Source organism: Podarcis liolepis, assembly GCF_965112155.1.
Source record: "Podarcis liolepis genome assembly, chromosome: 8".
Taxonomy (NCBI): domain Eukaryota; kingdom Metazoa; phylum Chordata; class Lepidosauria; order Squamata; family Lacertidae; genus Podarcis; species Podarcis liolepis.
The window spans coordinates 78042548-78155493 of NC_139560.1; the positions used below are offsets into that span (position 1 = coordinate 78042548).

Below are 112946 nucleotides of genomic sequence, written 5' to 3' on the forward strand. Positions count from 1 at the left end.
AAAGTTTAGTTGTTAAGTAAAAAAATAAGATTAGTTAAGCTTTAGTTTCTTTAGTTTGATGACTAAATAAAATGTCCTTTATGATTAATAAATGTTTGCTTTAAAAAAAAACTCCCTAGGAGAAACACTCTAATGAAATGTGCTGCCTGGAAACTGTATCCCTCCCAGAACGAAAATTCCCAGTAACCTTAGCAAACCACAATTCCCATTATCCTTGGGGGGAAGTCCTGTGATTTAAATGTATGGTGTGGTGAGTCCCATGGACTGCAATAAGATCAAACCTCTCCATTCTTAAGGAAATCAGCCCTGAGTGCTCACTGGAAGGACAGATCCTGAAGCTGAGGCTCCAATACTTTGTCCACCTCATGAGAAGAGAAGACTCCCTGGAAAAGACCCTGATGTTGGGAAAGATGGAGGGCACAAGGAGAAGGGGACGACAGAGGACGAGATGGTTGGACAGTGTTCTTGAAGCTACCAACATGAGTTTGACCAAACTGCGGGAGGCAGTGGAAGACAGAAGTGCCTGGTGTGCTCTGGTCCATGGGGTCAAGAAGAGTTGGACACGACTAAATGACTAAACAACAACAACAAGTGTACACAGCCTAAGTGAGAACTAGGCCCATATGTTTTTACAGAAAAGCCAGTCTGTTACAGAGACCAAGAAAAAAAAGTGGTGAGAATGAGGTTATTGGGGGGCGGGGGCAGGCAAGGCACAGGTTTGATTCCTGAATTCAACAGGGATCAGGTATAGCCTTTGTCCCAAATTTTCTTGCTCATATGAAATTTACTTTCCAAAATAATAGTAATCGTGTTAGCGTTAATTTATTATTTTTAAACGATAATTTCCAGATGGATAGGTTAGCCTGTGTTAGCAAAAACAACAGAGTCCTTTGGCACCTTAAATACAAATTCTGTATAGCATAAGCTTTCTTTTCCCCCCATATTTTTTTAAAATTTTCCTTTAAACAACATTTCCAACATTACAGTAACAAACACAAAACAACCTTTTTGCTCTGCCGAGCTTGCGACTTCCCTCCTTCCCTTCAACAGGTGTCCCATATTACATTCATTCGTGCAATTTAAGTCTTTACTATATTTCCACATTGCAGGATTTATTTCAATCCTGCTAGTGTCTTCAGATTTTTGCAATTATCATTCAAATATACAATAAACTTACTCCAGTCTCTTTGGAATTTCTGATCGTCCTGGTCTCGGATCCTGCAAGTCATTTTGGCGAACTCTGCAAAGTCCATCATCTTCACCTGCCACTTCACAATAGTAGGTATTTCTTGTAATTTCCATTTTTGGGCCAGCAAAGTCCTCGCTGTGACTGTGGCATACATAAATAGTCTTTGATCCACCTTTGCAATCTCATTTCCCATCAAAGCTAGCAAAAATGCTTCCTTTTGGGGGGGGAAAGTATAGCTAAACATCTTCTTTAATTCGTTGTAGATCATCTCCCAAAATACTTTATCATAAGTCCACCACATATGATAGAAGTCACCGTCTGAATCTTGCATTTCCAGCACGCTTTATCTCTCATTCTATACACTTTGGCAAGCTTTACAGGTGTCAAATACAATCTATACATCATATTCATTACATTTTCTTTCAAAGCCATACATGCTGTAAATTTCATATTTTCATTCCATAATCTTATCCATGAATCAAAGTCAATATTATACCCAAAATCTAAATCCCGTTTTATCATAACTTCTTTCACTTCCTCATCTTTAGTAAACCATTCTAACAACAGATTATACATCTGTATAGCATAAGTTTTCATGGACTACAGCAGCCTTATAAATAAGCCCACAAATGTTACTAGTCTGCTAACACAAAAACAACTAACCTATAGGAGGGAGATGCTGTCAGGAGAAGAATGGGGTGCTTCTTTCTTCATGCAACAATCCACATAATTTCTATGCTCAGGATGTGGGGGGGCTTATCTTCTCTAATATCCCACTTGATTTCTGCGCTGGGTCCACTTGCCTGCATGCGAGTTCATCTTCTTGCCTATGGCTACCAGGCCAGTGCTTAATGCAAGGCTGGATTAGAGTCCACTTCCTCAGTTGCACGAAGTGTATCCATACCTGCAGCTGAAGAACTTCATGCATCTGATGAAAGAGATCCTACGCCACGAAAGCTTATGTTATAAAGAATGTGTTCATCTTTAAAGTGCCGCAAGACTGTTATATTTAAATAATGTTTTCCTTGTTTAAAAAAATGGAGGGAATCAAATTAGATTTAATGAATCTAAAGAAATGCTCTCATCACTGGGTTACAGTCACATTTAGGAAACAGTCAATATTAACAGTTCTGTACATAAATGTGATGATGGGAACACTGTAATAATACATTTGAGAGAGAAAATAGGCATGTAAAACAGAGAAGCAGCACTGGAAGATCGATGGCATGTAATCATGTGGAAGCACTGGAACGGCTTTGAAAGAGGATCTAATATTTGTTTAACTTCTTAAGAGCCATAATTAAAGTGGGATATGCCAGTAGGCCTCTGAGGAATGATGCCTAGCTCTCTTGACTGATACACTTTAGAAAGCAGCAATTAATAGGCAGCAAGCAAGTTCTTTAATATCCCTAAAACAAAGTAGGATTAAGCAGGATGAAGCAGGGATGGGAGTTTATCTGATTAGTCTAGAGAAGAAAGGAACCAAATCCCCTGGCAGGCCTGCCGGTGTAAATCTGGAGTAACGTCACCGACTTGCCTGGGATTCTTTAGGCCAGATGACCATCAGATTCCATGCATGGTGGGTCAGATAAGTAATGAGTGCAGCAGTCTGGTAGTAAATTACTACTTGCGTTTAGGATTGCCAACTGTAGCACAGCTGCGAGCAACCCTATCCTGACCTCAAAGGCCAGAAGCAGCTGTGTAGAACGAGAGTAGTGAGGGCAGGAGCTACGGGAAAAGGAGATTCGGAAAAGAAGTAACGGACAGAAAGAGCAGCCCAATATCAAGCTGAGCTTCTGCTTGTCTCTGGGGAGGCACAAGGTGCCATAGATTTATGTATAAGCTAAACAAGCTATAGGAATGCAGGTGGCGCTGTGGGTTAAACCACAGAGCCTAGGACTTGCCGATCAGAAGGTTGGCGGTTTAAATCCCTGCGACGGGTTGAGCTCCCATTGCTCAGTCCCTGCTCCTGCCAACCTAGCAGTTCGAAAGCACGTCAAAGTGCAAGCAGATAAATAGGTACCACTCCGGAGGGAAGGTAAACGGCGTTTCCGTGTGCTGCTCTAATGTGCCAGAAGCGGCTTAGTCATGACCCGGAAGCTGTACGCCGGCTCCCTCAGCCAATAAAGCGGGAAGAGCACCACAACTCCAGAGTCGGTCACTAATGGTCAGGGGTCCCTTTACCTTTACCTAAACAAGCTATAGCTTAGGGTCTGAGTGGGGCCCCCCAAAAAAAAAATTAAAGGGGGGAAAACTGGATGTACATTTCCAAAATATAAAAAAATAAAATCTACATACAGCAATAGTGTTTTGTGTTGTGTAGGCTCCTATGATGCAAGTAATGGGCCCCGTCTGCTAGCCTGCTCCCTAAACTATCACTGGTTTGCTCATTTCTATATATAGGGTGCCTACATTCTGCCTGGACTGGTTGAATGGCAACATGTGCAAATGGCTTGAGATACCTATTAGGTCCATAAATTACCATACAGCATACAGTGGTATCTCGGTTTACGAAGAGTCCTGTTTACGAACTATTTGGTTTACGAACTCTGCAAAACCAGGAATAGTGTCCTGGTTGGCGAACTTTGCCTCGGTTTACGAACGGAAGCCGAACGGTGGAAGGGCACTGGTGGCAGGAGGCCTCATTAGGGAAAGCACACCTCGGTTTAAGAACAGACTTCCAGAATGGATTAAGTTCATAAACCAAGGTACCACTGTATATTCAACACAAAAACAGTGACAATTTGTTGTTGACAAAGGACAGCTGGACATATAAAGGGCCCCATTATCTTCAGTAGCTTAGGATCTCATCAAACCTAAATCCAGCACTGCTGTAGACCTTCTAGGTCACCCTATTCATTGCCTCATGTGTCATTTTTATCAACTTGTGCGTTCATTCATTCTTTATGAAATTAATATTGGCTAACGATCAATACAGGGAAAGCATTTTAAAACAATGGAACAATAAAAATAGATCGTACTTTAAACCACAAGCCAGGCCACAGCAGCCTTAACAGATCGAAAGCCGTCCTGAGCAAAACACACGCTTGCCGTTCTTCTGAAGAATATGGCTGACGCTGAGGTCTATAAGCAGATTCATATCCAGCTCCCCCTTGCAGTCTGCTGCCTCACGGCCTTCACAACTCATACCCCTTTGCAGCAGGGAGTGTGATGGGCTTAATTCTGTTAACGTTTGCCCCGACTTCTGTATGTGTTATGGAATAATCTTTTTAAAAGCTTCCAGGATTAATTCAAAGCAACGGCGCTGCGTGGCTGAATCCTTTACTGCTCCATGCATGTATCTGAAAGCAAAAGAGAATTAAATAAATGGTGAAGATCATTATGTGTATGAAAGTGAGTTCTGCTGAAGTCAATAGAATTTTAATCCGAAATAGATCTCACTGATCCACCAAGGCAGTTCTGCATGCACAAACAATCGTGCATATGTGTGCAGCTGAAACAGATGCACATTCACTCTGAACTGTGCGCTTGGACCTTCTTTGTGATGCTCATCTTGGCCCAAGGTGGTTCGATATGGTTTTTTGATACATGTAGCATTGCGCCTCCTCGTGTCCAAGGCCACCACATGTCACATGCCCAAAGATTAAGGCTTTCTGGGAAATGATATATAATGAAATGAAAAAGGTATTTAAATATACCTTCCTTAAGAAACCAGAGGCCTTTCACCTGGGCATTGTCGGCGAATTGGTGCCAAAGAAGGACAGAACTTTTTTTATGTATGCTACAACAGCAGCAAGAATACTCATCGCAAAGTATTGGAAGACACAAGATCTACCCACCTTGGAAGAATGGCAGATGAAGGTGATAGACTATATGGGACTGGCAGAAATGACTGGCAGAATCCGAGACCAGGGAAAAGAGACGGCGGAAGAAGACTGGAAGAAATTCAAGAACTATCTTAAGAAACATTGTAAAATTAATGAGTATTAGAATGATGTGGTTTTAGAAATTAAATGGATTACAGATGTAAAGATTAAGTTAAAAGGAAAGAAAGGTTAATAATTACATAAAAGTAAGGGTGAGGATTTGCTGAATTGAATATTTGAAATTGGAATGCAGAAAGGGAAGGTATGAGGAGGTCGGGGAAATAAGTTTTAAGAAAATAAGGATTTGAAATTATGCTTGTTTTTTCTTGTATGTGTGTTTGTTTGAATTGTTGTGTTTGTCTATATAATTTGTGAAAAATTAATAAATATTTTATATAAAAAAACAAGGCCACCACATGTCACATGCAACTAGTTGCCCATGAGAAAATGTTTAGAGTAGTAGCTTGTTACCAGTTCAGTAACAACCGTTCTGTGCTATTATATTCGAATCTGCTTGTGTTTTGAATGGTTCCTGTATTCTCTTTGCAACTTTAATTTCTCATTAGGCCACCCTCAGCTACACTGAAGAATTTTAAAGCGTGTACATCTGGACACTTACACAGAGAGAGCATACAATTTGTGCAGCGTATTTCATGTTTGTAAATTATTCTCTTGTTAAAAGGAGGGGAACCTTTTGTGATGTGGGCTCCATTACATTTCCCACTTACTATTAACCTAGAGAGCCCTGAAGGAGCTCCTCTTCCCCCTCTTTCTTACTCAGTTGTATAATAGTGACCTGATGCAATCTGCCTGCAGGGGCAAATACAGTTATCTCTCTCTAAATTAAAATTGTAATTCATTTGGTGCAGTTTACACAAGGCCGCAGCTTTGACACATGCAATTACTATGAACACAGGGCGAACATGATTGCTGGGCGCCACCAGGAATAGAGTTTAATCAGAAAACATGGAGTTGTTCCAACAGATTTATGAGTCCACTACTTGTTATTCTTTTGTGTTCTTGGGGTTCAGATAATTAGATACACTGGTTCTTGCTTCTCAAAAGGCCAGAGAGGGCAAGTCTGATTATTTCTGTGTGTGTGTGTGCATTAAAAATGATTAAATTATATTGCCATCCATCTACAACCTTTTTCTGTTGTTAAAGTGACAAATTCACTCTGTTTATTGCAATGTTTACAAAATATTACAAATCACTCACTTTATAGTATTTGAATATTTCACCCAGTGCAGAAGTGAATTAATTCATTATACAAATTCATGGCCTCAGCCAGGAATATCTGTCATGTGAAAACTGCTAAGTTAGGCATCCATTCCATCTTTTTAATCAGGTTTTCGCAAGTAGCACTTTAAAAAAGAATACATTTCACAGCTTGCTGTAGTCATATATTTATCAAAGGGTTGGATCCAGACATGGTAAACAGACACATTAAAAGCAATGAGACTGAAGTCAGTTCTCTCAGTTTCTAATCTTTCCAATCTTAAATGATGTTCTCCGCATTTCTTCAGCAATTTGCTCATTTGTTTTGAACAAATCCTCATGAAAATACTTCAGCATTTTAGCATTAAAAGGTAAAGGGACCCCTGACCATTAGATCCAGTCATGACCAACTCTGGGGTTGCGGCGTTCATTTCGCTTTATTGGCCGAGGGAGCCGGCGTACAGCTTCCGGGTCATGTGGCCAGCATGACTAAGCCGCTTCTGGTGAACCAGAGCAGCGCACAGAAACGCCGTTTACCTTCCCGCTGGAGCAGTACCTATTTATCTACTTGCACTTTGACGTGCTTTCGAACTGCTAGGTTGGCAGGAACTGGGACCGAGCAACGGGAGCTCACCCCATCGTGGGAATTCGAACTGCCGACCTTCTGATCAGCAAGTCCTAGGCAGCGGCGTAGCGTGGGTTATCAGCACCCGGGGCAAGGCAAGTAATTTGCGCCCCCTAACCCGGGGCAAGGCAATTAATTTGCGCCCGCCGCCCCCTAACCCGGGGCAAGGCAAGTACAGTAATTTACCCTCCCAAGCAGCAGCAGCGAGGCTTCTCTTTCCCCCGCGCTCTCCTGGAGCTGCCTCTTTTCATTCCTTACCGCAGCGTTTCCTGGCTGCTCCCCCCCCACTTCCCCTCTCTCTCCTCCTCGCTCTGCTTGCCTTGCCCTGCCTGAGGGTGCCCTGAGGAGACTCCGCTCTCCTTTTTGACCAGGCGAGGTGGAAAAGTCTCTTCCCGCCCCCTCGCCAGACTCCCTGCTTGGCTCGGCTCACTACCCAGGCAGCCAGTGGAGAGAGAGCCGCAATTACCATAAAGCTCCTCTCCCTCCGCTTCGCCAAGCTGTCAAAGCCCCGGCAGCAGCGGCAAAGGCAGCAGCAGGCGCAGCCAGACCCCCGCCAGCCAGCCAGCCCGCCCGCCCGCCCGCCCGGCTTCCTCTCCTTTTTTTGCCCGCGGCAGAAGGCTTCGCTCTCCCCCTTCCGCGACCTCCTCGCCAAGCCGTGGATTTTAGTAGGGGCAGAGAGCTGCTAGTGCGAGCGCGCCCCCTGCCCATGTTGCGCCCGGTGCGGCTGGCACCCCTGGCACCCCCCACGCTACGCCACTGGTCCTAGGCTCTGTGGTTTAACCCACAGTGCCACCCGCGTCCCTATTTTAGCATTACAGTAGCCTAATAAAAATATTTTCTAAAAATGTGCCCATTTTTGCAATCCATTTCTCCTAGCGTAATGCTTTTTTGCAGGTTACCGTATTTTCACCAATGTAGTGGTTGGGAGTTACTCGTGCGTAATCCTGCCCCATTTGAGCATTGGATTGCCTGGTTAAACCCTCCGGACTGCACAGCCCATCTCAGCGTGGCTGCCCTTAGTCACTCGTAGAATCTGTCTGTGGGCGTTTCTTAAAGCGTTGCCAACATAAGAGTTGTTTGACGCCCAATCGTCTCTGCCTCTCACTGCGCGGGAGTCTCCTGCGCAGGGTGGGCGTGGGCAGCGGGGTGCTTGGGCTCTCCTCGCTAACTTCCAACGAAGAGTCCTGGAGCCCCTGCACCTCCCTGTCCCGTTCCTCTCCTGGATCCCTGGTGTTACACTCATTCTCTTCCCCTTCTTCCCGGCTGAGTCTCCCTCTGGCACTTGGACCTTCTCCTGCAGAATCAGAGACCCTCTCCTTCTCCCGTGCCTCTGATGTCAGTTCCCTGACATCCAATGTATTTGTTCTTATGCACATTTCAGCAAAAACATGAGCATTTTTTAAAACATTGTTTGGTTGGAGAACAGCATCCTAAATTTCAGATGTGTGTGAATTTTGAAGGAAGTCTATGTTTTGGTTGCCATCTTGTTTTGGAATGCAACCCAGAAGCCATGTATTCCGGCCTTCCTCAATGTCTATGCACTCTCAGGGGCAACTTACATGTTTCACAAACTTTCATTCAAAACTCCTTATGTATTCCGTGTGATTTATTGCTGGCTGGCTCCATGACAACAGGCTTCTTCTTCCTTTCATTTATTTAAATTTTATTTGGATTTTCCATCATACAATTCAAAAGAGAAAGAGAAATAATACATAACAGAAAAGAAACATTAAATCATTATACATTAAATCATTCTACAATATCCCAACAGAAAAAAACATAAACAAAATAAAATAAACACACCACCCTGTTTAGCTTCTCTCCACCGCTACTCATCTTCTTTAGAATCAATTTTACCCTTATCATTGCATTCTGATTGTTTTTATTTTCTCTATATACATATACCGTATATTTTTTTCTTGTTCTCCCCCTCTAAAACAAGGTGTGTCCTATGGTCGGGTGCGTCCTATAGAGCAAAAAATACGGTATATCTCTTTGATAGATTATTGTTTTGATGCATTTACATTCTTAGTCTAAGCATATTAGCATGTCTTTTTTAGACCAGTATTTTGTAATATAGTCGTCAAAGCCATTCATTTTTTAGTTTTTGATTTGACTGCTGTCATATAGATGCTGTTAATTTAGCCAATTTTAAATATTCATTTAATTTGAGAATCCATTCCTCCTTGATAGGTAGTTCTTTAGCTTTCCATTTAGATGCTATTACTATCCTAGCTGTGGCGGTCACATATAAAAAAATTCTTTTTTTCTATTTCGGTATTTCCTTTGCTAATAGGCCAAGTAAGTAAGCCTCTGGTTTTTTCGTTAATGGGATTTTAAGCAGTTTTTTCAACTCCTCATGTATTTCTCCCCAGAAGTACTTAATCGGGGTGCAGCTCCACCACATATGCATTGTTGTTCCAGCTTCCTTCTTGCATTTCCAACAGAGGTTGGACTTCACTTTATAGATTTTTGCTAGTTTGACTGGTGTTAAATGCCACCTGTAGAACATTTTGATAAAATTTTCTTTTATTGTACTACAGGCTGTAAATTTTATATCTTCCTGCCAAAGTTTCTCCCATTGCTCTAAATATATTGTATGGCCGAGGTATTGCACCCATTTAATCATTGTCTCTTTCACTTCATTGTCAATCATGTCCAAATCTAGCAAAAGGTTATACATTTTAGATAGCATTTTTTTGTTTTTTTTTTAATAGTGTTTCATACATTAATGAATTCTCGTTAGTGAAACCCATGACAACAGGCTTCTTGACACTCTCAAACAGGGGTGGCAACTTGAATAAAATATTGAGGGGTCCCAGGTAAGCCCTGTCGGAGTCTCCACTTGGCCAAGCTGATAGAGCTCATCTTCTGCCCAAGTCCTTTGGAATCGCCCTCCGACAAATAATTAACGATCTGAGCCTTTGATGAGGCTCCAAGGCACGTTCCCCCATTCAGCAGAGTTTCCAAAGCAGCAGAAAGTGATGAGATTTATGGCTACATTGCTATGCTTTATTTCTTACTACGCAGACAGCAAAGAAATATACATCCTCTCTCTATGAAAGCAGAGAGCAACTGAAACAAAGGAACAAAGGAACAGGAAACCAGTAACGTCACATTCATCTCCTCTCCCGTGAGACTTCCAATAGCCTGGGATGTCTCTGGAATGTAAACAGAGCCTTGTGACTCTAAGCAGCTGCTCAGTGGCAAACAGAAACTAACAAGCCCTGCCCCACATATTCGATCACATTACACAGTGCACACACACACCATTTGAATGGCAATGCCCATCAACTTTTGGGGGGCAGCCCCCTGAAATATTTTATTGGGGGGCTGAAGCCCCCACAGCCCCTAGAAGTTGGCTCTTACGCTCTCAACTAACTTGCAAAGTTTAGTGAGGCAGAAATTACCTTTTCTGGAGCTGTGTTAATTCTTCTTCAGCATGGCATATTCTTTTATGTGCTTGATAATTTTATCTTTAATAATGCGTTTTCCAGGAACAGACATTAAGTTAACTAGCCTGTAATTTCCTGAGTCCCTTTTAATCTCTTTTTTAAAAAAATGGTGTTACATTGCTGTTACATCCAGTTGTTTCGTACTGAAGCCAGTTGCACAATTTCAAACTGCTGTGCAATTTGCTCAGCTTTCATTTCCCAATGTTCATTTGCATCTTTCCCTAGGATACCAATGTAAGTAAGTTCCTGGGCACATGGATGAAGTAACACAAAAAAGAATCCTGATGTGACGGTAACCGCAATCACACCAAGGTACCTTTATTCAACATCTTTCATCCATGTGCACAGAACTTTGTGCACATTGGAAACCTAACAGAAAAAAGAGGTCAGAAGTAACTCAAAGTGAGTCCAACCGCATAAACGTTTCCACCTGCATTTAGCTGATTACTGATGCTGCTATTTTACTACTGAGTTTTGGAATGAATTGTTTTTAGTTTGGATCTTTATATTTTACCATCTTTATATTTTACCTTCTTTTTGTGAAGAACTTATTTTGTGAAGAACTTATTTTGTGAACCACTTTCAGAGGCAGTACTTTGGTTCTCGGACAGAATGCGTTCAGGGAGTCTGTTCGACTTCCGGAACTGTTTGAAAACCAAGACACAGCTTCCAATTGGCTGCAGGAAACCGCAGAAGCCACACCAGACATTCAGCTTCCGAAAATCATTAGAAAACCAGAACAATCACTTCCAGTTTTTGATTGTTCGGCAGCCAAAACGTACGAGTTCCAAGGCATTCAGCAAGCAAGGTACGACTTTATACAAACATTAGAATGGAAATGGAAACCCCACATTTAAAGCTGAAGGAAGGCAAGTTAAAATAATGAAGTTGAGCTGACTCACTGATCAATAATGGAACAAAATGGAGCAAATCTGTTCATCCCAGCTTCACCTTTCATCCCTGGATGATGCTATATTTGACTGCTCTTGGCCGAATGAGTGAGCTGGCTCCAATGAAGAGTATTACACATCATACAGTCATGCAGATTGACTCTGAGCAGTCCTTGGGAGCTGCAAAAATTATATCTATGATGAACCTGCAATGACTCAGTCACACAGGCAAGTCAACTGTTGATGCTTCACCAAACAAGCAACGAACAGGCATGTGTCAACCAGTCCTCAGCTGCAGCCAGTTTGATTAGATGCCCAGATCAACTGAAGAGAAGGTGAAGTAGAGGAGTAGGAGTGCTGAAAATAATGCCAGGATATTTCACATCTGGCAACCGACACATCCCTTTGGTTTCAGATAGTACATGGGTAGATGAGTCTAGTGACTATGGTGGCTCATTTTCCAGAAGTAATGCATTTAGCATTAACTCTGGAAGTGTATAGTGATACCTCAGGTTAAATACGCTTCAGGTTACATACGCTTCAGGTTACAGACTCCGCTAACCCAGAAATGGTGCTTCAGGTTAAGAACTTTGCTTCAGAATGAGAACAGAAATCGTGTTCTGGCGGTGGGGCAGCAGCAGGAGGCCCCATTAGCTTAAGTGGTGCTTCAGGTTAAGAACAGTTTCAGGTTAAGTACGGACCTCCGGAATGAATTAAGTACCGGTACTTAACCTGAGGTACCACTGTATAAGCTAAGCCTCCAGAGTTAAATGGATTACTGAATGAATCTTCCAATTAATATTGTGTGCATCCATGTTTTATCTCAAGATTTGCCCATTGTTCCACCAGTTCTTAAAAGCAACATTGATGGCGTGGTGGAACTGGAGCTCAGTACTGGCTTCTGTTTGTAAGAGGCAAGGCAATCTCAGAAGAGGATCTGGTAGCAAAGAGGAAAGCGATCTAACAAAGGCATCAGCGGTGAAGGCTTAGGAACCAGTACTGAGTTCGAATACCACCCCACCATCAATGTTGCTTTTAAGAATTGGTTAGCCTCCTTTCCTAGTTCCATGCGAGAGAGCTGCAAGAAGCGCGGCTGATGGTATTGTGCAGTTGCTTTCTATCTGTACCCATGGAATATTCACACTGCCTCTAATGAGAAGTATCAGTGATTTAATTCAGAAAGCTGCATAGCATAACCCAAGACTGGGCATTCCTAGCCCTCCTTCGTATTCTTGTGGTCTATCCATCTTATACAAGGTGAGCCCTTTAAAAGAGGCCCAGTGGATACAGAGTACACATGTTCCACAGGGCATCTTTTAAAAGACTCACCTTATATAAGCCTTCCATGTGGGGGGGAAATGAGACAATGTTTGTTAAGAATCCTATATTGCCTGTGGTTTGTGTTCCTATTACACTCTGGGTAGTTCCATGTCATTTCCTCTGCTTTCTGTTCTTTTATTCTATTACGAGGAAAATTAGATTTGGGGAAGATGGCAATTTGCAAAGCTCCCTCTGTCCTCATTCTTATTTTTAAAAAAATCAATACTACTTTTTCTTTCATTCATTCTTCTGTTATGTTAGCAATTGTCCATGATTGTCCGAGGAGAATTGCCAGCAATCCTGAAAGTTTATAAACTAATTCCGTAAATAACCCTTTCCAAACTTGTGTGCATTGTACTTTTCCCATTATTTCTATCATTTTTCTAATTAATGTTCTGATTTGTTTACTAAGTTGTCCTTAATAGTCTTTTGGGGGGTTTTCTTCTACATGTGAATATATGTAAGGTAAAGGTAAAGGTAAAGGGACCCCTGACCATTAGGTCCAGTTGCAGATAATTCTGGGGTTGCGGCGCTCATCTCGCTTTATTGGCCAAGGGAGCCGGCGTACAGCTTCCGGGTCATGTGGCCAGCATGACTAAGCCGCTTCTGGAGAACCAGAGCAGCGCACGGAAATGTTGTTTACCTTCCCGCAGGAAGGTATTTATCTACTTGCACTTTGACGTGCTTTCGAACTGCTAGGTTGACAGGAGCTGGGACTGAGCAACGGGAGCTCACCCCGTCGCGGGGATTCGAACTGCCGACCTTCTGATCGGCAAGTCCTAGGCTCTGTGGTTTAACCCACAGTGCCACCCGCATCCTTGTGAATATATGTACATAGCTATAATTTTCAAACAGTTTTGCAAATCTCTGTCATGTTGTAAACCTATCAGAGGTTTTACAAAATTATGAATAGTGCAGAAAGAGATTATTTTCCCCTTCTCTCTTAGTACCAGTTGGTGGGACGTACCGCTCCCTAAACATAGATGGTTCATATGTATTTCCTGCACAGAATCACTTTGACAGGGGACATGTCAGGGATGCTCTGGTGGTACCGATGTTTAACATTTCTTCACCCACACCCACATAAGTCAGTTGTCCATGCACATTAATTGGCACAATTATTTTCCAAGATAGCAGCAACCTGACTGGTTCATAGAGTTGAGTAGTGACTCACCCTGAAGCAGAACGATGGTGGCTTACTTTCTTGGGTCTCAGACTTGGGGCAGGAATGGTGTGTCAGAAATTAAAAAATAAATCAGGAGAAGGGTTGAGCTCTAAACATGGGCAGGAGATGTAGGTGGAAGAGAGCTATGTTTAGGCCAATTTCATCACCAATGTATATGGGTGGCATACAAAGCACCACAAGGAAAAAAGACAGGTCTCTTCCTCAGGGAGCATAAGATCTAAATGTTGACAGCGAGAAAGAGAAATCTGGAAGAATTAAGAAGAGCAAACATTTACTAAAGATTGGGAAACTCTTATAGTCTTTTTGTGTGAAAAAGATAATGAAATGGTATACGCATTTGGGGATTGAAGATAGTGTTAGTTTATAGAAAGTGGTTTTGTTGGATGTTATATTGGGGTGGATAAAGTAACTATTGTTTACATATAGTGGGCAAATGAAGAATCATAAGTTCTTTAATTTCTGTATTTTATCTTTTATGTTCTTTTCTATCTCCTTTTCTTCTTGTTTTCTCTCATTTTCTCTCTCTTCTCTTCTCTTTTCTCCTTTCCCTTTTCTTTTTCTCTTTCATTATGTTTTTATTTTATTTAGATTAATGTTGAATTAAGAAAAAGATATTAATACCAAATAGTTTTGTATCTCTCTTTATAAACTCTAATAAAATTTATTCCAAAAGAAGACGGACAAAGAGAAAGCAGGAGGAGGAGGAAAAATGGGAGAGATGAGAACAAGTTCTGATGCCCATGGTTTAATCCACTTAGAACACAGCAGTACATTCAGCTTGAGACCTGGGTACATTTAAGGGACCCCTGACCATTAGGTCCAGTCGTGTCCGACTCTGGGGTTGCGGCGCTCAGCCACTTCCGGCGAACCAGAGCAGCGCACAGAAATGCTGTTTACCTTTCCACCGGAGTGGTACCTATTTATCTACTTGCCGTTTGATGTGCTTTTGAACTGCTAGGTTGGCAGGAGCAGGGACCGAGCAATGGGAGCTCACCCTGTCGCGGGGATTCGAACCGCCGACCTTCTGATCGGCAAGTCCAAGGCTCAGTGGTTTAACCCACAGCGCCACCCACTTCCCCTGGGAATATTATTTCATATATTTCTCTCTGCATGTTCTACTCAACATTTGAAGCCTTGCTTGGGTTTCTTCACTCATATGAAGCACAATGACAACCACTAGGGGCAGGGCATTCTCACCTTCTAGGTGAGATCTAGCATCACTTTACAATATTCTATAATTAAGATGCTGTATGTGTTCCATTTGCCCATAAAGGGGAGCAAAAATAGCCTCCCAGAATTTGGAGGCAGTGAAAATTCGCTTCTTTCTCCCTATCCTGAGCAGGAACTGTATTGGCAGCCTGGCCACCAACTGCATCTCCTAAAATGACAGAGACCGAGCACAGTTCCAGGCCATTATGGGTTGGGGGGAGAAATGGTTGCTAGCGGCTACCACACACAAAAATGATCCTCTCATTCGAGAAGGGGTCAAATATAAAATTTATCAGAAAAATATCTTCTTGTTCAGCAACAATTTTGGCTTGTTCCTGCATGACAGGAAAAGTTGTATCACAGTCCTGAACCATTCTATACTGTCCCTTTCAATCAGGTAGGAGTAATAAGAGTAATACGACTGTTTGCTAGAGATATGTCCAAGAAGCCCTTGGATCTGCCTGTCACTTAAAACCAAAAACTGTGTAAAACCAACACAGCAACATTGCAGCCAATCCATTTAATGATATATAATTCAAACCAATCAGAGAATTTTGTGGAACAATCCTAACACATTTCCTACGCATGTCTGCTCAGCAATACGTCTTGCTGGTTTCAATGGAGCTGACTTCCAAGAAAGTGTCCATTGGATTGTAACCTTAAAACTTAAATAAATAGTTTGTGTTTTTAGGAACTCTTGCACAAGAGCTACCAATCTAGTCAGTTCCTCTAGCAGCTAGAGTCCGGCTACTTTAAAGAAGAAGAAGGTGCAAGTGGTTAGAAGAAGTATGAAGTTTTATGTAAGAGAGTCTCTTAGCAAACACATCTGTGATTAGTAGCTAAAGGAACATACCAAGGGACAGGGAACACACTGTAAGTTCCCTGTAACCAGGGTCAGATGTAAAGCAGGAGAAGGCTACTTGTATACACTTGCTGAAATTTCCTCTTCTGCACAGCAATTAAGGCTTCACATTTTAAGACGTTACAGATCATCCCAACACACACTCCTTACACCATACAGGGTGAGGGGGCGCTTGAGTGAGGGAGCCCACTCAGCTGAGGCAGACTTCTGGCAGCTGGACTCAACTGCTGAGCCAGTTAGAGGGTGACACAGGAGTCCGGCCCAATCGTCCTCCCCACTACCACCTTCTGCTATGGCTGCCATCATTAACCACTGGGCTATGGATGCACCCATGGTTGTGCTACTCCACAAGGTTTGTATTGCACCTTTCCACTGTGTTGTAAACAAAATCTGCCCTTTTCCCCTTATGGGGTATCCAAGAGCCCGTATAGAGTCCTTACATGGGTTCCCTATTGGTAGGAGAAAATAACAGAGGCAAACCAGAGAATACAGTGGTGCCTCGCAAGACGAAATTAATCCGTTCCGCGAGTCTCTTCGTCTTGCGGTTTTTTCGTCTTGTGAAGCACGGCTATTAGCGGCTTAGCGGCTATTAGCGGCTTAGCGACTTAGCGGCTATTAACGGCTTAGCAGCTTAGCGGCTATTAACGGCTTAGCGGCTTTAAGAAAAAGGAAACAAACTCGCAAGAACTCACAAGACGTCTCGTCTTGCAAAGCAAACCCATAGGGAAATTCGTCTTGCGGGACGACTCAAAAAAAGGAAAACTCTTTCGTCTAGCAAGTTTTTCATCTTGCGAGGCATTCATCTTGCAGGGCACCACTGTACTGAGAAGCAAAGCAGCTAGTAAGCCTGATCTTTATTGATCTGTTGCAACAGGGTGCTCCCCTCACACGCAGGAAAGGAGGAGGTCCCAGAAACAAGGTGTGCCTGCCTTTATATAGACATTTTAAATTCCCTGCCCTGGAGCTCAAGACCACCCCTCCATACATCATACATACATCATAGAAGGGGTGTAACCCAAGACCACCACCCACAAACATCATACCTACACCACAGAAAAGGTGGTCTACAACAGAAATTTGAATGTTGTTGTTTTTCCTGTCTGTCAGGTTATCTGATAATGCCTTATCTGATTGCCTTTCCTGGTAGTGTGGCCATTCCTTTGAGATGGTGATTTCCCAATTCCTGAGACAATGGGAAGGTTCCCTCACCCCCTCCCTCCTTGCAGAGAAACATTTGGTCAGTTTGGGAGTCAAAATGGTTTCAGGGCGGTCTTCCTGTGCTGCTCCAGACATGTGGTCCACATATCTATGTACGTGCTTGGTTGGTACATTTATGAACATTTATTATATATATAAGCCCTTATTTTTTTTATTTCAGTATGTTTTCATGATGCACTCCTGTGTGTTCTTTCTATGACAAGTACCGATGTGTGTGTTCTTCCTTTATGTTCGGCCTTTAATGTCTCCAGTCAGGCTTCTGAGTATAAACACTCCATATTGCGTCTGTATAAACTGCCTCTACAATTTTAGCAATTTTGCAGCTTTAGTTTTCTCAGACAAAATGCCCTCGGGGTAATAATATGAGTCACTTGTGAAATGGCATGAGCGAATGGCATTAGCTTAGAAAATAACCTTCTGCTACCAGGAAAGAAGCAACAGGCAATGTTTTCTGGGAATGTGCTGGAAATCGCAAGCTGGGAAAGTGTTGTTGCACTCAGGTTCTGATTGCAAGCTTCTCATGAGCCACTATGCTGTTCGCCACTATGAGAATTAGATGGGCCATTGACCTGGTCCAGCAGGGCTCTTCTGAGGCCTTCATGGCCAGCATTTCAAAGCAGATGTGCCTCTTTAGAACTACAAGGAACTGTGCAGGACCTCTGTAAGTGTGACCTCAGCCTGGAGGGACACCCCAAGATCAACATGGACTCTGTCTTCTGTTTTATAGGATTTAACGTCTATGATATAGGAAAAAAATAGGGGTGGTTGGCTTTTGCTGCCCAACTCCCCAAGGGACTGAGTCCACCAAGTCCATGATCGGTCAGAGATGAATGAATGGAGGCAGGATGCAGTGAAAGCAAGGCAGATCTTTATTTTTCTGTTCCCACCCATCCTAGCAAGGAGGCAAGAGAGACCCCAAACCAAGAAGAAACATCTCTTTTAATGGTTGGCATTTTGGCATGGAGAAGGACATCCCCTCTGCAAACAGTCAGAAATTACATCACACATAAGGTGGGGGTTACTGTGGCTCAGGCAAGCCAAGGTGTGATATTCCTGGGGATTTAGCAAGTTTCACATACCGTAGTTCCAGATACAGTTCACACAAAGAATTAGCATTCGATAAGAGAGTCTCTTAGACATAGACAATCCAGATGCCCATCAAGACATCCCTCAGTGCAGTGTTCTTGGCAAACAATGACAATTAATACAAAGTAGGTTCGTAGATATAGGAGAGGAATCACTTCAGGAACTTCCCCTGATTGCTATCTGCTTACCTGTTCTCAGACACGGGGGATTGAGGAGGCAAAGGAAATATTTTAGAGTATTTAGGGGAGCCAAGATGGTTTTTGGATTGCTCTCCTGTACTATTTGAGACATGTGGTTTATATACTTAGGTATGTACATTTACTTTGTGCAATTATCAACATTTACAGTGGTACCTCAGGTTGAGAACTTCTTTCGTTCTGGAGGTCCATTCTTAACCTGAAACTGTTCTTAACCTGAGGTACCACTTTTGTTCATGGGGCCTCCTGCCGCCGCCACACGATTTCTGTTCTCATCCTGAAGCAAAGTTCTTAACCCGAGGTACTATTTCTGTAACCTGACGGATCTGTAACCCGAAGCTTCTGTAACCCGAGGTACCACTGTATTCTGTATTTAAGACCTTAGAATTCCTATAACGTCTACCTACCTGAACATGTGCTGACAGTCTGTGATCGAGGTAACAAAGAGTGTAAACGAAGGAGTCTTGAGCAACTGATACCCTAATCACTGGGGGAAAGTGCCTGAGCAGAAGACAGCATCTTTGTGGGACAAGTTAAGGGGCATGAGCTCTGCATCCACCTGAAGTAAAACAATGACTCTGGTCTCTTTCCTCCTCCTCCTCCAACTCTCCATTTATAGTCTGGCCATTGAGGAATCAAAGCACCCCTGCAGAGTGTGTGTTAAGGTATAGGTGGGCAGCGGCGTAGTGTGGGTTGTCAGCACCCGGGGCAAGGCAAGTAATTTGCGCCCCCTAACCCGGGGCAAGGCAAGTAATTTGCGCCCCCTAACCTGGGGCAAGGCAAGTAATTTGCGCCCCCTAACCCCTAACCTGCCGCCGCTGCCAGCTTCTTCTTGCAGCTGCCTGGTCTGGTCTGGTGTGGTTCTCTCCCGCGCTCAGCACTGCGCTGGGCGGCTGCTGCACTGTCCCTCCCCCAGATAGTCCCTCGCTCTCTCTCCGCACCGCACGCCTGGCACCCACCCCCTCCACAGTGGGTGGTGACCCAGCGGCTCGGATCGGATTCGCACAGCCAGCACTGCAGTGAGAGAGAGTGAGTGAGCCAGGTAGGGGCAGAGAGCTGCGAGTGCAAGCGCGCCCCCCCCAGATGTTGCGCCCGGTGCGGCCGGCCCCCCCTGCACCCCCCACGCTACGCCACTGTAGGTGGGTGCATGGGGGCTCACTGATTTTCTGAACTGAGTTCAGTAAATGTGGCGGTCTCACCTTTTCCCACACATAAAAGTCTCACTAGGTTTGTTATCATTTTGTTTATATTTTTAAGGTTGGACTTCATGCATAAAATTAAAGGTGCCCTGTTCGCTTTTGCACCTGGTCACCCCAATTGGGCTGTCTAAGACTAGACCAAACCAACCTAATAAAATATTAGAGGAATAGTCAACGTTAGTCATACTCAGATTAGGCCCTTTGAAATAAATTGGTCTGGGATGACTAACAGTAGATATATTGAAACCATGAATGTGGAAAAGCTTTTTAATATTCAGATGAATGTGATATATATCTTGTGGGAGGAGAATGTTTGCAGAGCAGAGGAGGAATCTGTTGTTACGGACAGCAGTTTCACCAAGCGAGACATTTACTATACAATTCAAAGCAAGTTAAATGTATTGCTAATGTAATTCAAAGTACAAACCTGTGCCTTACAGACATTGGCTAGAACTACAAGGAGATGAAAAAGGGCAATTGTCAACAACGACTTTTGGAAACGAGGGGCTCCAGGGGGCTTCTTAATACACCTAATTTGGATCTGTCCAGTTGTTAGCCATTTTGGAGGACAGAAATAATTTCTTCAGTAAATATAGTCCTTAATGCTTTCATCGCAGAGAGGTTAGTAGTCCAACAAACTGGAAGCTGTCCTGGCTTTTGTGGGAGTTTCAACTGCTAAATGCAAATTTCTCTGCCATTGGAAGTTGTAAACCTGCACCATAATATGATAAATAGGTGGCAAAGATGTAGCCCTTGTGAGACTGAGGAATCCAGATAAATTTAAAAACATAGGTGAGCTTCTGGATCTCAAGAGTCCAGGTCATGTTTATAGAATCACTGCTCATTAACTCTTGAATGCATGCAGGATTGAGGTACCCATGATTTATTCATTCAAATTATTGAGTAATCAACTTTTAATGTTATTTTTATTAATTTATCCGTGAATAAAATTAAAAAGGAAATTATTTTCTGTCTTTGTTTTCCCTCTTTTATGGCATCTTGACGTGATATTTGGCCCATCTGATTTTACCATGACAACTGTGAGTTATTCAGTGGCGTAGCGTGGGGGGTGCAGGGGGGGCCAGCCGCACCGGGCGCAACATCTGGGGGTTAGGGTTAGGGGGCGCAAATCCACGGGCTAGGGGGCGCAAATCCACGGGTTAGGGGGCGCAAATTACTTGCCTTGCCCCGGGTGCTGACAACCCACGCTACGCCACTGGAGTTATTGTTATGTATTATATGGTTTGTTGTTTACTTTTAAGACTGGATCTCATAAGGACTGTGTTTGCAGGTAAGATGGAAAGAGGAGGGTGCTGATGATGGAGGGGAAGGCAGTATGGAGGAATGGTGTATTTCTATTAAATGAATTCTTTTAAAAAAAAATTCCATTCATTAGAGATTTCTGAAACATTAAGCTATATATAAATGCTTTTTTTTTTTACAAAGCAATTTTAAAATTGGGACTTGCAGATCTCACTTATCTCCAATGATTTTGGCAGATAAAATCTATACACCTGTATTTCTGGTTACTTCTTGGTGACCTTTTAACTGGTTCTCAGATTGTTTCTGATTTCTTCTGGCAAGAATGGGTTGCAGCCATATAGATACTGCAGACCTGAGAAGCAAGAACTGCAAAGCTAATAAAACGAGACCAGAATCACTGTGCTTTGTTCTTCAGTGATCTTTACAGTCTTCCTTATCAGCAGAGAAAAGACAGACATATTGAGAACACCTTGGAGCAACAGCAACTAAAGGATATTTAAGTGTGCTAACCACTTTAAGTGTTTACTTTTTCAAATAGCTTTCTTGATTGGCTATTAGGACCAAAGAATGAGAGAATCAAGAAGTTTCCAAGTTGACATTTCTTCTCCTTTAATTTACCTGGAAGGGAATTTACTTGATTTGCTGAAGTGTGCTTTCAGAACAGCATTGACTTCACTGAAATTGTCAGCAGAGGCCCGCTGCAACTATGTTTGGGAGGAGGAGGCAGTAACAGCCATTCCTCAATATATATTTTATTTTTGGTAGTAATATTTTATTGAAAAGTTTACAATTATAAAGAAAAAAGTGATACAAAGAAAAAAAAAGGAAGAAAAATACAAAAGGCACAAAAATGTGTAGAGAACACACACACACACACACAATACGATAAATGCCCTAACCCATACATTCTTTTTAAAGTTTGATTTAACCTTATACATATGTAAATATTAATAGCCTACTACATTTTGTATAAACCCATTCCAAATATTGTTACATTTATCTGAACAAAGTCTACGTCTGTAAGCAATCCATTCATAAGTTGCGAGCATTATCACATTGTCAATTTTATAGTGCTATTTTAAGAATGCGTGGAACCAGTTTCTATTCCAGTCATGGAAATATCATGAACAATGGTAAAATCAACAGAAAACAGAATTTACAGTGAAAATAAAATGATTACTGTGGCTGTCTTTGCTCTGGTGAGTGGGAAACAACAGCAAAAGTATTCTAATTCAAACAGTCATTTGGGTGCCTTATGTACATAAGCAGAATTAGTAGGTTGTTAGTATCACATTAGTAAGTTGTTAGTATCACAGTGGTAGTAATACTATTGTTTGGCAATAAGCCATGACACAAAAAAATGGGGCACCCAGCTTCTAGCCAAAAATGTAGCTCTCAATCCCCTCAATTCCACCAACATGGAAACATACAAGGTAACATAGTTTTCATTATCAGGCAGCAAAGTAGCAACAAAACCGTACAAACTCAGAAAGTGTAACAAAGTAATTTTAGATACTAAACTCAGGCAAATATTTTTAGTACCACATTGTTTCAAGACCTGTTTCCTGCTTGGTTGGTTTTCTCCTATTCTATAGAAGTAACAAGTCAGCTACTTTTTCGTGGCATTTTGATTGGTTCCAATAAAGCCAACTGTGGAGTTTGGAGGGGATTTCCTCCCTGATGCCAACACTAACTACCTTTTGCTTTTTATATGCTTTGGGGGATACTGAATCCAGACATTCAGAATGGAATCTACATCCAGAAGAAGATGGCTTCTACATCTGAAGATGGATTTTGTAAATATGGAGGGTTGCATTCCCCTCCAGCCACTAGCATGTGCTACACAACTTGGCTTCAATTGACTCTTTTTTCCACCCACCTACCCTCTTCCCCTGGGACACGGGTGGGGCTGTGGGTTAAACCACAGAGCCTAGGACTTGCCGATCAGAAGGTCGGTGGTTCGAATCCCCGTGACGGGGTGAGCTCCCGTTGCTCAGTCCCTGCTCCTGCCAACCTAGCAGTTCGAAAGCACGTCAAAGTGCAAGTAGATAAATAGGTACCGCTCTGGCGGGAAGGTAAACAGCGTTTCTGTGTGCTGCTCTAGTTCGTCAGAAGCGGCTTAATCATGGTGGCCACATGACCCGGAAGCTGTACGCCGGCTCCCTCAGCTAATAAAGCGAGATGAGCGCTGCAACCCAAGTCAGCCATGACTGGACCTAATGGTCAGGGGTCCCTTTACCTTTACCCTCTTGCTCAGGAGAGGTGCAAAGAGCTCTGTCAGGGAACATCACGGCAGGTGATATAGATGTCTTCTTTCTCATTGATGGCGAACATGCCCACACCATCTTGAGGACCTGTCTTTTTTTCCTGTGGTTAATAGATGTGGCAATCATTTTGCGTTATGCCACACCTTCATGGCAGCTGTATTTGTGACTGGTGCCCACAAAACCTTCTCAATATTCCAGATGTGTCCATTGTCCCTAACCCCTGCATTAAGATACAGGGCTGGGCTGGGAAGGATGGATTGAAATACGCACAGAAATAGTTGTCAGGCCCAGGCACATTCACAATATCTTGGCCAAAGCAACTCAAAACATTGTGTTGAGTATAAAATTGGGGAAATGCAGACATGCCTAAGATTAGACCGTGAATGTCAGAATGTGTGCCTAACAGCAATGGGAAAAGCAAGATCTAAGGGTAATATGGAAGCCTTTGTACATTCTTTCCATTTTCTATAACCTGTGAGATTTTCAATTGCAGCAGCTCTTCAAATAATCTTTAGCAGAAAGCAGGAGAAGAGTGAAGTGGTCATTTGCAACTCCTGTGTTTCTTTGTACTTCTAAAATATATGCATTGCTTTCCTGCCTGATAGGGCTCCAATGTAGTGTACAACTAATACAAAACATGATACAATATTGATAATAACTATCTGTTACAACAGCAGCAAGAGTCTTGATAGCACAAGAATGGAAGAATGAGGAAACCCCGACAAAAGAACAGTGGCAAGAAAAATGGATGAGTTATGCAGAGTTGGCTAAACTGACATATAAATTGTGGGACAAGGACAACTGTGGCTTTAAGGAAGAATGGGAGCTTTTTACAAATTATCTAAAAAGACAACAAAATGAACTGGACTCCTTGGTCGGTTTTGAATAAACATACACAAATTTATTGAGGGTTAATACAGTAGACAGATAGGATGTATACAATTTTACAATATGCAAAGAATAATATGAGTTGAGAAATCAGAGAGAGGAGCTGAGGGAAGTCTCGGGGGGAGGGGGAAATAATGAAGATGATTTGTTTTGATAATTTGTTGTTGAAATTGTTAATATTTTTTTTAAAAAAAATATTGATAATAACTATCATTTTCAATAGGCAGTTTTTTTGCTATTCCTATCTACACCATGCTCAAAAATCTCCCTTTGATGTAGGTTTGGGTACAAGGAAATGTTTCTAGTACACACACAGGGGAGGAGATTTGTCTTTGATTTCTAGCACTCCCTGTTCTCTATGGTAAGTGGTACTTTGCTTCTGGAGTAGGGTGCTCACATCCAGAAGTGCGCAGTTTCTGCTTCTCAAGGTTCAAGTGCCATATGTTCCCATCACCTGTTCTTGAATCATAATTAAGATCTGAATGCACAGATGCAGTTTTCTGTTTGTGTAAGGGCCTTAATAATTAGATATGGGAAAAGCCTAATGATCTGGCCCTGCACGGTGATATCAGAAGAGCTACTGCCTGGCTACCAGTTAAGTTTTAACTTATCCAGTTAATAGGATCTTTGTTTTAAATTACAGTATAATATTTCAAGCTACGGTGTCTTTATAAACATGTTAGATAGGCTAGCACAAACTATATATGGGTGGCTAAACCTAAGGTTACATTTTACAGTGGTGCCCCGCAAGACGAATGCCTCGCAAGACGGAAAACCCGCTAGACGAAAGGGTTTTCCGTTTTGGAGGTGCTTCGCAAAACGAATTTCCTATGGGCTTGCTTCGCAAGACGACAATGTCTTGCGAGTTCCTGCTGGGGTTTTTTCCTCCCCCCCCCTTTTTTCTAAGCCGCTAAGCCGCTTATCAGCTGATCCGATCAGCAGATAAGCCGCTAAAAGCCGCTAATAGCACTAATCCGCTAATCCGTCAATGGGCTTGCTTCGCAAGACGAAAAAACCGCTAGACGAAGAGAATCACAGAACGGATTCTTTTCGTCTTGCGAGGCACCACTGTAGATGTAATCTACACATGGAGAGAAATCACATGGTGCTGAGAGGAACTATAATATCTCAAACGTGCAAGGGCTAGATTGAGTGCTGCCCCACAAAAACATCCCTCTACCAGGGAAAAACTGTCCCCACTCCAGGTTGAATTCCTCTCAGGAACTTGCATGTCATTCCCACGCATGTGTCAATTCACCCTAAACTAGGATTGCCGTATTTCAAACAGTGAAAATCTGGACAGAAAAGCTTTGGGGCAAAAACTCAAAAAAGGAACAAACCAAACCCCCCCCCCCAATTTTCCAGCTAGTTTTATGGGGAAACAATAAAAATGGCACTGCCTACATGGGCTGCCAGACCCCTGGATTTTCCCGGATATTTGACTGATTTCTGCCCAGACACTGCTGCCGACTGCACTATTTTGAGTATGTCCAGGAAAATCTGGACGTACAGCAACCGTACCCTAAACTCGGGAAGTGTAAATAAATATAGAATATTGATTGCTGGCATCCATCTGTGTCAGGAGACAATGGAAGAGTGCACCATTGGGGGTAAAGTCAAACCATTACAGCGCCTTCTGTGGTTGTTGAGACTGATATGGGAGAGAGATGTTTTGTTGCAGCTGGGGCAGGTGAAAGCATCCAGTTTCATGGTTACAGCGGTCATTCCTCCTCTGGTCACTGCTGTGGATACACGACTATCTGTCTCCCAGCCATCCAGTCGAGGGAACTGCCCACTAACAGCGCCTGTCTTAACTGGATTGAGCTTCAGTTTGTTAACTTTCATTCAGTCCATTACTGAGGCAAGGCATCGATAATTCAAACTTCTTCCCAATTCTAGATTAAGCAATGCAAAGTATCTACCACCACCTTCCTGGGGTTGGCATTCATATCTCCAATATGAATTGGGAGAAACAGCCACCTCTTTTGGTGCACGCTTTTGCAGGAGTAATCCCAATTTAAATATAAACTAGTTTACCTAATTTACCTATCCATTATTAAGGAAATCAGCCCTGAGTGCTCACTGGAAGGACAGATCCTGAAGCTGAGGCTCCAATACTTTGTCCACCTCATGAGAAGAGAAGACTCCCTGGAAAAGACCCTGATGTTGGGAAAGACTGAGGGCACAAGGAGAAGGAGACGGCAGAGGACGAGATGGTGGGATAGTGTTCTTGAAGCTACCAGCATGAGTTTGACCAAACTGCGGGAAGACAGGAGTGCCTGGTGTGCTCTGGTCCATGGGGTCACGAAGAGTCGGACACGACTAAACGACTAAACAACAACAAAAAAAATTTACACTGTGGGTTAAACCACAGAGCCTAGGGCTTGCCGATCAGAAGGTCAGCGATTCGAATCCCCGTGATGGGGTAAGCTCCCGTTGCTCGGTCCCAGCTCCTGCCAACCTAGCAGTTCGAAAGCACATCAAAGTGCAAGTGGATAAATAGGTACCGCTCCGGCGGGAAGGCAAACGGCGTTTCCGTGTGCTGCTCTGGTTCGCCAGGAGCGGCTTAGTCATGCTGGCCACATGACCTGGAAGCTGTACACCGGCTCCCTCGGCCAATAAAGCGAGATGAGTGCCGCAACCCCAGAGTCGTCCCTTTGTTGTTGTTGTTTAGTTGTTTAGTCGTGTCCGACTCTTCGTGAGCCCATGGACCAGAGCACGCCCGGCACTCCTGTCTTCCGCTGCCTCCCACAGTTTGGTCAAACTCATGCTGGTAGCTTCGAGAACACTGTCCAACCATCTCGTCCTCTGTCGTCCCCTTCTCCTTGTGCCCTCCATCTTTCCAACATCAGGGTCTTTTCCAGGGAGTCTTCTCTTCTCATGAGGTGGACAAAGTATTGGAGCCTCAGCTTCAGGATCTGTCCTTCCAGTGAGCACTCGGGCCTGATTTCCTTAAGAATGGATAGGTTTGATCTTCTTGCAGTCCATGAGACTCTCAAGATCTCCTTACCTTTACCTAATTTACTTGTGGGTAACTCTAGCTCTGGATTGTGAGCAAATTGCAGTGCCTATTTTCTGTTTTGGCCACCAGTTGCTGTTTTGACCACCATTTTCATTCTAATTCCACTGAATCCCATCCCTTTGCACGGAGAAGCCAAGGTCTAGGCGAAATCGACACACAGAACGAGAGTGGTGAAGCATCGCTCTGCAAGGTTCACAAGTTCACTGACTCCTGCTCGCAATCCTAACGAAAGTCATAAATGCCAAGTTTGTTGGGGTTACAGTATTCCAAGCTGGTGGCCTTCCTGGGGGAGGAGGGAAACCGAGCGCCCAGAGGTCGCCTCACAGCAGCCCACTGGGCCCCGCCGAGGCCTTGCCTTCCCGCGCCCACTCGCCCCTCAGAGTCTCCAAGCGGCGGCGCCGAGGGCTTGCCGCCCTCCGCCCCCATCACTGCGCCCAGGACGCATGCGCGCTCCGGAGGGCGGGGCTGAAGCCGGGAGCTCGGCGCGGCAGCGGCAACAGCAGCGTCTGACACAGCCGTGCATCCGCCTCCTTCCCTCCCTGCCGGCTCAGGGAGACCAAGCGGCCGAGCGCTGCTCCGACACCCTCGCCAGCCCCGGCCCGGCTCGGCCTAGTTGATTAACCGCAGCGCCGAAATTGCCTACCTCTGGCTCCCGGCTCCTTGTTTCAGAGGAGAGGAATTTCCCTCAGCTTCACCTCATCCCTTCCTTCCTCCTCATCTCTCCGTTATCCCCTCCCTCCCTCTTCTGACCCAGCGCGCCCATTTTCTCGCTCGGCTTTTCCTCCATTCGCATCCCTCACCATGAGGCTGAAGGGCCGGGGATGCTGCGCCCCGGGCGGAGGCAGCGGAAGAGGAGGCGGCGGCGGGGAGGAGAAGCAGCCACAGCAGCCGCCCGGGCCGGCCCCTCCGCCGGTGCGGAGCCCCTTCGCGCACCACCTGCGCTTCAGCGCCCTGCAGAAAGCCAAGGTGGGTGTGCGCGCGCGCGCGCTAAGCGGGGCATGTCTCCTGTCTGGAGGCGAAAGGGGCGAAGGAAACCGCCGCGCGTAGACATAGATAGGGGAGTGCGGGCGCGCGCGAGCGGCTTTTCCTCTCCACCCCCCCCCCCCAAAATAAAGCATGTATGTGTGTATATCTTCTCCCGCGCGCGCCCGCGAGACAAGACCCGCTCGTGTGTGCGCGAGACGCACGCGACGAGGGGGGTGGTATTGCACAACGCGTGGAGACGCCGAGTTGCGCGCCCGGCGGAGGGGAAGGAATGAGGGGCTGGCGCTTTTGCGTGCGACGCTGCAACCAAATCGCACTAGTTCTAGTCTCCTAACCGCTAACGCAAATGGTCTTGAAGTCCTCCTCCTCCTCTTCTCCATCATCAGGCTGCGCCTCTGAGGAGGCCTTTCCTTCACCTCTCCGCTTTATTTCAGCCTCTTACCATCTTCTTGATGCTTCTCAGTACAACAGGTGCCTAAAGCCCTGAGGCCTGATTTTTTTGGCTTGGCCTCCCAGGCAGAGCCAAAAGATTGCAGTAAACTGGCACCCTCGACTCTCTCAGGCATACCTAGCAAAGGTGGATCTAGGGATCAAGGGTGGATCAGTCGCACTGGACAGCAGAGCTTGTGAGGCGCCACAGCAGTTGCCACAACTATGAAGTCCAACACAAGGGGCGCGCGTCGGATTATGGTATGGCACGGGGCATCACTGATATTTGAGGTGCCAAGGTCTGCCGCTGTACATAGTGCTCCTTGCACCCTTGGCAAGGAGCTGTATTGGCATACACGTATGGGGGGGGTGTCACTTTACCACAACAGCCGTATTAGAAATTACTACGTTTTACAACTACTCCAAGTGTCCAGAGTGGGTGGCGAGGCGAGGAGGAAGGGTGATAAAAAATTTTGTGTGAGAAAGATGGGAAGCTTCTGTGTTCGATGACGCCATGACAGCAGCGACACATCACCACAAACATACACAGTGGTACCTCTGATTACGTACTTAATTCATTCTGGAGGTCCCTTCTTAACCTGAAATTGTTCTTAACCTGAACCACTACTTTAGCTAATGGGGCCTCCCACTGCTGCCATTCCACCGCTGCACGACTTCTGTTCTCATCCTGAAGCAAAGTTCTTAACCTGAGGTACTATTTCTGGGTTAGTGGAGTCTATAACCTGAAGCATATGTAACCGGAAGCATATGTAACCCGAGGTACCACTGTACTGCACATTGTACGCTCCATAGCGTGGCAGGTGATTTCTGCAGCCCCCCTGGGCCTGGGTCCCATCGGGACCGGTTTCGCTGACCCCTAGGTACACCTCTGCCCCCTCTATAGGCAAGTGCTTCCCATGGCCTTTTCCCAAGGAAGAGCTGGTAGGAAGTGCCTTAGGTTGTGTCTACTTCTTGAAGGTACCCAGAGTGCTTTCTTCCAGTGGCATCCAACCCTTCCTTGTCTGCCTTAATTGGTCTGGAGTGGGAAAGACAGATGGTGGGAAGTTTGCCTATGCGGCTAGGCAGTTCAGGCATCTTGGGCAATGTGGCTGCCGGTGCCAAATAAGCCCCAGACTCCCTCTAACCTTTGGAGCTGAAGAGGTGGGGCAGGGATTGTCATGCGGTTACTAAGACAGTCGCCTACCTTGCCCACAGCTTCATGCCTTGGGAGGAAGACTGGCTGCTCACAGTCTCCACAGGACGGCACCATGCTTTGTCATAGTGAATGTGGCAAGTGGGAATTGCTGAAGCCTGCTAAAGCCTACTCCTAACCAAGGTTCTCAGAAATAAGGCTCATTCTCAGCACAGCTGATTTGTAAGCATGCTTAGAATTGCAAAGTAGTCCAAAAGCAGTCCTGGAGTTGGGACTCAAGAGAGGCTCTGGTGTTCTTCACACCTCCTATTCCTTGTTTGTATGATGAGAAAGACCATCTCATGTCTTCTCATTTGTGTCAAGGAAATAAACAACTATCTTACTTTTAGAAGACATCTGAAGGCAGCCCTGTTCACAGAAGTTTTTAATGTTTGAAGTTTTATTCTGTTTTTAGACCTCTGTTGGGAGCCACCCAGAATGGCTGGGGAAACCCAGCCAGATGGGCAGGGTATAAATAGTGTTGTTGTTGTTGTTGTTGTTGTTGTTGTTGTTTGTAATAGGGACTGTATTAGTGTCCAGCCTCTGCCACACTTTAGTGCCCTTAATTTTCCTGCACTGACCAAGAACAGAGACATGAGGTTTGATAAATTCTCCTCGCTTTATTGAGGTGCCCATATCAGAATCTTCCCTGGGCCATATACGGCTTTAAAATGAAATATGATATCTAGCCACCATAAATCATAGTCCTATCTGATCTTAAAAGTTTTTGTTACATTGGAACAAATTGGCCTCATTTAGATTCTAGTCTTCTGTCCATAATACCTAGCACTAGATGTTCATAGAATGTCCAAAATGAGCACAGGAGAAGTTATGGTATTCTACTGTGCCAGAACAATAGTAGCATACCAGTGCTGAAAAGATTTGCCCCATAAGGATAGCACCCAAACTTACTTTTTTCTCACCTCATGGGACCAATATTTTTGCAGTCCTCTCAGCTGCTAGGCATCTCAAGGACTTGTTGGCATGGGGTTCCTCACCCCTCTTCTAATCAATGTTTGTGCTATGCACACTGATTCCTACTTTCTGCAAGCCAGTTGTGACTGCTGTTTTGACCCATACTCCACTTGCAGAAAGAACAGCAAAGTCCATACAGTTATACTATGCAAACTTTCCTGCAACCTGGTACTTTTTCTTAGGCACCGTTTCCCACACTTCCAGCTGAATAATGAAAAATGGTAGTGCAGAAGTGAACATGGAGAGGAAAGAATTGTCCAGTATCACTTCATTCGTAGCTTCTGGCATTTGCCTTCCTCTGACCAGTGGATGCACTTTTAAACTTTGGTAGTATGTTGAATCAGGCAGCAGAGGCACGGGCAAGGGAGGAAACAGAGAGCGAAGGGGAGGAGGCAGAAGAAAAGATGAGTGATGACGACGACCCGAGATCTCCCAGTCTTTCCAGTGAATCAGAGGATTCACAGAAAGGAGCACCAGTAGCCAGGGCAAGGGGGGAGTCCAGGGGGGCACCCCAGGAAGATAGAGCCAGAGGGGACTCAGAGGAGAGCAGCTGGAAATCGGGACCAGCGTCACCGCCAGGAAACAGGGAAGAGGAAGGGAGCCAGGGGGGAAGCGCTGGCAGCTCACCACAGGAGGGAGGACATGAGTCAGGAGTGGCCACACCTCCATCGGGGAGCGAAGAAACGGTTAAGAGGAAAGTGGGAGGTTGGGCGCGCGCGCCAAGTTCAAATGCAGAGGAAGGCGGCGCAGTAAGCCCCGAAAGGGAGCCAGGTCCTAAAGCCCGGCGCAAGGAGGCAGAAGGGTCCGGGTCAGCGTCAGAAGAATCCCGGAAGAAAGAAGCCCCGGGGGGTAGAGGGACCCAGAGGAGGACAGTCAGGCGGAAAAGGTGGAGCAAGGCTAGGATATTAAGTTGGTGCACACGGGGCGGGAACTCAGACGGAGCTTCGCCGATCTAGCTACTAGACGTAGAGTTGCCCGCAGCAGCGTGAGAATGGAAACTGTAATTCAATAAAGACTTTTACTTAATGATCGCTGGCTAGCGTGATCCTCTGTGAGCTAGGATCTTCAAGCAGCTCTGACAATGTCCAACTATGTTTTGAACACACACAGAGAGACAGACAGCGCAACCACTTTTTTTGGAAATAACCATGAATGACACCTGGAAAGCACAATATAGACTATTTTTTTATCTCTTGTGGCAGTGAATTTTGTACGCTAACATTGTATTGCATGAAAATGCAACTTCCCCCTCCATCTTAGCCCGCTTTAAATTTCCTTAAGTGTTCCTTAGTTTACTGTTGGATGGAGAAAACTTGAGCAATAGCCCTCTATTCACATTTTCCTTGATTCTTGGCTATACTTCTTTCATTAGTGCTTTTTTCCATTGATTTGTTTTTTTGTTTTTTTAAAAAAACAAACTTGCTTGAATGATACAAAATCTTATCTTTCTGTGTGCCCTTTTCTAATTCTGCTGGAAGGCAACAAGAATTACACATGAAATTAAAAGGTTTGTCGCCAGTAGGAACGCTCTGGCAGTTGCTCTGACAACTCCTCATGTGGGCTAGGAAAGAGGTGACTGACCTGTGTCCCTCCATATATTGCTGGGCTCAGGCTCCCATCAGCTCCAGCCAGCTTGCATGGTCAGGGATAGGGGGAATTGCAGTTCTGCAACATCTGGAAGGCCAGACATTTGTCACTCCTGGACTAGCGCAAGAAGAGGATGGCAATTAGCAGACTAAGTCACAACATAAATGAGTGAAGCCTCCCCCCACCCCCCACATGTGCTTGGAGGGCTGGGCCATGGGTGCAAGCAGCAACAAAAATATCTGGCTAATAAGCCAGGTAAAAACTTACGGACCTCTGTGAATGCCCTAGTTTTGGTTTCCAAAGGCATCTGGTTGGCCACCATGAAACCAACAGGCTGTTCTTATGTTCTTATAGAACCACTATATTTTCTGTGTTACACCATAAGCCACGCTAGAGAAGTGTAAGCAGAACTCTACTCATATAGCAGTGCCTTCTCCCGTCTCCACCCCTACTGTACCCTTCTGAGCCCCCTGAAAAGCTGCTCTTGAGGGTTAGGGGCACTCTCCCAAATTTCATGCAATGATGAGACCCCAGTAACGGGGGGGGGGGGGACAAGTGGAAATCAGGATCCCATCTTCTGCCCCCTTCCCAGTTGCCTAACCAATGTTTAAGAAAGATGCATTTTGCAAACTAATTAATTGTTTACTGTGTATAATGTTTTTTAAACCATCCTGTCTTCAACTGAATTGATTTCCTGATTGTAGAACAGGAATTCTCAGAATATCTATAGCGGCAAGATGTATTGATATAAATCACTAATAAGAAGCATGGTTTAAACCAGGTTTCCCATTGCAACTTCATGTGGTTTCTAAACTGTTATGCATACTAATTGGTTAATAGATTTTGGTTGGCATCTGTCTGTCTCAGGAGAAAATGGAGAAGTGCATCATTGATATTAAAGCACATTTATGTACCACTCTGCAAAGTGTTTATATTATCTGGGAATGTATGTTTTGTATATGTGCGCGCACACAAACAAACAAACGTGGGGCCAGTTTTCTTGCAGCTGCCATAGTCTGTACTGGTACATGCTGCTCAGTCAAGCCCACTTGGCTGTTCAGTTTTGAGAGCTGGGAAGCTGGCTTAGCATTACCTACAAACTAGTGTTCATGGTTTGTTCCTCTCAAGCAAACCATGAGTGGAGAATCCAGGGTCTAGAAGACAACTTTAAACCATGTTTTTACATTCTGACTTCCTTGGAAGCTATTAACCAGTTTCCCAGTTCAATATAAGCTATGGTTGACTTCTCCCACACACATTCAAAGTGCACAAAGGTTGTGCACACATTTGCTTATTAAGTCAAGGTTTGATCAAATTCAAACACGGTCTCTCCTTACCTAATAGCTACCACCAGCCAAATCGTACCATGGCTTGGCGAGGGTATAGAAGAGAGAGGTTGAGGTGGAGCTGGACACAGTTTCGTTGATGGAAGCTAGTGGCCAAGGCATAGAGAAAGTTACTGTAGATTGGACTCAGGTTAAGAGGCATCTAGTCTGGATATGAACCTTCTTTGTGTTGGTGTAATAAGAATGTATCAGATGGATGGCTATCTCAGATTTCTGTACAGTACTACATTTGCCAAATCTTATTCATCTTAAAAGATCTATTTGTGTTCCCATGGCTGAATCACTTTGGTTCATAGTCATCTTGTGACCAAGACCCAAGTACCATGTTTCTCATCTGTGGTTTCCAGCTGATGAATCCTCAGCAGACAGGAAAAGTAATCATTACCAGCTTCCAAATGCACGTTGGCATCGCTTATGGGGCATTATCCAGCAACAGTTAAGTATTCCTAAAACCTATACATTATAGTGGAATAGTTGACCTCCTTAATTTTAGGTGGAGTGTACTTGGAAGTTTCCATCTTAGCTTCATTGCTGCACCCTATACACATAACAGTTGGCAATGCTCACAACCTTCTGGTGCACTATCTGGTACCTGTTGGTTTCTGGAATTCTTGCAAAGAATGCTAGATAGGTAGATCTAGGGTCATCCTGTGTGCTTAAGCAAGACTCTACTCCTTCTCATCGAACATGATTCATTACGCCTTAGCTAATAAGAGATCCCGAGCATGCTGCCTTGATTTGTAAATTTAGAATGCATTAGTGGACAGTGTGGAGTCTAGTGCAGGGGGGGAAAACAAATCACACATTACAGTGGTGCCTCGCAAGACGAAATTAATTCGTTCCGCAAGTTTTTTCTTCTTGCGAGTTTTTCATCTTGCGAAGCACGGTTTCCCATAGGAATGCATTGAAAATCAATTAATGCATTCCTATGGAAACTGCCTTCAGACCAGGTCCGGGGACAGTCTGTCCCCCGACCTTTTCTGAAGGCTGGGGGGGGGACAAGGGCTTTTCTTCCCACCGCCAGCCTTCAGAAGGCTGTTCTGAAGGCTGGCGGTGGGAAGAAAAGCCCTTCTCCCCACCTCCCGCCCCGCAAGCTCCAGGGACAGGAGGGCTTTGCTGCCGACCGCCAGCATTTTAAAAGCCCCCGCTGTCCCGGGGCGATTTTAAAATGCTGGCGGGTGGCAGCGAAGGTTTCGCTGCTGCCCGCCAGCATTTTAAGATCGCCCGGGACAGCGGAGAAGTTTCCGCTGCCCCGGGGGCTTTTAAAATGCTGGGGGTCGGCAGCGAAAGCTTCGCTGCCGCCCGCCAGCATTTTAAGATCGCCCGGGACAGCGGAGAAGTCTCCGCTGCCCCGGGGGCTTTTAGAATGCTGGGGGTCGGCAGTGAAAGCTTCGCTGCTGCCCGCCAGCATTTTAAGATTGCCCGGGACAGCGGAGAAGTCTCCGCTGCCCCAGGGGCTTTTAAAATGCTGGGGGTCGGCAGCGAAAGCTTCGCTGCCGCCCGCCAGCATTTTAAGATCGCCCGGGACAGCAGAGAAGTCTCCGCTGTCCCGGGAAGGAAGGCGGGGGGGAGCAAAGACTTTTGCCCCCCGCCGGCCTTCAGAAGAGGTCCAAGACCTCTTCTGAAGGCCGGCGGTGGGCGAAAGTCTTTGCTCCCGACCGCCAGCATTTTAAAAGAGGTCCCTGGAGATTTCCCTATGGGCTTTCTTCTTGCGAAGCAAGCCCATAGGGAAATTTGTCTTGCGGAACGACTCAAAAACGGAAAACTCTTTCGTCTTGCGAGTTTTTCGTTTTGCGAGGCGTTCGTCTTGCGAGGTACCACTGTACTGAAATTTCTAGCTCACCCCTATTGTAAAACTTCAGCCACTAATCCTCCATATTTCTGAAAAATACTGAATATAATAGATCCTAAAACTTGTGCTTGGTAGAGTATTTGTTAAATCATTTATGTGGGTTATGATTTCTAAAAAAGAGATTTTCGTATCACAATAGTCAGTGGCGTAGCGTGGGTTGGCAGCACCTGGGGCAAGGCAAGTAATTTGCGCCCCCTAACCCGTGGATTTGCGCCCCCTAACCCGTGGATTTGCACCCCCTAACCCGTGGATTTGCCTAACCCCCCCGATGTTGCGCCCGGTGCCGCCGGCCCCCCCTGCACCCCCAATGCTACGCCACTGCAATAGTCGCTCCCTTAAATAGTGTGTTCAGCTGCTGAGTGCTGACAAAATGGAGCCAACAGAGGGACGCTGAGAAACAAAAGGAAAGTATTAGAGGGACCAGAAAGTATCAAGAAATAACAACAAACAAAGCAAAATTTTGAAACAGCAGAGTAAGCCCACCATAAGCCCAATAAGCAGATACTATGTCTCAGATTTTGTTATATTTTGCCTTTTGCATTGATAACTTGATTTTTATGTACAGCACTCAGGATTCACACTTTTTCTGAACATGCACTTCGTAAATTTTCTAAATAAATAAAATTTAAATTAAAAACTGGGAAGGGCTGCCTGCAAGAAGAGGTTGTGGCTGCCTGCATCCCTTAACAGGTGGGAGGTGAGAACACATTGCATGTTACATTGCAGAGGTATATGGAGGGGTAGTGCCTCTGGTGTGGGACACGTCGTGCTCCTTCTGGGGTGGTTTGTCCACCCCACCCTGTTCCCCACCCTGCACTAGTCTCTCAGCTGTGGCTCCTGGAAGCTGTCAGCATGCGACAGCGGCCACACCATGGGAACAGCTTTGACTGGCCAGCTAAACCAGGTGAGGGCAGCTGATGGATCTCAAAGCCTCATTGAGTTAGGGACTTCCCTGCATATGAAGACAAGCTCTGGCAGATTAAGCGGGTAAGACCAGTAGTGGGTCCAGTGGTCAAGAAGGCGGTTTCTGCACTTGCAGAGCGAAGTGAGGGGTAGATGGGGCTTGTCAGCCTGGGAAGGTAGCCCATCTAAGAGACTGAAACCTCTGATCCTAAACCTCTGCTGCCTTGTGGGACATCTTTGGGAGAAGAAGGGGCTAAGGAGCAAACCCTACACAAATCTGGAGTGGAGTCTTATACACCACCTTTCTTGTAGCCAAGGTAGTTCCAAATGTATTGCTCTGCTTTCCTTTGCACCACACCAGCGAGGCTGAGAAGGGGGTCTTGACATGTGGGCAGTCCAGGACCTCCATACACACTGTCTAGGCTTGTGCCCCAAGTAGGTCACTTAAGTGCTTCTAATGCAGCGGTTTGACTTCACCCACAGAGGAGCACTCCATTGTCTCTGAGACAGACGGATGGCAGCAATACATTGCAGCACTGCATTGCAAGTTCCACTTGTTCCCTCTTAATGGCCAACTAAACCAGTTCATGAGCCCCCCACCACCACCCCCAAAAAAACCCCAGGTGGTGTTTTTTTAACATATTCTTTAGATCTGTAATGGGGTGCCTCTAAGCACCATGGTGCCCTCAGATATGTCCCTTGGCCAAGACCTACTGCCCCTCCCCGTTCTTATAAAATGAGTTTTCCTGGTTTCTTTTACCATGGGTGCTGCTGAGCTGGCTGGAAAAGAAAGTGCAGGCATTCATCTACATCCATCCTCTTAACTTCTTTTCTTCCAGAATGCCCCATGTTGGGGTGCCTCGCTTCCATTTTGGTTCGTTTTGTGGCAGTTGTTGGCGTTATTATTATTTTCTTCCTCTTCTTTCCTTTTTTGTGGGTTTGCCTACTTTATCTTTTGAGAGGGAATGCATTTCAGCTGCTTTTTCTTTGTTTGGAAGACACTTTGCCTGGGTTTTTTTGTGGGGGAGGGTGGCTCACTTGCCCTTTTTTGACAGTATTTTGTGTGTTCTTGGAGTGTAGATGTGTTGCCTGTTTTGGGGTCTGAGTTTCACCCAGTTGTTTCCTGTTAAATGGGTATCTTGTGGTGCCCATTGCAGTTTCTTAGATTCCCATGCATACTCCCAGGGGCAAAATTGACATAGGAGTTCATAGATGTATGTAAATTGAGAGAGAAACATATTTAATGAATGTTAGGAAAATGTTGAAATGAAGTTATATGGCTTTAGCAGAAATATTATAAGGAATCAAAGTACAGATAGGTTAATAGACTATTAAAGGAAAAAAATAAGGTTAGAATGAGTTAAGATAATTATAGGATAGAAAACAGAGGAGGATGGAAAGGAATTGCTGAAATAATTAACAGAAGTGGAATACAAAAAGGGAGGTGTGAGGAGGTCGTGGAAATAAGTGAATGAAAGAAGGGATAATGAAATTGGAGGATTTATCTTATTGTCTTAGTCTTGTTTTGTTAATTTGATGTGTTGTATTGTTTTTCTTTTTCTTTCTTTTTCTTTTTCTTTTTTCTTTTAGTGTTTTTGGAAAAATAATAAAAATTTAATAATAAAAAAAGAGAAATATATTTGTTTCTCTACTGCCAAATCATAAAATGACCATGGTGGTGTTCAATAGAAGCATTAACACATTACAAAATCCAGAACAAATGATTAAGGCTGAATCAAATTAATTCTCTGAAAATACTTGTTGAAACAGAAACCTTTTCAGCAGGCGACAAAATGTCAAAATTCTTTCTTAATTCATTAGAAGCAGTGTTCCAAAGTACGAGTGCCACTATGCTAAAAGCAGGCATCCCCAACCTTCGGCCCTTCAGATGTTTTGAACTACAATTCCCATCATCCCTGACCACTGGTCCTGTTAGCTAGGGATCATGGGAGTTGTAGGCCAAAACATCTGGAGGGCTGCAGGTTGGGGATGCCTGGCTAAAAGCCTTAGTTTGCATAGAAACCAAACAATTATGTGATAACTGGAGCAGTTAGGAGGGTTTCTCTGGGTGATCAGTGATCTGGCCAGTGTATAAGGAACAAAGTGGTTCTTCAGGTAACCTGGTCCTATGTCATTTAAAACCTAACAGTAATATCTTGAATTTAGCTCAGCAATGTATTGGCAGCCAGTGCAATGCAATATGTCTCTATTTCCCAGTTCTCAGATCATCTCTCATAACAGCCTCAGATGTAAAGAACTCAGTCTCTCCATATATTTTCTTCTCAGAGGCACACTCAATTGGCATTTATTGGTGCATGTAAAACAAGATCAAAGTATGTTGGTGTTCTGCCTACTTCTCTTCAGTTTTCCCTTTGTACTAGTAGTGATGAATATCTCTTCCCATTGCAGGTAATAATTTTTATCATGAAATATTTGAATCCTAAACTGATTAATCTGGCATTTATATTGCCCAGAGAGCCAGCTGCCATTTTCAAAGTTATCCAATTAGTCTTGGCACCTTCTACATGTGATGAACCCATGCTGCACTACAGTCTGTTTGCAATTTCCTGCCACATCATTAATTAATCTTTTCTCTGATATCCATTCCAGGGCCTTGCATACTACCAAAGTTAGCTCAATTGGCCTCTGATCATTTGAATTGGTTCTATTTCTGTTTTTGGATGAGATTAAAGGTACAACGTTAGATATTTCCTATTCCGTAAGGTACCGTTGCTGACTTCCCTGAGAACCTGACTTTATGGGCAGGGTCATAATAAAATGTTTCATTCTTTGGTTCCTCCCTCATAAGATGGGCTTTGCCAAGCAGGAAACAGGATATGGCCAATTTCCTTTGGTGTCAAAAGCACAAATAACATTTCTTACCCCTGCCTTTGCTACATGGTCTCAGTAGATCCAATCTAGGTTATGGCCGTGGTTTCAGCATTTAAGAACAGCCCTGCTCAAGAAAATTTAATCTACTCTAGCATCTGTTTCCAACAGTGGCCATCCAGATACCCCCAGACAATGTAAGAACACACGCATCCTCTTCTATAGTAGCATCATAGAGGATCAAGCGCACAGGTGTTGGCACCTTCCTGCACAGTCAACCTTGCTCTTAGCCGTTATTGGATGGCTGTGCTTTGGAAGGACCCCTGCTGTACAGTTGAGTGGTGCAAAAGTCTTGTCCAAGGGGAGAAAAGCTTGCTTGAATGAGGTAAGAAGGGAAAGGGTAAGGGTGCTCTTCGTGGTTCCTCCCATTGGTTTCTAGCAAAACAGTAGCTCAGGAAGCTACCACGAAGGGTTCAGTGGGCTGGGCCTCTCCTGACCCATTCTTATTCAAGCTCTGGGTAGGATACTAATAGTTTCTTGCGGGAAATTCTAAAAGCACGCCATAATGGTCTTCAGCACATAGTCGTAACTGCACAATCCTATGTCAGCTGTAGCAAAGGCAACGCATCTTGGTTCAAGGGAAGCTGGATAAGTCTACATGACTTGCTCCTTCACAATGTGCTCCTCAAACTGTTGCAACATAGGATTCTGTTTAGGACTATTTTGTTTAAGTGTGCAGTTTTTATGAGCCTGGTTTTTTAAAGGTAAAAAAAAGGGTGAACATAATTTCTATACCTTCAGTTTTAAATGCTTAAATGATTTCCAGATCTTATATTTTACTCCAAGAAGACCCATTTATTGCTGCAGAAGCAATCACTCAGATCACTTTTAAAATAAAAGACTGTTAAGTATTTTGCAGTCTCGTGTATCTAATGTCCCTGCCAGTTTTAATAGTGGCATGGTGACTTCTTGTTTTTGAATTTCTTCGCAATACACTATTTAAAATCTGCACTCAGGAAGTTTATTCCATGTCTAAAAACATAATGTGATCAGGGTTAATAGATGTGTATAATATGCTGAGAATCTGAGAGCAGGTCTAGTATACATGTGTGTAAATCTTTTCTTGTTTACATATTAAATGTGGGAGTGTTTTGTAGGAGCATTCGTCTGACTTTAAATTGTAAAGAAGGAAGTCTCCCTGAATATAACCCATGCCCTACAAGCAATAATTTCTCCAGTGAGAAGAATACTTTGCAAGGACAGAAAGTAAAAATGTAATCTTTTTTTTTTGGGGGGGGGGGGATGACAACAAAAAGTTAGGGCTAGTGCAAAACCTTTTAACAGAATAAAGTATTGACATTAAATCTTACTCAGTAAGGACCTCTAGTATTTCTTCCATTAGCAGGAATTATTGGTAAAAAGCTGTTTTTTTACTGCATCATAGCTGTCTAAGAAGATTTAGGCGGTTAGACAACTTAAGTGGTTTTAAACAAAAGTTGTTAAGAAATGTACTCAGAATTTAGGGAATTTCATTCATTGCACTGAAAAAAAGCTGTACTTTTGGTGAAAGGCTTAGTTTTCTAGTGTGAAAATCAAAGGTTTGTGTCGCAGTATTAGATACAGCAGCTGAGGCATATTGCTGATAGTTCTGAAGGTTCTCTGCAGGTCCCATATATCTTAAAGAACATACTTACTGCTTCAGAGTGAAGATGGTTGATTTATTTTTCTGGTTCCAAGCAACTGGACATAATCCTATTTTTCACAACTTTCTATTGCTGCTATAAATAACTTCAGCATGCCATGTTACTTTTCTACAGAATATATGCTATACAAATTCTATTTTTTGTTGTATTATATGATGTGGTTTTGACAGTGTGCATGGAGAAAGTAGAATTGTTTTGCGTTCCTTTTTTAACATGCGAGAGCTTACATGCCTTCATCCTTTTGATAGCTGGTTTTGTCTGTTGTTCGACTGAGATAGCATTTTAATGCCACTTAATCAGTCAGGCAAACTGACCCTTCGGGTAGTTCTCTGGCATAAATATTGAAACGAACGGAGTTTGTTAACAGATTCCTTGACCTTGTTCGTTTCAGGTAACATAATTCTGAAGCCCAAATCAGTTCTGAAAGCTTAGTCAGATAATTCTTGTTAATGATCAGTATCTCATAATCTAAATTCTTTCTTGCGTATCTGAATAAGGCTGCAGTCCTGACCTCACTTATCTAAGAGTAAGCCCCATTGAATTAAATCGGACTTAGACTGGAATAGATGTGGTTAGGATTGCACTGTTAGTGTGATGTTTCTTTAAAGCAATCTTGTGTTGAACCGAGTACATATTTGTTGCTGAGGCAGTTCATATCAAGGTCCTTAATTGTAAAGTTTAATCCTGTGCAGCTGCAACTGCTTTCTGGTTGAATGTGTTTGTAAACATACATGCCATTATTGGTAAGGTAAGGTGCTTCACCTGTGGCTTTTAGTATCTGGGAACTGGTTTGTGTGGATTTCTTTACATCAACCCACCAGTGCATTACCTCTTCTCCTATTGCAGTGAATGAATGTTGTGCCCTCTGTTGTAAGAGAATAAGGCTGCACACACAATATTTCTTTGAAGCACTTTTCTCTCTCTCCCCCCCCCCCCCGAATTCTGGACTCTGTAGTTTGCTAGGAGTTGCTGGGAATTTGTAGCTGTGAGGAGTAAGCTATAATACCTAGAATTATTTGAAGGAAAGAATGTTCTTCAAATGTTCTTTAGAGATATACGTGGTCTGCTTGCAGCCTGCATTTCTGTCACTTTGTCTAAGCTTGCAACCTTGAATCGGAAGAAGTTAATATTAAAATTAATTGTGCTATCATTATGCAACTACATATGTAAAGCCGTTCAGCTGAATATGCTACAAAAATAGTTTGATGCGTGCCAGGAGCCTCAGCCAGCAATCTTCTTCTGTTTGTTCTTTAATGGCCTATTGTCTTGGGTATTAACAGTCTTACGACTGGAGTGTACAGTTCTGTGCTCAGCTTTTTACCACTGTTCCTAGTTATTGCAAGACACCACAGACTTGCTGGAGGAACTGCAGTCCAGAAACGCCATTCTGGCCACCACAGATATATGTAGAAGTCCCAAACACACATTTTCCACGCAAAGTTGGGCTATAAACCATCAGAAACACTAAGCAGTGGCGTATCTAGCTACTGAGCTTAATTGCTTTGTTTCACAGTTGCAGGTAGTCTGCATCTTCAAGTTAGTGGTCTTGCTTCAGTGTTGCCCCATGGAATACTTATTGCTGAATTAGAACAGTCTTTCCTTAGTTCCTGACCTCAGTTGCCTCTCTGATACCTGAATTGCATCAGTGATGACATCATAATCTAGTTCCATAAGCACACAACCACAATCTTATACCATATTGATGGCTACACATACCTGTATGCTTCCAGCTGCCATCCAAAGCACACAGCACAATTCATTGTCTGTAACTACCCCCTAGGACGGGAGCCACAAGCTCATTAGGGCCTGTGGGACATTTGATAATCTTAAACTGTTAATGGGCACTAACAGAGTACCGAGTTTGCACAGAAGAAAGCTGCTGGTGCTCAGAAGGCCACCCCCCCAAAAAAAATAGTCATCTCCCAAAGCAAATAAAAGACAAGAAGCAAGTTCACATACAAAAAGCCCCAACCACACAACCCCTCCAAAGCAACAATGACAACCTACAAACCTTTAAAATTAAAAATAATAATGGAAGGGGGCCTTGGCAGGCACCGGGTGTGTGTGTGGAAGATGCCATAATGGCCTAAGATACAGCTGCATTCGCTCCAGTCCTTCAGGCAAAGACTGGCAGGATTTACATCAAGTATTATTGAAACTACAGTACTGGCTTGAGCTACAGTACAGCAGCATCCACACACCCCAGCCACACTAAAGGGGGTTGGATTGGGCAGAAGCATCTGGTGTCACTCTGCCAGCACAGAAGTGCCTGTTCTGCCTGCTGACTAGGTGAACAGAAATGGCACTATAGCAGGATCCTTGCCAGCAGCAATCTGCAGAGAATTGCAAACTTGGGCTTCCAGGGAGGGGCTGAGGCAGCCTGGGATCTGCTGGCTCCCAAGCTGCTCCATCTTGCAGTCACTAGATGGCAACATGCGCAATCCAGACTGGAACACCAATTTGCCTGCCTTCTCCCCAGGCCAGCATCAGTGCACCATAGTTTCCAGGCAGGTTTGGAGTATGGTGTTGGTTTCCTCCATTGGTTATTGAGTATTAACATTTCATATGGAACAGATGCCCTTGGGAGGTGGTTGACGCTCCTTCCTTGGAGGTTTTTAAGCAGAGATTGGATGGCTATCTTTCATGGATGCTTTAGTTGAGATTCCTGCATTGCAGGGGGTTGGACTAGATGACCCACAGGGTCCCTTCCAACTCTATGGTTTTATGAAGTGTCTGATTTGTGTCTGTGTCTGTGCATTTATCCTTTTGCCCAGACGCAGTCTGGTTTGGTCTGTCAGAGTTTTCCTTTGTCCATACTACTGGTAGTCTTCACCCTCTTCAAGATATACTTGTGAGTTGCTTGGTGTCCTCATATTCTGTTTGATACATAGGCAGTGATGTAACAGCTGTTTCTCAGTACATGATGTGTCACAATGCAAGAGGTGGCTTTTCTTTCATTTCCTCATTCCATGCAGCTATTTCTCTTTTTAAAATTCTGTTTACTTAAAAACTTGACCAGGCTGCAGCCCAGCAGTTGTTACTGGTGTGGCATAGGTACAGAGAGCATAATCCTACAGATCTATAGGCAGAAATCATTAGAAATGATATTAAAGCTCACTTCTTTTGTATGGCTGCATCATACAGTCTTTCCTTCCACTGCCAAAAATAGCTTACAATCTCTTTACTACATGTAGTTCCAAGTATTGTGATGTAAATAATATGGGGACGGACAGAGACAGGAAGGGTAACTGAATTGTAATGGGAAAACAGCCAGTGCTTTTCTATTTGTATTAATTATATAACAGAGTTTTAAAAGATGCCATGTTCACGCCGCGTTTCATTAAGATCGTTCATAGTGGGTTACTGCCGTATGTGTTCTCAAATTGTCAATCTTTTACTCAGCTAGAAACAAATTCAGGCTTCTTCCTGGATAGCAGACAAATAGCTTTCCAGGTCAATGAAGCATTAGTTCATCTGTGTTGTGTTTGAGCTTACGATGCAATTAGGTGAAATTACAATGGCTTGTAATATCAGATTTCTGTTGGACTATGACTAACGTTGGATATCACCGTGCATGCCTTCGCTTGTTAAAAACTTGCAGAAGCTTATTGGAGCAGACTAGATGTGCAACTAGATGTGTTTGCAATCTATGTATTAGCTACAAGCACACTAATACCTTGTGTACCAAGGCATTTTTGGCAGGAAATTGAAAATTAAGATTTGGTCACTCCAGTGGGTTTCTCAGAGTTTACAGCAACTGTACCAAAAGTTCTAATAAATGTTGACTAGGAACATAAGAAAAGCCCCCCAATGCACAAACCAAAGACAGTACAGGTAAAATATAGTCACTATCGCTAAGTAGCCATTTATAGCTTTATGAGCCATGAATTTTAAGCCCTTTAAGCTTGTGGGATCACTTTAGCCCATACACGTCATACCCAACCACTTCAGTCTGCAGAACTGGCAACTGTAACAGGTGCCATGTAATATTTCCACAGTTGTAAGAAATCCATATTTTAGTGTGGCAGGGCCTGCCCTGTAGAACTCCCTGTCTATTGACATCAGGGAGGCGACTCTGTTGTACTACTGTCTATGCCTTCTTAAAACATGTTTTTATTTAGTCAATTCTATTGAGACCTGTAGGTGTTGATGTGCTTTCATCTATTTTACTGTTAATTATAATTATCTTTATTTTTATTGATATTTTAAATTTTTCTTGCAAATCACTTACAGCTTGGCAGTATATGCATTTTGTTAAGTAAAACGCATTTTGTCTAATCCTCTTTTAAAAGTCATCCTGTTTGGTGATCATCACTGTGTATTGGGAGAGCGAATTCCATAACTATGCACTGTGCAAAGTGATAATTCCTAGTACAAATGAATGAAATCAGGGTCCTTAGTAATTTGGAGTGGATCTACTCTAAGAAGCAATTATTAACATCACTATGCTAGGCAACAGAAGTCAGCCACGTTAAAGGAAATCTCTCAGTGCTCTTAACTCTGTCTGGACTGTGGCACCAACCACTGTGGGGTTTATCTGATTCTAAAAACTTTTCATTTCCCCACATACAAACCCCATCTTGAAATCATTGCAAACCCCATCTTGAAATTGCCCTGTGAGTATAATTGCGTTTGCTGGGATTTCTTCATTCCCAGTTTGGACAGGGATAGAGTCAGGGTGAATGGGTGCCATAAAAATTAAGGTGTGGAAAGCATGGCTGCATAACTATTCAATCTAGGTGTTATTTCAGATTCTTTCTTCAACTTATTTTCCCTTACAACCTGTCCTGAACCTCTTGGAATGTGGGGGGGGGGATGGGAGTGGGGGGAGGGAGGAAGAGTTCTTGTGTGATGCTTCCTGCTTGCTCTTTTAGTCCACAGCTGGAAAAATGCTTTTGGCAGAGTGTTGTATACGTGTTTGGCTGTGTATTCCTGCTTAACTAAATCAGGGGTCAGCAAACTTTTTCAGCAGCTGGCCGGTCCACTGTCCCTCAGACCTTGGGGGGGGGCGGACTATATTTTTTTGAGGGAAATGAACAAATTTCTATGCCCCACAAATAACCCAGAGCTGAATTTAAATAAAAGGACACATTCTACTCATGTAAAATCACTCTGATTCCCAGACCGTCCATGGGCCAGATTTAGAAGATGTTTGGGCCGGATCCGGCCCCCGGGCCTTAGTTTGCCTACACATGAACTAAATCATCCTGGGGAATACTACAGGCTTTTACTAAACCAGAATTGTGAATACATCCAGAACTGCCAATATTTTCTTGCTACTTCCAATTACTTAAGATTTGGTAAGAAAACGAGTGTTTCATGCACAATTTTAAGCGGTGTCTACTTCATATAGGTACCGTTTTGGTGGCTGCCGTCTTTGTTACAATGTGTTAGATTTACCTGATCATCAGCAAAAAGCAACCACGTTCACAGGCGTTGTTTGCCTTGTGTCTACAGTCCAATCTTAAAAGAACCAAATTCCTTGGATTTTTGCAGATTGCCTTCATGACGCTGACCCTGTTCCCCATCCGGCTGTTTTTTGCTGCTTTCATGATGTTGCTGGCCTGGCCTTTTGCATTCATCGCCTCCATGGGACCTGCGGACAGAGAAATAGAAAAACCCCTCTCCTGGTGGCGAAAGTAAGTCACTGAGCCCATTTGGGTTTGCTTAACATCTACATGGAGTATACGGTAATTCAAGAAGTGAAATTGGCACGGGTTACTAATTTGATATATTTCTCCTCATAGCGGTGAAACTGACATATTGCACAATAAAAACATCGTTTCCCCCTAACGACGAATCACTTGTATATTTAACCCCCAGTGGCAGCTGTCTTTACTGAAAAGCATCTTGGAAGAGGTCCTGGCATTAAGCAGAGAAGTAAGCTGGTGGGGGAGGAGGCAGCGTTAACCTTTTTGCAACCTTTTCCTTCTCTGCTGCCTAACCTTCCTCTGGAGGTTCTGGGCAAGCATTTTTAAGACGAAGCACATTTCTGGAACCTCGCAAGGAGAAATGGGTAGGTGAGGTTTTGCAGGAGGGAAAAGGGTTAATCATTCATGCCTCTCTCACAGCTTCTGTGCTGAAGCTCACCCCCCCCCCCCCGAAGCTGGTTTTCACTACAGAGAGCAGCTATCAGGATTTAAATAGGTGCAATGTGAATGTGAACAGTTTATTCCCCCTGGCTGATGTGCGTTAAGTTCAGTGTCTGTCCTGATTCTTTTTCACTGCGTCCCCATTCGCATAAACTGCTTAACTGCTTTATTTGGTACCCGAAGATGAGTTGCCGGAAGTGTTTACAAGATCTTGAGGGTGCTGCTTCTTCTGGAAGATTTTCCATTATCTCTACGTGCTGTGCTGTGCAATGTTAATCCCAGGATTAACGGAGGGTACATCTGATTGGTTGAAAACGCAAGAGAGTTGCTGAGCAATGCTGTCTTTCTGTACCCATGAATAGTCACGAGAAACAACAATATCGAAAACCGTTCCCTGTTATCTCCATGGGATGGTTTGTCAGCTTAGAAAAGTACCGTATTTTTTGCTCTATAAGACTCACTTTTTCCCTCCTAAAAAGTAAGGGGAAATGTGTGTGCGTCTTATGGTGCGAATGCAGGCTGCACAGCTATCACAGAAGCCAGAACAGCAAGAGGGATTGCTGCTTTCACTGTGCAGCGATCCCTCTTGCTGTTCTGGCTTCTGAGATTCAGAATATTTTTTTTCTTGTTTTCCTCCTCCAAAAACTAGGTGCATCTTGTGGTCTGCTGCGTCTTATAGAGCGAAAAATACGGTACCTGAAAGGGGAAGGGAGCTGGTTAAATGTCTCGTCAAGACAGGTGCCTGTTGCGGTATTCCCTGGAGAGATATCCACACAGCGTTTGTAAATACTTCTTCAGCTGTGGCCAAAGAAGTTGCAAGCATTTCCACAGCATGTTGTTCCCTTTTCTCTTAACCCAAGCCATGCTTTGTGGGGCAGGAAAGCTTGAAGGCACTGCAGCTCCAAGTTACAAATAAATGTAGCAAGGAGGTTATAGAAAAGCTCACAGAATACTAAAATTTATATCCTTAGGCACCAGGCGAAAACATTTCTCTTTAACCAGAACTTTGGCTGATTAACATTCTATGTCCTTTTAAATGGAAGGGGGTTATTGGTTTCTTTTTGTTTTTATTATGCATCCTTTGCGATCTTCAGATGAAAGGTGGTATACAAATTTGATAAACAGCAACAACAACAACAAATTTCCTCTGAATTGTTGGGCGTGTACATCCAAAGTTAGTTCATTTCAGATTGTGCCCATTAAAATTAATGGACATACCGTATTTTTTGCACCATAACACTCACTTTTTTCCTCCTAGAAAGTAAGGGGAAATGTCTGTGCGTGTTATGGAGCGAATGACTGCGGGTGGCGGGGGGGGATCTGCTGCAGTCGTGAGCAGAGGGTCCATGGTTCCCCTTCCTTCCCTCCTCCGTGGTTACAAAGCATGGATCCACATGGATCCTCAGGATTTTTGCATTGGGCTACTCCAAACTCACTGTCAGATCACATGTCTGTGGCCACAGCATGAACCACAAAAACCATATATCCACTATTTCGTTTAGAATATTTTTTTTCTTGTTTTCCTCCTCTAAAAACTACGTGCGTGTTATGGTCTGGTGTGTGTTATAGAGCGAAAAATACGGTAATTAACTTCGGTCCATTGATTTCAACGGGCCTAAGATAACTTGGATAAAACTCTTTTGAGTTTATAGAAAACCAATATTGTCTTTATAGTTGGAGTGCGTACCCATCTTGAGACTGAGCAGAGAAAAATAGTCACCCAGCTCTTTGCATGAGCATCTATTAAATGAAAGTGCACTCTGTGGATATATTTGTTTTGGGTTGTTGTTTTTGCCTGCTTTGGCCCACCCTCTGTGATTTCCACTGACGAAGATAGACAGGTGACAGGCTGCCTTTCTAAAGAGACAGTTTGTACCTGTTCTGCAGTGATGCTCCCTTCGACCTTTTGGGGTAAGATGAAGTAAAATATGCCATGGGGTTGCTGACGGGACTGGTTAAGCTGGAACCTATTTACCGTATTTTTTGCTCTATAAGACTCACTTTTCCCTCCTAAAAAGTAAGGGGAAATGTGTGTGCGTCTTATGGAGCGAATGCAGGCTGCGCAGCTATCCCAGAAGCCAGAACAGCAAGAGGGATCGCTGCTTTCACTGCGCAGCGATCCCTCTTGCTGTTCTGGCTTCTGAGATTCGGAATTTTTTTTTTTTTCTTGTTTTCCTCCTCCAAAAACTAGGTGCGTCTTGTGGTCTGGTGCGTCTTATAGAGCGAAAAATACGGTGACTACATTTGAACTCCCTGACTTAACAAAACTGTGTTAAAACACAATCAGAAAACGAGGAAGCAAAGTGCTTTTAAAAAGAAACTCTTAGTTCCCGGTTTCCTTGGAAATAGCTTATGTAGTTAATCGTGTTCAAAAGGATTAACACGTCTGCATTTGTGCTGTCTTATTATTTTCAGGTTTGTGGATGTCATGCTGAAGGCCATCATGAGGACCATGTGGCTTGCTGGGGGATTCCACTGGATAAATGTGAAGGGCAGGCAGGCCTTGCCCACTGAAGCAGCAATATTGACTCTGGCTCCACATTCCTCGTACTTTGATGCTATACCTGTAACAATGACCATGGCCTCCATTGTCATGAAAGCAGAAAGCAAAGATATTCCTGTTTGGGGAAGTAAGTCAAAGAAAGCTTTACTTTCAAATAAGGGCCACGGCGATTTATTTCTGGAACGGAACGTATTCTTGGAATGTGGGAACCACCGCAGAAAAGGGCCCCTTCCTGGTTGTTGGCAGAGGAATATTTGCAGCTTGTGAGAAAACTAGGAGGGTCTCTGGTAATGACCGTAACGGCCAGACAGATACAAATGGGAGAAGCCGTTCCCTTGGGTAACCCACTCCTGAGTTGCTTGGATCAAAGCTGAAACCTGGCTTGGCACCAAATGGCGGGCAGTTCAGTTCTTTCAACAAAGGTGCTACATGACAGCAGCTTGACACATCGCTCAACAACCTACCCATGGCACTCTTTGCTTGTGCCAGCTTCTAGGCCACGCATACAAACAGCTAAACATAGAATGCCTATCAGTATGCCCCTTCGCCGCCCCACCAGGTGTTTTCGCAATGTTTCCATTTCTTAATTTTATGTTCCTTCCTTCAGTAAGCACTGGGTTCGCATACATTTGATTATTCTGTTTTATCTTTGGCAGTCATACAGTGAGGTGGACCAGAATGAAAGATAGCAACTTGCCCAGGTTATCCAGTTGAGAATTTTGTGCCCACACACTTTGAAGAAGTCTCAAAGCAGTTTACAATGAAACATGCCAAAACATGTTAAACAGTGTGCATCTTCAGTAAAATAACAATTAAAAACACACACGAAAGCTCAGGTTGATGACACTTGTCATCAAAGTTGCTGATGGGTCTGCAAGAATAAAAAAAAGTTTCTACATGGTGCCAAAATGGTAGCAAAGTTGGTGCCAGCCAGATCTCCTTTCTCGCACTATGCACAATGGCCCACTAACTCTTTCTTAAGGAGCCAGCACTTCTATTTCGATATCAGAAGGAGTGTAAAGGGGGAGGCTAAACATGATGTAGCCCTACATTTATTTCAGTAGCATCCAAGGGAGTTCAAGAGCAAAAGGTTGAACTTTCATCACAACTCTGTGCCTACAAAGTTTTTGTTAGTACAAATGTAACTCCGTAGTTACAAAACAAGGAAGTGCAAAAACGAACCACAGATTTTTCCCTGATTGTGTTGTGTATTATGTAGCATGATGTGGTATCTTAAAATGAAGAAAGCAAAACCTCTGTGGGAGAGAGTGGGTATGGAGTGAAAAGGTCACCCCACCCCCGTCCCTCACTAACTGTTTGCTCTTCATTTCCCTCTCCTGTTTCAAAAAAATAAAAAATAAAAATTAGGGCACACATGCATATAATTAGTTCCTTGATTTTTTTTTACATTTGTGTTTTGAAAACATGGATAAGTTGAGGGGGGAAAGAAAATGATTTTTTGGTCACTTTGCCTGGTTGTAGTGCTTTTCATCTTGTAGCTATTGCATTTATGAATATGTATGATTTTTATTTGGCTGTGTGTGTAAATGGGTGTATTTAACCTGCTTTTGCCCATTTATAAATGGATTGCTAGACATTCTTTACTCTGCTTGTGTTGCAGAATATCACTGTGGAGGGTTATGCATTGGGTGAACTCTGGGTCTTCCTCTCTTCTAGACCTAAAATTCAGTGGGATGACTTTGGTTGTTAACATTTTGGCATTCTATTGCTGCTTTTCTGTACCTCTGAGGGAGTTGCATACACAGCCCTTTAACCATGTGTACATGACCTACATAAATATAGGAATTTAGTCTGCTGGTCACCTGTCTTAAATAAACTTGGAAGTTTTCTGGAGATTTAGCTCAGCGGCAGATTGTGGGACTTGATTTTTTTACCACTGTTGATGGGGGCAGGGAGAGAGAGAGAGAATATTTAATTCACTTGAAACTTTGGGGGGCATGGAATCATTGAAAGCAGGGAGAACACGTGCTATGAAATGTGACATGTATAATTTCACTAGTGTTATTTGGGAGTGGGAGACAGACCCTCCAACAGGTGGCAAAGATCAGGCTGTCCAAAGAGAATTTAGCGGCTTCCCTCCAGCGTTTTCCAAAGTTTGCAATAGTTTACATGAAGAGTATTGCAATGCAGTAAGGCATTGTTTCTGCTGAGTGATAAACATCAACAATAAATTTCAGCATACCACCAACCTGTCTAACATAGTATCTAATAATGAGCTCTAAATAGCTGAAACCTCAAATCTACAACATTCCCACCACTTTCCTTATCTGGAGTTGGATATGTGATTAAGCATAACCTGTTTGTACCACTAGGAATGATCTGACAGAGGTAGAATTGCTCCAACCCCAACCTTTCCACCTAAAATGCAAGGGCTTCTCTTATGCCAAGAGGCTTTTGTTAGTTGTGTGAATCGCACAACACAATTCAAGATTCTGTGGTACTATAGGAGTATAGTCAGGTGCTCTTGTCAGATTATTCATGTGGCTGGGGAAAGAGTAATCTCACAACCATGTATATTTAGATCACTCAGGTGATGACACGCAGCTTGTCATATGCATTTGAGGTGATGAGCAGCGTTCACAATGACCCCAGGGAAAGTGAGCTAGAAATGCAGACTTCCTAGCAGACGTCTAAGCAGTGTCTCCTTTGAAAAAATCCCTCCCATTATTTCAAGACTGTCAGTGGTGATGATAGTTACTGTTCTTAGGAGCTTTTCCTGAAAGGAACAAATAATTTGATTGGCTTTAAATACAGGCCAAAATGGTTCTAGACTGGCTATAAAAGTTATAAATGTGATGTATTGCATTGCATGGATTTTATTATTCCTTATCGCTGTTTCAGTATTAGATATTCTGATTCTCTCTTTTTTGAACTTTACACGAGTGTTAAACTCATATCCCATCCCTTTTGTAAGAAATAAACAACTGTCCTGTCTACCTTCAAACAGGATCAAGCTAACTGAGGCAATTTTAGAAATAAGAAAAAGCATGGCAGGTAGTTTTAGTTTGTGTTTTAAAGGGGCACTTTCAGTTTAAAGTATTCATAAGTGGGTGACTGTATTTCTGAATAAATGCAGGGCTATATTTTATTTTAAAATGTTTCTTAATGTGTTCTGCTGGTTACTCCCCCCCCCCAATATGGCATATTTTGTTATGAAATGTGTTTGCTCATAAAACTATTGATTGTTTCTCTATATAGCATGTCATACACTTATGCTAATCTAAAGAAAAATGAAGGAATATACTTAGGAATATGGACATTTCTGTTTCTTTCCAGCTCTAATCAAATACATTCGACCCGTGTTTGTATCTCGATCAGATCAGGATTCCCGCAGGAAAACTGTTGAGGAGATAAGACGACGTGCTCAGTCAAATGGCAAATGGCCACAGGTACTGGTAGAACGTCTTGTGATTTAAAGGTATTTGTTTTCTGTAAAGGAATATCTATTTCCACCTAAAGAGATGCTATTTCTGTTCAAAAGTAGACACACACTCCTCAGGTTTCAGTTTCTACTATTTGTGGGGCTAACATTCACCTGAGTTCTGAATTCTTTCGAATTCTTCAGGTTTTCCTCCAGCTGTTCCTCTTGATTTAACATTGGTACCACATCTCGGAAAAGATGGGGGGAAATCCTTTGTTGGATGATACCATGGTTCATTTCATCCATTATTCTGTTTCTAACAGCCAAACATCTATGGGTGTTCACAAAGACGGCATGAAGGTGACAGCCCCCCCCTAGTTGTTGCCAAGGAGGATAAAATCCATGATGTTAAGTTGTGGGTAGACATATCAGATGACACAGTGATTCTTCAAACAGCTCTTGTTTATTCACAGGCCAGAACAGAAGTGAACTGAAGGGTTCAGTCAGCCTGCTTATATAGAGCTCCACTACAACGTAACTGTAACAATATTCTAAAACTATCCAATCACTGAACGTCACTTTCGATCCCTTATTTGCATAACTATCTACAGTATCCCCCTGCTGGCCCAGGGTGAGAACTTCAATACATAACACATGACTTGCTGTTAATTTAATTATGTTTGACATGTGAAACAATCCTGATACATTAAGGATTGTATGGGGGAAGACCCCGTGCCACCTTAACTCCCTCACTGTCAGCTCAGCCAGAGAAAGGCTGCACATATCTCCCTCTTCCAGGCTCAGCTGTTAGCAGTACAGTTTCCTTTTCTCAGTCCTCAGCCTAGTGTCAGTCATTCTCTTATAGAGTTATGAAAGATGGGGGAGGGGGGAAAGTACTTTCTCAAGATGAGTTTTGATTATATAAACATCCATAACGTTCCGCTTAATCACCTCTCCTTTCTTTCCTCAACTAAACAATTCCTTTATGAATAGTGAATTCACCTCTTGGCAATTTGCTTACCCCTTCGAAATTGTGCGACAGCACTTTTGAGAAGAAACAATCACATAATACTGAAATGTCACCGCAGCATAAATTTGGGTAATGGTATTTTAACGTTGAGTTCTGTTCCTAAGAATTTCCAGTGCTGAGTTCGTTGCCGCTTAGGAATCTCTTAAGCTGTGTATAGATAAGTTTTCCTCCTGCCATAGAGGAAATCATCTTAATCGTCACCTCTTCTTTGTTTGTGGGCGCCATGCTGGTGAAGGAATAACACCCCATGGTGCCCCCTTCTACCCTTTGCTGCTATGTGTGAGAAACTTTAGTGCCTTGATTTTAAAAGAACAGGGTTTCCTACTGCTAATATTGTTCAACTTTTATTGAGTACTGATGGTAAGTACAGTAAGAGCATAGAACTTTAAAGTAATGTAAAGCTGGGGAAAAGCTGAATCTGGCAATTTTGATGTGGATTAGTTCCCCTTCTTTGAATATATGAGCAGGGAGGTATCTTCCAGCTTCTCTTTCTTCATTAAGGTTCCGGTATTTAAATACCACCTGATATTTAGTGAAGTATCGTTGGAATTTGGTTATACAGTACTGCTTTGCTGTTTTTATTTTATTCCACAACCCTGTTACTTTCTTTTTCTTTTTTGCTTACTTGCTTTTTCCCCTGTATCTACACGTTTTCAAATGCAACAGTAAAATTCAATAAAAAGTGTTTTAGAAAAAGAAAACAAGTGGTGTTATCCTGGCTCCAGAAGTCCTGGAGCCTACATAATTTAAAAGGCGATGGGTGAGGAGGTCATCGTTTGCTTCATGCGTGATTAAAGGAGAAAAGAGTTACCCTCCTTGTGATGAACACAAGGGTGGGGGGGAGTGGAGGAACATTATATTATAACTTCTACCTCCCTCATTGAGAGGGTGTCTGGCCCTCAGTGCTTGCAGTTCCAAATGGAAGAGTGCTTCAAAGATTCCTGGGCTGCGTTCCATACATTCTTTCATAGATCACACTCCATTTGTAGAACACCTTAGGGAGCAACCTGAATGCCTTCTTGAAATCAGATACCTGTGGTGAATTATTTATTAAACGCTAGCAGCATTTAAAGCAAAGCGAATTTGAATGCTTCTAAATTCTGAGCTTGAAATGTACTTAAAGATGCAGAAGATGTACCAAAATAACTTGTAATAGAGCGGTTTTTTCTGTTTCTGTTTTAAGATTATGATATTCCCGGAAGGAACATGCACTAATCGATCCTGCCTAATTACCTTCAAGCCTGGTAGGTATGATGTACATTCTTCTTTACCTATGTAACATCAGTGTAACTTCAGATTTTGAAATTCGTTGCTCATGATTGCCTATGGCCACTTCAGATGTTACAAGAGGTGTGTCCTCCCACCCCCCAATAAGGGCAACCTTTGCCTTTTCTGAAACTTTGGTATGCCAAGAAACCTAGGATTCTCTGTCTGTTCGAATGTTGAGTTAACTGTCGTAACTTGCAATGCAAGTACGTGCAAAAAACCCACCCATCTGAAGTACCTTCTTCATACACAGGTCTGGAAATCAAAGTGCATCATTGCAAACATGTGTTGACCATTTTCTGGAAAATGCTGAATGCAAATAAAGGTGGTTCCATCTTCAAATCTAATTATTTAGTTCAGGACAAGCAAACAAGAACCTGAAATAGGACATTCAGTCAGTTCATCATTCTCTGTATTTTGTCCAGTCTTGACACTTGCTGACTTTCATCTAGTGTGCATCAGGGCTCCTTCGGGATATTATGCGGTCTAGAATGTTTAAACCTAAAACCTCTCTATAACAAAATAATCTCTCTTTTTTTGAGGATTACTGCCATTAGCTCAGTTCTCTTACTGTTTCCTATGGAATTCAAAAAATGTTTCCAAGTAAGTTCAGAAAGACTTCCTTGCAGAAAAAGAAGGTGGAACTCATGGTTTTGCACCCTGATTTGGTAGGTGAAGGGGCATCGGAACGAGTTGTTTTTGTATTTCTAATGTAATAGTCAGAGACATCATTGGATTGTTCCTTCCATGCTTCAGTGGTCTTTATTTCATAGAATTGTAGAAATAGTAAATGGAAATTATTCTCTTTGCCAAATACAGAGGGTAGGGGTGTTTTGCTTGTACCACAAATTGCAGGAGATAAGGTTATCTTACCATATTTTGCATTCTCTAAAGTTTAGTCAACGTATTGGGTAATGAGAGATTTATGGTAATACCTTGTGCCCTTTTCATTCCTGATTTGATGCCAGGACTTTTCCTCAGCTATGTATTGGTATGGCTCTTGTGTTGTGCAGCACTTTGCAATCTTTCCCCCAGGATATGTGTATTTGCATGACCTCTGGTTTTCTAATCAGATGGATATCACCCTGTTGATGGCACATGTACGAATCCACGCATACTTGGGAGCTGTGCAACAGAATAATGAGTAAAAGAATCCATGAGTGAAGATTTGAATCATGTGGAGAATACAACCTTCTGTCCTGAGTCTAAACATATATTTTCCTAATAGCATTTAAGCATGTACTACTAATATTCAGTAGTATTGGAGCTTGGCTGTTTGTAGAATGGAGCTTCTAGTGCTAATCTGTCAGAGCCTTCTAGAAAAGATTGCTTCAGATTGTGTAAATGTCTAGTCCAGTTTTCCATGGCCAGGTGTATATGTTTGATAGGAGATCTTCATTTCAGAGATCTTCCCTAGAAAATACAGTGGTACCTCTGGTTAAGAACTTAATTCGTTCCAGAGGTCCGTTCTTAACCTGAAACTGTTCTTAACCTGAAGCACCACTTTAGCTAATGGGGCCTCCTGCTGCTGCTGCGCCGCTGGAGCACGATTTCTGTTCTCATCCTGAAGCAAAGTTCTTAACACTATTTCTGGGTTAGCAGAGTCTGTAACCTGAAGCATCTGTAACCTGAAGCATTTGTAACCCCTAGGTGCCATTATACAAGTTTGTGTCACCTTCCCTGATGTCAAGATAGAGAGAGCAAGGAATGTTTAAAGAATTACCAACACCTTGCGGGCTCCCTTAGTGAAAGAAGCCTTGACCTGGGTTTCTGGTTCAACAGGTTCCTCTGGTCCATGAGTAAACAATAGTTTCTATCATCAGTACCTGTGGGAGATAGGGTTGGAATGAGAGGTTGCTGCTCAGGGCTTCAAACAAAAATCCCAAAGGCCTCTTTCCCTGGAGCCTAGGCAGAGTGCATCATCATGCTTACAGAGATTCATATGCCGGGCTGCAAAATCTAGAAAGCACAATAGCTCAACCTTTTCAGAAATGGAGACATCTAACTTTGAAATTGTTGGTGAAAATAGCCCCAGATTGACCATAGAGTTGGGAAAGAACTGGGTGTCCAGGAAAGATTTTGATTTATTGCTATCTTCGGTAATGGATGAAAGTGCAAACAAACAAGGCCAGAAGTGTTGAATGTTTCAGTTATCATTCCTTTCTTGTTCCTAGTTAGAGATTTGAGTTGATTCTAGAGTCTTCATCCACTCCAGAGGAGTGGAAGAATTAGCATTAACAATGTAGATTCTTTTCACACACCTTATTATTGGTTGCTGTTTGTTGGCTTATAATATGAGAGAGAGGTTACAAGGCAGATTTTCCTGTTTAAAAAGAAAATGTTTGTCTTCATCAGGGAAGGCAGTCAAACCTTGTGGTGGAACATTTTTTCTATTTCTGTCAAATTCCTGGAAATATATAAATATAAGTTGCGTAGGATTTGACAGCCCTGAGTTCTTTCCAATTAGGTACTTCTGAAAAATTGCTGGCTATTAGTTGTTTTGACTAACTATCCATTCTTCCTGTGTTATCTTACCTGGAATGAAATATCCTGCTTATCAAAGGATTGGAATTAAATTGAATGAATCATACTAATGCTTCCAATGTAATACAAAGTTTTTCAGGAAGTAAGCTGCTGGGAATAAGTCACAGTGGTATACCAATATAGTAAACCTCTGAAGTTGGCACATTATGTTCACTTGCAGGAAGAAGCTTGGACTATTTATTATTTGGGCAGGGAATAATCAGACTCTATTTAACTTTAGATGCTTGAATTACTATGTTGCTGAGAGTCGTTGCTTAACCTTTAAAAATAAATTATAGTTGCATCTTTTTTGGCTACTTGGGAAGGTGGAACTTCAGAGCATATCATCCAGAAAAGCCAGCTGTTACATAACAGAAATGCGCATGCAATACCTTCAATGCTCACAGTGTCATTAATAGGTGGTAATTAGAAAATATTGTAATTATATGTATCCCATATATCTTGTAGGAGCATTTATCCCTGGAGTGCCTGTCCAACCTGTGATTTTACGTTATCCAAACAAACTGGTAAGCTCTGAGTAAGCTTTTATGCCAAATACATAAAGGTATTAAAGGACCCCTGGCCGTTAGGTCCTGTTGCGGACAACTGTGGGGTTGCAGCGCTCATCTCGCTTTATTAGCCGAGGGAGCCGGCGTACAGCTTCCGGGTCACGTGGCCAGCATGACTAAGCCGCTTCTGGCGAACCAGAGCAGCGCACGGAAAAGCCATTTACCTTCCCGCTGGAGCAGTACCTATTTATCTACTTGCGCTGGTGTGCTTTCAAACTGCTAGGTTGGCAGGAGCAAGGACCGAGCAATGGGAGCTCACCCCGTCACAGGGATTTGAACCGCCGACCTTCTGATCGGCAAGCCCTAGGCTCAGTGGTTTAGACCACAGCACCACCCGCATCCCTATGCCAAATACATATATGAACCTTAAGTAGTTGTCTGAAGTATATTCTCAAACTTTTTTTTGAAAAGCAGAATGATAGTAAATCAGGTGGAAGGTGACATGGGCAACGATTGCCCTCTTGTTGTTTCTAAGATATGTACATTTGTTTCAAGACAAATGCAGCGTGGGTTGACTTATTTCCCCCCCAAACGGGAGAACATGAAGTATCCCCCAAAATAGTAAGTTACTCCTATGGTAGCTAGAAAGATGTAAATTTGATATGTACACAGCCCATCTTTTCATCTAATAGATGATCTGTTAATCTCTCTATCTATTACTGCATAATTCAAGATTTGTTTGCTAGTATCTCATTGTGGTAAACAAACTCAGTTCTACCTATGAGAAAGCAAAAGTGAGCTTCTGTCCTGTTATTCCTTTAACTGAAATGCTGCTTCTGTATCACTAGAGGGCACTGATAATTCCTTTGTCAGTATGTTGTAAATTGGAGGAATTCCTGAATCTACAATAAATTCATCGGCATTTCATTTAATGTCTTCCCCCCTTCATGATTTACATATTGCCAAATGCCATAGTAGACAAAATCCTTACAGGGATAATGAGATATAAATAGCCTACTGTCACATTTTTCAAAGTAATGCTGTTTTTGTGAAGCCTATTAACTTTGTAGGACTGCTTAAATATTTGAATGCATTTCTTTTGCTGCATAGGATACAATTACGTGGACATGGCAGGGTCCAGGAGCGTAAGTCAGCTACATATTATTTGAATTTCTAATTGCTTTAGTTAATTGCTTTTCTTTCGGAGGACTAGTATGTTAAATAATGGGAAATAATGGGCACACATCAGATTATCTTCCTGGCCAATTATTATTTTTATGATCAAACAGGGTTTAATAAGCTCTTCAAACCCCAAATCACACTATTCCTAATTTAAATGAATAGATTAGCCTGCCAATAGATAACTTTTGTCTGTAGTGTTTGGAAGCATTTGAGCAATGGCCTTCTTGTTTCTCTTTAGCTTTTTCATACAATTTCAGATCGATTAAGTATTTGATAATGTTAAATAATATTTGATTTCAATATCATTCATAGCTAAGGTACTTAAGTTTACTGTGCATCAGTTTTGATATTTAATTGCCAAGTAGTGTTCGCTTCCCATATTTTACAGAGTGAGGCCCATCTGCTTACACTACATAAATCCATTTGTGCAATGGGACTTCTTTTTCTTCCTGCTCCTCCAACTCCCCCCCCCCAGCTTCAGAGAGTCCCCCAACCCTTTAGAGCATATTTGGGGGTGCACAATGGGGAGGAGAGGAATGAGAAGTCCCATTGCATGAGCAGATGCCAGTTTATACGATGCTGGATCTCACCCAAAGTTCATTTTCATTTCTCTTTCTCAGGATGCATTCGTGATGTTAATTACGGAACTAATAATCTTGTAAATTAAAACGAGCTTTTCATTTCTCTTTCAGGTTGAAAATTCTGTGGCTAACTTTATGTCAGTTTCATAATTTTGTGGAAATAGAGGTTAGTACAAAGTTACCAATGTTTTAGTCTGCAATCCTATGCTTTCATACTTGAGACAACTAAAAAAATCTACAACCCATTTTAACGGTATGCTTTAATGTGTGTGAATAGTTCAGCTCTTGAACAATGACTTCGAAAGAGTACCCCAATAAATAAAGACCCTGTACTGCAGGAGGAAAGCTTAACTTCATTTTATTTCTTTTTCGTTTCCCCACTTTGCAATAAGGAATAGCCAGTGCTATTTTTCTAGAAAGAAAGGTACCGAAACTCAGCCATGAACGCCTCCCCTATTCTCTTACAATGGCAATGGTGCCTGTTAAGTTGTGGGTGAACATATCAGACGACACAGCGATTCTTAGAATCATAGAATCATAGAATCATAGAGTTGGAAGAGACCACAAGGGCCATCGAGTCCAACCCCCTGCCAAGCAGGAAACACCATCAGAGCACTCCTGACATATGGTTGTCAAGCCTCTGCTTAAAGACCTCCAAAGTAGGAGACTCCACCACACTCCTTGGCAGCAAATTCCACTGTCGAACAGCTCTTGTTTATTCACAGGCCAGTACAGAACTGAACTGAAGGGTTCAGCCAGCCTGCTTATATAGAGCTCCACTACAACGCAACAGTAGCACTTTCTGTAACTATCCAATCACTGAACGTCACTTTCAACCCCTTATTTGCATATGTGGACCTGAGTGAAAACTATCTACAGTATCCCCCTGCTGGGCCAGGGTGAGAACTTCCGTACATAACAGCACCCACCTGAGAGGTGCCAGGACTGAGTTCTGGTGACTTCCAGCTGAACAAAAACTCTGGGAATAGAACAAGTGCTTCCACTGGTCTTCACAAGTCCATGCATTGTTAACCTCGAGTTAGATTACTGTAATGAGCTCTGTGTGGGGCTGCTGTTGGGTCTGGTTCAGAAACTCCAGCTGGTGCAGAATGCAGCAGCCAGATTGCTGGGGCAAGCTTCTGGTCGAGAACATGTCATGGCTGCCCATCTGCTACTGAGCCAGTCTCCAGCTTCTTATACTGATTTACAAAGCCCTGAGCAACTTTGGGTCCAGGATACCTGAGGTATCACCTGAACCCTTATAATTCTGGCTCTGTTACTGAGATCATCTGCAGGAGTGGCTTGGGTGAGTTGGTGAGGCTCATTTGACAACAGCAAGAAATCAAGCCTTTTGTGTCACCAGTCCTGTGGAACACTCTGCCAAAAGAGATTCAGAGGCACCTTCTGTGCCAACTTTTAAATGTCCGCTGAAAACAATTGAGAGTACACCTCCCACAATAGTCTATTGATGCTTTTTTTAAAAAAATTCTTTTTGCTTTCAGCTTGCTTTTTTAAACTTTCTATTATTTTACTGTCTGGTTTTATGTTTTTTCTATTGTGATATAAAATAAATAAAAGAATAATAATAGAGGTCAAAACGTTACGGGCATATTGGGAGGGGGAATTAATGTCACTGATCACCGATAATGCTACTATCCGTATGCAGTGGTACTAACGACATTTGCACAGCCACATTTCATACCTGCAGTCCACTCTTAATGAGAAAAATGCGGTTTTTAGACTTGCCATTCTGAACGGTGGGAAAATGAGATAATTAACACAGTCGGAAGCACAACATAGAAGAAAGATGCCTAATCTTAACATCTTAAGGCAGCCCTGTTCAGGGAAGTTTTTAATCTGTGATATTTTAGTGTATTTTTTTGTTTCTATGGAAGCCGCCCAGAGTGGCTGGGGAAACCCAGCCAGATGGGCGGGGTACAAATAATTTATTATTATTATTATTATTATTATTATTATTATTATTATTATTATTATTATCTGTATCCCACACAGCTGCTCATTTGTTGCTCTATAAATATCATTTAGTTCCTTTAAAAAAACCAAATTAATAAAGGGAGGGGGGGGAGAAACCTGAAATGTTGCTACTCCTTAGTGATGTGTGTAAAAATTCAGGGTTGTGTTTTTTGGTTTTGTATTTGCTTATGAACATTTGATCCTGTTACTGTACTTAAAAGCCACATTATTGGTGTGAGTTTATACTTTTGCCTGTGAAATACGGTAACACGTTTGTGCTGAAACCATTTTTTCTACTTTCAGTTCCTGCCTGTGTATATACCCTCTGAAGAAGAAAAGAGAAACCCATCACTGTATGCAAATAACGTGAGACGGATCATGGCACAGTAAGTGAACTGCTGTCCAAATAGCACCATGTGATGGTATCTGCTTATTTAGACGTTTGTACCGAAATATTCTACTTATTTTAATGTGTGTGCTAACATTGTGGACATTGCAGGGGAAAATATCATATCAAACCTAACAAAAGCTGACTGCATCACAAGTGTGGACTGGAATCTGAACCTGTTTTTGCTGGAGAAATTACAACCCCGTCAATGACAAGAAAATCTGTTCCTTCTAAGATCTGACAAATCCCTACTAGTGTCAACTTTGACTTGTCCGGGTTCATTTTCAGTCTATTAATCCTTAACTACCTGCCCCCAACTTCCAAACAGTGATTTTATGGCCAATACAGTAGCTGGGTGTTTGGGGAAATTTCCTCACTCCAAAACAGTGGGCGATCTCTCTCAGTGGCTTTATATAGATGATCAACAGGATTGGTGCCAATACTAATCCCTGTAGGACTACATAGACCAATTTTCAAGAGGTGAAAAATCAACATCATTCCCAGCGACCATCCTCTATATCTGACTGGGAAAGAAAACCCGAATTTCTAGGGAACCAAACCTATCATGCAAACTGAAAATCGAAGGAGATACGTTATGGTTGTAGATTAAGGTGCAGTTTAGATGTAGCAAAAAAACAATTTAAAGGGATTTGGTTTTTAGGTCCCCAGATATACACAATGCACTGCCCACCAGAATGCACTGGCTGCTAATAACTGTAACTGAACATTTTAATTACAGGTAGGTAGCCGTGTTGGTCTGCCGTAGTCGAAACAAAATTAAAAAATTCCTTCCAGGAGCTCCTTAGAGACCAGCTAAGTTTGTTATTGGTGTGAGCTTTCGTGTGCATGCACACTTCTTCAGATACCTTCAGATGTCTTCTTCAGATATTCTTCAGGTATCTGAAGAAGTGTGCATGCACACGAAAGCTCACACCAATACTTAGTTTGGTCTCTAAGGTGCTACTGAACATTTTAAATACATGTATGGGGGAGGTTTTTTATAGTGGTTTTAAGATGCATAAACACACACACAAATGTACACCAAACAGTTGAGAAACATGCAGGAGGGAAGGTCTAGTGGTTTAAGGGTTTTAGGCAGATTTAAATGTACCCTCCCTTTTCTTTGTCTCTTCATCCCCATTTTTAAATTTGAAGTACTCTTGATGAAAGCTACTCTTTCCTTGACTTGCCAGACCACATCGTGAGCTTCGGCATAGTCAAAATGTGGCGTTTAGATTGCGTCTGCTTTATAAGCCTGCCGTTATAAATAAAAGTGTGACGCTGTTGTGTAAATTCCTGCTTTTTCCCCCCATCAAGGGCTTTGGGGGTTCCAGTAACGGACTACACTTTTGAAGATTGCCAGCTAGCTTTGGCTGAAGGACAACTTCGTCTCCCTTCAGACACCTGCCTCTTAGAATTTGCAAAGCTTGTGAGAAGCCTTGGGTGAGCAGATTGATAAAAGTGTGGAACTGTACGACAGAATGTTTTAATTGCTTTGTAACTTTATAAATGGGACGCGGGTGGCTCTGTGGGTTAAACCACGGAGCCTAGGACTTGCCGATCAGAAGGTCGGCGGTTCGAATCCCCACGACGGAGTGAGCTCCTGTTGCTCAGTCCCAGCTCCTGCCCACCTAGCAGTTCGAAAGCATGTCAAAGTGCAAGTAGATAAATAGGTACCGCTCCGGCGGGAAGGTAAGCGGTGTTTCCATGCGCTACTCTGGTTCGCCAGAAGCGGCTTAGTCACACTGGCCACATGACCCAGAAGCTGTATGCCGGCTCCCTTGGCCAATAAAGCGAGATGAGCGTCGCAACCCCAGAGTCAGTCACAACTGGACCTAATGGTCAGGGGTCCCTTTACCTTTACTAACTTTATAAAAGCAATTTTAGAAAAATGTATTTTAATTATAGATTTTCTTGATTTACAAAGGTATGTGCAATGTCTCGTATTTTTCTTCCATGTAACTTTTTTATTTTTATTTTTTACAAATCGGTTAAAAGCAATTTAAAAAAAAGTAAAGCATCTGGGAGGTTGTGGGGGCAATGTTTTGCAATCTTGCAGGAGCAGACCAGAATCACAGAGGTTTCAAAAGCTTAACAAATTTGACATCTGCCAGTGTTGTGCAAGATCTAGTTCCTAATAGGCTTCTTGCCACTTAATTCAGTTGAGCATTCCTGGCTTCAGTTGACTGTGGTTCTGATAATTAGGAAAGTCATAATTTGTATTCCTGGGTGAACCTAGCATATTACAACTTATGGTGGAGACAGAAAGGAAGAACCATCTGTAAATCACTTCCCTCTCACCTCAACACAAGTTAGATGCCAGGGTTGTGGTTTGCAGAAATCAGAGTCCGCATTGCTTAAATTTATATTAAGTTAACAAACAAACAAAAAACCCTTTCAGCTTAACATGTTATATTGGACACTTCCCATGTTCACTCACATTTCAAAATGTCAAGAAGTTACAGCTGTTAAGTCCCCACATCCTTAACAGATGCATTGTTTATGCAGTATTGATATGGTATTGAATCTTACCTTGTTAGATCCAGCTTCATCACTGCCTTGAAGCTTGGTGGTTGTCAGTGGTAGATGAGAATCTGAGATGATGATGATGATGATGATATTTTTAAAGGAGGGCTTTTTCTATAACTGCAAATATAAAGTGGGAGCCACTTTTTCCAGTTCGGGATATTGCGTTAGAACTTTCCTCTTCTGAAAATTGAATTTATCCGAATGCTCTCCCACGTTGTTTTAGAGCAAAACTGTATATTCAGATTGTGTGGTACGGAATTCCTGGAACTCTGTCATTCAGAATGAAGAGTGAAGAGATCCATGTCTGAATGATCCACCACAGGAAGAAAAGGTGTACAGTGGTGCCTTGCAAGACGAAAAGAATCCGTTCCGCGAGTCTCTTCGTCTTGCGGTTTTTTCGTCTTGCGAAGCAAGCCCATTAGCGGCTTAGCGGATTAGCGCTATTAGAGGCTTAGCGGGCTTAGCGGATCAGCTGATAAGCAGTTTAGCAGCTTGGGAAAGGGGGGGGAGGGAAAAAACCCCACAGGAACTCGCAAGACATTTTCGTCTTGTGAAGCAAGCCCATAGGGAATTCGTTTAGCGAAGCACTTCCAAAACGGAAAACCCTTTCGTCTAGCGGGTTTTCCGTCTTGCGGGGCATTCGTCTTGCGGGGCACCACTGTAGATTCATTGAATTGTAGAGTTGGAAAGGAAGCTGAGGGTTATCTAATCCAACCCCCCTGTGATTCAGGAATTACAACTAAAGCATCTATGACAGATGGCCATCCAGCCTCTGCTTAAAAACCTCCAAGGAAGGAGAGTCGAACTCCTCTCTTGGGAATCATTCCACTGTCAAACAGCTCTTAGTGTCAGGAAGTTCTTCCTTTCTTGTAACCTGAATCCTTGGTTTGGGTCCTAGCCTCTAGAGGAGGAGAAAACAAGCTTGCTCTATGTTGCTCGGTCCCTGCTCGTGCCAACCTAACATGTCTGAAAGCACGTCAAAGTGCAAGTAGATAAATAGGTACCACTCCAGCAGGAAGGTAAACGGCATTTCCGTGCGCTGCTCTGGTTCACCAGAAGCAGCTTAGTCATTCTGGCCACATGACCCGGAAGCTGTACACCGGCTCCCTCGGACAATAAAGCAAGATGAGCACCGCAACCCCAGAGTCGGTCACGACTGGACCTAATGGTCAGGGGTCCCTTTACCTTTACCTTTTATTGTCAGATGGCTTAGGTGGTTGCTCATGAGTAACCAGGCAGGACTCCGACCTGTCTTTTACAGGTTTTATTTAGGTGCGAAACTATTTACATTGCAGAACTCCGAAGTTCATGTCTGCCTCAATCACTAGCAGAATCCGGGAGTGCTTGTTTCCTGGACCTCCCCCAGCATAAAAGTCTCGTTACGCCCAGCTTTTCCCTTCCCTCTTTGCACTTTAGACTTCTGTGCAGGGTGGGCAACGGAATGGGCGTGCTTCCCTCCTGGCCAGCTTTGCCAGGAGCGTTGTTGAGGCTCCTGCCAGCATCCTCTGGTCCTTTCACTTCTTCCTCATCACCGGAAGAAGAACTGCTTCGCAAGATTGTCGGAGGCTCCCTGTAACACAACTGCCCCTCTGTTTCCCGCCCCTGTTCTGATGGCAGTTCCCTGACAGCTATCATATCTCCTCTCAATCTCCTCTTTACCAGGCTAAAGACATCACATATCAGGGATAGGTTTTTAGCATTTATCTTCTGTTAGTGGATTGGCAGGAAATTACAAACTGCCTGGTTTGTCCTCCTCAACACTCCTGTAAGAAAAAAAGAGAGAAGGTTGTCTACAATTTCAGCCTTGGTTGTTTTCCTCCCATGTTTAGATTAAAGCCAGAGAAGCTTGAAAGAGAGCTTGATGCATATTCAGGAAATACCAAGAGAATGAAAGACAAAAGGGTCAGTCTCAAGGAGTTTGCGGAATACCTAGAAGTGCCGGTTTCTGACACATTAGAAAACATGTTTGCACTTTTTGATGAGGTAAGAAAGATGACAGTCTTGACATTTCTAAATAACCACTTTTATTATTTGAATTAAGGCCTTGGGCGTTCTTTTGCTAGGAATGCAGTTTTCATTTGTGAGTATGGTTAATATAGCTGTAACATAGAAAGTACCCGTTTATGTTATGAACAATAGTTTCGGAAAAGTGATTACTAAATTCAGAAGGTCTTGTGTGCATGCCTTTTGCCTGCTGTGCGAACATTAGTAGTCTGAAATTACGCATCCTATTGGCTGCTGATCATAATTTTTACCATGGAGAAATGTAGCACAAGGGATGCATGGCGACTATGACTTATTTTACAAATTAGACTACAGCTTTCTATATACATACACATATATAGCAAGCATAATGTAGTGTTGCATCAAAGAGAGGATACCAAAATGGCAATTGAATTAGTTCTTATCAATGAACTACCCTGTCCTTCTTCAGACCTCTGCAGTTTGAAGGAGAGAAGGCGTGGCATATGAAAAGCTCTCTATAAACATCCACATACGAGAACTATTTGAAAGCCCACAAGGGGCTGTTTGAAAGCCTTGTGGTTCTTTTTGAAATTTTGACAACCAAGGGCTCAAAGGATTACATTAACAGATAGCACTATGATGCCAAGTGATTGGCAGGTGGGCACTCTGCCCACCAGGGGTTGGGGAGAGAAAGATCTGGCCAGAAAGAGTTCCTTGCTGTAAAACAACTGAGAAATATAAGACGTTTCAAAAGTTCAGAGGAGTTAGTCCCTTAGTTAATTGCAGACAAGCTGGTATTTTAACACTAGTTTCTTTGTTTAGAAATCTTTGTGCTGAAACTTCCATGTGAGCTCTTTTTATGTGTACTTTTCAGAATTTTATTTTCTTCAGTGGGTATTTTCTATGAAACTGGTAATACAGTTTTGTTTCTTTTTTTACAGAAGGAAGGGGGTCTGATTGACTTAAGAGAATATGTAATCGCTTTGTCAGTAGTCTGTCGGCCATCCAAAACCTTGCAAACGATACAGCTGGCTTTTAAGGCAAGTAGCAGCTTTTATTAAGACGGTTTGTTGAAAGCCATTTTTAAAAACAAAGCCCTTTTCCCCCTTTTCCTTTTTTGCCGGGGCAAAACAGGTCAATTCATTACATTGACCACAACTTCTCTGCATCCCTGGTCATTACTGGCTTTATACAAGCTCTGTACAGTGGTCAGCATCTAACAGTAGCCATATTCACTCACATGCATTTTGACCCGCAAAACACAGCAGCAATCTGTTGTGCCCTGTGTTATTGTTTTTCTAAATCGGCAAGCAGGAGCACGAGACTGTGCAAATTGCTGCCTACACAGGCAAATGGGTAAGAAAAAAGTAGCTTGCATGCTCGTCACTTGATGAAAGCAGCATCAAGCGACAACTTGTAAATGTGAGTGAGCCATCACATATACAACACCACAGAGACATCCTTTCTGGTAATTGTGTTTTATTGTACATTGATGCTTTATTTTATGAACTGTGGCCAAAGAGGGGCTAACAAATGGGGGGGGGGGAGTGTCACTTGATGATACCTCAAACTTAATTTTTATCAGTAAAGTTAATTCATATAGTCATCTGTGAGTCATTGAACACCGAGAAATCAAGTGATGTAAGTGAAAGCCAAGGTTTGTGTGTACCTTTTGAAAACACTGGATTTCCTGAGCTCAGTATATCTGAAGACCACCTTTTCCTGCATGAGCAACCCCTTACCCTAAACACATCTGGGGTGATCCTGCTCTGGACGTGGCTAGGTCTTATTTTTATTTCAAAATATTTATGACCTGCCTTTCTGTCCACCAGGACCACCAAAGCAGCTAGCAATACACAATACATTGCCTAACTAGCAAAATGAACAGTTCCCACAGAATAAAAGAGGCAGTAAAAAAAACAAAAAAAACTCAAGGGCATATGAGCTCGCCGATGCTCTCTTATCCCTCCAGCACCCAACTCTATTGTGGCATCACACCTGTGGATTGCATTTCCTTATGCTGGCCCACCAAATTACAGCCTCAGCAGAATTTAGGTGACAAATGAAGTCTCCTGTATCCGTTGCAGTGATGATGCATGATTAGTCAGTTTCCTGCAGCAGACCTTGAGAGAATGGGATTAACTGGCATTTAGTAACATGGTTGGCCTTTGTATTTTTATGTACTGTAATTCCTTATATTACCTTGAGTACTACTTTTAGTGGAGAGGCAGTTGCATGTTTGATGATGATGATGCTGCTGCTGATGATGATGATAATAATAAATTATTTCTACCCCACCACGCCCATCTGGCTGGGTGTCTCCAGCCACTCTGGGCGGCTTCCAACAAAGTATTAAAATACAGTGGTCTGTTAAACATTAAAAGCTTCCCTAAACAGGGCTGCCTTCAGATGTCTTCTAAAAGTCTGGTAGTTGTTCTTTTCTTTGACATCTGGTGGGAGGATGTTCCACAGGGCGGGTGCCACTACCGAGAAGGCCCTCTCCCTGGTTCCCTGTAACTTGGCTTCTCACAGTGAGGGAACTGCCAGAAGACCCTCAGCACTGGACCTCAGAACGATGGGGGTGGAGACGCTCCTTGATTTATCTAGAGGCCAATTCCCCACCTTTGCAATACCAGGAAGGCTGTTGTTGTTGCTATTATCATTATTCAGTTTACACCCCGTCCTTCCTCCCAAACGAGCACTACATTTGCACCACTCAAAACAGGTTACAGCAATTAAAATACTGCATCCACAAAAGTAATAATATTAAACAAAGCAATTTAAAAATAAAAACAGGAACAGCAGATAAAACCCCAAAGAGAGCTTACAATATAAAGCATCCTATGTTGGCAAGAAGGGGCTCCAAACAAACCTCAGAGGGCAAGGTATTCCACTAAGTGTGGCCCTTTTTCTCTTTCTTTATCTGTTTCTGAATAAACCAGAGGTAGGTCACAGTGAATGTCCTCTCTGCCAGATCTTAGACATTGGGCAGGCTGGTACAGGAATAGGCGGCCCCTAAGGTATCTAATAGGGACGCGGATGGCGCTGTGGTCTAAACCACAGAGCCTAGGACTTGCCGATCAGAAGGTCGGTGGTTCGAATCCCCATGACGGGGTGAGCTCCCATTGCTCGGTCCCTGCTCCTGCCAACCTAGCAGTTCGAAAGCACGTCAAAAGTGCAAGTAGATAAATAGGTACCGCTCCAGCGGGAAGGTAAACGGCATTTCCATGTGCTGCTCTGTTTCGCCAGAAGCAACTTAGTCATGCTGGCCACATGACCCTGAAGCTGTACGCCTGCTCCCTCGGCCAATAAAGCGAGATGAGCGCCGCAACCCCAGAGTCGGCCATGACTGGACCTAACATTCAGGGGTCCCTTTACCTTTAAGGTATCTAATAAATTGTATCAATAAATGTATTTGCTCTTGGGCTTCAGCAAAATTTGCAAACTCTAAATGGAAAATAAAAGGTGGCGTATCAATCAGCGTAGGGAAGTTGGAAGATTTATTTGGCTGGGAGGAAAGTGTCAAACAGAGGCCCTAGGAATGTCTTTCTTTGCTGCTGCTGCTGCTGCTGCTGCTGCTGCTGTTGCAACAACAAATCATACGTTTTAATTTTTCACAGATGTACCAGTCAGAAACTGGAGCTCTAACAGAAGAAGATTTAACTTGCATTTTAAAGACTGCCATGGGGGTTTCAGATCTTAATGTGTCAAACCTTTTCAGAGCGATAGATGTCGACGAAAGGGGGGAAATTACATACGGTGAGTTCCGTGCTATGATTTTAGAAAGCCGCAGACAATGGGGAACTTTTGTGTGGCGGCCGGACATGTCCCACGGAAAAGAGCAGCTGCCTGGGGGCAAGTGTGACAGGTTCCTGGCCATTGTGTTGCATGGGAAGGGCTGTAGCTCAGAGTTTAAGTCCCAGCTTCAAACCCGAACATCTCCAGGTAGCGCTGGGAATGCCTCTGTCAGAAACCCTGAAAAGCCAGTCAGTACTAGATAGTCTGGCTCAATATGAAACAGCTTCCTGTGTTCATTAATGGGCTTCCTGGAATGTCTGTATATGGAGCATTATTATTTCTTGTTTATGTGCTATACCTTTTCCTCCACCTTGTATGGTCACCCCTTTGATCCCTCCAGCAACCCTGAGAGATAGTGCATGGTCCAAAGTAATCCAGAGAGCTTCCAAGCCAAATGGAAATTTGAACTTGGATCAGTCCAGGCCTAGTGCAGCACACTAGCTAAAGGTAGCTAAAGGTTCCATTCTGTTCTATGATCAGTGACCTTATGCTGCAGTGTTGGGCACTGTGATCTAAACCACTGAGCTTCTTGGGCTTGCCGATCAGAAGGTTGGCAGTTCAAATCTGTGTAACAGGGTGAGCTCCCATTGTTCTGTCCCAGCTCCTGCCAGTTTGAAAGCACACCAGTGCAAGTAGATAAATAGCTACAACTGTGGCAAGAAGGTAAACGGCGTTTCCTTGCTCTCTGGCTTCTGTCACGGTGTCCCATTGCACCAGAAGCAGTTTAGTCCTTCTGGCCACATGACCCGGAAAGCTGTCTGTGGACAAACGCCAGCTCCCTCAGCCTGAAAGTGAGATGAGCGCTGCAACCCCATAGTCGGTTTTGACTGGACTTAACTGTGCAGGGGTCCTTTGCCTTTTACCTTTACCTATTGTAATAAACCGACCTGTCAAGAAAAGGCCAACGCAAACAAACAAACCATTGCTTAAAGCTCGAGGTGGGGAGGGGAGGAACATATTAACGTGTAGTTCTGCAAATCATTTTGAGTTGTTAGCAAATGTTAGTGTTACTCAGGGAAAACCCATTGAAACTAATGAAAATGACTATCCTGTGTCAGTGGGTCTACTCTAAATATAATTTAATTGGGTCCAACCCTTTGGAAAATGCTCTTAAAGTTTGGCATGGGAGACTTAGTAACTAGCAATCTACTTAGTACTTTTATTGTCTTGCAGTCTTTCTTGATTTTGTAAGTAAAATGTCAATTTTAAACGCTTAAAATGTATGCTTGCTTTTATTAATTTCTAGAGGATTTCCACAAGTTTGCCGAAGTGTATCCAAACTTTGCTGAGGAGTATTTATATCCCGATCAAATGGAGACTGATAGCTGCCCTGCTCCTAACGGTTTCTGTACAGACTTCAGCCCAGAAACTACTGAAGACAGAAGAAATCACCTGCAGAAGAAACTGAATTAATGTTAACAATTCCAGCGTCCTCTTCTGGTGAGAGGAGCGTGTCCTGTCTTGGGCTCGTCATAGTCACACAACTATGTAATCTGAAGTATGTGAGGGGTGTGTAAGACAGAGAGGAAAGTGTGTGTGTGTGTGTGTGTGTGTGTGTGTGTGTGTGTGTGTGTTTGTGAGAGATAGAGAGAGAGAGAGAAGATTTTGCTGCATTAATGAGCATCTTCAGACTTCCTGTTTGGAAGATCTTGGTTTTTTCCATCAGCATCTTGGAAAGTAAAGAATGTAAATGAACTTTTAATTTGTGTACTTAAAAAGAAGATGCTTGCATATTTATATTCCATTGTTTAGTTCCATGTACAAAGTGTCCTACAAAGTGTGCATGTGTAAAGAATACTGTAGCTCCTATGGTGTTAAGTGCACTTCGGTGATTTAGTGTTATTCCTGTTTAGGGAATTGTTTGGGTTCAAGTTCCGCTTTCCTTCTTCATGTGAAGACACAACTATTTACTGCTGACTGTGGTCACTGGTCTTCTGAACAAGGCTAGCTCAATTTAGCCCTTTTGTTTTCATTTCAGCAAACAGTTAAAGGAAGAAAAGTATGCAAAAATATTTTTAACTAAGGAATTTTTAAAATTATTTTTCTTGTAAGAGGACTTTTTTGCCATTCAGTTCATGGTAGTATTAAAAATTGGAAGGGTGCGGTTGTTCCCTGGGTTGTGTGCATTCTGTGCTAAAAGCATGAAAACATCTGTACCAAGTAACATAAATTCAAAGAAAACTGAATTCCGAGGTTTATATAAACTAGATAATCTTCCACATTATATATAGTTCTGCTTTTCCTGAATGTGGGCAATGACCAAAACAAGTAAATAAATGAGGCGGGTTTGAGAGAGACTGAGGCCCAGTGTGATGTAGTACTTGAGAGTGTTAGCCTAGCGCCAGGAAGACCTGAGTTTGAATCCTGGCTCAGTCACAAAGCTCACCAGTTTACCTAGGGCCAGTCACACTCTCAGCCACACCCTGCCTCATAAGGTTGTTGTGAGAATGAAATGGACCGGAAGGAACCCTTGAGTTCCTTGGAAGAATGGTGGGGTACAAATTGCCCCTGACCTCTGGAAAGTCATATTATTCCTATTATAAAAAGCTGCTGAGATTTCATAGCCCAGATACTTTCACTTTTATCTTCACATCTTAAGGGCCAGAAATGTTCATTTTTTAAAAAATGAAAGCTAAAATTCTCAGGATGCTGAATACTGCCCTAAATTCAAATTTATTTAATTATTGGGTATGAACACAGAACACACACAGCCCTGGCCACATTCCTGCCTTTTCTGTTGTATTTCACTTAGGGTTTTCTAGCAGGGGATAATTAAACAAGGTATATTTTAAACAGCTTCAATGGATTTGGCTTTTTGCACAGAAACAACACAATGCATAATGGAGACTGAACAGGCATAAAATAAACCATTTTTAACACCAGAAAGCCATCAGTTCTTGTGAATTGCCCTTAGGCCTGTGGGCACAGGGAAGTATACAAATTTAATAAATAATAATAAAATAGTCCCTCATAATCACCCACAGATATCATAAGATTTGGTTGTACACATTTTCAGAAAGAACGCTTGGTAACATCTGACTCCATTTTTTTTACTATCCCTGCCTTAGTGACTTTTTCATTGCAAGACGCTTTTCAAATCAATGTATTGCCTCAAATGGTCACAAAACCTCATTGTTCTAAAATGTGTTCTCCTACAGTCCACAGTTTTTCTACAGTTAAAAACTGGACATTAAAAAAAATAAATGGTATAAATTACTGTATTACATCAGCTTTCTAACCCCCTTTTAATGTATACAGAGATCGAAAAGAAGAGGACAAAGGCACATGGAGGCGTTTTACCTATGAATCTGCTTGCTTCCAAAATGCTGTTGGGATCACATAATTTTGAGCAACTATTTAGGTTGCTATAGGTTTGGAAGATAATTTTCCCCTCCTCAAATCAAGAAGTTGCACACATAGTTTCAGTGAGAATTGCCATTATGTCAGTAAATGGTATTCATCTGAACGGTGATTCTCCATGGCCTGAGAACGGTCATTGGTTGGGCTATGGCTCCATCTTGGGAACAAAGACAGGAGCGGAACTTCAGAGAAGTAGACAGCTCCCACAATCCAGTTTGCAAACTTGTTTTGTTATCAGAAAATGGCAGAATCCTTGGTCTGCATCAAAGTAGCCTCAAGTTAACAGAGCATTGAAACCTGATCAAAAGTTAACCTGAATGGCATTGTGCCCTATCTGAAGAAGAAGAGAAGAAGAGTTTGGATTTGCTATCCCGCTTTATCACTACCCTAAGGAGTCTCAAAGCGGCTAACAATCTCCTTTCCCTTCCTCCCCCACAACAAACACTCTTGTGAGGTGAGTGAGGCTGAGAGACTTCAGAGAAGTGTGACTAGCCCAAGGTCACCCAGCAGCTGCATGTGGAGGTGCGAGGAATCGAACCCAGTTCACCAGATTACAAGACTACCGCTCTTAACCACTACCACTACACCACACTGGCTGAGCAAAGAAGTGGGGGATTTTTGCTTGCTTCTCCTCACTGCAGTACTGCCTGCTTTCTGGACTCCTAAAACTACATCAAACTACAGGGAAGTGAATCAGCTTTCTTTTGCTACAAAGCAGTCCACCATTTAATTTCCTTTGCCATTGCAAACACACATGCATGCCAAAATTATACAGGTCTAGTTTCAAATGTGTGAGCTTCCTTTTACATCTCATTTATTCAAATGTCAATTATGTTGTCTGAGAGTGCAGAATTTTTTTTCTGGCTTTCCAGCAGGAAAAGTCCTTAGGGTTGAAAAGTCTGCTTGGTGAAGGCAGGGCACAAAGCACTGGATAGCAAATTGATGCACATTGTCGCTTTCACCAACGACCAGTGGACTTGAACATACTAATCCTAGCATTGCACACCCTATCACTGAAGGCTTGCATCCAACGTAATTGCCACTCCTGGCAGGGAGACCTGTACTTTTGAATCCAGGGTCCATCCAACACATGGCCAGCAGAAGACAGCAAGGAAATGTGCACAGGATCGTGTCTGCTATAGGCTGTTGCCCACTGGAACAAGAGAAGTGCTAATTGAAAGCGGTAGTGGTGATGTTTGGCCCAGACTGTGATTTGAGCCACGGGCATTCAGAGGTCAAGGACTTCTTCCAAGAACATTACACCTGCCTTTTTGAAAGAGGCCAGAACCTTGATCTTCAAAATGTAGTCTAGAGAGAGCAACATCATACCTGTGGAGGTTTCAAGAAGCATTCCAAGATGGACCAACTGTCCAATCAGAGACAGGTGATTCTTGCCTAGGTTTACAAGGAATCCCTGGGTCTCTACCCAAGGAGGAGTCAAAGCCATGTCTCAAAGGGCCCAAGTCAGAGTGGTACAGCCGATAAGGAGATTGCCCTGGAAGCAGAGGTGAGCCACCAGGGCAACCATACTCTGTGCGGAGGTCTGAAGTGCTGTAGCCAAGTAGAAAGGAAGGGCCCAGTATTGAAGATGATTCTGGTCAAATGAAAACTACAGGTACTTCCTGTGATTGCAGTGAATGGGGATGTGCAGCTATGTTTCCTGAAATCTATGGGCACTAAGAAAAACAGTGTTTGGATACAGTCTTAGGTGGAGGCCAGAGATTGCATCCATAACTTATTGTAAGCGACCCACTGGTTCTGGAACTTGAAATCTAGCAAAGTCATCCAGGACTAGCCATCCTTCTTTGGCAGCAAATGAATATTGAATGGGTGAGGAACCTTATTTGTTCTGAGCCAACATTAGCAGTTGGGTAGGACTTCTCACCTGTCAGTCACGCATCATTATGATGTCACGTAATTGACAGTGTCCTGCCCACTTGTCAAAATTCTTATGCAGGGATTATGGAAGTGACAAACAGGGGGAGGAAGAAAGAATTGTTTAGCAAGCAAAGGCAATGCAGGAGTTCTCCTGAGCTCTGTCTTTGCTTGAAAATCATACTTTTTTCCTCTCCCCCACAGGGGAAGGGGAGAAAGTTGCATTTTGCAGCAAAGACAGGATTGCCGGAGAAGTATTCAGCTGCAACAGGGATGAGGGGAGAAAGAAACTGTGTGAGAGAAAAACCTAAACTGCACCAGAAAAGATAGAAAGAATGCCACAGGTAGCTGGGGAGGAAATAAAGAGACAAGATAATGAAGAAAGGAAGAAACCAATGAATTATAATCCTGAGGAGAGTAAATGAATGGGAGCTCTAAGGAAAACATCCTGCTTCAACAAAGGTCGGAGCAAACAGGATTGTTAGAGGTGCCTGCTTCTACGAAGTTCTTGCTCCTACTGTTCCCCACCAGATGGAACTGTTTCCCAACCTGTGATCTTCTCAGGTCATGGAAGAATCTCCTGGCTTTTCATTGATCCGTCTTATTTCCCACAAAGCTTCTCACTCTCTGATCTTGCCTTTCATATGCTTGACTGCGCATCCAGCTGCCACATATTTCCTCATCCCCCACTCTGGGTGCTTCCAGACTAGGGTTAACTCTAGAGTTGCCCCTTTTTGTCCACTCGCTTTTTATCAGGCACCTGCCATTAAAATGGTCGTGCTGCCTTTTCTGTACTTATTCCATTTCCCTTTTCGGAGCTCACAAAATCCCAACTTTTGGAGGGGAAGGAACAAAACAGGAGAGCAATCTCTAGCCTTAGAATACCATCGTATTTTATTAAATTTGTATACCGCCCTTCCTCCATAAATCTCAGAGCAGTTACAAGATTGAAACACAATGCTACTCTTCCATCCATTTCAAGAGCTGTAGATTTGACATCACGTGGGGACACCTTCAGTGTTACTTTTCCAGTTGGTGCTATTTTAGCAACATGGGTCGTCGTTTTGTACTCTTTTATTTTGGTGCAGTCTTTTACTTTCAAGCATTTTAATGCATTTGTAAATTGTGTGTTTAGGTCCATTGTTACAACTCCACTCAGAAGGCTGTTGTGATGTTCACAGTTGTGGACAGAACATAGCAGGGTACACACATAGAACCGTAGAATTCTAGAGGTGGAAGGGACCCTTAGGATCATCTAGTCCAACCCCCTGAAATACAGGAATATGCAACTGTCCCATACGGGGATCGAACCTGCGACCTTGGTGTTATCAGCACCATGCTCTAACCAATTGAGCTAACTGTTCTACCCCTTAAAGTGTAGGAACCTAGGGGCAATGCTGCATGTAGAAAAGCAGTGATTGAACAATGCTAAAAGTAAACACTAGCGGTGTGAAAGCTCCCATTGTGCCGTGTAATTTCTGACTAATACACAACATGCACCATATGAAATGCTATGGGAGAATGCCCCTTTGCCTGTGAATGACTAGAGCAGATACTTTTCTTCTCTCGATGGCAATACCATGAAGAATAGAGACATCGTCGTCGTATTTTTAAAAGATTAATTTCATTCTGAAGAGAGATCAAACTTCTGGTTTATTTACATGCCTGCTCTATTCAGAGACTAATTTTCGTATTCATTGTGGGTAGAGATAACAGAGCCTATACGAAGCCTGAACATTGTGCAAATGGCCCTATTGAAGCTGGTGGGGTGGTGTATTGCAAAATTGGGACCAAAGAATCAAGGACACTTTTGTTGTCGTTAAGAGCTGTTATGATCACTTCAGTCCAGCTGCTGTTAGTGGGAACAGCTTTCGATACATTTCAGCTTGTTTGTGGGATAATGACCATAATATAGAGTCCTACTTCAGTAAGTTAAGTGTCAACAGCATTTTTATACTGCCTACTGTCATTTAAATGAATTTTAATGTGGGGATATTTTTTTCATAACTTTCAGAAGCATAAAGGTTTTTACATAGAGTAACACCAGGAGCTGTTGTGTTATCGAGTTAGGTGTTTTTTTGTTTTGTTTTGTTTCGTTTCGCTATTGATCCTCTTCTGAAGAATTGCTTTAACCTCAGCAATCTCCAGGTCTTGCAAGGCATGTGGAGAAGTAGGTGCTGTAAAGAACAAAAACAAAACAACCCTGTAATCCTCCTCATGGAATGCCTTTAGAAGTTTCACAGGTAAATTCCATATAGAGTCTGGAATGTGTAGTATCTTTTATCTGAAAATTAGGTGGGTAAGATGGGATTAGGAAAAAGGCAGACGAAGGCTATTTTCAATAGGTTCCCTATGCTATTAGCCCTGGAATGATGCCTATTCTCCCGTCTCTCCCACTTTGCCAAATTTATATAGGAATATGACAGCATGTGTAACCATTTGCGTAAATTTATCTTTGTACGATCTCAGCCAATGTGTTTCATGTGAATTTGGGTCAAGTGAGTTGCATTAGATCCCACTTCTTGAATTTGAAGGATTAGATTGCAGTGCTTGAGACTCCCATTGTCCAAGGCGCATTTTGCAACAGGGAATTTCATTAGCGCGAGCAGTTTCTGAGCTGTGGGCGCACGCACCTGAGATTTCAGATTAAAACTGCAGAGAGGAATGAAAGGAAGACCTTTTTCTGCCTCCCCATTTCCAGCTACTCTCTGAAAACTGGAGAAGAGACTTTCTTAAGAATATCAGGAAGGTGGGCAGGGGAAGGACTAGACCATGTGAAAAATGAACATAATATTTTAGTTGCAGTTCATTCATTTTCAGCTTTGTATTCTTGTTACTATAAAGTGCACCTAGACATTCCGCTGTTGCACCCATAACCTAGGTTTATGGTGCCATTGAGCTCCATATCTCAGTTTCTAACACTGTTAGACTGCCTCCTGAAAGCAACAAGCTTCAGATTTTAGGGGGGGGGAACCCTCAGAATTCCAGCTACCCTGAGAGTGGGGGGTGATTCTCTGAAGTGCCGATCCTTAGGTAGCCAAATTAGCACCATCCAAGCAGAAGATGGGAGGGTTGCAGGAATAAAAGCAACAGGAACCTAAAGTAGGATATAGCATCCTTCCTGTCTACAGAATGCTCTGCATTTGTGGTGGAACAGAAAAGTGGGGTGGTTGGGATGGAGTTTAGGAAAGGGTGTCGGTGGCAGAAACCCTGAAAAGGAACATTCCATCCTGCAATGTTTTTTCGGAGGTCCAGCTCATAGTTTAAAACTCTGTAATAAGCTGCCAGTTCCATTCTTCAACAACACACTTTATCACTGTATTCCTTCAAATGTCTGTCTTTGAACAAAAGCTCTCAAAGCTGATGCCTGGTAAGCTCTGGCTAAAATTAAGCAGAGCTCAGAGAAAGAGCCTTTGGGTTAAACAGTGAGGGGCTGACATGGTAAAAAAGGCATTTTGCAGGGAAGTTACAAGTTGGAATATTTTGTGTGTCAAGGGTCTGCTGTACATATTTAGCAGGTTTGCTTGCGATGCTTAAACCATGGTCTAGCACTTTGTGCATGAGCCTGGGCGAGCCTAAGCAAAGTCTCAAGCTTACACACTCTCCTTTCCTCTTCCTCTTCCTCGGCTGGGAGAACTTCTACTTCTGCTTTCAGTGTTCTGGTGCACCATTATGTATGACCCAAGAGCCATGGTTTAAAGGAAACTCTGGATAAGTTACAGTAAGCCAGCTAGCATCATAAAGCATGGTTTGAAGTTAACTTGGCTTTAAACCACAATTCCCAGTTCAAGCATAACAACAAGCCAGCATTTGTAGAAACAAAAGTAAGCATGGCAAAAGTTCTCTTGCCTGAGCCAGGAGGAGGGCTGAGCTTGTGAACCAATGTGCATAGTGCTAATTGCAACTTCGTTTTTGGCTTTCTGTTTTAAAAGGGCACAAACTTAGATAGCTGGAGCTTTGTTTAGGTTGTGTGGAGTCATGCAGTCCTAATCTGTCCAAGCTTGGCAGGTACAAGTTTAACAGTGGAATAGAATTCATTGGCTCCTTTTGAGGCATCAGAAGAGCTTCCAAGTGTGGATGACATTTAAAAACACTCCTTTCCGTGCAAAGCTATAGTGAAATGGTAACTGAGACACAACTGATCATGTTTGCATAGCATCATTTATTTAATTTTTTTTAAAAGCCCATATAACAAGTGTACAATATGACCACTTCTTCATCTGTTATGTTTCCCCCATGATCAAAGGGAAGTCCTAATAAATTACTACTTTGCTTTGTAGTAGCACAGAAGACTCACTGTATCTGGAGTCAGAGGCATTCAAATATGGGAAGTTAAGGTAAAATTGTGCAATACAGCTGTCTGCAAAATTAGCTTGAGGCCTAACTTTCTGTGATTTTATTGATGAAATCACCAGTGTGCTTTGTCAAAGGAATCTCAGTGTGCCTCACATATTCTTCTATTTCAGATTGGGGAAAAATCGATAGGGGCGAATAATTAGATGGATAAGGCAAAATATGTTGCATCAACATTTTTTAATAAAACATGACAATATCTATTTTACTTCTCTGTATTAAACATAGTTGTTGTAAGAACACTTTGGTTTTCAGATGACATCCATTATCAGATGCTTCCCCACTCGAGCCTCTTGCTAAGAACATTATCAAACCAATTGAGGTAAACAAATTTAGGGAAGATTATCTCACAAAATGGAAGGATTAAACTGCTTCCACTGCTCTTGCCTTCCTGCTATTTAATTAGAGCCTTGCAGCTTAAGGCAATAAATGTTCAGATAAAAGTGTGTCAGTGGCAGTTTGTGACGACAAACTTCAGAACTTCAGAACAGGGAGAAGTAATAGTTTCTCAACATTTCTAAAAGGGCAAAACCAGTCGAGGATGAATTTCAAATTTGGATTTGACTTTTGCTCTCTGATTTAGAAGCTAGTTGCTTTTCAGACAATCAAAGCTGATAGGCATTGACTCTCATTGTGATTTCTCATCAGTGTCAATCAATAAAATCTGCAGGAAATTGATTCCTTCCTTTAAAAACAAATTAGCAAGGATAAAACTTTTTAAATATCTGTTGGCTTCTATTTTGAACTTGCAGTTTCTGGTTCAAAAATAGAAATGTTTCCCATGCTAAAGAACTCAATTGGTTTTTTAAAAAAATATTTCTGTACAGTGGTGCCCCACAAGACGAATGCCACGCAAGACGAAAAACTCGCTAGACGAAAGGGTTTTTCGGTTTTGCGTTGCTTCGCTAGACGAATTTCCCTATGGGCTTGCTTCGCAAGACGAAAACGTCTTGCGCTTTTTTTTAAAGCTGCTTGAAGAGGCGCAGTTGCAACGGACCGTGCTTTGCAAGACGAAAAACATGGCAAGACGAAAAGACTCGCGGAACGAATTCTTTTCGTCTTGCGAGGCACCACTGTACTTAAAAGAAATGTAAATATAGGTTTTCTGTCCGCTGAGCTCATTGCAACCCTTTTATTGATGTCTTCTTCATTTACACCTCTTTTGGGTGCTGACATCTAAATATTATGGACCTCATCATGGACCTCTTACAGGCCCCTACTGACCTGTATGGCTTTTACACATTCTGCCCCCCTGAATAACTACTACTTCTGGTGTGAACAATAATAGTCTATGCAAGATTAATTCGAACCATAGTGGAATTATCATAGATCAGCACCAATGCGTGTTCTGAACAAGCTATCCCGCCTCCTAGTTAAGAGTTTCAAATATACTTAGTCCAGCAGCTTTCTCCTCTTGTAAGGGTTTGACATCAAGCTTTTTACATGGTGAAGTTTTCTTGAAGTGCGGCATTTTTTGCTCCTCCTGGTCACATGAACTTATGAACCACCCCCGCATGAAACTTTTCATGATGGATCATCTGTAGTCTTTATAAGTCTTTATCAGATAGAAATTTCTGGAGGAAAGGTTGTGTAGAATTCCGTCACAAGGATACCCTTGCCGCCTCTCGAAAATTCAGAGAAGTGGGGAACATTTTAATACTTTGGCTTAGTGCATAAACTGATATTTTAGCAGCATGCACAGTGCATTTTTGAAGTGGCTACGGCATGGTCTCTGGTCATCCCTCTCTAACCTTTCTTTTCAAAATTCGGTAATGAAGTTCAGCAGTGCTTTTGGCACCAGCAAGCCACTATAAGCTTCCCAAGTGTCTCGACTATTTGACTTTAATGGCTCTAATATCACATTGCAGCACTGAGGCCAAGGGCCAAGTCTAGAGAGTGATGGGGAATCCTGAGCTCATATTCTGGGTTGTAAAACGGCTGTGGGAGCATCCATCTTGAATCTCTTTTCTCAGACACTGCTTTTATTCCAAGTCTACCTCCTTTTCTGTAGGCATCTGTGTTCTCAGTTTTACTGTTGCTGAAAATGAGGAGGAAAATACCTCTGCTAAAATAAAAATATGGGGCCTCATCTTTAAGCCTATAAAGGTTAAAGGACTCAAGTGATGTTTAGAAACTGTTCAGGATACAAATAATCTCATTACTAGTTCCACATGTATCCAGTGGCCTCTGGACTCGTGTTTCTTAGGCAGCAGTTTCTACCCGCCTCGTGCCGTCTGACAAATTGCTTTTGAAATTTAGAGTTTGTGATACGATATTAGTTAGGGTGGGAGTCTTCTGTGCATAGGGAACAAGTTATAAATTTAAGTCACAGCCATAATTTTGTTTTTCTAAAAGCATCTAATGTAGAACTGGGACCAAAACTGAATCAAACAATGTCCATGCTGACAAACTGCTAGAAAACAAAATAACTGACTTTACAAGTCATTTCAAAAAGTGACATGTATATTTTTAATTCCTATCAAACATGAAAAATGTCTTTCGGGTGATGAAAGTGTAAGAGTAAAAATCTTGAAAGCTCTTAATATATATATTTTCCACATATCTCACCTTATACTGTGAAAATCAATCTGTACACTTCGTGAAGAGCAGAAGTATAAATAAGCCAGCATTAAGTTTGAACTTTCTAATTAAAAAAATGGGAGAACAAATATTCTTGTATAGATAAGATTTCACAAGTAATAGGATACATTTAAGATGTCAGATTGCTGTAGCTGGTGAAACGTTTTTGTGTTCTGTTTACATCGACTACTGTTTTTTCTATGATTATTTTTAGGGGAGAAAAAGCATTTTAAAGTAATAATTGTTATACCTTAGAACTTTAATATGTAACTAGCTCCTCTTAAACAAGCTCTGAAATTCATAATTTAAGGGCCAAGGTAACTACATTTGTGGTCCTACACATCTACTAGCTTTGTATGAAGTACTTTATAACTTAAAAGTTACAGCAGTTTATTAAACTATCTCCAAGATTGTTGCAGTGGGGTCATTTTCTATATCTTTTTGTATCTCCTGATATCTGCATAGCCATTATGGACAAAAATTATTTTGAGGGGGGGCTTCAAAACATTGAACCATTATTTGATGTTTTTAAACCTTTTAAAATTATTGTGAATACAAAATCAAACTATAGTGTCCTGTTTATATATATTGTCTAGCATTGCTACATTTGTGATATTATTATTTTTAACATAATTAAGTTTGGAGAAAAAATACTAGTCTCTTGAACAGGTCAGTTTGGAGGCTGCTTTGCTACTGTGATATCCAATGTGGACCACTACCTAAAGGTGGGGGGGGGGGAACGGGACTCTAATTGGACCAATAACCTTTGCTGATATGACAATACCTTTATCCTATTTGTGCTATTTGATGAGGAAATTAATGCGTTTGACTTTAGTGGCAATTAAATCCGCGCTGTGGTCTAAACCACTGATCCTCTTGGGCTTGCCCATCAGAATGTCGGCGCTTCGAATCCCAGTGATGGGGTGAGCTCCCGTTGCTCGGTCCCAGCTCCTGTCAACCTAGCAGTTCGAAAGCATGTCAAAGTGCAAGTAGATAAATAGGTACCGCTATGGCGGGAAGGTAAACGGTGTTTCTGTGCGCTGCTCTGGTTTGCCAGAAGCGGCTTAGTCATGCTGGCCACATGACCCGGAAGCTGTCTGCAGACAAATGCCGGCTCATCGGCCTATAGAGCGAGATGAGCGCCGCAACCCCAGAGTCGTCCACGACTGGACCTAACGGTCAGGGGTACCTTTACCTTTACTTTACTTAAAATCAGCGATATACATTCCATGGCAATCAGTGCTACAGAATCAAGTTTTTCTGTGTTTAAGTGAGATAAAATAACTCGGGGGGCAGTTTTCTAATGCTGTATCTTTGCGTATTACGCATGATGTATTGTACTGATTTAAGCTAAGAATCCTGGAACCAACATTTCTGATACAGAAGTACCTTTTCCACTTGAGTTTCTGTTGTGTACATGTACAAAGGCAATTGTTTCCATGATAAAATAAATGGGATTAACCATAGTTCAAACAAGAATATACTTTGCCTAGCTGGATCTACAGTCACTTGTTACGTCAGCAAATAAATGCTTTCGAGGAGGACAGTATATCAGCTGTTACATCAACACAATGATGTCATGTAGCCATTGCACTGGATTGGAGTGGAAGCATTTATCAGTGCTGAAATGTTTCATTTCATTGTCTACTGAAATCATCTTTCAAAGAATGTTACTTTTTTGTACAATGTCTCAAGTTTATATAGTCTGACTGTATCTGATATCAGTACTATTCACCAATTTCCTAAAGGAAATACCTCACTTTGAGCAATCTATTTTTTTGTAACCGTCAAGTGAGTGGAATTCTGTGTCTTCGTTACTGATTGTAAAGTGCTATAAACTGAACCAAGCCAAGGAACAAAATAATAATGGCTTTTAATGGTTTACCGTTATGAGACATGCTGATTTCCTTAAAATAAATCTGGTGTTTGTTTTTAAACATTAGGAAAGTGTCTTATTTCAAGATTTTGTCTGTGCACTATAGAATCACTGCTCATTTTGCCTGGTTGGGTTTTGTCCCGTTCCCCCCCCCCCCCCCCGTCCCCCGACTGGCTTTCTGTAAGCTGAATTTTTAATCGGGAGACAAATTAAAAGAACGGGACAAGCAAAGTATTTGGCTTTCATTAGTATCTTTTATGTTGTAGTGGAATGTCTTTTTAAGTGGGCCACACAAAAAATGAGAAAATGGGTAGTAGTCTATTGGTCTATTCTGAATATCGCTTAGTTGACATTAATGGGCCTAACTTAGTTGTGTTTATTAATTTAAATGGGTCTACTTTGAGTAAAATTTAGTGGCCTACCACCCTATGTCTGGGGTGCTATTATACATTTGGTAGTACTCTCATTGTTCCACATCAGCGATAAAAGGGGAAAGGGAGACACAAGTTAATTCGTGAAGACGTATGTTTCTGATCTCAAGATCACAACACAACCTGCTGGTTTATTTTAGTGCACATGCACCCTGTCCAGATTTGCAGCAGAAACTGCTAAATAGGGGAGGGGGTACTTCTTGGAGGAGAAATGATCAGTTTATATAGATTCATTTGTACAAAACTAGGCATGAGTTCTTGCAAGTGAACACAAAGATGGTTCTAAGCTGCCAAAAACATTTCTTCATCCACGAACACCCTAAAACCAATGCCTTTTTCTTTAAAAAATGTTTAGGGGTACTCTCATTTTGACTCAAGATCACCAGTTCAAATTGGAAAAAATAAAGACAGTAAATGGACAAAAGTACAAAGATTCACAAAATGTTTAGGGGTATGCGTACCCCTGTGTCTCCCTAGGGGGAAAAAGCACTGCCTAAAACTGTTCAGAAAACTGCAATGTCCATTCCTGCAACAGCCACCGGAATGTTCCCTGGATCGCTTTTACCATGGCAATAGCACTGCGTGCCATTTGAAGAGCAGTGCAGTTTTGCACAATTAGGACAGAAAAGCAACACTGCAATAACCATGTGACCAACTTATATAGGAATATACTTTATTTAGATGACATGGGGTGCACAGGAAAATCATTACGCTTCCATAAAACAGGTGCCAGAATATTGGGATTGTGGATGCCTGTCTTCATTTCAACAGAAGCAGCAGTATTTCAACTTGCTGGTGGCACTACACACTTAAGTCTTCCTTTGCATATAAACTAAACAGATGGAGATAGCCAAGTGGGAAATGAAGTCATGCAAGCGACTGAATTTTTGGACGATTGCTGCAGGTGCACATCAAAGCCTGTCTTTATAGTCTAAAAACTTGCTTTGAAACAAGCAAACCTCGTTTGAGATGTCATCAATTTTTTAAGGTCACTGGATTTGGCAGCCCATGCAATAACATGCATTGAAAAATCCGCTCCAAGATGCGAGTGGGCGTAACCTTGTCCACAGACACACAGGTGGAAAGGGAAGAAATAACACCTGGTGTGACCTAATCCTCTCACCCCCCCCCCATGGGCAAGCATTTAATACTTCTTGTTGTTTAGTCGTGTCCGACTCTTCGTGACCCCCTGGACCAGAGCACGCCAGGCACGTCTGGTCAAACTCATGCTGGTAGCTTCTAGAACACTGTCCAACCATCTCGTCCTCTGTCGTCCCCTTCTCCTGCCCTCCATCTTTCCCAACATCAGGGTCTTTTCCAGGGAGTCTTCTCTTCTCATGAGGTGGCCAAAGTATTGGAGTCTCAGCTTCAGGATCTGTCCTTCTAGTGAGCACTCAGGGCTGATTTCCTTCAGAATGGAGAGGTTTGATCTTCTTGCAGTCCATGGGACTCTCAAGAGTCTCCTCCAGCACCATAATTCAAAAGCATCCATTCTTCGGCGATCAGCCTTCTTTATGGTCCAGCTCTCACTTCCATACATCACTACTGGGAAAACCATAGCTTTAACTATACGGACCTTTGTCTGCTTTTTAAGATGCTGTCTAGGTTTGTCATTGCTTTTCTCCCAAGAAGCAGGCGTCTTTTAATGTCCTGAGTGCTCTCACCATCTGCAGATGGGAATAAGAGTCAAAATACCAAATAATAATATTAATAATAATAATGCAATCTGTAAGAAGACTACATAATCCTTTAGTAAGAGATAATACTTTATGCGTTTTTAAAGGGCCAGCAGCGCCGACTTCTGCTCCAATATCCCGAGAGCGGAGGGAAAAGGCGCGAAAAGCCCTCCCCGCTGGAGCCCGAGACAGGCCACGCCCCGCAGGAACCCGGCGACGGCCTGGGCGGGACTACACTTCCCGGCATGCCGCGGGGCGGAGCGCGACCGGCCTCCCGCCGCTGAGGGGAAAGAGAGCGAGCGCTCCGAGCGTGAGGCGGAAAGCGGGCCGGGGTCGGATCCTGCCGTTTCCCGGGGCGGCGGCGACGGCGGCGGCCGCGTTGCTCCCGGTGCTGGGCGCCTGCCTTGGGGGGCCTCCGCGTGTGGTGCGGGCGGTCGATGCCGGCGGCGCTTCTCGGGGGCGATGCTGCCGAGGCGCAGCTCGCTGACGGGGCTGGCGGTGGGGCTGTTCGCCGTCTACGTGGCGCACACCTGCTGGGTGATGTACGGCATCGTCCACACCCGGCCCTGCCTGGCGGCCGCCCGGGGCAACGACGCCAACGACGGCTGCATAAGGCCTTACCTGGCGCGGAGGCCCAAGCTGCAGGTGAGGCGCCGAGGGGGAGGGGGCAGGGGAGGGGGGCAGTAAGTGGGCGGGGGGGGGAGGAAGGCGGCAAGAAATAGGCGGGGGAGGGAAGGGGGTGTGGGGCAATGAATGGGCGGGGGGAGGAGGAAGGGAGCAGTAAATAGGCGGGGGAGGGGACAGGGAAGGGGGTGTGGGGCAATGAATGGGCGGGAGGAGGAGGAAGGGGGCAGTAAATAGGCGGGGGGGAGGGGACAGGGAAGGGGGTGTGGAGTAATGAATGGGTGGGGGAGGGGGAATAAATGGGAGGGGGAGGAAGGGGCAATAAATAGGTGGGGGAGGGGACAGGGAAGGGGTACGGGCAATGAATGGGTGGGGGAGGAGGAAGGGGGAATAAATAGGTGGGGGAGGGGACAGAATGGGGAGTGGGGCAATGAATGGGCGGATGGGGGAGGAGGAAGGGGGCAGTAAATAGGTGGGAGAGGAGGAGGGAAGGGGGAGTGGGGCAATGAATGGGCGGGGGGAGGGTGCAATAAATGGGTGGGGGGAGGAAGGGGGCAATCAGTGGGTGGGGGAGGGGACAGGGAAGGGGGAGCAATCAGTGGGTGGGGGAGTCCGTTTGTTTGTTTGTTTGTTTGAGTAATTATACGCCACTGTATGATGGAAATGTGTCACCGCGTTTTTGCAACCATGCGGGGGGGGGGGGAGTGAAATCCAGAGGAGTGGGAGGGAAGCATAAAAACTCCACAAGTTCTCCCCTTTCTCCTTTCCGCGGCAAATCAATTTGGGGGTGTCGGTTCGTTCATAGAAATCGTCGATTTGGAAGGGACCCAGAGGATCGTCTAGCCCAACCCCCAACCCCCAACACACACACACACACACCCAATGCAGGAATAGGCAGGGGGGATAGAGCCTACGACCTTGGTGGTGTTTTCAGCGCCAACGGAGCTACCCAAGTGGCCTCGTTGGTTTGCTTTGAATGTTTATGCATCACAGAAATATTTCTGTCAGCAGTTTGCAACAATGAAGAACGTATAATTTTTTATTTTTTAAAACCTTTTAAGAGGCAAGTTCATATTCCCTTCCCCGTCCGACCCACTCGGTGCCCAGTTGGGGAGGAACACGTCACCTAAAAGGCATAGACAGCTGTGTGTGAGCGGACTTCAGCCTTGCACAATCTGGTTTTTCTTCTTCTTTAATCACAATCCCCCACTCCCGTGTGCCCAACAGTATCTGTACTGTGGCATATTGTATATTTGCACTGGCTCTGCATTCTTCCCTACCCCTCAAGGTTTGCTGTAAGCCACTTTGGGTGGGCGAAGTTCATTGTGCAAAAGTGGCATGTAAGTAAACTCTCAACCAAAAGCGGCATTGTGCAAAAGCGGCATGTAAGTAAACTCTCAATCAAAGTGAAACTTTCAGAGCAAGGGTCTCATTTTAATATAGCCAACCTCTGCTAAGTTATGAGGAAGCCCTTTTTCCTGGGTTAGGCCAAAGCCCATCTGGTACAGTATGCTTTGCAAGGAACTTGGAGCAGCCAATGGACAGTGCTGGGTGGTCTGCTGCAAACTGACCAGTGAAGCATGCTGTGCTACGTAAGCTCTTCTGCCTGCTTTCTTTTTTCTCATCCTTTGACTGATATTGCACTGTGAGCCAGGAAGTGCTGCTGCTGCCAACCCCCTTCATAATTAAAGCCTTGAGCAAATTGCTCTTGCCAGGCATCATTGCCCTTCTTCAAAATGGAGTGACGTTGCTGACTGCAAGATTGTTGAAAAGTGTAGGAATCAGTACCTAGAGACCCTTGAGTCAGATTGCCACCCCCTTTCTGTTGACCAGCCTTGTGGCAATACAACTAAGCAGCAGTCTAGTTGGCCCAAGGCCACCCTACTTTTTTCAGTTCTTATTTGGCAAAAGTTGCTGTTGATCAGAGTTCTAAGGATTAGCGCAGGCATAGGTAAACTCGGCCCTCCAGATGTTTTAGGACTACAACTCCCATCATCCCTAGCTAACAGGACCAGTGGTCAGGGATGATGGGAGTTGTAGTCCCAAAACATCTGGAGAGCTGAGTTTGCCTATGCCTGGATTAGCGAGATACATGTGAATAGCTTTAAGTGTTCTGTAAAGTGCTGTATGAATGCTAAGCTTATGGTTATTGAAAAATAAAAGTACCCACTCTCAGTTATGTTTTTAATAAAGAGTTATTTCAAATTCCTAGGCAGCGTAAGAATGATATGAGGCCTTTGCACCCCAATTTCCTAGTATTATTACAGTGGTGCCTCGGGTTACATACGCTTCAGGTTACAGACTCCGCTAACCCAGAAGTAGTGCTTCAGATTAATAACTTTGCTTCAGGAGGAGAACAGAAATCGTGCTCTGGCGGCGCGGCGGCAGTGGGAGGCCCCATTAGCTAAAGTGGTGCTTCAGGTTAAGAACAGACCTCTGGAACGAATTAAGTACTTAACCCGAGGTATTTTTCTGTCAAAAGGATGGTCTGTGTCTTTTTGTACCATATTAACACCTTTCATCTACAGTGCATTGTAAAGTCTTGTACAGTGTAACTTTGTTCCACTGTAGTGGACTCTTGGGAGCTGGGAAGGAGAGAGAAGGAACGACCATGAGCAACATGGCAGGCTTAGGTTTTGTATGTTCCTCCTCTGTTTCCCCAGTAAAGTAGAATGCTGCTCTCTGTGCCCTGTCAGTTTTATTAGTCTATTGTCCTGTCAGGAGCAGAAAGTCTCAAGCAGGAGAATGGAAAGAAACAGATTTGTATATTCTGCACTAGACTGCAGAGTTACAGATTTGGAAAGGAGCACCATGCTCTTTAATTGTCATCACCACCCACTGATGGGTCTACCACTACGTGGGTCACTGGAGTTCCATAAGCAGCTGCACTAGAAAAGGGGGCCAAAAATAAATGGCAACTCATATAAATAAACTCAAAACGGTGTTTACAGAAGCAGGCAACTTCCATCCCTGCTCAGCGCTTCATAAACTTGGAGCAGGTGGGGATTCTATCTCTGTTCAATATATGATGGTCAGATTAGAAGAATCATACCCCAAACTTTTAATCCCAAAAGAGATGGTCAAGAAGAGTTGCATCAGTTTAACGAAACAAATAACAAGTGAGCAATGAAAGCAATAAAATTGTTAAAGTAGATTATGGCGGGGGATGCTGATTTTTAGTCAGCAACTAAAAGTGCTGAAATAAAAAGGTCTTCATGAACATTGGGGCTGTCATACCTTCCATGGCAAGTGAGTTTCATAGTCTGCATGTGACCACTTCCTCCCTTCTGCATCCCAGCCAGAGCTCTATGGTCCAGACCAGGGGTCTGCAAGCCGCGGCTCCGGAGCCACATGTGGCTCTTTTACACCTTTGCCGCGGCTCCGGGGCGGATACTAGCGAGGGGAGGAGGCGCATTGTGCACCCCGACACTCCCTACTGTGGCGGGCGCTGTACTGGCTGTGACGTCTCATGGGGGCGGTGCGTGCGTTAGTCATGCACCGTCCCGATGTCACCTTCCCGCCCACCTGCCCGCTACATTGTAAGGGGCATGTACGCTGGTCACTGCATTGAAAGGGGGCATGTACGCTGGTCACTGTTTTGAAGGGGAGTGAAGAACACACACACAAAAAAGGTAACTTGTTAATTTAACGTTTATTTCTATGAGGAGGAGTAATTCTGAGGGGTCAAACAAAGAAATAATAAAAAAGTGACAAAAAAGTTATTTTTATAATGACGAGTTTTGCGGCTCCCAGTTTTTTTTTCTTCGGAAACAGGTCCAAGTGGCTCTTTTTGTCTTAAAGGTTGCAGACCCCTGGTCCAGACACAGACAGCCTCATACGCCCCTTTCAAGTCGCATCTGCGTTTTAGATGTCACGAAGGCAATGTGGGTTGCAAGCTGAAAACATGCTGGCCTTCAGTTTGGGGCGGGGGGGATTGGCAGCAGATAAAAGGAATAAATGCTTGGGGTGGCAGGAACACAGCCTGTTCCACTTTCATCAGCACCCAGCACAGCAACATGGTGGACGGAAGTATTTGTGGAAGCATTGACTGTCCCTTTTCTCTTTCAGCTAAGCGTTTACACGACCACGCGATCAAACATAGGCACTGAAAATAATATTGATCTGGTTTTGAATGTGGACAACTTTGACGTCGAGTCCAAGTTTGAAAGGTATTAATGGATTTGAACAGTTTTCTTTTAAGACCCATGTATTTAGCGTAAGAGTTAAGCATGTGCTGTAATGTTTAGCATTGAAATGATGGCGTCTTCGAAGTTTTTGAACTGCGGCTGGATCAGGGGTTCCCAGCTTGTGGATGGTGGACCACTTGTGGTGTGCAGTTGAGGTTGTCTGTGGCACGTCTGTAAAAATAGATTCACACAGCATTTGCACAGTGCATTACAATTGCTACCAGAGGCAGAGAAATTATCAAGCACTCTGCCAAAATTCTCAGTAGATTTCCAGTGGTCCATGGAGGGAAATATATGGGAACCACTGGGCTAGATCATGCCTCAAGTCACAGTTTTATTTTACTCCCTTTGTTTAAATCATGTGTATTCTGCCTTTTACTGATTATTTCAAAGTACCGTAGCTTACAATTGTCTGACTTGTGCCCATTTTTAGCATGCTAATTGAAAAGAAGGATGTGAGTCTAATTTTCATTAATGGGATTTGCCTCCAGATAAGTGTGCTTAGATTGACGTTATAAGCCCATCTATTTTGATTTTCCGGGCAGGATTTGTTCATGGTGTAGGTGTAAGTATTCAGAAGTCTTTAGTAACAAAATTCATCATAAGTGGTTGCCCCTCTTCCCTTCGTTTCCTTGAGTGTGTGCTGTGTGCAGAAAACTTGAGTCCTTTGCACTCAGGTAACATACTTGCTACTTTCACCTCCTGCAAAACCTCAGTGGAAAGGAAAAACAGTCCTTTCTTTGCTCAACGGAAGATTGGAGGGGGGAAGCAAGAAGTAGTTTCTCTCTTATAAGTTGAGTTTCTGCCTTGCTTCTGCCTCCAACCAAACCCAGCAAAACTGGGAGGAAACCACTTTTACTTCCTCCCCTTCCACTACAAACTTCCATGGAAAAAAGTAGGGACGGTTTCTTTCCCTTCCCAATTAGCCTTTTTTGGAGAATGTGCTGTGACTTCTCCCTTCAAAAACACAACGTAGAGGTGAGCTTCCTTATCACTGTTCCGACATACAGACGGAAGAGGTGGTTTCTGTCCCATGATTGGGTTCTGGTTGGTGTGCAGACCAGCAAACGAACAGAATCCTGTTCGGGAAAATTTTGTCTTCTATATAAATGGCCTTTAGGAAGAGTTGGTGCTATCATCAGAAGTTAAAATTCCTGGAGATCTGAAATGCTTCATTAGAACAAAATAAAAGAATGTGGAATCAGTCAGACTCCAAACAGAAATATGAATCTGTTACTTCACCATTCAACTAAAAGACATTTAAAAGTTAATTTAAAAATTCTAAATTTATCAGAGTATCTCACTTTAACTGCTAACGATTGCATCTCATGGCAAAGAAAAAGCATAAACGTTATTTGTATAATTAATGTCTTTATTTCGTTTTCAGAACAGTTAATGTTTCAGTACCAAAGAAAACACGAAATAATGGGACATTATATGCCTACATATTTCTCCATCATGCTGGAATTCTGCCTTGGCATGATGGCAAGCAGGTGCATATCGTAAGCCCTCTGACTACTTATATGGTCCCTAAACCAGAAGAAATTAATCTTCTTACAGGAGAATCTATCACGCAGGTGAGAGGTTTTTGTTGTTGTTGTTATTTGGAGATTTCTGACATTTTGCAGTACTTCCGCTGAATAATTCACCAAGTAAAAATAGTGCTAGTACCTTGTGCACATGAAAACTTTGCTAAACTAAACACATTCAGAATTATTTTCTACCTGCAAGTGTGCGTGCTTAGATAATGCACATGCTCAATTCATTTCTCTGAAAGCAGTGCTGTGGCAGTTACTGGCCATAGAAGGAAACCTTTGCCCTTCAGTAGAATTTGCAGGTGAGTTTTAGTGTACATAATGCACATTTTATGTAAATAACTGCCAAATGAGCCATAATATTTGGCTACCTAGGCTCACCCATAAAGAGCAAGAGTAAGAGCCTTGCTACAGTCGCAGCTGTTTCCCATGGGGGAAGCCTGTCTGTTTGGAGGCTGCCATGATGGCCCGTCAACCCCAGTGGAGCCCCCGAGAACTCTTTGGGTTGCGCTTTCAGAGTGTGATGAGAGTGAGGACACTCGCGCTGGGCAATGGTTTGTGGGCTTGCTCCTAGGTAAAATATTGGCGCAACCAGGGAGGGTGATGTGAGTTAATCTGACTTCTGAATAAGAGGTGGCCTGCTTGGATGCTGAGTCTGTAGTTACACCCTGTGTGATTGGTGGGTGTTTGGTGATTTTGCTTTTTGCTATTGTATATATTTATAGATTAGATTTACATTTCTGAGCCACCATGTTGAACTCTGTGCCTGCTTGCAAAGCAATTAGATCCCTAGTTACTCTGCTCACTATTTTTGAAGCTATTGTTGTTGTCATTATTATTATTGATCAAATTGTTATACTGCCCTTCATCCAAATATCAGAGGGTGGTTAACAGTATAAAAATTCAAAATGAGAACACAAAATACATGATAAAATAAAAACAAACCAATAGCCCCTCTCCCACAAACACATTTAAAAGGCCATAGTATATGTCATGTATTCTACTCATATATTGATCCAGAGTAGAATTCCAATGTACAGTTAGCAGAGTAAAAACTTAAACACGTTGCAGGATTCCCCCCAAAAATAGACCAGAGGCAATTGTATTTCATTCAGCAGAGCTTTACTTCTACTGAATGCAAATGAGCATAATGGTCACAAATCCAATACATTCAGGGTTGGCACTGTCCATAAGAAATCCAGTCGCAGCAGACCTAGCTTAAATTTACAATAACTTAACAATAAGACTAAACCTTAGCACTATATACAGAACACCACACTAGAAGGAAAGAGAGACAGAACGAGAGTGAGACCCAGGCTCCTTCTGGCCTTTTTATTATAGTTAGCATGACCTTGACAGAAAGAGATAACAGAATCAGTTTAAGAGCTGTACTCCGCTTCTCTGAAGGTATAACCCAAATATCATGAACATTCTGCTTGTTAATTTCACACAGAGAAGCTTCCAGAACCCTCTTGAATTATTTAGAATAGGAAAGATGTGCCTGCTACACATCAGGTCAATACTTTCTGCACTAAGAAATGCCAACCAACAGAATAGGCATGGTTAAAGGGAAACATTTTCACCTGGCACCTAAAGTTATGTAATGAAGGCACCAGGAGATTTGTTTGGCGAGAGGAATGGAAGCTTTACTTAACTATTCAGATTAGATTGTAATGTCTGCTCCATAAAGATGGAAAAGCAGAAGATTAGAGTTTGAAAGCAGTCGTGACCATACTGTCACCTTTTTTGTAATATTTCTGTCAAAAAGCCTGGATTTCTGAAATAACTTTTGTGTCTCTCTTTATTGAGCAGCAAATTGAAGCAGAGAAAAAGCAGAATTATGCTCTAGATGAGCCTGTCTCACACTGGAGGTCCAGGCTGACCTTAAATGTTATGGTGGAAGACTTTGTCTTTGATGGATCCTCTCTCCCTGCTGATGTGCACAGATACATGAAAATGTAAGTATTTTTTTAATTGCTAATCCAAAATTCTACCAAAATAGGAATACTTCAATAACATATACAGGAAATGTTCGAAACTCCCATTGTTCTAGGCACAATTTGCAACAGGGAATTTCATTAGTGTGAGCAGTTTCTGAGCTCTGGGCACGGTACTGTGTCTAAGATTTCAGTTTTAAACCGCAGAGTGGAAGGAAAGGAAGACCTTTTTCTGCCTTCCCACTTCCAGCTACTCTCTGAATACTGGAGAAGAGACTCTCTTAAGAATATTTGGGGGTAGGCAAGGGAAGGACTAGACCATGTGAAAAGAGAACATAATATTTTAGCTGCAGTTCATTCATTTTCAGCTTTGTATTCTTGTTATAAAAAAGTGCACCTAGACATTCTGTTGTTGCACCCATAACCTAGGTTTAAGGTGCCATTTAGCTCCTACCATTCATATCTTAGTTTCTAACACTGTTTACATCAGGGGTCAGCAAACTTTTTCAGCAGGGGGCCAGTCCACTGTCCCTCAGACCTTGGGGGGGGGCTGGACTATATTTGGGGGGGGCAGGGGGAATGAACAAATTCCTATGCCCCACAAATAACCCAGAGATGCATTTTAAACAGATTAAAATTGCCTCTCTATGCCCAACTTTTCTACTACATCTAATGCTTTTTAGTGTTTTAACATCATACATTGCCCTGATAGTTTATGATCCAGAAAGATTTTCACAAATAAAATGCTGGAAAGTTGAGAGTGGTTGGGTTTGGTGGTGGGTGCAAGGGCCCTTTAGTGCCGGACACAAATCCGCTGGAAGAGCAGATCTGCCTGATCTTGCGTTCTCCCAAGGGCTCGTCAGAATTCATCCCTGACCTCAGACAGGGTTTCAGAGATCTCTGAAGCTCACGGTAATGGATGAGATGCTGCTTTTGATAGCTTATTATGTTTATATTTATTGTATTTTCACATTTTGTATTGTACCTTGCAATGTGGGGCCTGGGTTATGTTTTTCTCTGTAAAGGAGATAGTTTTTGGTAGTTTATTTATTTATTGTTATTATTATTATTTGTTAAATTTGTATTCCACCCTATACCCATAGATCTCAGGGTGGTAGTAACGCCATATTATATTCTTATGTATGTATGTCTCTTTTGTAACATGAAGAACTATATTAAAAATGAGATAAGATCCTGTTGCTTCAAAATAAGTTTGGTAATGACTACAAACTTTGACTGGCTCCCAAGGTCAGTTTGAGATCCTACAGCTCCATGGGCACCTCCAAGGAATATGAATATATATATATATATATATATATATATGTATGTATGTATGTATGTATGTAGTGGGATTCTGGCTGTATATGTAAGGTCAAAGGTCACTCTGCCTTGTTCAGTCTTCCACATGTGTCTCTTTCCCTGATTAGCACTTACTAATGAGCACTTACTGTTCCCAACCCTAACCCTGCGGGAAGCCATCTAATTAGACTTTAATTTGATTCTGACCTGTTTTTAGGAGGTAATTTAATTATTTAATTATTGTTTGATTTTATGCCAATGTTATATATTTGATGTTAGCTGCCCTGAGCCCGACTTCGGCCAGGGAGGGCGGGATATAAATAAACTAACTTACTTACTTACTTACTTACTTACTTACTTATTTAAAAAGCACACATTCTACTCATTTAAAAACACCAGGCAGGCCCCACAAATAACCCAGAGATGCATTTTAAATAAAAGGACACATTCTACTCATGTAAAAACACACTGATTCCTGGACCATCCGCAGGCCAGATTTAGAAGGCCCCCAGGCCTTAGTTTGTCTACTAGGTTTACATGTTTACTTTCAATATACTGGTACTCTCTACTGCAGCTGTAGTGCTAGTGGTCTCTTTTTGGGGCAAAACTAGCAAATGGCTTAGGCTTTGAGCACTTACTTTAATGGGTTGGGGGCTTTTCTAAAGCATGTCGTGATAAAGTAGTGACTGTCTGGTGTTTTGGGCTTAGATCAGGAAGATGTATGTTCAACTCTCCATTCAGCCATGAAGCTTGCTGTGTAGCCACGTCACTCCTTGGCCACGTCACTCCTTTGCTTAAGCTATCTCAAATGTTGGGGCTAAAAATGTGGATACTCATTCTATGCTTTGCTGTCAGAAAGTAAATTTTTACAGGCATGTGTTAAAATCAACCCTGGTGTGTTACCCCAAAATAGTTTTGAGTCAGATTCCATTGCTTCAAGATATTGCTCATCTTATAACTCCCCCCCCCCCTTATGGTTAGCAATCCAGTTGATACGTCACACTTGGGTCATAAAATGAGGGGTCAGTGACTTTTGTCTAGCTTGGCAGTGTTTTGTGTAAGGACTAAAAATTGTAATGTTAAATGAAATTGGGTTTCATTTCTCTCTGAGAAAACTTGAACAAGTGAGTGTTTGCTTGGTGTAAAGATTATTCATCTAGGTTCTAGGCAGAAATATTTTAGCTGATACTGGACTATGTGCTTTGTACTTTAAGATGCATAAAGTAATGTGTGTTTGTTTATTGCATTGAAATAGAATTATTTGTATTCATAACAATATCTGTTTTAAAACTTAGGGTTCAGTTGGGCAAGACTGTGCATTATCTTCCAATATTGTTTATTGATCAGCTGAGCAACAGAGTGAAAGATTTAATGGTGAGCTACAGCATTCCATCTTACATTTTTTACCATTGTTTGGCTCAATGAACATTTTTTGTTTCTGCTACAGCAGTGTAAGTTGAAAAATGGGGTTTGCCATCCCATTTTAGCTGTGCAGTTCCAACACATAGCATGGGAACTTCATAGGACGACACAGAACGTTTCTCTTTTTCCTTCTCTCCTCTTTGTACATGTAGCCCTCGCACGATTCTGCTGTGCCTGCTGATTTCTAAGGCACACAGACTTGTTGCCCTTTGACTCTGAAGTGGATGGCATATGCACCCTGGGGAAGCGTAGGGTAGTTCCTGTCAGGAGCTCGTCCTATACTCAAGTAGGACCCTGGCAGAGACACATGCCCGACTGGCATGTTCTCCCTCCTGGTTGATTGTTCGGGAGCTTCAAAAGCTTCCTTCAGCCCGAACATCACAGCGACCGATGCCAACAGACATTGGCACACTTAGGGTTGCGCAGTTTGCGTAACAGACCTCAGCAACTCAGCATTTTGGCTAATCTACTTTATTTACATATAAATACTCATAGAGCACTGCAATATGGCTCCCTCTCTCTCTAGCATCGGACAGCAAAGAGAGAGGACAAAGGACAATAGTCCCACGGAACACAGTAACACAAATATCCTGCCTCCGTCACTTCCCACTCTGTGGAGTCAAAACATACCCCATCATGTGACAGACAACAATCCCATGACTGCAATCACAGAGCAGGAATTCTAACAGCTCCATGTCACTAAGGGAGGAGAGTGTGGGCCTCTTATTCTAGGCAAGGAACTTGCAGTGTGCTTGGTACTACATCCACCTGGCTCGGCTTCCAGGGGAAGAGCGTTAAAGGGCTACATTGCACCTTATGGAAGTCCCACCTGTCTCTGGACCTATTGTGGTATGTGGCATAACCTGGAAGCGTGGAATGTAGACACTGTTGAGAATCACCCTACATCTGTAATGTTATGTTGCTACTTCAGTATTTTTTTTTTTAGAAAGATGTTGCTTTTTTATTGTAAGTAACCCGCTGTACGATGTTGCCCTTTTAGTAGGCGTAATCTTAAACCAGTTTATAGTTGCCGGTGTTCATCTTGTGATTCTTAATTTATTTGTTTTCAAACTCGATGCAGATTATAAACCGTTCAACAACAGAACTTCCCCTTACAGTGTCATATGATAAAATTTCCCTGGGGAAACTGAGGTTTTGGATCCACATGCAAGATGCTGTGTACTCCCTACAGCAGTTCGGTAAGTTTCAGTTTCCACCGGGTTTATGGAGTAGGTTGAATATTTCTGTGAGAATAGTATTGATCACAAATCCAGCTTATTGTTGATGTGTAATATTCGTACCATTCAAGACACCATTTTGAAGTCTAGAGCAGAAGTGGAGAACTTGTGGATCTAGAGGTGTTGACGGGACTCCAGTTCCCCTCATCCCTGACTATTGGCCAGGGGCTCGGAGTGAAGCAGCATTTGCAGGTCGTCCCCGTCCCCCCTTGTCTAGAACTATCCAAATTGTCCTGTGTCCCCTCCCCCCCCGGTCTCTTTTGTTCATACATGCACACAGGGCTGATGTAGTGGTGAAACTGTTCCTGGTGTGTACCACTTCAGACTGCATGTGAACAAACAATTCTGAAAGTGGTAGAGATGTTGAGAATAATAGTTGAAGCCTCAGTTTGTTCCCTATAAGCTTGTTTCGTTTGTAGAACAATACCTTCGTGAGAAGGTATTCAGCCTTGCAACCTCCCCAGGTATTGTGTGTGCAGTGCATGAATATTGGCAATGTTGTGATTTGGATCTTGTTTTATGTAACCAAGTGTCCACAATGGATGAGGTTCAAAGGCAATATAGGTTCTTCAGTTTGAGGTGGGTTGGACCCATGTATGTGTGCCTCTTCAGTCAGCTTTTAACACACACTAGAATTTTGGGCAATGTTGAATACATTGTATAGTGCATTACAGAATATAATGCCAATAAAAACCTATGATTTGCAGACGTTTCGCTTTTCTAAAGTCTTGTTGATAACCCAGTAATTTGCCTCATACTGAGTCATGCCATTGGCCCATCCAGCCCAACATTTTTTACTCCCCAAGATCTCATGCAGAATTCTTTCCCAGTCCTGCTACCTGTATTCTTTCAACTAGAGATTGCCAGAGCTTCAACCAGGGCCATCTGCACGTAAATTAAAAGCTGAGTTGTATGTCCTCCATCGATAGACGACACCTGTCTAATTATTCATATATGTTGTGCTTCCATTCTATTTGCCCAAGGATGTAAAGGAAGAGAAAGTATGTGTTTGATCTTCTCATATTTGAACTATATTTAGAATGCTTGGGACTTCTTCTTCAGCTTGCTTGTAAGCCCATGTCCTGTCCACTTCATTCTTCTAGGCTTTTCCGAAAAAGATGCTGATGAAGTAAAGGGGATTTTTGTGGATACCAACCTCTATTTTCTTGCTTTGACATTCTTTGTAGCAGCATTCCATGTAAGTGAATTGTGGATATTTAAGCACTGATCTGACAGTGTATCTAATAATTAGTGAATTCTGTTGGCTTACTCCAAGCTCCTGTTTAGAACAGCGCTAGTTCTGTTTAAGGCTCTGTTCAAATTAAGACAGGGATAGAGAGATGCTGGGTTGGTGGCTAGAATGTTAGATATGAGATTGAAATACACACAGTCACAAATCTCAGCCTCAGGCATAATTTCTCTTCCTACCTTACTTACCCCACAGGGTAGTTGTGAAACCAAAACAATGCCCTGAGTTTCTTAGGAAGGAAGGAAGAATGAAAATGTAGCTAATAATGATTTGACATGTTTCACAAGGCTGCATAAGTTTATTTGTCTTGGCCTCCAAGTCTCTGGAAATTGATTTGGAATGCCGGTGTTAATTAAGAGAGACGTTTAGAACCCTGACTGGAGGGAGAAGCTTGCAAAATTAGCTAGTTTGCCTGATTCATCTGTAAATATAATTGCAGATTAAGAAAAAATGTAATGCAAATTGAGTTTTTTTTCATATCACAGGCTTTTAGCAGCTGATCTACATTGTGGTGTGTGCTGGGGTTTTGTAGCATTAGAACCTCTGACCGATTACTTGAGAGGAGATGGACATGAGGAAGGGTTTTCTATTGGTTTGCCCACTCTTAATTGTAAGGTGTTGCCAGTGCTGGGTTCCACAGACCTGAACATTCAGGAACTGAAATGTACGACAATGGAGTCGTTCAGGAACCAAGGTTTCACTGTACCAACTCAAGCTGTTGGTCCTCCTAGCAAGTTGCAGGTCCGCTGTATTGTTTCCTGCAGTATGGAAGTGGATAGACATTGCCGGGCAGAAGCTGAAAACAGAGGTGGGCTCACATGGTCATCTAGACGAGGGATGAGGAACTTGTGGCCCTCAAAATGCCATGGCCTGGTAGTTGTAGTGCCTGCAAGACTTTACCAACTGTAGAAACGTAATTGTGCTGCTCTCTTTTGGTTGGTTCTAATCTAATGGCATCTTGGTATTTGCAGCTTCTCTTTGATTTCCTTGCATTCAAAAATGACATCAGCTTCTGGAAGAAGAAAAAGAGCATGATTGGCATGTCTACAAAAGCAGGTATGGAATGTGTGAGTTTTCTGTGCCATCTTTTCATGGTTACCAAAGCCGAAGGTGGAGCAAATGGCGGCGTCCCAGCAAGGCCTACCCTTACTGATGTGGCCGGACCCTGTTACATTTATTCCGCTTGCCTATCGGTGTTGAAACAAGTGCCAAGTGGCTAAAGCAAGGGATGCTATCATTTTAATCTCTGCACAGTTCCCTCGATATAGCATCCCTCCAGAGTTCTAGTGCATTGGGAAGGGGTTGTAAAGGATTCTGCTGCTCTTCTCAGCACTGATGGAAAAAGGAAGAATCTTTTTTAAGGCCTGGCCCAGTTTAGGCAGCTCTGTTGATTTAGGATTTTTTCCCTTGTCGCTCAGCACTGCAAGGTGTACCAGTTGGCTATAAACATGCCTGTTTAATCTGTCTTCAGTGTCTCTGATGTTGTGCACTCTCAGGGAGATTGAAATGGCAGTCCCCATGCTGTTCACCTTCCTGTGCCACTCCTGCTGTTGCCACCGATTCCTCTGCTGCCCACTCTGCTTGGCAAGCTGTCTCTGGACAGAGCCACTGATGATACTTTGCCTAGGGCTCTGTAGACCTGGAGCCAGTTATATGTAGGAATGCAACTACTACAAACAGATGAATGCCACTTTTCAGTAAAGTTGGGTGTAGGGTTCTCTAAACTCGAGAAATGCATTATTTTAAAACTCTCACAAGTGTCCTCATGTGAATTTCTTCCATGCAGTGCTTTGGCGATGCTTCAGTACCGTGATAATATTTCTTTTCCTATTGGATGAACAAACAAGCTTGTTGGTGCTGATTCCAGCTGGTATCGGGGCAGTGATTGAGGTGAGTTGCCACACATGTTTCATATGAGCCCAGGCAGCCATATCCTCAAAGTAGCTTTATGTGGATTTAAACCGATTTCATCCAGTATATTTCAGTAGGTCAAAACCAGCTTCATTCAAAATGAATTTGGTGTTTTAACCACTTTGTAGCCCGTTGACTCATTTCTGACAACGGCTGTTAACAGTGTGAAAACTGAAATCAGTTAATAAAACAATACGTGAAGATACTAAAGTAATGTTTTTACCTTCCAGCTTTGGAAGGTGAAGAAGGCATTGAAAATGACAATTGAATGGAATGGCCTGGTGCCAGCAGTGAAGGTAAATTACTTTTTAACTGTTTGCATAGAAATCGTCTTGCTTCATTTGAACCGTTTTTTCTTCCAGAGTCACTCTGATCATAGCATACTATGCCACTAAGGTCCAAACAATGTATAATGTAAAGGATCTAGGATTAGGTCTCCTAGCACTGTTATTTTTCTTGATGCCTGCAATGGAGAATTCCAGATTGGATCAGAACAGCAGCATTTCTCCCAACTCCACCCCACGCCCATTTTTCTACTCTGAATTCCAGCCCTCGAAGCTTCTGCTTGCCCACAGCATGAGATTCCTTAACCTTTTTCTGCTACTTGCAGTTATTGCTTTGAATTAGCAATGGTGGCATTGCTTTGAATTAGCAATGATTGGGATCACCCAATCCTCCAGAACAGATTTTGGGAGGTTGTGGGGCACTGAATGGCAGCCTTGGATTTCATTCCTAAATCTTTTCCATCTGTTCTACATAAAATACGTAAAGTGGTTTGTGCACTTCTTTCTCCATTGCATTTTTTAAAATTAGCCCTTCTTATCAAAACAGTGGGGCATATGGTCAACCTGATCGCTTCTGTTCCTATATTTTATACAGTTTGGTGCATTTTCTGAGTCTGAGAAGAAAACTGAGGAGTATGATACCCAGGTAAGAGAAATCTGCAACATAACATTTAGTTTAATACCCCGAGGGATAGCAGCAAAAAGCAAAGTATTGTCGCATTTTAACAGTTATTATTTTTTTATAGCATATGTTTTCATGGGCTCAAGGCCACTTTCTCAGATGCATGATGTAGTAGACCATAACTGAGTAGAAAATAGTTGTTGTGGAATTTCTTAGTAAGAAAAGAACTGATATAGAGGCTTGCCAGGCTCTGTATAAAAATGGAGACAACAGGTCAAAGGTGGGCAGGAATGAGAACTAGTGTTGTCAAACGAATGGCGTTGTGCTCCAGATTTTGAACTCCCTAGTGGTTTATACATGCTGCTGAATTGAAAGGTCTGTAAGGAATCACGTACGGATTGATCTTTCTGCAAATATAGTTTGAAGCTGCAATGTGGGTGTTCGTGTAAAGTCTATGCTACATTAGTGGGAAAATGGTTTTGAGTTATTTCTAAAACTCAAAGACGTTCTGCCTCCTGGTCCATTTTCATGTGTGTGTCACAAAATTCCATTGTGTACTGAGGGCAGAGGCAAGAGTTGGAATGGCTCCTGGACATTTCGTCTGTTGAAGACTCTGCCCTTTCCTGGTATGGACTTCCAAGTATTAACTTTCAACGTAATGAAAGCCAGTGTGGTTTAGTGGGTGGTTTGGAACCACAGAACACTATGTCCAATCCTAGGTAACCTTCGATCAGCCACCATCTCTCAGCCTAACCTGTATGATACAGTTGTGAAAATAAAAGTGGGGAAATCCATTTATGCCACCTAGAGCTTAATGGACAAAAGGTAGTAATATAGGAGTAAAGTTCACCCCAAAAAATGTTTTCTTTTTCAGGCTATGAAATACTTATCATATTTACTATACCCATTGTGTATTGGAGGTGCAATTTATTCATTGCTTAATATCAAATACAAAAGGTAAGGTGCTGTGAATTATTTCAGAAACCTGAAATTACTGCTTAAAATGTCTGGTGCATAGCCTTGAGCCAATGACTTATAATACTGCAAAGTCAAAGAAGGCAAATGGTTTGGAAACGTTATCCTGGTGACTAAATGTCTGCCTTGTTTTATGAGTTCTCTTTAGTTAATGTAGCAAAGAATATATGCTTGACCAGTTTGAGATGAGAAGATCCTCACGGTACTATAGTGCTCCGGCTCAGAGCTTGCATCAAAATAATGGTTTGGCCATTAGGAGCATGCTACAAAACCACTTCACAAAGTGTAGCTTCTGATTATGACTTGAAGGCAAGCAGTAGTTGGTGGAGAGCTGCGGTCGCATAAGTAAAATAAGCATGAGATGCGAGTTACATGTACACCTGTGATTTTTTATGTTAAGCAGTCGTTCTCAAACTTGGGTCCCCAGCTGCTGTTGGACTACAACTCCCATCATCCCTAGGTAGCTCATCATTAGGGATGATGGGAGTTGTGGTCCAACAACAGTGGGGGACCCAAGTTTGAGAAACACTGTGTTAAAGCATGGAGGAAACATGGGGGTTGTATTGTGCTGGTGTGGGTTTTGTTTTGTTTTTGAAAGGAAGGAAGGAAATAAAACAGCAGATAATGTTGTTTTTATTAATTTAATGCAAATATTCTTTTTATCGCCCCCTTATAGCTGGTATTCATGGTTAATTAACAGCTTTGTCAATGGTAAGTATGGATCTGTTTTATGTGTTTTGTTGAAGTCTGGTTCTCTAAAAATAGGATTGCAGAGTGAAGTTATTCTTAAAAACGGTAGTATTTGTGGAAAGTTGTGTCGTTATAATCGCCTGTGGTGAAACTCGCTGGGCTGGGTAGAAATCACAGAACTGAATGTTTTCTCAAGTTAAAAGAGCAAAAGTAGCACCCTCCAAGTAGTATAGTAGGGTGTCTGGCAGAAGGGTTAACTAGAACCAGAGGCTACTGCTCTGACTGCATGGTGTTCTTTACATTGGGGAGTGCTCAGATGTGATCGGTTCAGTAGTTCTGAAGTTGTGCAATACAGCAAGAGCTGGCCCTGGCAAGAGCTGGGGGGTCAGCATCATTGAGCAGTGGCTGAGCCCCCAGAAATATGCCCCATGAAGGCGACTGTTACACATGCAGTACAGTAGATCCAGCTATCCCTGGTTCCCCTAGAACAGAGATGGAGAACTTTTGGCCCTCCTGATGGTGCTGAACTACACCTCCCATAACATCTGGCTTGCTGCGCCTGATGGGAGTTGTAGTTCAGCAACATCTGGAGAGCCAAAGGGTTACCCACACACCTAACCTAAAATCATTTTTATTCAAATGCCTGTGCTGGTGCCTTGAACTACTTGACTTAACAGAAGCAGGAGCTTACGACAGAAAGAATGTATAACTTTGGGTTTCATACTATATCTCGCTTTAGGTAGTCCATTCTGTTTCTCCAGTTCATCCTGCAGACGTGTCCAAAGTGTCTGGACACAGGACATCAGCTTTCTTCGTTAGAGGAACACATGGGTGGCTTTGCACATTACTCTGTAGCAGCTTGTTATAAATAGAAAAAGAGTGAGCAGATCCGGGACTAGCAACGCCTCTTGATTGTAGTTGACAGTTGGAGTAGAAAGCAGCAAGACAAAATTTTGGTTGTCTGCTCTAAGAATATGTAGCAATTATACAACACCTAAAATCTTCCAAGGCACTGTACAAGATTACAAAATAATAATACTGCCCCTAACAGATCTTACAGAAACATGGGGAGGGGGGGTTGATGTGCAAGGAACAGGAAAACCAGCCAATTAAGGTGTTAATTCCTTATCGGGTTACATAAACGTTTAACAGCCAGGTGGATTAGCCACTGTGAGAGACAGTTCTGAGAGAGGAAGAAGCAAATGGTAGTTAGCTAGCTAAAGGAGTGGATTAGGCTGACTTAACCTCTCCCTTTGCTGTGGCCAAGCGGAATGGCTGCTAATTACAGATGGAGCACTTTTACTTGGGAGCAAGCCTTGCTGCATTCATTGGGACTTATATCCAAATAAGCATGTATGCAAAAGCAGCCAAGAGTGTACCATGTGCTTTGTTTGTATCATCTCAACTATTTTTACAGTAACGTTGCAGCGTAGGCTAGGGCTGTTGTGCCATTCCAGGGAGTGCTTCCCGATGACATGGCAGCTTTCCTAAGTTTGCCTGGTCCCCAAAGTTTTGCAGGGGGTAGATTTGAATAGGATTTTCCTTCCATTTCTTAGCTGTGACATTACCCTAGCTTCATTTCAAGCGTAGAAATGGATAGGTACCAGTAGTCTTGTTTTCATTTGCGGGGTGACAGGGTCCTCCGTTGGAGAATGTGAGCTAAACCTTCCTGATTTCCCAGACCAGTTAACTCAGTTTAGTGGTTGACATTTTGAGAAGTTCCTTGAGAATCACAAAATTATTTAATGTGGGCTTTGCCATCTCTTAGCTGAGTTTAACCAGTTGTCATTGTATCCTGATAATGTAAATGTGGTAGAAATAAAAGGCTTTAAGGGCATTAAGGATTTGTTCTTTAATGATTAAACCTAGTTCATGTTTTCTTCCCCAACAGGAGTATATGCTTTTGGATTTCTATTTATGTTGCCTCAACTATTTGTAAATTATAAGGTAAATCTGAAGGTTTTAAAAAAATACCTTAATCTTTTTGTTTTGTCCGGCCTCCTTTACTACTGCTAGTATATATGAATGTGTGGTTTCGTTTCTTCCAGATGAAATCCGTTGCACATCTGCCCTGGAAGGCATTCACATACAAAGTAAGTTAAGTTCATTTGACAGTTCTAAGGTTTATAGTTCTGACCCTCAGTTAATATCATTTAGTTGAAAATCAGCAGTAGTTTCTGGCCAGACAGTATGCACCAACAATTATAATATGTAGCAAAACTCTTAATGTGGTGGAGAGGAATGCTGAGAACGCTTCTATAGCCGAATGTCTTCACTTCCAAACGCCGCAAACCTGGAAATGAGTGTTCCGGTTTGCGAATGTTGTTTGGAACCTGAACGTCCGACGCGGCTTCCGATTGGCTGCAGAAGTGTCTTGCAGCTAATTGGAAGCCGTGCCTTGGTTTCTGAATGTTTTGGAAGTTGAACAGACTTCCGGAATGGATTCCATTTGACTTTCAAGGTACCACTACATTATTATTTGTCAGTGGTCCCTTGTGGGGTATAAGATGTGGTTGTTAAACTGCATTTAGCTTGATGGGTCACAAGTTAGGTAGGCCTGAAGTCTAGATCCTGGTCTGCATATAAAAAAAAGCATTAAAACTGTTCCAGCTGCTACTGAGGGTTATAGTTCTTATCTCTGTCTAACCGGTTTCTCCCCACAATTTTTGCCTTTTTAAGGGCTCTTTTTATTACTGGTTCCCAGTCATAAAGCAATGTGTAGATTGGGCTCCTGCTTGCCTCTGCAGATGAGTTTAGGACTCTGACTACCTCCCCACCCCCACCACAAAAAATGCATGCTAGTTTTTAGTTCCTGTGCAGTGAGTTGCTCTTTTAAGGCTCACTGGGAGACTAGACGAGGTGGGCTACACCCCCAATTTCTGAGATACCTTTTTAGCTTCAGAAACTCTGTTTAAATATTGTATGATGAAGAATGGATGATTTGGTTGAAAGCTTGGTTTGCTGGGAACACTTGATTGATGTTCTGCTACGTATGCTGTGTTCACCTTGTGCATTATTTTCTCCAGGCATTCAACACTTTCATTGACGATATTTTTGCATTTATCATCACAATGCCAACATCTCATCGGCTGGCATGTTTTAGAGATGACGTGGTGTTCCTGGTCTACCTTTACCAAAGATGGTACGAGTTCCTCTTATAACTTTTTTTGTTGTTGTTGTTAATGTTTTGCCATTTTGTCAAAAAAAGGCAGATCTTAGTAGTTCTGTATATCAAGCTGTGTTGAGAAAAATGGCCCTCAAATTCTGGTTAAAGGGGAATACTGAAGAACAGATAAGGAGCTGGGAGGAATTTAGAATCCTGAAGGATATACTCTCCATCTCTTAACTATGTTTACATGTGGTAAAAATGCTATAGTCATGGCGCTACTTATGCTTCCTGCTCACCCCAGCCATTAAGTATCAAACCTGCCCCGTTCACATAAACCTATGATGTCTTCTGTTTCTTAGTCACACTACAGCAGAGGTTCCCAAAACTGGTCTGGGACCACCGGTGATCCTCAAGCTTCATTCAGGTGGTCCATAGCTTCTCTGTGGATTTGTGATTGGAGATGGGAAACTGCACATCCATCACATGAAATATTCATATGGATTTTAATAGTATTCTAAGGGCTATTTTTATTTGTTACGTTGTCTTTTATTGTCTCACCGTTTGAATTTTATGGAGCACAATGAAATGCGATACATAAGAAATAAAAAGAGTAATAAAAGTGCAACTGAAGATCATACAGCACCAAGCTCCAGCACATTACAAAACCTACAACAGGCAGAGAAATCTTAAAAATGGTCCACCACGACTCTCAGTAATTTTCAAGCCATCTCTGGGTTCAAGAGTTTGGGAACCACTGTGTTATCTGTTGCAAGCTGGAAGCTTTCATTTTTTCATTTTAGTCTCCCCAAAAATCGATTATGTGCAGTAAAAAAAAATAGAAGGAAATCCCCGTCTGCAAGTGTACAGTCTAATAGAGATGGGCAACAGGGTATGGAAAACAGGACAAGGGCAAGATCCACTCAACAATTGGCAACCCATATATAAAAGTAGTATCAGGATTTCACAAGTATCATTCAACATACGTTGACAGACCTTGTTGCTGAAAAGAATAGTAATACCGTATTTTTCGCTCTATAACACGCACCTGACCATAACACGCACATCGTTTTTAGAGGAGGAAAACAAGAAAAAAAATTCTGAATGAAACAGTGGATGTATCATTTTTGTGCTTCATGCTGTGGCCACAGACATGTGATCTGATGGTGAATTTGGGGTAGCTCAATGCAAAGATCCTGAGGATCCATGTGGATCCATGCTTTTTAACCACATTTTTGCACCATTGCAGCCCCAGGCAACAGTGGGTGTGTGATTTTTGGGGGGCAGGCTGCTATGTGATCTGATGGTGAATTTGGGGTGGCCCAATGCAAAGATCCTGAGGATCCATGTGGATCCATGCTTTTTAACCACATTTTTGCACCATTGCAGCCCCAGGCAACAGTGGGTGTGTGATTTTTGGGGGGCAGGCTGCTATGTGATCTGATGGTGAATTTGGGGTGGCCCAATGCAAAGATCCTGAGGATCCATGTGGATCCATGCTTTGTAACTACATTTTAAGTGGGGAGTGAAGGAAAAACACAGAAGGGACAAGAGAGCGTTGTGCAGAGAAGCAGCTGGCTAAGAAAGCAGGAGAGGGATTTTACGGGAGGGAGGAAAGAAAGGCAAAAGTTTCCACAAACCGAAGCCAGCTTTCTCTCTCCTCCTGCATGTTTTCTGGCTGCCTGCGAGGAGCACAGAGAGGAATTACTAGAAGGAAAGACCTCTGCTTTCCCCTCTGCTTGCCTGGAGGGGAGGGGATTTGCCTGCTCTTTGTTCCGTTTGAGCAAACACAGCAACGAAACAGAGGAGGGTGGGCAGTAAGACCCTGAGGCAGAATGCAGGAAAGCTGCAACTTCCTCTTTTCAGGTTTCCCTCTCGGACACAACGCACGATTGAAGGGACCCCCCACATTCGCTCCATAACACGCACAGACATTTCCCCTTCCTTTTTAGAAGAAAAAATCTGCGTGTAATAGAGAGAAAAATACGGTAATTAGCATTATGATGGTATTTGCAAGGAAGGATATTCTGGCGTTGATGCATGAAAAACTACCAATTAAAGGTGGCAAAAGTATGACCCTGTGGAGACTTTTCTTAAAGGAAATATTAACTTTCTTTTTATCTGCAAGGCTTTATCCTGTGGATAAGAGCAGAGTGAATGAATATGGAGAATCTTACGAAGAGAAGCCGAAAAGAAAGCCCCACAAAGAATAACTTAGGATAACTCTAGGAGTCTCTTTGGACTGATACTGGCTGCATAATGTTGTCTGGCTTTTAAGAAGCAGCAAAGCAAAAGAGTATTCTTCAAAGCTTGTGACAGAACTTCATGGACAAAATATCATCTGCATTGCCAAAATATGTTTTGATTGCCTTTGGATCTATCTTTGCTGTTGTTGTTTTTTTGTGTTCAAGAAGTCTGCCAATATTTCTGCCAGGTTTCACTCAAATGATTAACATTTTGAATTTCTGTGGAAGTTTCTGCATAAATATTTGTGTCTGTCCTGCTTTAATGTCTTCGACCCTCCAGTATCCGGCAGTGTGGTTGTATGCATTTAAAGGCCTGTGAGAAATAGAAGTATACTGTGAATAACTACAAAAGGGTAACAAAAGTGGGGAGGAGGCCAGTATGTGACCTTCAAACCGTCCAATAAAATGCTTTTGTACTCGATTGGGCCCATCCCTGGGCATGATCCTGTCAAATCCAAGACCCTGATTTCAGTGCAATTTCAGTACGCGTTGAAATCATGTGGACTTAAAAAAAAGTTTGCTTGACTGGATTGCACTCCTTGTTTTGTATCACCACCACCATGAACATCTCATCTTTTAGATTGAGATGACAGCTATGCTTCTCACAGTGGAACATGTTATCATAGCAGAATTGGGCATTGTTGCTGAAATATTGTCAATATACAAAGGCATGCACTTTAACATGTATGTACCAAACAGTTCTAAGCCAGCACTGGACACAGAAAGCTTGTAACTTTTTAAAATGCATTTTTTAAAACAACAAAGGCTTATTGGCATAAGTCCAACTGAGCACATGCAACAAATAGTATTCAGTTGTTTTGGGTTTTTTTGTACAGTGGGCAAAATGTTGTCCTTCAACCCTAGAGTTAGTATTTCTTCATTCCTTCCAAACTGGATCTTCGTTCCTAGGGTGAGAGCCATTATGTTGTAGTCAAAAACCTCTTTTTAAAAAAACAAAATGTAAATACATACTTGCATGACACACTATTGTGCCAATTATATTTCGGCAGGGAAACTAGGCCTTTTTCTTCTATATTGACATAGATAGCATAAAGACGGGAAGAAGTTGCTTAAAGCACCTGATAGAAAACAGAGACATCAGAAGGCAAGTGTAAAGAGATTCTGTTGCAAATCTGCTGGAAAAGGAATTGAACTTTCCAGTTGCCATTGCTTGGGAGGGGGAGGGGGTTGCAGGGTTTTAATCTTTTGCATTTTTTTTTTTTTTATTTGGATGTGTTGATCTAATCAAATAGTGTCACTATGTCACTTTATTTTGAGCACGTCCAAAATGCAAGTAAAGCTGACTTATAAAGGATCTTCACTTGTATCACAGCATGACATTTAGTAGAGCTACAACCCCACCTGTCCTTTTTGAGCTTTAATCTCCAGTGAATTCCATGGAATTTGGACTCTAGGATTTTTATTTTTATTGAGACGCTGTGTGCACGTTGGCCTAATCCCCCCACCCCATCCAATGGATTGGCGCACAGGGCCCGCCCCCCGCTTTGCATGCTTAAGCCCATTGACTTGAATGAGACTTGAGTATGCTTAATGGTGACCTTCATTGAGGTATTGCATTCAATATGGTTGAATATGCATGTTCCTTCTGCACTCCAGCATCAAAAGATGCACTGGTACTTTATTCTCTCAGACGACATTAGGTTGCTTAGTTTCGGGTGTCAGGATACTTTAAAAATCTGTTTTGGTTCCTCAGGACTCTTTCCCCCCCCTGCTATATATTTATATTTTTAACTGGGAGGTGGGGATGTTGCAGTCAATTAGTTCTCTGTCTTATTTTTTCATTGGAGGCATTCTCTCCCATTGAAATGAATGGGCCTTAAAAGAGGTGCACTGTGGTTTTGTCTTCAGCTTTCGGTTTATCTGGATGCTGAAAGTTTCTGAAGTCGTTCCCAAAACCCTGAAGTTCTGCATTTGGGTAGCTTTGTCTTTCAACATTCCTTCCTTACTTGCTGTGGTTTCTCTGGCAAGTAGTAATATTTTGAAGTGCTAACAAGTGCCTTTGTAATCTCTTTTTTTAAAGAAAAAACTTTTGTTTTTTCAGAATTACGGTAAACTTAATAAAATTGTTGTACTACTAAGTTGAATGTAAACTTAAAATATGGGCACAAAGCAGTCAGAGTTCATTCCCATGGATTTCGCTGGGAAAGATTTAAACACTTACTAAAAAATCAAAGGCCCCAAGAGTACTTGATGGGAGAAGTAGGCCATAAATCTAAATTTCCAATAAATTCAAACTGGTAGAAGCTTCTTATTGTTTTCAAATTATAAAGAATAACCTCTTGGCAGAAATATTAATAGCACATGTTTGTTTTTCTGTTTGGTGTCTAAAAGTACAGAATATCAGTGATTAGCTGAATAATTTGCAGTGCAAACATTGTTTGGTTTAAATGAACATGTTTTATTTTTAAACTTGAATGAGGAGTGTATTTGGGAACATCAAAGTGTCCTGTCAATTCAGAGAGACCTGGTTAGCCTCCCATCCAGTCAATGATATTTGTTTCCTTCATTCCATGTAAATAAATGTTTATGGGTATGCTTTTGTGGTCTCTACTTGACATTCTCATTACGTTGTTGAAGAGTACTCATCACATTCTGTTTCATTTAAAAAATGCATATGTTCATACTTGTGAACAATCCCTCTTCCTGGGGAAACTTGGGGAATTGTAGCTCTGTGAGGGAAATAAAGCTTTGCTAACAACTCTCAGCACCCTTAACAAAATTAAGTTCCCAGCATTCTTTGTGGGAAGGAGGAGCCATGACTGTTTAAACTGGTACAGTGGTACCTCTGGATGCAAATGGGATCCGTTCTGGAGCCCCGTTCGCATCCAGAAGTGGACGCGGGTGTCATACCTCGGGTTGAATGTGCTTCAGGTTGAGCGCTTTTGGGTTGCGCTCCGCGGCAACCCGGAAGTAACGGAACGCATTACTTCTGGATTTCGCCGCTCCCACATGTGCAGACGCTCAAAATGACAACACGCTCATGTTCGGAAGTGACAAAATGCGACA

The 112946-nt window shown here is 42.8% G+C and overlaps 2 protein-coding genes and 1 long non-coding RNA gene across 3 annotated transcripts; 2 read left to right on the top strand and 1 right to left on the bottom strand.

The window, feature by feature from the left end:
• Nucleotides 1-27362: 27362 nt before the first annotated feature.
• On the top strand, nt 27363-76003 carry LPCAT1 (lysophosphatidylcholine acyltransferase 1). The gene is made up of 14 exons (XM_083519428.1): nt 27363-27887; nt 46218-46360; nt 49229-49443; nt 52614-52726; nt 54912-54972; nt 57986-58044; nt 59137-59171; nt 59901-59955; nt 62067-62149; nt 63469-63594; nt 66510-66663; nt 67587-67685; nt 70266-70404; nt 71690-76003. Exons 1-14 carry the CDS (start codon nt 27723-27725, stop codon nt 71854-71856), a joined length of 1614 nt encoding a protein of 537 aa, XP_083375554.1. The 5' UTR covers nt 27363-27722; the 3' UTR covers nt 71857-76003.
• Nucleotides 73180-85118, bottom strand: LOC310714415. Its single transcript, XR_014529725.1, has 2 exons — nt 81103-85118; nt 73180-80850 (listed from the first exon to the last, which is right to left on the bottom strand). It is a non-coding gene; the product is annotated as an uncharacterized lncRNA (long non-coding RNA).
• A 1708-nt stretch (nt 85119-86826) lies between these two features.
• On the top strand, nt 86827-112473 carry CLPTM1L (CLPTM1 like). The gene is made up of 17 exons (XM_083519416.1): nt 86827-87239; nt 91287-91387; nt 92793-92982; nt 94753-94898; nt 97472-97550; nt 98680-98797; nt 99940-100034; nt 101057-101141; nt 101872-101975; nt 102227-102292; nt 102876-102926; nt 103777-103859; nt 104554-104588; nt 106459-106514; nt 106616-106660; nt 107594-107709; nt 109802-112473. The coding sequence occupies exons 1-17, from the start codon at nt 87057-87059 to the stop codon at nt 109884-109886; spliced, it is 1638 nt and encodes a 545-aa protein (XP_083375542.1). The 5' UTR covers nt 86827-87056; the 3' UTR covers nt 109887-112473.
• The last annotated feature ends 473 nt before the right edge of the window (nt 112474-112946 follow it).

Bases quoted from the DNA above. Each gene is read 5' to 3' on its own strand.
- CLPTM1L (XM_083519416.1), top strand. From the start codon at position 87,057: ATGCTGCCGAGGCGCAGCTCGCTGACGGGGCTGGCGGTGGGGCTGTTC. The intron at 100,035-101,056 runs GTAAGTGAATTG...TGGTATTTGCAG, and splicing joins TCTTTGTAGCAGCATTCCAT to CTTCTCTTTGATTTCCTTGC. The intron at 102,927-103,776 runs GTAAGAGAAATC...TTTCTTTTTCAG, and splicing joins CTGAGGAGTATGATACCCAG to GCTATGAAATACTTATCATA.
- LPCAT1 (XM_083519428.1), top strand. From the start codon at position 27,723: ATGAGGCTGAAGGGCCGGGGATGCTGCGCCCCGGGCGGAGGCAGCGGA. The intron at 46,361-49,228 runs GTAAGTCACTGA...TATTATTTTCAG, and splicing joins CCCCTCTCCTGGTGGCGAAA to GTTTGTGGATGTCATGCTGA. The intron at 63,595-66,509 runs GTGAGCAGATTG...TCCCATGTTTAG, and splicing joins AAGCTTGTGAGAAGCCTTGG to ATTAAAGCCAGAGAAGCTTG.